Source organism: Neoarius graeffei, chromosome 15 (genome assembly GCF_027579695.1).
Source record: "Neoarius graeffei isolate fNeoGra1 chromosome 15, fNeoGra1.pri, whole genome shotgun sequence".
Classification (NCBI taxonomy): domain Eukaryota; kingdom Metazoa; phylum Chordata; class Actinopteri; order Siluriformes; family Ariidae; genus Neoarius; species Neoarius graeffei.
Genome location: NC_083583.1, coordinates 39,824,819 through 39,968,997, shown reverse-complemented (window position 1 = coordinate 39,968,997; position 144,179 = coordinate 39,824,819).

The following is a 144,179-nucleotide window of genomic DNA, read 5'->3' as shown; positions in this document are numbered from 1 at the left end:
GCTGCCTTGTGGGCATTCTCTCCTCAGTGGATTCACACTGGATGCTTTTCCAGCAGCGGGAATTAAGCCTGAGCCAAACCTAATCCTCTCTTAATGCCCTTCCCTCCATTTCCCACAGCAGGATCGAATGAGCTCCTGTACAGGAAACACACACACATACAAAATAAATGTTTTTAAAATTATTAAATGGTGCATAGTCATTAATTTACAATATACTACATTTTAAATACATTCATAACATTATATAGACTCACAGTACACTTTATTAGGAACACCTGTACATCTAGGGTACACATTCATGCAGTAATCTTATCAGCTAATCATGTGGCAACAGTGCAAAAAAAAAATAAAATAAATAAATAAAAGTAAAAACACGATACAGCTCAAGAGCTTCAGTTAATGTTCACATCAAATATTAAAATGAAGAAAGTCTTTGACCATGGCATGGATGTTGGTGCCAGATGGACTGGTTTGAGTATTTCAGAAACTGCTGACCTCCTGGGGTTTTCACACACATCAATCTCTAGAGTTTACACAGAATGGTGGGAAAAACTAAAAACATGGAGTGAGCAACAGTTCTGTGTGAAACGCCATGTTGATAAGAGAGGTCAGAGGAAAATGGCCAGATTGGTTTGAACTGCCAGGAAGGATATAGTAACTCATATATAATCACTCTTTACAGCCGTGGTGAGTAGAAAAGCATCTCCTCGCCTTTCTTTTCCTCTTTTCTTTTTCCCTCGTCTCCTCTCGCTTGTCTTCTCTTTTCTCTTATCCTCATGTCCTCCCCTGTCCTCTATTTTCCTCTCCTCTCGTTCTAATTTCACTTATCTGTTACTCTATTGAAGGCACATTGGCAGTGAGTGAAGCCTGTAAAATCTTTATTTACACATCCTGCTCAGCCATACAGCAGAAAGAGCTTAAGACCCCGTCCACACGTAGCCGGGTATCTGCTAAATCGAAGATATTTTTCTACGTTTTGGCCTGTCATCCACATGAAAACACATCAAAAACGAATATTTAAAAAAACTCCGGGCAAAGTGAAGATTTTTGAAAACTCCGTGTATGCCTTTTCGTGTAGACAGAGATAACCGGAGGTTTGCGTTTTAGAACGTCACAATCTGCGCCAAAAAAATGACAACAAATCTGCCCTGACGTCAAACGTGCGACCTTTGTTTACTGCAGAAGCCAGATTAAGCATGGACTTAAGCTAGCCGCACACCACGGAGATCCACGCGGTACCGAACCGACCCATTTCAGAGCCGACTCCCGACAGGGCACGCACATATCCCCCGACTGTTTACGACTGCAGTCGCGATTGAAGCGACACGTGACAATAGCTTTGTGATTGGCTATTGGATATAGTTACTGTTAAATCCAACACTTGAAGATGCTACAGGCTGAATTACAAATGACACAACACGGAATATGTAGCGCACTATCTAGGCTGCATGAGCTATTATTCCCAACCTTAAATAGTGCACTTATATAGGGGAGTTAAAGCGATTTGGAATTCAGCCACACAACTTGAGCAGAGTGGCTTTCCAGCCCACTGTGTCTATGGATAAAGCTTCAGTCTATGGAATTACAGTATATACCTGCATTAGGTGCTACCAACACGTATTTCTCGCGCTAGAAATTGTGTTTAATGATGTCACGTGTTATATGCGAAAGATATGATTGGCTATTGCTAGCGACTCTCGCCGATCAGTCTGGCTCCCGATTAGTTTTTCGAATCGGCTGTGAGATGAGTCGGTACCATCGAAAACTAGTCTTTACGCCTGACTCGCGACTTCAGTTGGCTCGGGACGCTGAAAATCGGCGTAGTGTGCGGCTAGCTAAAGAGTAATGGATCGGAGTAGTGCCTTGAAAGCGTTAATTATTGTGCAGGTGCTATTTACATGTTTAATTTTAGAAGCCCAACTACTGCTCCAAGAGCACAGGCGATGTGATTAGGGGGTAGGATTTGGGGAAATAACCATCTACAGGTTGGGAATGCTTATGAATGTGATTGAAAACGCAGATGTTCGGTTATGTGTGGAAGGGATTTTTTTCGAAGACAAGGTGGTGTGGATAAAACATTTTTATAAACGGAGGGGGGGAAAATGTTCGGTTTTAAAAATACCCGGCTACGTGTGTACATGGCATAAATCTCACTAATCTCATCTCATCTCATTATCTCTAGCCGCTTTATCCTTCTACAGGGTCGCAGGCAAGCTGGAGCCTATCCCAGCTGACTACGGGCGAAAGGCGGGGTACACCCTGGACAAGTCGCCAGGTCATCACAGGGCTGACACATAGACACAGACAACCATTCGCACTCACATTCACACCTACGGTCAATTTAGAGTCACCAGTTAACCTAACCTGCATGTCTTTGGACTGTGGGGGAAACCGGAGCACCCGGAGGAAACCCACGCGGACACGGGGAGAACATGCAAACTCCACACAGAAAGGCCCTCGCCGGCCCCGGGGCTCGAACCCAGGACCTTCTTGCTGTGAGGCGACAGCGCTAACCACTACACCACCGTGCCGCCCCATCTCACTAATCATTTATTGTAAATTAAAAGCAGATACAGTGGTGGCAGTCAAGCAGGCCTACTATTTATGTCCTTATTTTTATTCTTACAGACAGTTTGTGGCCTGTAACTCGATATTTATTCCCTATTTAATCCTTAACTGGGGTAAGGTTTGGTTTAACTGAATTTATAGCACAATGCTGATGAATTCTCAATTCTGATTGGTTAAAAGGTGGCAATTCATTTTCTATAACAGCAGCTGTGACAATAGTGTGGCTCACAGGTTTATATTAATTCACTCTTTTGAATATGCTATCATTTCTATAGTAACAACTAAAACAGGGACTTATATGGCAGATGCTCCACATAATCTCACATAAATCACTGAAATGGTGACGTTTTCTGTAAGGAGACTTTTATGTAATGTTTGTGGAAGGAGTCTCCAGTGTCAGTGCTTTGTAACAGTCAGAGGTGAAGCTGTAGCTTGAAGTTTTACACCTTGGGATAGTCTTCAGAGACCGTGTTTATGTTTGGTTTTAAAATGCATCTTGGGCGATCGATTCACAAGTGGACACTGATAAATACAAGTATAAATGACCACCAAGACACATTCAAGATGCAGTCACTCAAACCACCTGCTGAGGTGGTCTGGGACGCATTTGACCAAATATACAGTAATTTGTAGTGTAAACACTAAAGTGTCCTGATGTGTCCCCCAACAAGGACGTAACATGAAAATATATCATTAATGCAGGACATGGTGGTTATTTTGGTGGCAGTGTTGGAAAACATGGAGAGGAGAACTGATGTATGTGGTTGGAGGGCAAGAAAATAATGAATGTATATTGCAGGTTTAATGTTTTTAACATCACTGTATGCAGGACCCTTTGACCTTCTAGCAGATGTGATGTAGGCAGTAGCAAAATCTGGGGGTGGGTTTCCTGATAATGTTGGACTTTAGGGCTCAAGAGCGAGTTTAAAGATGCTCTTAAGCAACGAATGTTGTCCCTGTACGTGATTTTCCCAAACACACTAATAAGAAGGAGTCTTAAGAGCAACTTAGCTAAGAGCTTCTTTGTCCTCGATATAGGCATTAGTAGTTGCTAAAGGCATTCATACTGTAGTTGCTGAATGAATGAATGAATTTATTTTTATTTCAAACATGTATAAAAAAATGTATGTAACTATTTGTACATACAAAAGAAAGAAAATGAGAAATAAAAAAAAAAATAAAATAACATAAAGAGCTAAGACATTACAAAACACCGCACATTGTTCGAAAATGCTGAAGGCGTTAGGAGTTGCTAAATCCAGTCGATGAGGTCACATGGTGCTCGTTTTTAACCAAAAACCAATTAAATATAAAGCGTTAAAATATGTTAATATATTGTATCATGATTAAATATTACATATCTATCTGGCATATCACTGCAGTGACGTGGCCGCTCTGACGGCTTCAGCCATCAAAGTCTTTAGGGAAGAGTTACAGTAGTGGTTTCCTGTTGCCTTCTACTGGATTATTATAGACGTTTTCTCCTCTCAATCATTCACACACACTCATGAACAATATAGAGGAACCAGTTAACCTAACTGTATGTCTTTGGACTGTGGGAGAAACCGGAGGAAACCCACACAGACATGGGGAGAACATACAAACTCCACACAGAAAAGCCCCCGTCGGTCACTGGGCTCGAACCCAGAACCTTCTTGCTGTGAAGCAACATTGCTAACCACCTTGCCACCATTATACATTTTTTATTCCAAGCGTGTTTTTTTAATTAAATGAACAAATGTTCACATGAAAGAATGAACAAATAATAAGGTAAATAATTAAGTAAATGTTTTCCCTGTACTTCATTGTTACCCAGTCATGCAGTCATGATTATTGCAGCTATTATCCACAATGCCAAGTTGGCAGTGTTCTCCCTGATTTTATACACACACACACACACACACACACACACACACACACACACACACACATGTTAGAGGTGCAGAAATTTGTCTCATTTATGACAGTGATTTAGATAATCATTTGTCTAATGGAGTTAAATTTGATTAAAATGTGGCGATATCAATGTGACATTATGATACCCATACAGTGGTGCTTGAAAGTTTGCGAACCCCTTAGAATTTTCTATATTTCTGCATAAATATGACCTAAAACATCATCAGATTTTCACACAAGTCCTAAAAGTAGATAAAGAGAACCCAGCTAAACAAATGAGACAAAAATATTATACTTGGTCATTTATTTATTGAGGAAAATGATCCAATATTACATATCTATGAGTGGCAAAAGTATGTGAACCTTTGCTTTCAGTATCTGGTGTGACCCCCTTGTGCAGCAATAACTGGAACTAAATTTTTCTGGTAGCTGTTGATCAGCCCTGCACACCGGCTTTGAAGAATTTTAGCCCATTCCTCCATACAGAACAGCTTCAACTCGGATGTTGTTGGGTTTCCTCACGTGAACTGCTTGCTTCAGGTCCTTCCACAACATTTTGATTGGATTAAGGTCAGGACTTTGACTTGGCCATTTCAAAACATTAACTTTATTCTTCTTTAACCATTCTTTGGTAGAACGACTTGTGTGCTTAGGGTCGTTGTCTTGCTGTATGACCCACCTTCTCTTGAGATTCAGTTCATGGACAGATGTCCTGACATTTTCCTTTAGAGTTCGCTGGTATAATTCAGAATTCATTGTTCCATCAATGATGGCAAGCCATCCTGACCCAGATGCAGCAAAACAGGCCCAAACCATGATACTACCACCACCATGTTTCACAGATGGGATAAGGTTCTTATGCTGGAATGCAGTGTTTTCCTTTCTCCAAACATAACACTTCTCATTTAAACCAAAAAGTTCTATTTTGGTCTCATCTGTCTACAAAACATTTTTCCAATAGCCTTCTGGCTTGTCCACGTGATCTTTATCAAACTGCAGACGAGCAGCAATGTTCTTTTTGGAGAGCAGTGGCTTTCTCCTTGCAACCCTGCCATGCACACCATTGTTGTTCAGTGTTCTGATGGTGGACTCATGAACATTAATATTAGCCAATGTGAGAAAGGTCTTCAGTTGCTTAGAAGTTACCCTGGGGTCCTTTGTGACCTTGCTGACTATTACATGCCTCGCTCTTGGAGTGATCTTTGTTGGTCGACCACTCCTGGGGAGGGTAACAATGGTCTTGAATTTCCTCCATTTGTACACAATCTGTCTGGCTGTGGATCGGTGGAGTCCAAACCCTTTAGAGATGGTTTTGTAACCTTTTCTAGCCTGATGAGCATCAACAACGCTTTTTCTGAGGTCCTCAGAAATCTCCTTTGTTCGTGCCATGATACACTTCCACAAACATGTGTTGTGAAGATCAGACTTTGATAGATCCCTGTTCTTTAAATAAAACAGGGTTCCCACTCACACCTGATTGTCATCCCATTGATTGAAAACACCTGACTCTAATTTCACCTTCAAATTAACTGCTAATCCTAGAGGTTCACATACTTTTGCCACTCACAGATATGTAATATTGGATCATTTTCCTCAATAAATAAATGACCAAGTATAATATTTTTGTCTCATTTGTTTAACTGGGTTCTCTTTATCTACTTTTAGGACTTGTGTGAAAATCTGATGTTGTTTTAGGTCATATTTATGCAGAAATATAGAAAATTCTAAAGGGTTCACAAACTTTCAAGCACCACTGAATGGAATTCCATAATATATTGAAAGCTACTCATAATGTTTTTGTGTATATTTATTTAATAATTCCATCATTATAGGTCTGTCGTAAATTAAGAGCGAACTAAAGTACTGCTTTGCCTTTAATGTTGTTCTGGAAAACCACGTTAGCTTAACAATGAATCTTAAGAGGCAGTTAAAGAGGCTCTTATGGCCCTTTTCCACTACCCTTTTTCAGCTCACTTCAGCTCGCTTCAGCTCACTTCAGCCCGACATGGCTCGCGTTTCGACTACCAAAAAACAGCACGACTCAGCTCGCTTCAGCCCTGCTTAGCCCCTAAAACTCGCACCGTTTTGGAGTGGGGTTGAAGCGAGCCAAACCGTGCCGAGTGAGGCTGGGGGCGTGAGCAGACACTCCCCTGTGCACTGATTGGTGAGGAGGAGTGTCCTCACATGCCCACACACGCCCCGCGAGCACGCTGGGATCTGTAAACACCGCAAACCCGGAAGGAGAAGAATTACGAATTGCGAGAATTTCTGAAGCCTTATGCGCCTCGCCTCATCTATACGCTCTTGCCAGTATCTGTTCGCGTTGTCGGTGACAACAAGCCACAGCACCAAGACCAGCCACACTAACGACTCCATGTCCTCCATGTTTATTGTTTACTATTCGGGTTGTGAGACTACCACTTAAAAGCTCACTGATGTCACTGTTTGCGCTGCTTAACGACATCACGTGACGTCCACCCACTTTCGCTAACTCCACCCAATGTGTCCACCCACTTCCAGCCAGCACGGTTCAGCGCGGTTGTAGTCGAAATGCAACTCCAACAGCCCCGCTCAGCTCGACTCAGCTCGACTCAGCACGGCACGGCTCAGCCGCGTTTGTAGTGGAAAAGCGGCATTAGTCTTAAGAGGCTCTAGGAAACCCACCCCTGAACCCAAGTGGTCAGCTGGACACCTTGAAGGTGCACAATGGACAAAGGGGTGTAAACAGTGATGTTTCTTGGCTGTCCACTTGTGACCTGGTCACGGAAGACACATTTTAAAACCAAGTTTTTTATTTCAGATCATTCTTATTTAAAAAAAAAATGGTTTCTTTTGTTTTTATTTAATCTCATTCATGTTTAATTTTACAAACTCAATTTTTATAATTTATACTGCTTTTATGTAATCTCCCTTTCTCATGCATTACACACTGTCATTTTATTAAAACCTGATGATTTCTTCTGTTTTTAAATCTCATTCATGGTTTTATTTTACGTACTGTGTTATTATTACTTTTGTTCTTGTTTACAAAATAATGCTGTTTTCTTTTTTCGATTATTTTTACAATTTTTTTCTTTTGTTTTCTATTACTTTTACAAATTAAAGTTTAAATGATTCCCTCTTTTTTGTTTTTCTCATCCTGATTCTTTATTTACTTTTATATATTATTGTTAGTGATTTTTAAATATCTCTTATGTTGTCTTTTTAATTTTCTTGTGAAGCATTTTGAGCTGCCTTTTTTGTTTGAAAGGGGCTTAGAAATAATAATAATAATGGGTGGCACGGTGGTGTAGTGGTTAGCGCTGTCGCCTCACAGCAAGAAGGTTCTGGGTTCGAGCCCCATGGCTGATGAGGGCCTTTCTGTGCGGAGTTTGCATGTTCTCCCCGTGTCCGTGTGGGTTTCCTCCGGGTGCTCCGGTTTCCCCCACAGTCCAAAGGCATGCAGGTTAGGTTAACTGGTGACTCTAAATTGACCGTAGGTGTGAATGTGAGTGTGAATGGTTGTCTGTGTCTATGTGTCAGCCCTGTGATGACCTGGCGACTTGTCCAGGGTGTACCCCGCCTTTCGCCCGTAGTCAGCTGGGATAGACTCCAGCTTGCCTGCGACCCTGTAGGACAGGATAAAGCAGCTATAGATAATGAGATGAGATGAATAATAATAATAGTAATAATAATAACAACCATTGCCTGATTGACTGATTGCTCTTAGGGTAAAGGGAAAAATTTTTTGTAAACTTAATTTTTATCCAATCTGTTTTCTTTTTCATGCAAACCACCTTGATGGAGTAGGAATAAAGAGCTTTACTATTCTAAATATGAATATTATATTTGATAATTAATTGCACTTTGTTTCTGCTGCTGCTGTCAAGCTTCAAGTGTCAACTCGGGAAATTGGAAAGAACTAATTTGAGTAAGTGTAAAATAAATTGCCTCTCATGCATGTTACTGGATATGACAAATTGATTTGTGGAAAAGAAATAATAATAATAAAAAAAGAAATCTTGTAGACAGTTTTGCAAACACACACTCTATTGTAATTGCAACGCTGCAGCCTGAGGGAGAAATCTGTGTTTTTTTCCATCCTTAATTTGTTCAGTTAACAGTTTGCTTTTCCTTGAGTCAATAAGAAAATGCAGCTAAATCATTTTTCCCCTGAGTGAGAGCCAGAGCGATTATTCAATATCAAGTGTTCAGAGATATTTCCTCCAGATAAGAGCTCTGCTAATGTTTGCTTGCTGGTGCACTTAATGCACTGTCACTCTGATGTTGATGCTCACGCTCTGCCTTATGCCAGTGAAGCGTCTTTCTGCTGAACATGGTGAGAGAGAGCAAGTCCATTAAATTTTCAAGGGAATGCAGATGAAATTGTCCACTGATTCTGCATTCTATTCACTGATTTTTTTCCCCCATTATATTTTTCTCAGGCTTGCTGTCCAGGCATAAATCTCAGATTGTGCTTGAGCTCCTGCTCTTTTGCTCTCGGACTGTAGCTAGGTTCCATGATTGTGGTGCCATTTGTGTCTCACTGATATTACAGATATGTACAGTATATAAAGATAAGTGACATTTTAAACACAGCTCAAGTGTCCTTAACAACAACCCATGCACACAATTCAGAACATTATATAGTCTCTATTGCCTTTTGTTTCCTGTCCCAGCCTACTATAACACTACGTTAAAATATTATCATTAACTCCTTCAAAAAAATACTGTTTTTTACATTAATGTGTGAATTCATTAAATATCTCATGCTTTCCAGGTTTTATAAGTTATGAAAATGCACACAGCAACCACTCAACCCTGTTACAATTGTACAACTCTGTTTTATTCTGTCCTGGCAGATACGTCACTTGTATTGTTAGACAGATAATGAACATAAAGACTCGGTAGGGTGGCGGCACGGTGGTGTAGTGGTTAGCATTGTTGCCTCATAGCAAGAAGGTTCTGGGTTCAAGCCCAGCAGTTGACGAGGGCCTTTCTGTATGGAGTTTTCATGTTCTCTGTGTCTGCGTGGGTTTCCTCCGGGAGCTCTGGTTTCCCCCACAGTCCAAAGACATGCAGGTTAGACTAATTGGTGGCGCTAAATTGACCGTAGGTGTGAATGTGAACGGTTGTTTGTGTCTATGGCTACGTTTACATTACGTCGAATCAGCGGATCATCAGATTAACGTTCTTAAAATGATTCGCGTTTACACTAAAACCGTTAGCCGTGCACACAGCAACACCAATACACGGATACGCTCGGCTCCACAGGCATCCTGCGCTCCAAATCACTCCGCCCTGAACAGCAGGTGCCCTCTGGAGGGTGCGCACTCCGGCCCTGCGCAGCTCACACAGCGCGCGAGTGAAGTGCACAAGCCACGATTCGGGACTGAACCGCTGTGTGTGTGATCCCAGCGCAGATCACTTACTACTTGCAAGTGGAAGGATGGCAAGCCTAAAGACAATCATAACTACACAATGGGCAGTATTTGCATCAGTATTTGCAGTATTTTCATACTTTTATACTCTTTAATGAAAGGTGATACAAGGCGGAAGTCCGCGCCGTTTTTCAGCAGTCGCGTCACATGACCAACGCCAGCGAATCAGGAAGGTGGATGTCACAGTGACGTTGTCCAATGACGACGCCAGCTAGAGCTCAGCACAGCGTATTCGCGTATTCTCAATGTTTACACAGCACCGGACCAGATACGATCTAGATTGAATACGTGGACGCTGGCAGATTCCCGTTTCCCGGCTTTTCCAGGTGGTTTAATGTAAACGGACAGTGCATCCGCAAAGAAAATGAGACAGATACGGTCTAATGTAAACGTAGCCTATGTGTCAGCCCTGTGATGATTTCACAGATAATGGATGGATGGAAGACTCAGTAGGCTTGACTGTGTTTTACTGAAATCTTTTTTGAAAGTTTGTTAAACTGCAATACAAAAAATGAAAATACACAAATATGTTATAATGCTGACCTGGCGACTTGTCCAAGGTGTACCCCACCTCTCACCCATAGTCAGCTGGGATAGGCTCCAGCTTGCCTGCGACTCTGTAGAACAGGATAAGCGGCTACAGATAATGGATGGATGTAATAATCAAATAAAATATGTGCAACATCAGCATTGCTTGTATTTTTCTTTCTCTTTTTTCAGGTTTTCAACAAAAAGTAAGTATTCTTTTTTTTTTTACAGGTTTGCAGATCAGGTAAGTATCCTAACAATAGGTAACCATGGTAACCAAAATAAACAAACAACATATTTTACAGTAGGGTTTACTCACAGGTAAGTAAATGAAGTATGAAATGCAGCAAATGACAGTAAAACCATGTAATAATTGGACAGTTTGCACCTTAGCGGGCACAATTCTGTCATATTGTATTGAGCGAATTTAAGCGGGGGTTCGGGGGCAGCAGCCCCTGTATTATCAATAACAAATAAAGAAAAGCTTACCTTGTTCTATTATATGTCAAAGTCATCATACCTGGTGTTTGTCTGCGCTTTGGGATTGGTTGTTTGAGGGTTAGGGTTAGCGTGACTTTTTGCGTATTTTAGCGCCTGCTAAAGTGCAGTAGTCCCTAATAAGTCACCAATCAACATAAATGAGGCTTAACAATGTAATAAATCAGCCCATGTAGCCTAGCTAAACCTACGCTAACAGTTAGTCTCCCGATTGGCATTAGCATAGTTAGGCTGATTTTCCAACTGAAAATAACTGCTTATAACACTATTCTGATGCACACAATATTATAACCAACTTAAATAAGCTAGGAACAACCATACTCACTGATAGAGCTACTCCAAGGATCGAACCATACTCACTGATAGAGCTACTCCAAGGATCAAACCATACTCACTGATAGAGCTACTCCAAGGATCGACAAACAACTCTATGGTGGAGCACTTAGGGCCTCTGCATGCTCTTGCGACAAGGCTTTCGCAGATAGCTTTTCGCAGACAGTTGTAATTTATCGTTGAGCGGGGAGTAATGGGTGTGCGCAATGTTATTCACCGCCACAACGCAAGGGGGCGTGAAGTCGCGAAATCGCTAGGAGTAGTTGGTGGGTGTGGTTAGTGGAGCGTTTATCCTCCGGTTACTTATAATGACTAGAACTGGAGTCGTGTAGATGTACGTACTTCCTCGACCAACCGCTCTTCGTGCTGCTCCATCTTCGCTCGTGTTTTTAAAAATGGCAGTCGTGAAAACAAACCAAACCGGGAAAGTAGGGAAGCGGAAGTGCGTGTACAGTGGATGTAGAGTGGACCAATCAGAGCCCTCTTGTCTGCGACGCTGTCTGCGAGGCTGTCTGCGGTGGTCACAATTTTTGGGAGGTGCATGCAGAGCATCTGCGAAGGGGGGGGCTTCGCAGATGCCATCTGCGACGCCATCTGCGAAGACTGGGTTGTCAGCATAAATTGGCCTTTAGTCTGCATGTGCACTGGTCGATTGTATCCTTAAAGGCACAATACTACAAATCACCACCAGAGGTCACTAACGTTACTCAAACACTGACAGGAGTCAGAACATAAATCATCATAACATCACATGTGATTAGCATGGAGGCTAGCTCACATAAATACATGTGATGTATTTACTAATTTTGTGCTAAAATATTCAACCCTGTTTCTCATTTCAAAATAGAATGCAGTCTGTCAACAAAGAAGACTTGGAAAAAAAAGGAGATCGTTGTCTGAGATGGGTTAACATGCAGGCTTTCTAAAGGCTCGGTCCCACTGGCCGATGGACACAAAACGTATGCAAAAAGGACACAGCGGACGAGCAAAATTTTGGGGGTGGCTCTATCCGTTTTCATCCGCTCCAGAAATGGACAAAAATGGCGAAAATTTGCGAAAACAGAACGGAAAAGAACGGACGTGGGTAGTATATAGCGGGGATGTTAAACGCATGTTCATAGGAAGCCTAGCGGATGAAAGCGGATGGAAGTGGATGACAGCTCCGAAGGGGTTACCGGTGATAACTGAGAAGCGGACGCATAGCAGAAAGAGCGGATGCATGGCGGATGAAGAGGATGCATCACGTACGCCTAACGGAAACAAAGGGGATGTTGCGCGGATGTATATCGGATGCAGACCGTTCACTGCGCATGCGGGGGGTATGAATTGCGTCTGCTCCGCGGATATAAAGGGATGCAGCACGCACGCCATCAGCATAAAGCGGAAAGACGTGCTGGCGGCTACATCGATACATCTCTACTACTAGATGATTTTCTCCCCCTTTTTATACAAAATATCGATTGTCCGCTAGGTGTCCTTCTATATACTCTAGACATACTCCAGACATCCTAAATATACGAGATACATCCCAGATATAAACGCTTTGTCCGTTTTGAATACTTTATACACGAGATACATACGCTTACATCCTTTCTATTTCCGTGCTACTAACGATGAATAGACGTTTCATGTACCTTATCTTTCCTCCCTCTTTCCGTTTTCAGCTGCAGCGGATGTGAGTTGCGAGGATGCCCAGAGGATGCAGAGAGGATACAGCAGACGTTTAACGGATGATAACGGACATAGAACGTTTGTTGCTCGTATATGTCGCGGATTTACATCGTACACGGCGGAAAGTTCATCCGTTCTAAAAGTTTTGTGCAGCTCAAAACTTTTTGCGCGGATGAAATCACAGTGGACGGATGCTCGATGGATAGAGCGTATGAAGCACGTATGCAATGAGTACACAACGGATGCGTAGCGTTTTCCAACGGATGGCAAAGATTTTTTTACGCTTTACATCCTCTTTGCATCCGTAAGTGCAGTGGGACCGGGCCTTAAGATTCATTGTTGAAAATGGTAAAATAAAGTTTTTAAGAGTTAAAGGGCTAAACAGAACTGCAAACATGGAGTCATACTATAAGTACTCTCTTGTCTGGTGTGTATAATTATACTAATCTTTATTCTATTCACACTGACTGGATATGAGCAATCGTGCGCTCTGATTGGCTACTCTACTACTAGGACATCAGTAAAGAAAAACAAAATGGTGGCGCGTGTTGCTGAACCAACCGAGGATGAAATCAAAACTCTTCTTGAAAAACAAAACCTCAAAAATACAAAAAATATGTAATAAAAGTGTTTGATGGTAAGAATGTATCTTTTTTTATTTTTCAAGAATTATTATTATAGCATTTTTCACAAATCGCTACTGTTATTTCACCGGTTTGTTTACATTCTAAGCGGAAATGATTTGGTCGGATGTTTTCTATAAAGTTTTATTAATCGGATTTCCAAACAATTAAAATAAAAATGCTTTGTTTCTCAAAATCCAGTGAATGTGGATATAATAAAACAGTTATTCCACTCAATCTTGTTGTACATGGCTTATAGCCAACTCGGTGCTACGTGCCTCATCAGCTATCAGCTCATGTACGACTCGATTTTGTGGAATAACTGTTAAATATGACATCCTTTCCTATAGATCACCTCTTGATCCCTCTCTCTCTCCCCAAATGTGCCTATTTTCACATCTCTTTTCTTATGTCTCAAAATCAGCCACTTTTCTCTGTCTTTTAGATATCAACACATGATCAGTTATACAAGCACACTGTACTGTTAGCATGGACATATTTAGAAGTCACTCCTCTTTCTCCCCTGCCAAAATACCCCATCTTTTTATCTTTAAATGCCCCATTTCCTCCTCCTTCCCCTCCTATTTCCTCCTCCGTTTCCACCTAAACATCCTCCTCTTTTCTTTCCCTCCTGTATTATCCTCCCCTTATTCATATTGTCCTCTATTTCTGCTCATGTCCCTCTGTCACCTCTTTTCTCATTGTTCGTCCCAAATATACTCTATTTCCTTCTTTTTCCCCATTCACAACATCTTCTGATTTCTCCTTTTCACCCCTTTCTTCCTCTCCTCCATTTCAAATGCCCCATATCCCCCTTTCCCTTCCAATATAGTCTCTTTCTCTTTCCCTCTGTTCTTACTCATTTTGGTTGGATCATCTTATGAACTAAATTGAAAAACATCACAAGAATAACACAAATTACAGCTCACTAAAGGGAAGCGCACACACACACACACACACACACACACACACACACTACACTAATGAAGATGTGACAGAGTAACATTAGTTAAGCCCCGCCTTTCTGTGCAGCTGTAATTGCCTGGTAAATGTGTGTATTCAAGATGGCTAGACAGCTGAACCTCCTACTTGCTTTTTGCACTGTTTATATGTTTCCTTTTTTTCCTTATACTGGGTATGAGGTTATGCACAGATAATTAATTACCTTTTAAAAGCTTCACCCCTCTGCAGTCATGACTACACTCTCAAGGACAAAGCATAAAAGATTCAGAATAACACACACACACACACACACACACACAAATCATGCTTTATATTAAGTGAACACATTATTTGCATGCTAGTATTTAAAAATCTGATATTTAACCAGTGTTGTAGTCGAGTCACTAAACCTCAAGACCGAGTCCAGTCTCAAGTTCCCAGTGTTCAAGTCTGAATCAAGTCCAAGTCATTAAAAAAAATTTTGAGTCGAGTCCGAGTCGAGTCCACAATTGATCCGAGTCTAGTCTGAGGCTCTGTCCACACGGCAACGGATTCAGGTGAATCTGATAAAATTGTTTATCGTTTCGGCCTGGCGTCCACACGGCACCAGCGTTTTGGGTGCCCAAAACGAAATCTTTTGAGAACGGGTTCCAGAGTGGAAAGATCTGGCAACGGCGCCGTTGCGAAGTCATCTGGATGAGTAGAACGGATTTGTTTACGATGACGTCACAACCATATGTGCTTCACGCCAGGTAGAAGTGTAACGAACTCGATGCGAGTTGTCAACAAATCCTATAACTTGGTTCATGAAACGTGCTTACAAAATATTTTCACCATGAATATTTATTGTGTAAAGTGAGAGAGAGAGAGAGAGAGAGAGAGAGAGAGAGAGAATAGCCCTTAGGGCAGAGTCAATCCCGCCAGCAAAAATAGGGAAAAAAAGGAGCGATCTCACCTCTTCAGATGTTGGTTTAAGTCCTATAATACATTCCTCAAAAAGGGCGTAGAAGAACAAATTAATCCATCAACGTGTAGCATTCAATTTATTCCGGACCATTAAAGACGCCGCCATATTGGATGGGTCAAAGCGGAGAATAAAGATGCCTCATTCATGTGCTGCGTTTAACTGTACCAACAGGTTTGCCGTCCAAACGAGATCACATGGGATTACCTTTCACAGGTAAGACTGGAAAAATACTTTTCATTGTATTTGGTCATTATAACGTAATTTTACGAACAGATTTTTCTGACTTTGTGGCTAATATGAAGTCTCGCGCATAATAGTTTATGCGCATGCGTCCTTACTTCTTCTATTGTTCTGGTGTCTCGGATGGGACCGTCTTACAGCGCACCTAGAGGTGTGGCATGTGTATTGCATCGTTTTCAGCAAGCATTGCGTTGCCATATGTACCTGATATTTCACTGATCCGTTGCCCATGTGGACGCGATATATATATATTTTTTAAATCTCGTTGCCATTGTCGTGTGGCTGTAGCCTGAGTCAAGTCCAAGACTCCAACTGCACCATTTGATGGTGGCTGTTTCAGTGTCATTAACATTAATTTGTTCCTGAACATGACGTATGAACAGGTGAATATGCATTCTCTTTGTCAGGGAGTGTGAAGTATTCTGTCAGAGATGGTTGGGAGATGGATGTAAGTGCAGAAGGTGTGTTTATTAATACAAGTGAAGACAGGTAAACAATCCAGGATGGCAGGCAAAATTGTAAAACAGTGAAACAGGCAGTAGGTCGAGCGAGGCACAAACAAGCTATCGTAGATGAGGCAGAATCAAAGATGAGAAACAGGAAATCAGGGCTCAGGAAACCAAACAAGGAACTAAGGTTCAGTAATGTGTCAGCAACACAACTCAATACTTCGCAAAGTAAGTGCGTTTTAACAGTTTTTATATAAGTGCGCTGATTGCGCCTTAATCCTGTGCAGGTGCGAGTCATTTACAATACGCACATGAGAGTCCACTTGGCATGTGCACTGTCTGGAGCGTGTCCGAGAGTCTATCTGATGCACGCGCCAAGGCTTGCAAGTGTGACACTCTTGCACGAAATTAGTACAAAAATGAATGTAGATATAAATATCTTATGCCAAATTATTATGGCATGTTACAAAAAATAAAGAAAAAATCCAAGTCCTCATCTCCAATTTACAAGTCCAAATGCAGTTAATGCAGGAGTCCGAGTCCAAGTCATCAGTGATAAAGTCCAAGTCAAGTCATGAGTCCTTAAAATTAGGGCATGAGTCAGACTCAAGTACGACAAGTCTGTATTTAAAATATCAAAAATTCATACGATTCATACAATACAAACCACATAATTTTCCTTTTTCTTTCATTATTCTTTCATTCCATAGTCTTCTCCTGAATGACATTCAGTTATTCGACCCTTAACCTCAAGTTCTCCCTCTTTCCTTCCCGCTTTCTCCCTCTATTTCCCCTCTAAAAATGCCCTGTTCTGTTAACCCTTTGATGCAAAACATGGGTCAAAAGTGACCCGGCTGAGTTTTTATCTTCTATATCTTTTCAATAAATTAATTCCATCATTCAGTATTCAAGGTATTCCTCAATTAACTTGTTTTTGATCATCATACATCCTTATTTTATTTTTTCCTTTCTTACTTTTTGAATAAAAACCCTTTTTGTATCACTACCCTTCTAATGCACAACATGGGTCAGAAACGACCTGCATTCATTTTCCAGGTTATTTCATGTATGGATGAGTGTTTCTATGATATACTTTTGAAATAAATTCATTTTGTCATTTACTTTTCCAAAAATGCAGTAAATATCTTGTTTTTGTTTAGCACAAATCATCATTTTTATTTTTCCTTTCTTAAGTTATGAACAAGCACAGCTTTTGTAATTCTACATCAAGTTTACACACATGGGTCAGAAACAACCCGCATGCATTTACTACAGCGTTTGGTGGGAACTGTGAATTGTGCTTGTGTCAGACATTTCACAGCTCAGCACGGCGCCCTTTGCCCATCTCATACATGTAAGTAATGTTTTTCAATGGTTCTAGCATTACCTTAGAAAAAAATTGATTATGTTTAGGTTCCCTTGAGAGTGAGTAGATTACTTGTCAGAAAGTTACAAGTAATTACTATTAGCTACCGAGCTGTTGACATATTCTACTTTAGTTAGCTAATTTTATTGTAGTTGGCTTAGCTAACTACATAGTTAATAAATAAATAACTGGCCTCATTCACTGCTAAAGTAATTACTTGAAACAAATTATTATTATAGTATTAAGACATTTAATTTTAAATCACACTTAGATGACCCATGTGTAGTAATATAAAAAGTATTTTTGTTCATAAAGTAGGAAAGAAAAAAATTAAATTAATGATTTGTGGTAATTAAAAACAAGATATTTAATGAATACTTGGAATATTCAATCATAAAATAAATTGATTTCAAAAGATAGAGCAAAGAAAAACTCAGTCAGCATGAAATAACCTGGAAAATAAATGCAGGTCATTTTTGACCCATGTTGTGCATTAGAAGGGGTGTGCATATGTGTGGCAGTGGGGGCGTGGTCAAGCGTCGGTCCGTGACCGGAGGGCGGAGTCAGGGAAGGTAAGTGGCAGAATCACTACACCTGATGTGAATTAACCTGTGTTTGTGTGTCTTCCCAGCAGCCGCGCCCTATTTAAGGAAGAGAGCGAGAGCAGAGCGGGCTCTCTCGCGACCAGAACACGTGTGTGCGGTGTGTGTGTGTGTATATATATATATATATATATATATATATATATATATATATATATATATATATGTGGACAAAGAGCAGAAGAGGGTGGTGGTGATAGATGTGGTGATCCCAGCTGACGCCAACATCAGGAAGAAGGAACATGAGAAACTTGAGAAGTATCAAGGGTTGAAAGAGCAGCTGGAATGGATGTGGAAGGTCAAGGGTTGCGTGGTCCCCGTGGTAGTGGGGGCACTTGGGGCAGTAACCCCCAAACTGGGAGAGTGGCTCCAGCAAATCCAAGGAACAACATCTGAAGCCTCAGTCCAGAAGAGCGCAGTACTAGGAACATCGAAGATACTGCGCAGAACCCTCAAACTCCCAGGCCTCTGGTAGAGGACCTGAGCTTGAGGATGACATGGATACCACCCCCCCCGCCGGGGGTGAGAAGGAGAATTTTTTTTATATATGAATAAAAGTGTAGAAGCTGAAAAGTTGACAATAAAAGAGTTATTAAGAACTCAGTACTGGCCTGCCATGCTTCTGTGCTCCACCCACCTAGAACGCTTGCTACAGTGGTGCCAAAACCCGGGAGTTGGAGCACCGAAGCAGAACAGCCCCATGGAGTCTGCCCCTTTTGCTGAGCTGGTCCACGCCCTCGCCACGGCCCAGCAAAGCCAGCACCAGGCACTAGTTGCCCTCCGGAAGGAGCAGGAACAGCGGTTCGAGGCCCTGGTGCTGGCTCAGCAGGAAGAGCGACAGGCGTTCCGACACCTCCTCACGTCGGCAGGGTCCACCGCCGTGGGGCCGTCCCCCTTCACCCTGACGAAGATGGGCCCGCAGGACGAACCCGAGGCCGTCCTCACGTTCTTTGAGCAGGTGGCAGAGACCTCGGGGTGGCTGATGGAACAGCGCGTGGCGCGCCTCCTCCCCCTGCTAACGGGAGAGGCGCAGCTGGCCGTGCTACAGCTCCCCGCTGACCGCCGGCTGGCCTACGCGGACCTTCGCCGGGCCATCTTCGAGCGTGTGGGGCGCACCCCTGAGCAACAACGGCAGCGCTTCCGCGCTTTGCGCTTGGAGGAAGTCAGCCGGCCGTTCGCGTTTGGCTAGAAACTCCGGGACGCCTGCGGGCGGTGGTTGAGGGCCGACAACCGTGACGCCAAGGGGATCATCAACCAGGTGGCACTGGAGCAGTTCATCGCGCGTCTACCAGCCGGAGCGGCAGAGTGGGTCCAGTGCCACCGACCGGCGTCGCTGGATCAGGCAATCGAGCTGGCGGAGGACCATTTGGCAGCTGTCCCGACGGCAGGACAACAGACAACCTCTTCTCCCCTCTCCTCTCTCTCTCTCTCTCTCTCTCTCTCTCTCCTTCTCCTCCCGTGTCTCCTCCTCGCCCCTTTCCCCCACCGTGGAGGCGGGGGCCGGCCCCACCCCAGCCGGCCCGCCGCACCCGCGGTGCCCTCCCGTTTCTCCCTTCTGTGTCTGTCTCTCCCCCCCCTCAGGTGAGTGAGCCCCAGAGCACCAGTGCAGAGAGGAAGCCTGGGCCGGTTTGCTGGCGCTGCGGGGAGCCGGGCCACCTCCAACAGCAGTGCTTGGTAATGGAGGTGGGCGCGGTGGTTCGGATCCCTGACGCGCCAGGAGCCACCCTCGATCGGGCCAGAGCGTATCGCATACCGGTGAGTATCCAAGGGGATACATATCAGGCGTTGGTGGATTCTGGGTGTAATCAGACCTCAATCCACCAAAACCTGGTGCAAGACAAGGCATTGGGGGAGCACAATTGGTGAAGGTGTTGTGTGTGCACGGGGATGTTCACAGCTACCCTTTAGTGTCGGTCCACATTTTTTTTTGAGGGGAAAAATTTATAGTAAAGGCGGCAGTTAATCCTCGCCTTACCCACTCTATAATTTTGGGGACTGATTGGCCGGGATTTGGGGAATTAATGTGGCACCTAGTAAAGAGTGGGTCCTGCCGTAGTTTAATAGGGGGAGGTCCCGGTGTCGCGTTGGCGGGAGCAGCTGTCACAGAGCCGTCTATGTCAGCTCCGTGTCAGAGTGAGGAGCCGGCGGTGGCTCCTCTCTCTATTGGGGAATCCCTCGCGGATTTTCCATTAGAGCAGTCACGAGACAAGACTCTGTGGCATGCATTTGACCAAGTGAGAGTAATCGATGGCCAAACGCTCCAGCCAAACGCCACCCCATCCTTCCCCTACTTCGCGATTATCAAGGATAGATTATACCGAGTGACGCAGGACACTCAAACTAAAGAGCGAGTCACACAGCTTTTGATTCCGAAAAGCCACCGGGAATTGGTATTCCAGGCGGCTCACTTTAATCCCATGGCTGGACACTTAGGGCAGGATAAAACACTAGCCCGAATAATGGCCCGGTTCTATTGGCCAGGGATTTGCGGCGATGTCCATAGGTGGTGTACATAAGAGGCACTGCTTCCGGGTATCGCGTTGCATAGTCCACCAGAACTAATATAAAGCAGTACCCTCATGTTGACCGATCTAATGGCCCGACGAGATCCATCCCAATTCTTTCGAACGGGATGGATCTCGTCGGGCCATTAGATCGGTCAACATGAGGGTACTGCTTTATATTAGTTCTGGTGGACTATGCAACGCGATACCCGGAAGCAGTGCCTCTTCGCAATATCTCAGCACGCAGTATTGCGGAGGCGCTGTTCCGCGTTATCTCCCAAGTTGGAATCCCGAAAGAGATTCTGACTGATCAAGGCACCGCGTTTATGTCACGTACACTAAAGGAACTGTATAGGTTGTTGGGTATTAAGCCGATCCACAGCAGCATGTATCACCCACAAACAGACGGTTTAGTTGAACGGTTCAGTCGCACCCTCAAGAATATAATTAAAAAATTCATAAGTGAGGATGCACATAATTGGGATAAGTGGCTCGAACCCTTGTTGTTTTCAGTGCGAGAGTTTCCCCAAGCCTCCACGGGGTTCTCCCCATTCGAATTGTTATACGGGCGTAAGCCGCGCGGCATTCTAGATGTGCTGTGGGAAAATTGGGAGGAGGGACCTTCACCAAGTAAAAGTGAAATCCAATACGTTCTTGACCTGCGCACAAAACTCCACACACTTACCCACCTAACCCAGGAGAATTTGCGGCAGGCCCAAGAACGACAAACCCGCCTGTACGACAAGGGTACATGCCTCAGGGATTTCGCACCAGGAGATAAAGTACTTGTACTGTTGCCCACATCGAGCTCCAAATTAGTCGCCAAGTGGCAAAGACCCTTTGAGGTCACACGGCGAGTCGGGGACATTGACTATGAGGTGAGGCGAACGGACAGGGGTGGGGCGTTACAAGTTTACCACCTCAACCTGCTCAAACGCTGGAACGAGGAGGTCCCCATGGTGTTGGTGTTGGTGGTTCTGGAGAAGGTGGAGCTGGGGCCGGAGATTCAAAAGGGAACATTGGCATTGCGTACCTCTCCGGTCCCCTGTGGAGACCACCTCTCCCCGACCCAACTCGCGGAGGTTGCCCAGTTGCAGACCGAGTTTTTGGACAAATTCTCGCCCCTGCCCGGCTGCACCAACCTCATAGAACACCACATTGAGACGCCCCCGGGGGTGGTAGTGCGTAGCCGCCCTTACAGGCTACCCAAACACACAAAAAAAGTGGTTCGGGAAGAACTCGAGGCCATGCTCGAAATGGGCATCGTCGAGGAGTCCCACAGTGACTGGAGCAGCCCGGTGGTCTTGGTACCCAAGGCCGACGGGTCGGTCCGGTTCTGTGTAGACTATAGGAAAGTCAATGCGGTGTCTAAATTCGACGCGTATCCAATGCCTCGTATTGATGAGTTGCTCGATCGACTAGGCATGGCTCGCTTTTACTCGACACTGGATTTAACAAAGGGTTATTGGCAGATCCCCTTGACTCCATTATCCCTAGAAAAAACGGCCTTTTCCACACCGTTTGGCTTACACCAGTTTGTCACACTTCCTTTTGGGCTGTTTGGGGCGCCCGCTACATTTCAGCGGCTGATGGATAGGGTCCTTCGCCCCCACGCCACCTATGCGGCCGCCTATCTCAACGATATCATTATCTATAGTAATGACTGGCCGAGGCACCTCCAACATCTGAGGGCCGTCCTTAGGTCGCTGAGGCGGGCGGGTCTCACAGCCAACCTGAAGAAGTGTGCGATTGGGCGGGTGGAAGTACGGTATCTGGGCTTCCACTTGGGCAATGGGCAGGTGTGTCCCCAAATTAACAAGACAGCTGCAATTGCGGCCTGCCCGAGGCCCAAGACCAAAAAGGGGGTGAGACAGTTCCTGGGGCTGGCTGGCTATTATCGTAGGTTTATACCTAATTATTCGAACGTCACCAGTCCGCTGACTGATCTCACTAAAAAGGGGGCACCAGATCCGGTCCAGTGGACGGAGCAATGCCAGCGGGCTTTTTCTGAGGTAAAGGCTGCACTGTGTGGGGGGCCACTGTTACACTCCCCTGACTTTTCTCTCCCTTTTATATTGCAGACAGACGCATCAGACAGAGGGCTGGGGGCTGTTTTGTCCCAGGAGGTTGAGGGGGAGGATCGCCCAGTGCTGTACATTAGTCGAAAGCTGTCAGTGCGTGAGGGGTGCTACAGCACCATAGAGAAGGAGTGCCTGGCCATCAAGTGGGTGGTCCTCGCCCTCCGTTACTACCTGCTGGGACGCCCTTTCACCCTCTGTTCGGACCACGCGCCCCTCCAGTGGCTCCACCACATGAAGGATGCCAACGTGCGGATCACCCGTTGGTATCTGGCACTCCAACCCTTTTACTTTAAGGTGGTCCACAGATGGTCATGGCGGACTTCCTCTCCCGTCAAGGGGGGGGGGGAGTCGGCTGCGGGCCAGACGGCTGCCTGGCCTGAGTCGGGCGGTGGGGGTATGTGGCAGTGGGGGCATGGTCAAGCGCCGGTCTGTGACCGGAGGGCGGAGTCAGGGAAGGTAAGTGGCAGAATCACTACACCTGATGTGAATTAACCTGTGTTTGTGTGTCTTCCCAGCAGCCGCGCCCTATTTAAGGAAGAGAGCGAGAGCAGAGCGGGCTCTCTCACGACCAGAACACATGTGTGTGTGGCGTGTGTATATATATATATATATATAGATATATATATATATATATATATATATATAAATATAATATAATAAACGTGTAGAAGCTGAAAAGCTGACAATAAAAGAATTATTGAAAACTCAGTACTGGGCTGCCGTGCTTCTGTGCTCCACCCACCTAGAATGCTTGCTGCAATATGTTTTGCATCAAAGGGTTAAAAACATTGTTTTTTTTTTACACCCACCACAAAAGTATTACATTTTATTTTATTTCTATAGCCCTTTTAGCAATGGACATTGGCACAAAGCAGCTTTACAAGAATACATAAACTCACTATGTACATTTTAAATTTAAAAATTTATCCCTAATGAGTGAGCCAGTAAAGTCAGTGTCACTGTTATGGTGGAAAATCCTCCACTCAAAAAATATCTGTTCTTCAGCAGCTCAGTGTGCAACTGATTTAAAATGTATGTAGTGAAAAACATCAAATGTGAAATTTATGAAATTTATATTTATTTATACCATAGTGCTGTTGAATTCTCGATTCTGATTGGTCAGGAGGGGTTGGATTTTCTGTATCATCAGCTCTGGCAATAGTGCTAGCTGTAATCTGAATCACCAGTTTCTCAACTCATCTCATCTCATTATCTCTAGCTGCTTTATCCTGTTCTACAGGGTCGCAGGCAAGCTGGAGCCTGTCCCAGCTGACTACGGGTGAAAGGCGGGGTACACCCTGGACAAGTCGCCAGGTCATCACAGGGCTGACACATAGACACAGATAACCATTCACACTCACATTCACACCTACGGTCAATTTAGGTGGTGTTTACATTAGACCGTATCCGTCTCGTTTTCGTCGCAGATGCACTGTCCGTTCACATTAAAACGCCGGGAAACGACTCCACAGGTGGAACAACTTGAATCCGCCAGGGCCCACGTATTCAACCCAGTTCGTATCTGATCCGGTGCTGTGTAAACATTGAGATACGAGGAAACGCAGTGCTGAGCTCTAGCTGACGTCGTCATTGGACAACGTCACTGTGACATCCACCTTCCTGATTCGCTGGCGTTGTTCATGCCACGTTGGTCATGTGACGCGACTGCTGAAAAACGGCGCGGACTTCACTTCCTGCTATTGTTTCCGCCTTGTATCACCTTTTTGTTTTTCATTAAAGAGTATAAAAGTATGAATATAATGCTTTGCTTTGTCATTCTTAATGTTGTTCATGGTAAGATGCAAATACTGCCCATTGTGTAGTTATGATTGTCTTTAGGCTTGCCATCCTTCCACTTGCAAGTGGTGAGTGACTTGCGCATGCCCGATATGCACTGGGATCACACACACAGCGGCTCAGTCCTGAATCACTGCTCGTGCGCTTCACTCGCGCGCTCTGTGAGCTGCGCAGGGCCGGAGTGCGCACCCTCCAGAGGGCACTCGCTGTTCAGGGCGGAGTGATTTGGAGCGCAGCCGCTGAGGAGGAAGCGCTGAGCCGCACTGACACATTTCAACTTACGTGCCGTCTAATAGTCATGTGATTAGCGTATCTGTGTATTGGCGTTGCTGTGTGCACGCGAATCGTGTATTGGCTTTGCTGTGTGCACGCGAATCGTTTTAAAAACATTAATCTGATGATCCGCTGATACAGTCTAATGTAAACACCATCTTAGGGTCACCAGTTAACCTAACCTGCATGTCTTTGGACTGTGGGGGAAACCGGAGCACCCGGAGGAAACCCATGCGGACACGGGGAGAACATGCAAACTCCGCACAGAAAGGCCCTCGCCGGCCATGGGGCTCGAACCCGGACCTTCTTGCTGTGAGGCGACAGCGCTAACCACTACACCACCGTGCCGCCCCATCACCAGTTTCTATTATGGTCTTACACCAGTCTTACACATGGGGAATGCTAATACTAAATAGATAAAACAAAACATGTTATTCAACAAAGTAAACATTTAATCATTGACATGAAGTTTTCTGTAAGGAGACATTTGTTGAGCATTTTATGGAAGGAGTTTCCACTGTCAATTCAGTGTCGCTGAAACAAAACAGGAAGTTTTCTGCCACTGGAGAGTCTTCAGGACAGAGGGTTTTACACATTTCTGTTTCTCTGTAACAGGACAAGCTGCATGTTTTAGACTTATTAATTCAAGACAGGCTTGTAGTACTCAAGTCCAGGACTTGGACTTGAGTCTGACTCATACCTTAATTTTAAGGACTCGTGACTTGACTTGGACTTGAACACTGATGACTTGGACTCGAACTCATGCATTAACTGCATTCGAACTTGTAAACTGGAGACGAAGACTCGGATTTTTTCTTTATTTTTTGAATAAAGACATACTTTGCAAAGTATTGAGTTGCATTGCTGACACATCACTGAACCTTATTTTCTTGTTTGATTTCCTGCTTCTCATCTTTGATTCTGCCGAGTCTATGATAGCCTGTTTGTGCCTCGCTTGACCTATTGCCTGTTTCACCATTTTACAATTTTGCCTGCCGTCCTGGATTGTTTACCTGTCTTCACTTGTATTACTAAACACACCTTCTGTACTTACATCCATCTCCCAACCATCTCTGACAGAATACTTCACACTCCCTGATAAAGAGAATGCACATTCACCTGTTCATATGTCATGCTCAGGAACAAACTAATGTTAATGGCACTGAAACAGCCACCGTCAAATGGTGCAGTTAGTCAGACAGAACTGAGGAAGCCTTTCGGATGAGAGGTGAAACGTTTTCAAGAATCTTCAAACAAGTCCAGTTGCTCTCTTCTACCACCCACAGTTTACTATGACCTGGATGACTGAGAATCTTCACAGACATGTTTCTACGCACTTTGGGATGAGATCCCTTCGACTGGTATGAAAGGACTTCCAGAAAACTGGCAGACATTTTAGCCAGAGAGGATCGTTCTTTTTTGTCAACCTGGAACGGCCATCACTGAACAGAGGTGGGGGTCTAAGACATCATTTATCAGCCACCTACTATGCAGCCATCAGAATTCTGATTCTATTATGATCCATGAGAGGATAAATACCTGATACTCCCTATTAGTCAGACAGAACTGAGGAAGCCTTTCGGATGAGAGGTGAAATGTTTTCAAGAATCTTCCAATAAGTCCAGTTGCTCTCTTCTACCACCCACAGTTTACTATGACCTGGATGACTGAGAATCTTCACAGACAAGTTGGAGTCTTAGACTTGACTCGGACTCGACTCAGATCAATAGTGGACTCAATTCAGACTCGACTTGAAATTTTAATGACTTGGACTTGACTTGGACTTGAATACTGGGGATTCGAGACTGGACTTGGACTTGAGGTTTAGTGACTCGACTACAACACTGCTTCAAGAGAGAGAAAGAAATAGAGGCTGGTGAGGGCACAACTGTGTATATCTGCTATAACATAAGTGATTACAGGAGCGCTCTTGTCTGGTGGTCATTCCACAACATTAAATGTAAACATAAAGTATTAAAAGTAGGATGTGAGATCATCAATAAATTAATCATTGTAATCATTGGTAAAATGCTATTGATTAAGATGAATAAAAGTAGCATTCAACATGGTTGGGGACAGATATCAAAAGTGTTAATTTTGTTAAGAGTTTTAAATTTAGTTTTAGTCTTAATCACTTACTGAAATTTGTAGTTATATTTTAGTCACATTTTAGTCTTTGTTTTAGTCAAGATTTAGTCAGTGGAACTCAATTTTAATTTTAGTCTGATTTCAGTCATAATTTTCTCTGACAGTTTCATGATGCTTCTTGTAATGTGTCCTTGAGCTTTAAGATGGGAAATTACAGGAGGGGTATTGCTGGATTTTTTTTTTTTTTAATTTTGTTTTGTTATGTGACTGGTGTTGCTGCTGTTTGGAGGTTTTGTGGAATTAGTCATGACTCTATTACTGTTTTGCTAGTTATTGAGTGAAGACAGCACTTTGTACACTGTGATGGTGATGAACACTATTTTCATATAAAGATGTTACTTCATTCAGACCAGCATCATTTCTGTGTGTCCTGACTCATACCTGTTAGAATCCAGGAGCAGTGTGAAACCATGGAAGCTTTCACAGGGAAGAAACAGGGAAGGTAACATGCTGTAATGGATTTCGCTGGAGGATATTCTCCTGGTTGTAAAAATTCCCTTGAGGAGTATGCTACATTTGTCTGCCTGAACAGCAGCTATTTCATATCATCAGAGCATAATGAACAGAGATTTCACTGTAATTTTTGTCAAATATTTTTTTCATTTACGTTGTTGTTACAATTTAGTCATTAAATAAAAGATTGTAAATGAATATTTATTGTAAAATTGTTCATTGATAAAATTAACATCAATTGAACATTTATTTTTGTTTTTCTTTACTTCTTTCTTGTTTCCTTGTATTTGGTTGTTTCCCATTGTTTGGGTGTTCTTTCTTTCTTTCTTTCTTTCTTTCTCCATTTCCATACTATATCTGTCATATTACTGAATTTGTAGTTGTCAATATATTTTAAATAGTATTATAGCTGTTCTACTACATGTGTACAACTATATTATTATTGCTGTATTATTCCTCTCAACTCTTCAGCTTCATGCTGTAAACACACTGAGTGACAGCCACCACTTCATGATGGAGCAGAATTAAATGTAATGAGTTGATACACACTGCTGTGAGCATGTGATTACATCCTCCATCTATTCAAACGTAGGGATGTGTTCACTCCTCACAGTCCTTGACACAGAAAAAACTTCATTTTCCTCTCAGTGGGAGAGTCCTCTGTGTGTGTGTGTGTGTGTGTGTGTGCTTGTGCACGCGCATATTTGTGTGTGTGTGTAGGAGACAGTAGTAAGAAATCTGTTTGTTAAGCCATGACATAACGACCATATTTCTGGGTCCAAACCTTGTTTTCTGAACATGCTGCAGTGCTGTGTCCCTTGTTTTTTGAATAGATCTGAGTCCAAATAAATATGCAATTGCCATGAAGGAAAATGTCTACCCACTTTTAGTACTTATAAAATGTAATATGCCCCAAAAGAAAGTCTAAAACAAGGAACAAAGAGGAGAGGGTGGGACAAACATTAGTGATCAGTGATCACTGGGTCGTGTGTGTGTGCCCAGGGTTATCAGTTACTGGTCCTGTGGTGAGACCATATTATCAGTGATTGCATGTAAGCACAAGTCGGGCATTACGCTATGAGACGAGCAAACCTGTGTCACCAATGTGTACTGAAAAAGTCACTAGATTTGTCACTAGTTTTTAAAAAAAATTAAATCACCTACAAAATCACCAAATCTAGCAAAAAAGTCTCTACATTGGGAATACTGAAGGAGCGTTTGGGCCCAGAAATGGCTGTTGACATCAGACTCAAGCAGATACATTTATCTCAGTGATTTCAATCGTTTTAAAATGTCCAACTCTCATCATGTCCAACTCTCAGCAATTTTCTCTCAAGACATGAAGAGATGATGACATGGTTTGCCAAGGTGGGGGTGGAAGAACTTGAGTGGCCTGGCAAAGAGCCCTGATCTCAACCCAAATGAACACCTTTGGGATGAATTGGTATGCCAACTTCTCACCAGACTGCTTCGCCTGACATCAGTGTCCAACCTCACCATTGCTGAGCTTTGAGGAGAGTATAAAAGGGCACTGCCAGCATCGGAGAGCAGTTGAGTTTACTCATAGAAGATATGTTAATGGTCTCTTTCCCTCTCCCTACAGAAAGCAACCCTGATGTGCTCCTGTTGAAACTTGCTCTGGCCAGATCCATCTGCTCTCCCACCACTAGTAAGAGCCGCCAAAGACACCCACAACCTCCCTGCACCCTGCTGCCCGAACCACAGAGGATCCAGCCATGTTCCCAGGTGAAGCCATCAGCGCCACTCACTCTGCACCTGAACCCCACAACTTCTCCTTCCACTCCCCTATCCTGCTCTCCTCACAGAATACAAGAGCATGTTAACCTGCCATCTACCTGGGTCCATGTTTATGTTCTGCCTGCTGTAGCTGCCACATCCAATTTTGTCGATTTATAAAACAATACTGATGACTTGGATGAAACTAAAACGACAGCAATACTCTAATACATCTTTAATATGTATAAATATGGATGAAGAAGGTAGCATATGGACATGTGAACTCCATTTTAATGATCCAGGGGAAATCTTGTTTAACTTTTACTGGCTAGTTTGTAAAAGAAGCTGCAGTCTCACCTCACTCTGTCACATTATTCCCCTGTCTCATGAATCAAATGACGATGTGGATGACTGAGAGATCACATTGCTGACATTCAGTGGTTCCATCTGTTCTGTCTGTGTGTTTGCATTGCACAAGTATATTGGATTGGGAGGAAAAAGAAATTGAACAAAGGTTTGAAAAAAAAACATGATTAATTTTTAAAGCAGAATTAATCATTTCCAGGAGACAGAGTACTGCTTGGTTTATATTCAGACTAAATTAACACTCAGCATAAGCATGCACAGATATGCAGAGAATGAAACTGTTTGAAGGCTAACAAATTGAAGACGCAGCGTTCTTTCTGTTGAGAACGGCCAGTCAGCAGAACAGGAGTGTGAAAAAGAGGAGTAAAAAAAGGTCCCATCAGAAAGAAATGCCTGCCTGCTTCTCGCCTCAGCACCTGACAGATACAAGGCAGGCAGGAAATGAAAGTGTGTAACAGAGTAATGGTGCCCCCCAACCACCTCCATCCCACCCCAGCATGAGTGCTGAAGACTATTGATTTTCTTCATCACCAGGAAGTGTTCATGCAGGATTGAGCAACATGAGTTAATTCTTTAGTTACTGAGGCAAACTAAAGTTTAGTTAAGGCAAATTAATAATAAGGAAAAATAGATATTTAGTGTCTATTATTTGTAAGGAATAAAACATGACATGTAGTGCTGTTATAGGAAAATCAATGAGGTCATGTGATGTGGCCTGAAGCAAAGCAGATTTCCTGTTATGACCATGAAATTGATTTATATATGGATGTATTAATGATGCAGCATATCTGTGGTATTGCTTATGTCATAGCAGCTACAGAGTCATTCTCTGATCTGCCACTGTTTTTTTTCCTAAAAAAAACCCTTGTAATTGTGATGGTACATGTTTTTTTGTGTGCCTTCTTGTGGCTTCACAGTTGCTATAAATGACAAAATGATTAATCAAATCATTGTTTATGCAAAATCCGATTCACAAATCTGGCAGTATGATAACCAAAGAACATTTTAGTAATCAAGAATTTTTTTAGGTACACAATCATGATCTTGTATTTTAATAAAGGAATGTAACATCAGTTGAAAATGAATGACTTTTGGTCGCTGTGTCTTGTTGTGTGATATTGTTACTGTTGTGAAAGCACAAGATTACAAACAACAACAAGATTACAAACCATTTTTCTCAATCATAAGGTGGTGTGACCAAGGTAAGGCTGGAGAAACACTGAGGGAAACTGCAAACTAGAAAACAGGAAGCAGGTATGAAATATGAGAAAAAAAATTAATATTTACAATACAGGGTGTTTAAAAAAATTATATTATTTGAGAAGAAAATATCTCAGAAACTATAGGCAAATGAAACCGAACAGGCTTAATATTGAGCAATATAAGATTTATTCCTCAAAATTTGAATGAGAAATTCAAAAGGTATGTGGATTCCATGAACGAGTTCACAAATTTTCAATATGCGTGCCGCCTGAGACACGGCACATGTCAAGTCGGTAGCCCAGCTCCTTCCAAACAGCCTTTGTCCATGCTCTTGTATTCTGTGTTATTAGATTGTGAAATGATATCAAAATTTTTGAAACACCCTGTATATGCACACAAGAATATAAGATTAGAAATATATACAGCAATACAGAATGTGAGGTGGCCTCAGTATGAATAAGTGACTGCGTCATTATGGTGGACAAATAGAAATCTAAATCCTACCCTCACACTTTCTTAGAGTTTCTGCATCAAAAAAGCAAGCCTTTTTCATTCTAACCTGTTAGCCAGTGAGATCTGAAATGATGAAATGATGGGATATTGCTGATTATGTGACAACCATCTCAGTGGCTCCAGAGGCTGTTTCTCTCACGATATGCTGCTAAACTTTGACAGCTAATTGCTTCAGGTTTAATTACAACAAGCAGAGTGTAATAGGGTGCGCCTGATGGCTCAGAGGTGTTTAAAGAGCCTTGGAGTGACATAGCTACCAAAACAGGATCGTTTCCGGTTTATTTGTGTGACACCTGTGAAGCATTGACATAGCACAGTGTAGCAGTTCGTGTAGGTGGGTGGAGCAAAGAAGGACGGCAGGACAGAACTGAGTTCACAAAACTCTCTTTTATTCAGCTTTTCAATCTATTCCCACACACTCAGACACACGCACACACATCAGCCGTCTGGTTGTGGAGAGAGCTCCCTCTGCTCTCGCTCTCTCTCCTTAAATAGGGCGCGGTCACTGGGAAGACACACAAACACATTAATTAACGACAGGTGTAGTGATTCTGCCACTTACCTTCCCTGACTCCGCCCTCCTATCACAGACCGATGCTAGACCACGCCCCCGCTGCCACACACAGCTTTGCTTGAATTGTGATCTCCTGTGAGACTGATGACTCAAAGAATAGAGTGCAGAAAGCAACGAAAGCAGCACATGGGCTTGTGTGTCGTTAAAAAGTGAAATCCTGTGAAGGACGTTTGCAGGCCTAGAGACATGAGGAGCATGTAATTGACTAATTGCATATCTGCATGACTTATGTATAAGAATGTTCTCTTAGTGCTGTGTTCAGACGGGAGAGGAAGTCCGCCACGACCATCTGCGCCCCCGGCCTGTGGATCACCTTGAAGTTAAAGGGTTGGAGTGCCAGATACCAACGGGTGATCCGTGCGTTGGCATCCTTCATGCGGTGGAGCCACTGGAGGGGCGCGTGGTCCGAACAGAGGGTGAAAGGGCGTCCCAGCAGGTAGTACCGGAGGGCGAGGACCGCCCACTTGATCGCCAGGCACTCCTTCTCGATGGTACTGTAGCGCCCCTCACGCACCGACAGCTTCCGACTAATGTATAAGACTGGGCGATCCTCCCCCTCCACCCGCTGGGACAAAACGGCCCCCAGCCCTCTGTCCGACGCATCCGTCTGCAACATAAAGGGGAGAGAAAAGTCAGGGGAGTGTAAACGTGGCCCCCCACACAGTGCAGCCTTTACCTTAGAAAAAGCCTGCTGGCATTGCTCCGTCCACTGGACCGGATCTGGTGCCCCCTTTTTAGTGAGATCAGTCAGCGGGCTGGTGACGTTCGAATAATTAGGTATAAACCTACGATAATAGCCAGCCAGCCCCAGGAACTGTCTCACCCCCTTTTTGGTCTTGGGCCTCGGGCAGGCCGCAATCGCTGCGGTCTTGTTAATCTGGGGACGCACCTGCCCATTGCCCAAGTGGAAGCCCAGATACCGTACTTCCACCCGCCCAATCGCACACTTCTTCGGGTTGGCTGTGAGACCCGCCCGCCTCAGCGACCTAAGGACGACCCTCAGGTGTTGTAAGTGCCGTGGCCAGTCATTACTATAGATAATGATATCGTCTAGGTACGTGGCCGCATAGGTGGAGTGGGGGCGGAGGACCCTGTCCATCAGCCGCTGAAATGTAGCGGGCGCCCCAAACAGCCCAAAAGGAAGTGTGATGAATTGGTGTAAGCCGAACAGTGTGGAAAAGGCTGTTTTTTCCCGGGATAATGGAGTCAAGGGGATCTGCCAATAACCCTTTGTTAAATCCAGTGTCGAGTAAAAATGAGCCGTGCCTAGCCGATCGAGCAACTCATCAATACGAGGCATTGGGTACGCATCGAATTTAGACACCGCGTTGACTTTTCTATAGTCTACACAGACCCGGACCGACCCGTCGGCCTTGGGTACCAAGACCACCGGGCTGCTCCAGTCACTGTGGGACTCCTCGACGATGCCCATTTCGAGCATGGCCTCGAGTTCTTCCCGAACCACCTTTTTCTTGTGTTCGGGTAACCTGTAAGGGTGGCTACGCACTACCACCCCCGGGGGCGTCTCAATGTGGTGCTCTATGAGGTTAGTGCGGCCCGGCAGGGGTGAGAACACGTCCGAAAACTCGGTCTGCAACTGGGCAACCTCCGCGAGTTGGGTCGAGGAGAGGTGGTCTCCACAGGGGACTGGAGAGGGACGTGATGCTAATGTTCCTTTTTGAACCTCCGGCCCCAGCTCCGCCTTCTCCGGAACCACTGACACCAACGCCATGGGGACCTCCTCATTCCAGAGTTTGAGTAGGTTGAGGTGGTAAATCTGTAGTGCCCCACCCCTGTCCATTTGCTTCACCTCATAGTCGACGTCCCCGACTCGCCGTGTGACCTCAAAGGGTCCTTGCCACTTGGCGACTAATTTAGAGCTCACTGTGGGCAACAGTACGAGTACTTTCTCTCCCGGTGCGAACTCTCTAAGGCGCGTACCCTTGTCATACAGGTGGGTTTGCCGTTCTTGGGCCTGCCGCAAATTCTCCTGGGTTAGGTGTGTGAGTGTGTGGAGTTTTGCGCGCAGGTCAATAACGTATTGAATTTCATTTTTGCTTGGTGAAGGTCCCTCCTCCCAATTTTCTCGCAGCACATCTAAAATGCCACGCGGCTTATGCCCATATAATAATTCAAACGGGGAGAACCCCGTGGAGGCTTGGGGGACCTCTCGTATTGCAAAGAGCAAGGGTTTGAGCCATTTATCCCAGTTACGTGCGTCCTCACTTACAAATTTTTTAATTATGTTTTTAAGGGTGCGATTAAACCGTTCCACTAAACCGTCCGTTTGTGGGTGATACATGCTGGTGCGGATCGGCTTAATACCTAATAACCCATACAGTTCGTTCAGTGTTCATGACATAAACGAGGTGCCTTGATCAGTCAGAATCTCTTTCGGGATTCCAACTTGGGAGATGACGTGGAAGAGTGCCTCCGCAATACTGCGTGCTGAGATATTGCGCAGAGGCACTGCTTCCGGGTATCGCGTTGCATAGTCCACTAGAACTAATATAAAGCGGTACCCTCGTGTTGACCGATCTAATGGCCCAACGAGATCCATCCCAATTCTTTCGAACGGGGTCTCGATTAATGGTAGAGGGCGCAAAGCCGCTTTTGGAATGGCCACTGGATTTACTAACTGGCATTCGCGGCACGCCGTACACCACCTACGGACATCGCCGTGAATCCCCGGCCAATAGAATCGGGCCATTATTTGGGCTAGTGTTTTATCCTGCCCTAAGTGTCCAGCCATGAGATTAAAGTGAGCTGCCGGGAATACCAATTCCTGGCGGCTCTTCGGAATTAAAAGCTGCGTGACTCGCTCTTTAGTTTGAGTGTCCTGCGTCACTCGGTATAATCTATCCTTCATAATCGCGAAGTAGGGGAAGGACGGGGTGGCGTTCGGCTGGAGCGTTTGACCATCGATTACTCTCACTTGGTCAAATGCATGCTGCAGAGTCTCGTCTCGCGACTGCTCTAATGGGAAATCTGCGAGGGATTCCCCAATAGAGAGAGGAGGAGCCGGCGGCTCCTCACCCTGACGCGGAGATGACGTAGACGGCTCTGTGACAGCTGCTCCCGCCAACGCGACACCGGGACCTCCCCCTGTCAAATGGCAGGACCCACTCTTTACTAAGTGTGTCATTAAATCCCGAAATCCCGGCCAATCAGTCCCCAAAATTAAAGAGTGGGCAAGGCGAGGATTAACCGCCGCCTTCACTATAAATTTTTCCCCTCGGAAAAAAATGTGGACTGACACTAAAGGGTAGTTTTGAACATCCCCGTGCACACACAACACCTTCACCAATTGTGCTCCCCCCAATGCTTCGTCTTGCACCAGGCTTTGGTGGATTGAGGTCTGATTACAGCCAGAATCCACCAACGCCTGATATGTATCACCTTGGATACTCACCGGTATGCGATACGCTCTGGCCCAATCGAGGGCGGCTCCTGGCGCGTTGGGGATCCGAACCACCGTGCCCACCTCCATTACCGAGCACTGCTGTTGGAGGTGGCCCGGTTCCCCGCAGTGCCAGCAAACCGGCCCGGGCTTCCTCTCTGCACTAGTGCTCTGGGGCTCACTCACCTGAGGGGGGGGAGATACAGACACAGAAGGGAGACACGGAAGGGCACTGCGGGTGCGGTGGGCTGGCTGAGGTGGCGCCGGCCCCCGCCTCCGCGGTGGGGGAATGGGGTGAGAAGACACAGGAGGAGGAGAGACAGAGAGAGAGAGGAGAGAAGAGAAGAGGTCGTCTGCTGTCCTGCCGTCGGGACAGCCGCCAGATGATCCTCCGCCAGCTCGATTGCCTGATCCAGCGACGCCGGGCGGTGGCACTAGACCCACTCTGCGGTTCCCGCTGGTAAACGCGCGACGAACTGTTCCAGTACTACCTGGTCGATGAGTCCCTCGGCGTCGCAGCTGTCGGCCCTCAACCACCGCCAGCAGGCGTCCTGGAGTTGCTGGCCAAACGCGAACGGCCGGCTGACTTCCTCCAAGCGCAGAGCGCGGAAACGCTGATGTTGCTGCTCCAGGGTGTGTCCCACCCGCTGGAGGACGGCCCGGTGAAGGTCCGCGTAGGCCAGCTGGCGGTCGGCGGGGAGCTGTAGTGCGGCCAGCTGCGCCTCTCCCGTTAGCAGGGGGAGGAGGCGCGCCGCGCGCTGTTCCACCGGCCACCCCGAGGTCTCTGCTACCTGCTCAAAGAGCGTGAAGAATGCCTCGGGGTCATCCTGCGGGCCCATCTTCGTGAGGGTGAGGGGGGAAGGGCCCGCGGCGGTGGAGATGGTGGACCCTGCCGACGCGAGGAGGTGCCGGAACGCCCGACGATCTTCCTGTTGCGCCAGCACCAGGGCCTCGAACCGTTGTTCTTGCTCCTTTCGGAGGGCGAGCAGCGCCTGGTGCTGGCTCTGTTGGGCTGTGGTGAGGGCGTGGATCAGGTCGGCGAAGGTGGAGGACTCCATGGGGCTGTTGTCTTCTGTGCTCGTCCCAGGTTTCAGCACCACTGTAGCAGTTCGTGTAGGTTTGTGGAGCACAGAAGGACGGCAGGACAGAACTGAGTTCACAAAACTCTCTTTTATTCAGCTTTTCAATCTATTCCCACACACTCAGACACACGCACACACATCAGCCGTCTGGTTGTGGAGAGAGCTCCCTCTGCTCTCGCTCTCTCTCCTTAAATAGGGCGCGGTCACTGGGAAGACACACAAACACATTAATTAATGACAGGTGTAGTGATTCTGCCACTTACCTTCCCTGACTCCGCCCTCCTGTCACAGACTGATGCTAGACCACGCCCCCGCTGCCACACACAGCTTTGCTTGAATTGTGATCTCCTGTGAGACTGATGACTCAAAGAATAGAGTGCAGAAAGCAACGAAAGCAGCACATGGGCTTGTGTGTCGTTAAAAAGTGAAATCCTGTGAAGGACGTTTGCAGGCCTAGAGACATGAGGAGCATGTAATTGACTAATTGCATATCTGCATGACTTATGTATAAGAATGTTCTCTTAGTGCTGTGTTCAGAGCTGAGTTACATGACTGACTACAGTCTAATGAGGAGTTACTACCAACATTGCAGTCATCTGTATTCAGACCTCATACGGAACTATGGATGTAAGCAAAGTGTCAAGTCCAGCACCACTGTCTGACAGTTTCATGTAACCACAACATGTCTGAAATTTATGTTTTGAACTGTAAATACACAAAAAAAAAACCATATGGGATCTCATTAGAGGCCGATAGGGAAACATAAATCTGACACAATTCATTAATTAATCAAAATGTCCCTTTAAAGTGTTAGCCACTTTCTCATTCAAATATCATTTGTCTCACCCTCATCCTTCACCCCCCATTTTTCTCCTTAATTTGATCATCCACCAGCTAGCTCTCATCTGTCATATGACAGCTACCAAAAGGGGAGGCAGAAGGCTAACATGTGCTTCCTCCAAGACACACATCTTTTCAAACTGCTACTCATACTGTGTCATACTTAACACACACAGAAGAAAGCAATATCTGTCCTCTTCTGCATATATAAGCTCACAGATACAATGTCATGCAAAAGTATTCATCCCCCTTTGTGTTTGTCCTGTTTTGTTACATTACAAGCTGGAATTGAAATGGATTTCTGGAGGGTTAGCACCATTTGATTTACACAACCTGCCTACCACTTTAAAGGAGAAAATTGTTGTTTTATTGTGACACAAACAATAATTAAGATGAAAAAACAGAAATCTGGAGTGTGCATAGGTATTCACCCCCTTTCATATGAAACCCTTAAATAAGAGCTGATCCAACCAATTCACTCCATAAGTCACATAATTAGTTGATTAAGATCCACCTGTGTACAAAGTGTCACATGATCTGTCACATGATGTCTGTATAAATCAACCTGTTCTGGAAGGACCCTGACTCTGCTACACTACTAAGCAAGCAACATGAAAACCAAGGAGCCTCCAAACAGGTCAGAGACAAAGTTGTGAAGAAGTATGGATCAGGGTTGGGTTATAAAAAATATCCCAAACTTTGAATATCCCAGGGAGCACCATTAAGTCCATTATAGCAAAATGGAAAGAACATGGCACCACTACAAACCTGACAAGAGAAGGCCACCCACCAAAACTCACAGACCAGGCAAGGAGAGCATTAATCAGAGATGCAACAAAGACACCAAAAATAACACTGAAGAAGCTGTTAAGTTCCACAGTGGAGATGGGAGTATCTGTCCATAGGACCACTTTAAGCTGTACATTCCACAGAGTGGGGCTTTATGGAAGAGTGGCCAGAAAAAAGTCATTGCTTAACAAAACATGTTTGGAGTTTGCCCAACAGCATGTGGCAGACTCCCCAAACACATGGAAGAAGATTCTCTGGTCAAATGAGACTAAAATTGATCATTTTGTGTTAGGGTTTTGCTGGGATTCGAACCTGGTTCGTTGGTGTGATAATCCAGCAAACCCCCACTAGGCAACCAGGGGGATGACTCAAATGCAGAGGCGTGAGGCGGAAGTAGAAAAAGAATCAAAAGGTTTATTTAAACTATATACACTATATACAGGGCAAAACAAAAGACAAAAAAAAAAAAACCAAAGAGTATAATCCAAAAGAAAAGCAAAGTGCAAAAATTCAAAAGCTAAGAAGATCAAAAAACACAGTACAAAGGAAACTGGAGATAAACATAACAGCACAAAGACTCCGTGACAAGAGGACTGAACTCAGGGGTATAAATAGACAAACTAATTAAGGACACAGGTGAAGATAATTAGGCAATTAACACAAACACAAGACACAGGAACAGTGGCGGCCTCTAGAGGCCAAAATAAACACGACATGAAAAGGAAATAACAGCGGCCTCTAGAGGCCAAAACAGTCCTAGTCCTAACAGGACCCCCCCCTCTAGGAGCGTCTCCTGACGTTCCCAGGGCGATCCGGATGGGCTGAATGGAAGTCCCGACATAGTTCTTTATCAAGGACATCCCGAGCAGGAACCCAGCAGCGCTCCTCAGGACCATAGCCCTCCCAGTCCACCAGATATTGCAACCCGCCGCGGACCCGGCGGGAGTCAAGCAGGCGATTCACAGTGAACACAGTCTGCCCCTGGAAGATGCGGGGGGGTGGGGGGTTCCTAGGGGCAGGGGCATACGTAGACGTCAGTACGGGCCGTAACAGGGAAACATGGAAAGTGGGGTTGATCCTCAGAGTCCGGGGCAACTGGAGCCGGTAGGAGACAGGGTTCACCCTGCGCACCACCTTAAAGGGGCCAATGTAGCGAGGAGCAAGCTTGCGGTTCTCCACCCGCAGTGGAAGGTCCTTAGTGGACAGCCAAACACGCTGCCCAGGGCGGAAAGCGTGTGCAGGTCTTCTATGGCGGTTGGCCTGAGTCTGGTTGGTTCTGGAGGTCTGTATGAGGGTCTTCCTGACCTTGCTCCAGGTCTTGCGACACCGTCTCACATATTGGTTGACCGAGGGCACCCCCGCGTCCTCCTCCTGGTCCGGGAACAGAGGTGGCTGGAACCCGAATTGGCACTGGAATGGCGACAGCTTGGTGGCCGATGACTGCAGGGTGTTGTGGGCGTACTCCGCCCATGGCAGCCAGGTGCTCCACGATGTCGGGTTATCCATAGCCAGGCCTCGCAGGGTGGTTTCCAGGTCCTGGTTGAGCCTCTCCGTCTGACCATTGGACTGTGGGTGAAACCCAGAGGAGAGGCTGGCAGTGGCTCCGATGACCTTGCAGAACCCGTGCCACACTCGGGAGGAGAACTGGGGCCCTCGGTCTGAGACGATGTCCTGTGGAAGACCAAAGACTCGGAAGACATGATTAAACAAAAGTTTCGCAGTTTCAAGAGCAGAGGGGAGTTTGCACAGTGGTATGAAGCGGCAGGCCTTGGAGAATCTGTCAACTAAGACCAAAATGACCGTGTTACCTTGTGACTCAGGGAGACCCGTGATAAAGTCGACTGCCACGTGGGACCAGGGACGCCGGGGAATGGTCAGAGGATGCAGGAGACCCTGGGGACGCTGTCGTGGGTTCTTGGTTCTGGTGCAAACCTCACAGGACAGGACAAATGACCTTACTTCCTTCTCCATGTTAGGCCACCAGAAGCGTCTTTTCAGGAAGTCCAGGGTCCTCCGAGCTCCCGGGTGGGCGGTGAGAGGGGAAGAGTGACCCCACTGGAGAACCTTGGCCCGGGCTTGATGTGGGACGTACAAGAGGCCTGGTGGCCCCGTCCCAGGACCGGGGTCCTGGCGTTGGGCTCGTCGGACAGCCTCCTCAATACCCCAGCGGACAGGGGCCACAATCCGGGACACAGGGATAATAGGCCCGACTTCATTCTCCCTGTTAGTGGCAGAGAACAGTCTGGACAGTGCGTCAGGTTTGGTGTTCTTGGAGCCGGGGCGGTATGAGAGGGTGAAGTCAAACCGACTGAAAAACAGGGCCCACCTAGCCTGTCGAGGGTTCAGTCTCTTGGCTTGCTGGAGGTACTCCAGGTTCTTGTGGTCAGTCCAAACCAGGAATGGATGTTGTGCTCCCTCCAGCCAGTGCCTCCACTCCTCAAGGGCCAGTTTGACCGCTAGCAGTTCTCGATCCCCCACATCGTACCGGGACTCAGCAGGACTCAGGCGGTGGGAGAAGTAAGCGCAGGGGTGCAGCTTTCCTTCCGAACGTTGAGAGAGCACCGCGCCGACACCACTGTCCGAGGCGTCCACCTCCACGATGAATGGTTGGGAGGTGTCCGGGAGAACCAGAATGGGTGCCGTGCAGAAGCGGTCCTTGAGGTCTTTGAACGCCTTTTCTGCCTGAGGAGACCAGCCATAATATCCACCTGTCCCTTTGGTGAGGTCTGACATGGGTGCTGCCACAGAACTGAAGTTCCTGATGAACTTGCGGTAGAAGTTAGCGAATCCTAAGAACCGCTGAACCTCCTTAACGGACTTGGGAGTAGGCCAATCCCGGACGGCCAGGGTCTTGGCAGGGTCCATTTGGAGTTGGCCTGTCCGTACAATAAATCCCAGAAAGGAGACCTCGGGAACATGAAATTCGCATTTCTGGGCCTTGGCGAACAGATTGTTCTGTAGCAGCCTCTGGAGAACCTGGCGGACATGGTGGCGGTGCTCCTGCACGGTCTTGGAAAAGATAAGGATGTCGTCGAGGTAGACAAAAACGTATAGGTTAATCATGTCCCTTAAGACGTCGTTGATTAGGGCCTGAAAAACAGCTGGTGCGTTGGTGAGTCCGAAGGGCATCACCTGGTATTCGTAGTGCCCAGACGGGGTGTTAAAGGCAGTCTTCCACTCGTCTCCCTGTCGGATACGGATGAGGTGGTATGCGTTCCGTAGGTCCAACTTGGTGAAGACGGTGGCGCCTTGGAGCAGGTCGAAAGCTGTGGACATCAGCGGAAGGGGATATCGGTTGCGCACAGTGATCTTATTCAGGCCCCTGTAATCAATACATGGTCGGAGCCCCCCATCCTTCTTGCCGACAAAGAAGAAGCCGGCTCCAGCAGGTGAAGTGGAGGGTCGAATAAACCCAGAGACCAGGGCATCTTTGAGGTATTCCTCCATGGCCTTGCGTTCTGGCTGAGAGAGTGAAAACAGTCTGCCACGAGGAGGGGTAGTCCCAGGGAGCAAGTCGATGGCACAGTCGTAGGCCCGGTGCGGAGGAAGAACGGCGGCCCTGCTCTTGCTGAATACCTCCTTGAGATCCCAGTACTCTGTGGGAACTTGAGATAACTCGGTGAGATCAGGGGGCTCGGCAGGAGACACAGGAGAGCTAGAGAGCAGACAAGAGGCATGGCATGCAGGGCCCCATTCCACAACCTGGCTTGTTACCCAGTCTATGCGAGGGTTGTGGCGAGTAAGCCAAGGAAGGCCTAGAATAACTGGGAACTCAGGTGAAGGAATCAGGTGCAGGGATATTTCTTCCTTGTGACCTTGAGACTGGAGGAAAACTGGAGAAGTAACTTGGGTGACTCTTCCATCACCTAACGCTTGGCCATCGAGGGCAGACACAGACAGTGGGACTTCAAGAGGTGCAGTCGGAATATTGATGCTTTGGGCGAAGTGAATATCCATAAAGTTCCCAGCCGCCCCTGAGTCTATCAAAGCTTGACAAGAGTGGACAGACTCACCCCAGGAGATGGAGACCGGGATGTAGATTCCTTGGCCAGGGAGTCCGGGAGAGAGGGTAGGCCCCGTCACAACCCTCCCTCGGCTGGACGGGGCGGTCCTTTTCCCAAGAGTTCGGGACATGATGCTCGGAAGTGACCAGGCTTGCCACAGTAGATGCAGCACTTGTCCCTCCTTCTGCGCTCCCTCTCAGATGCGGAGAGGCGAGTACGACCCACTTGCATGGGTTCTGGACAGTCACTGAAGGAGGTAGACGGTCTCCAGGTAGAGGTAGGGAGGCTGGGGGGGCTCAAGGCTTGGTGGCGTTCTCTCATCCTGTTGTCCAGACGAATAGCATGTGAGATGAGGGTTTCGAGGTCACTTGGGCATCCAATAGAGGCCAGACCGTCCTTGATGGGGTCAGACAGACCATGGTGGAAGGCTGACACCAGGGCAGTCTCGTTCCATCCACTTACTGCTGCGAGTGTTCGGAACGAGATGGCGTAATCTGCGACGCTTCCTCCTTGCCGGATGGACATGAGCTTTCGGGCTGCGTCGGTACTGATGTCTGCCTGATCGAAGACCCGAAGCATCTCTTCAGAAAACAGCTGGAAATCAAAGCACTCAGGTCCCTGTCTTTGCCAGATAGCAGTAGCCCAGGCTCGCGCCTTACCAGCTAATAAGGTGATCACAAAGGCAATCTTGCGGCGATCCGTAGTGTAGGTGGTAGGCTGAAGCTCAAAGGTGAGTTGACACTGGGTAAGGAACTCTCGGCACTCACTGTGCTTGCCGTCATACCTCTGTGGTGCAGGAAGGCTGGGTTCGCGAGGTGAAGAAGGCAGCATTGCAGGAGGCACTGGAGCAGGAGTGGGAGCTGGATCAGGAGCAGGAACTGGATCAGGAGCAGGAGATGCAGGCAGAGATGTCAGCTGTGCCAGGGTTTTCCCAATTTGCTGAAGCAGTTCCTCGTGGCGAGCGAGGGCCTCACGTTGGCTGGTGAGCGTACGTCCATGAGCGTCCATGGTCGCTCCGAAGCGTGTCAAAGCTGCCATAATTCCCTGAAGGTTGGCCGGGTAGACAGTTGAAGCAGCCTCTGCTGAGTCGGTCATGACGGAGTCTTTCTGTTAGGGTTTTGCTGGGATTCGAACGTGGTTCGTTGGTGTGATAATCCAGCAAACCCCCACTAGGCAACCAGGGGGATGACTCAAATGCAGAGGCGTGAGGCGGAAGTAGAAAAAGAATCAAAAGGTTTATTTAAACTATATACACTATATACAGGGCAAAACAAAAGACAAAAAAAAAAAAACCAAAGAGTATAATCCAAAAGAAAAGCAAAGTGCAAAAATTCAAAAGCTAAGAAGATCAAAAAACACAGTACAAAGGAAACTGGAGATAAACATAACAGCACAAAGACTCCGTGACAAGAGGACTGAACTCAGGGGTATAAATAGACAAACTAATTAAGGACACAGGTGAAGATAATTAGGCAATTAACACAAACACAAGACACAGGAACAGTGGCGGCCTCTAGAGGCCAAAATAAACACGACATGAAAAGGAAATAACAGCGGCCTCTAGAGGCCAAAACAGTCCTAGTCCTAACATTTTGGCCATCATGGGAAATGCCATGTGTGGCGCAAACCCAACACTTCCCATCACCTTGAGAACACTATTCCTACAGTGAAGCATGGTGATGGCAGCATCATGCTGTGGGGATATTTTTCATCTGCAGGGACAGGAAAGCTGGTGAGGACTGAAGGAAAGATGGATGACACTAAATACAGGGCAATTCTGGAGAGAAACCTGTTTTGAGTCTGCCAGAAGTTTGAGACTGGGACGAAGGTTCATGTTCCTGCAGGACAATGACCCTAACCATACTGCTAAAGCTACACTGGAGGGGTTTAAAGGGAAAAATTTAAATGTCTTGGAATGGCCTAATCAAAGCCCAGACCTCAATCCAATTGAGAATCTGTGGCATAACTTGAAGATTGCTCTACACCAATGCGAACCATCTAATTGAAGGAGTTGGTGCAGTTTTGCCTTGAGGAATGGGCAAAAATCCCAGTGGCTAGATGTGCTAAGCTAATAGAGACATACCTCAAGAGACTTGCAGCTGTAATTGCAGCAAAATGTGTCTCTACAAAGTATTGACTTTGGGGGTGAATACTCCAGGTACACACTCCAGATTTCTGTTTTTTTCATCTTAATTATTGTTTGTATCACAATAAAACAACAATTTTCACCTTTAAAGTGGTAGGCATGTTGTGTAAATCAAATGGTGCTAACCCTTCAAAAATCCTTTTTAATTCCAGCTTGTAATGTGACAAAACAGGACAAACACCAAGGGGGATGAATACTTTTGCAAGACACTCTACCTATGATTGGCTAGTGTAACTGTGATTGACAGGAGAGAGAGTATACCATCCCTCTCACTCAGAAAGCACAGCCAATTTTGGTTCTTGTCTCCAGAATAATGATAACTTTTTTTTTTAAAGAATCTGTTTATTATTAATCTTAGATTATGTAGAGCATCTGACATACAAATATTTGTGTATTAGCTTTTACTATAGAAATGATAACGTAATGGGATGAGTGCATTAATATAAACCTGTGATTTGCAGCGTCATTGCAAAAAGAAAAGTGAGAAAAAAAGAAAAAAAAAGAAAAAAGCTGTCAGAGAAAATTCATCAGCGCCTTCTGACCAAATGGATTTGAGAATTCAATAGCACCATAGTGTAATAAAATATATTGTTCATGGCCTAATGGTTAGAGAAGCAGCTTTGGGACCAAAAGCTTGCTGGTTTGAGTCTCTGGGCCAGCAGGAATGGCTGAAGTGCCCTTGAGCAAGGAGCCTAACCCTCAACTGCTCCCCAGGCTGCTCTGGGTATATTGTACATTGCTCTGCATAAAAGTGTCTGCTAAATGCTGTTAATGTAATTACTAGATAATAACTTGGGTGGTCCAGTGTTCACAGAAAAACAGACAGTTTGACAAATGAGTTGTCCAGCTAAAGTTTAGATTTTACTTGGAACAGTAGAACATGACAAGGTTAAAATCATTGAAGCTCAGTATGAATATGAAGATTCGAACCTGCTTCTGGGTTTTATTGTAGTAAAGACTTGTTAAGCCTTAGACTCTATCATCATCATCATCATCATCATCACTATGACCAGTGTGGGTTTTTTTTGGATTTGAAATTAAAAAAGCACAGCAGTTATTTGACATGTGCCTGACCAGAATTGCCTGTTGTGATAATATTAGCTTGGTATGACAGTTGAGATTTCATACTTTACCTGATGAAACATGACAGAGTTTCTGAGCTGTGTTTTAACAAAAGGTTAGTGCTCTTGAGCCTACATTCAGGAGTCCTTTATGTAGTTTTTATAATAAAAAAATTATCATTCTTTGTGTCCAAATAAATGTCAAAGAAATGTCAGATGGTCATATATATTTTACTTGCTTTTGCAGAGTAAAGAAATTCAGGAATGCCTCAAACTTCCCAGGCATTTTGCTTTGACCTTCTGACAGCTTGATGTAAATGGTGTGATGGAAAGCCAGCTCACTAAAACTTGCCTGAAGAAGTCTTGTACATTTCAGTATTTGTTATAAGGTGAAACTATCTTAGAAAAGCCCTAAGACCTTGGAATGAAAACTGCAACAAGATCCAACAGACCAGAAGGAACATCCATCCATCCATTATCTTGTAGCTGCTTATCCTGTTCTACAGGGTCGCAGGCAAGCTGGAGCCTATCCTAGCTGACTATGGGCAAGAGGCGGGCTACACCCTGGACAAGTGTCCAGGTCATTGCAGGGCTGACACAGAGACAAACAACCATTCACACTCACATTCACACCTATGGTCAATTTAGAGCCACCAATTAACCTAACCTGCATGCCTTTGGAGTAGTGGGGGAAACCAGAGCACCCGGAGGAAACCCACGCAGACACGGGGAGAACATGCAAACTCCACACAGAAAGGCCCTCGCCGACTGCTGGGCTTGAACCCAAGACCTTCTTGCTGTGAGGCGACAGTGCTAACCACTACACCACCATGCCACCAGGAGGAAGAGTGTTCAATAATGAGCTAGAAATAGAAATGTTATGAAGTTGAAATCTCAGGAATGTTGGGCCCTTGATCCAGACTTTCAACAATTATAGGTCACTTTGGATAAATGTCTCAAGTATCCATCCATCCGTCCATTATCCGTAACAGCTTATCCTGTGCAGGGTCATGGGCAAGCTGGAGCCTTTCCCAGCTGACTATGGGTGAGAGGTGGGGTACACCCTGGACAAGTCACCAGGTCATCACAGGGCTGACACATCGAGATAAACAGCCATTCACATTCACACCTACAGTCAATTTAGAGCCACCAATTAGCCTAACCTGCATGTCTTTGGACTGTGGGGGAAACCGGAGCACCCGGAGGAAACCCACGCAAACACGTGGAGAACATGCAAACTCCACACAAAAAGGCCCTCGTCGGCCACTGGGCTCGAACCCAGAACCTTCTCGCTGTGAGATGACAGTGCTAACCACTACACCGCCTAAATGTCTCACATCACACATCACATCACATTATCTCTAGCCGCTTTATCCTTCTACAGGGTCGCAGGCAAGCTGGAGCCTATCCCAGCTGACTACGGGCGAAAGGCGGGGTACACCCTGGACAAGTCGCCAGGTCATCACAGGGCTGACACATAGACACAGACAACCATTCACACTCACATTCACACCTACGGTCAATTTAGAGTCACCAGTTAACCTAACCTGCATGTCTTTGGACTGTGGGGGAAACCGGAGCACCCGGAGGAAACCCACGCAAACACGTGGAGAACATGCAAACTCCACACAAAAAGGCCCTCGTCGGCCACTGGGCTCGAACCCAGAACCTTCTCGCTGTGAGATGACAGTGCTAACCACTACACCGCCTAAATGTCTCAAGTAAATAAAATTAAATAAGAAACAGAGGAAATTTTACATTATATTTTCTTATTTAGCTGAAATATCTCAGCAACACTCAGACAGAAAGGGGTGCGTTCTGGTCTGTACATACTGTAGCCTCAGGGAAATCTAACAAGTATACAATTATTACTGTGCAATTACTTCAACACTCCCGAGCATAGATGCCAATATTAAAGTTAATCAAGGCTATCATTCAGAGAACTGAGTGCATAAACCAGGCTTTGCGCTCTGAGATAGTATAATTTCTGTGTGTCTCTGTGGATCACCTAGAAAATACCCAACATCAGACTTTGAAGGTTGTTGCTTTTCTCAAATTATGTGATGTCTCTGTGTCAACATGACAAAACATACTTTTGTACACATTTCTGACAGAGTGTTATATAGTGTTATTTCTATAGTATGCAAAAGACCAGGTAATTATAAACAGTTGTTCCTCATCAACCTCTCTTATTTCCTCTGTCTTCAAATGAATGAGAGCAAAATCTGCAACTTGCCATGTTAACAACAACAGCCAACAAATTATTCTGTCATGAAGATTTCCACATGTCAGACGACTTAAAATAACAGCTTTACCTCTGAATGTTACAAACATGGACACAGGAGACTCCTTCCAAAATGATAAATAAACATTTCACCATATCAACAACTGGACGATTGTAAAAATTTGTTCATGTGGAGCATCCACCCTACAAGTCCCTGTGTAGTTGATACTATAGAAATGATAATGTTTTAAAGATTTTTTTTTGGCTTTTTTCACCTTTATTGGATAGGGCAGTGTAGAAACAGGAAATGAGCTGAAAAGAGAGATCAGGAAATGACCTCAGGTCAGATTTGAACCCAGGACCCTGGATTTATGGTATGGCGCCTTAGTCAACTGAGCCATGGCGCACACATCCTGGCAACGGTCGGTTTGTTTACAAACATGCGAAGGGGTCTATAAACTATTACAGCCCATGCCCATCTACCTGCAGTTCAAACCTCTGGACCCTGATGTCATTTTCCTCCATTTATCAAATTTCCTCCATTTTGCTGGTATTTTCTCTGCATTAATATACTTAATGCTTCACCTTTAGTCTTTTAGTCTTCTTCTTATCATTATCTTTCATTATTAGTGTAGCATGATGTGTGATTAATTTTTTTCTCAAAAATTTCTAATGCTGGGCGGCACGGTGGTGTAGTGGTTAGCGCTGTCGCCTCACAGCAAGAAGGTCTGGGTTCGAGCCCCATGGCCGACGAAGGCCTTTCTGTGCGGAGTTTGCATGTTCTCCCTGTGTCTGCGTGGGTTTCCTCCGGGTGCTTCGGTTTCCCCCACAGTCCAAAGACATGCAGGTTAGGTTAACTGGTGACTCTAAATTGACCGTAGGTGTGAATGTGAGTGTGAATGGTTGTCTGTGTCTATGTGTCAGCCCTGTGATGACCTGGCGACTTGTCCAGGGTGTACCCCGCCTTTCGCCCATAGTCAGCTGGGATAGGCTCCAGCTTGCCTGCGACCCTGTAGAAGGATAAAGCGGCTAGAGATAATGAGATGAGATGAGATTTCTAATGCTGGATTTCAGTTTTTTTTTGCATTGCACTTAACAGGAAAGAAGGAGCGCTTGTGAGATATTTACCACCATATTGTTAGTCAGAAGGTGTTAATTTTCTGTAATTAGTTTTCTATAACAGCAGCTCTGACAGTAGTTTTTAATGTGCTTTTTTGAATATTATTGTTTCTATAATTTATATAGGGACTTGTATGGCAGATGTGCCACATAAGTAAAACAAAATCATATGCAGTTGCTGATATGGTATTTTTTCTGCTTTTAAAAATTTATTATTATTTATTTATTTATTAATTCATTTATTTATTTTTTTAGAAGGAGTCTCCAGTGTTGAAATGGAGATCGGCGCCGCCTAATGCGCCATATGGTGAGGGAAGGACTTTAGAGCCTTTAGACTAAGTGTCAGTGGTTTGCCAGAGATCAAGCTATAATTTTAGGTTTTCCACTTCAGAAAAGTCTTCAGGACAAGGATCTTTGTAGTTTCTCTGTAATGGGATGATTTATCTTCTTTAAATTCTTATGTTTTAAAGAGTGAATGAACATAGAAAAAAGAGGGCTGGTGAGGGAACAACTATTTATCACGGCTATAACAGGAACTAATTTCTTTCACAGGCATTCCATAACATTACACATAACTAGTGGATAAAAAGTGTGAAGTTTTGTTCTTTAATGAACAAACGTTTAGTTTTTCGCAAATTGCTGTGGTATAAGAGGAGTAAAACACTTTGGTACATGCTGTTTTAGGAAAATAATCAACTACAGGGTGGTAACAATAACTGCTTTACACCAAGCTTCACCACACCACTTTGTTGTTAATTATTTTCCTATAACAGCATGTCCCTTCCGTTTTTTTTATTCTTTAAATAATGCATTACAAAATTCTATCTTGACATGAGAATGACATTCTCATGCTTTATGAACTGTAACTACATATGGGCATTTATTCATCTTACATTAAGAAAAATATTATATTACATATGCTATATTACACATTGTTAAGATGCTATATGCAAATGGGAAGTCTCAAAGTCTACATCTCATGCGAACAACAGATCTACGAACAAGAGTGTGGTGTGTTTGAGTCTGATTCCTCTCAAAATTTCTTCCTCATGCCGCTCTCACCTTTGGCTTGCTCATTAAGGATGTAGATGAAAACCTGAATTTCTACAAAGCTGCTTTTTGACACTGTTTCTTGTAAAAAGCGAGAAAATGGGATACTTGCAATTTCACTCTGACCTCCAGGGATCACTAAAGAGTACTTTCCTTTCATTTCCTTTCTCTTTGCATTAGCTTACGGCCTGTCGTCCATGAAAGTAGCCATCATTGGCAGGTTTGCTCTAGACATGACATATTCTCTGCATCATCACCATCAGTCATACTGAGAGTGGGTTTTAGACTGGCAGTGGAAGTGTACACACTTGCTTTAAAGGTGAGCTATAGGCAGGATGACATGAGCTCACTGTCATTTCTGTTAGAGCGGAAATGTTTCTCTCCCTCTCATACACAGAGAGAGAGAGAGAGAGAGAGAGAGAGAAAACAGGAGTGATGTAAGTCTTTCAGCAGTGACTCTTGTGAATAACACTTGAAATGACAAGATGAAAAAAGCTAGGGAAGTGGATAGGGGTTTATAAAAAGACATCCTAAAAATATGTAATCTGTAATGTATATTAACACATTCTTTCAACCACCACATTCTTTAAACCACAATATTTTGGACTGAATTTTTCTTTTTCATTAAAGTGCATATTCAGGACCAATTAAGTTTTTTTTTTTTAATATGAAAGTATGTCCCTTTACACACTCATCCAGAAGGGTAATTTTGCACAAGGCCATCTGTCTACAGCAGAAAAAAATAAAATAACAAAACGCGTCTGGAAAAATCCCAAGGGAGTCTGGAGCCAGATTTGTGACGTTACCTGCGGAAGCGCAAGCAGGCTGAGAGAGCTTGCATGGTTTCAGTGCACAGCCTGTGTAGACCAAGCGCTCCCATTTCTCTCTCATTGTCCGGACTTTTGGAAAACGATTACTAATCCCATCAAGATTGGTGTTGCTACACCCTCCTACGATACATCTGTTAACCATTTTAATAATTACGTGATCACATTGAAGAAATTTGCAGAAAACCACCAGGTCGTTTTCTCATAAACAAACCAGCGCTGACGTAGGATTCAGAGGGAGGCGTCCCACAGATGACGTCATGAAAATCAATGTTTGCCGGGAAATTCAAATGCCAAGTTTTTTCAGAGGCGGACCAATTCGCCTCAAATGGCTTGATTTCAACTGAATTTTTCTGGTATTGCGCAAGGTAAAAAAATTGCACAAAATTCAAAATGTGACAGATATTTGACCAAAGTTTAATATAAAATAGGACAATTACATTGATCTTGCTCCTGAATTTACCCGTGATATGCACTTTAATGTCAAGTCACAACTGGTTATAGCATACAATCCATTCTAAAATATAGAACAATATAAAAGTTATATTTCTATTCATCTTTTAACACATTTCTGTCATGCCATAACACATTATTCCCTTTATACACAATGTTATAATTATTGATGAAAATACATTTGTCTTTAATATGCGGGTGGCATGGTAGTGTAGTGTAGTGGGAACCACTGTTGCCTCACAGCAAGAAAGTTCTGGGTTCGAGCCCTGTGGTCAACAGGGGCTTTCTGTGTGGAGTTTGAATGTTCTCCCCGTGTCTGTGTGGGTTTCCTCCAGGTGCTCAGGTTTCCCCCACAGTCCAAAGACATGCAGGTTAGGCTAATTGGTGGCTCTAAATTGTCCATAGGTGTGAATGGTTAAGAGGAGAAAACCTCTATAATAATCCAGTAGAAGGCAACAGGAAACCACTACTGTAATGTTCCCTAGAGACTCTGATGGCTGAAACCGTTAGAGCGGCCATGTCACTGTAGTGATATGCCAAAATGGATGGATGCATCATGGATTATTAACAACATGCCTTATTATAAACAATTATAATGATATGTACACCGATCATCCATAACATGACCACAAGCTTTCTTGAGAAACAGTCAACATGTGAGAAAAAAAGTGATATATAACTCACCGGCCACTTTAATAGGAGCTTGTTCTTGATTCTAAGATTCCTGCTCTTGGCTGCAGGAGTGGAACCCAATGTGGTTTTCTGCTGTTGCATGCTGAGATGCTTTTCTGTTCACCATGGTTGTAAAGAGTGATTATATGAGTTACTATATCCTTCCTGGCAGCTCAGACCAACCCAGCCATTTCTGTCTGCCCTCTCTTATCAACAAGGCGTTTGTTTCCACCCACAGAACTGTCACTCACTCAATGTTTTTTATTTTTCGCACCATTCTCTAGAGACTGTTGCATGTGAAAACCCCAGGAGATCAGCAGGAGTCCATCTGGCACCAACACCCACGCCACAGTGAAGGTCACACTTTGAGATCACAATTTTCCCCATTCTGATTTTTGAAGTGAACATTAACTGAAGCTCTTGATTTATATCTGCATGATTTTATGCATTGTGCTGCTGTCAAGGGACTGGCTGATTAGATAACTGCATAAAACAGCAGGTGTGTGGGTGTTCCTAATAAAGTGGCTGGTGAGTGTATAAATGAAAGACAGAAGAAGGTGAAAAGAAAATGGACATATTCTTGTGACCATGCAGTGTGGAGTGACCATGTGCATTGCAATGAACCCTGTTGATTTTTAGATTTGTTTTCATGCTTGCAATCATATGGTGACTTTGATCTCATAACCATCTCCAGCATGTCTCATGGCCTTGTCGCGACATACATGAGTTCGCCAGCTTCGCTGACAGAGCAAGAGAAACAATCTTTCATCTCAGATGTGCAGGAGCACAGCAAGTCAAGCAGGGCCTGTCACTATCAGAAGTTTGAGCGTTTGAAAAGAGACGTACGCAGAATTCTCTTTCATCACAAGCTTGCCACTCCTGTCATCGGGAAAGCAGCGATAAGCCGATGCCGCATTCTACAAACGACCAGACTGCTGATGAATAATTTCTGTCTCACTCTGTCTCACTTCCTCACACACTCCTTCACTCTTCTTCTGCAGCCCTTCTGTGAGCCCCTCAACAGCTAATCATAGCATCATTACTTATCTCCAGACCACTGCGGCACAAATTCAATTTTACGCTGGACGAGGCGTGTGGGAATACTGTGGATGTCTCATTACTTAGTCGCTTTCGTGATTGCTCCACCAATCCCGCCACTCTCTTGGCCAGCTCAACTACTCAAATTCAGGACCATTAAAAATAAAAACACTTAGCCAAGCTGCAAGGATGAGCTGCCTCATTAAAGTGAAGAATGGAAAGAGAAGCAAAGAAGACCAGAACACCAATCTTTCATGGGATGAATTGCTTCAAACAAAATTTTGAGTTAAATGATCTCTTTTAGAATAAGCAAGTCTTAAGGGGACATTTAAAAAATGATTTTATGTGACTTTCACCAACTGAGAGGTTTTACAGTCCATTTTGGAGCATGTTGTCAGGGCATGTAAAGATTCACTGATTCAGACCATCATGAACCAGGCAAAAGGAGGCATGGCCTCTGTGTCTGAGTCCGAGCTGAAAGAAGCGTTTCCTCTGTTTCTGTTAGGATAAGTAAAGGAAGCGTATTGTACATAACAATACTAAAACCATGATAAGATTTCACAATGAAAAACAGGAACAGCAGTGCTTGTAATGCTTGTCACAGTCCTTGTGCAAGTGCTTGTTGCAGTGCTTGTCACGCTCAGAAATGTGCCATGTGCTGACAGGGGGAATTTGTGATAGACATGTAGGCAACATTTAATTGCCTGGCTTGCGTGCTGTTAGTTTAGACTGATGTTTTCTGCTAGGAACTTATAAGTAGAATATTATCATAGTCATCATTACGTCAACTCCATTATAATGTATATTACCATCACCAGAGTAAATAATTCTAATCAAATTAAAATCAAACTGTTTGTACTATATCATGTTTGTTCAACAAAGCACTCAATCATACTGAATTGTTTGTTGCTTTAAAGGTGAACTGTCTTTCAGATTTTTCAATTTTAGGCCATAAAAATAATTTTCTCTGACACCCAATTATTTTTGTTTAGTGGACCGAAAGCTACTGAATTCAAATCACAGACTTCCAATTTTATGAGTTTTTTTTTAAAATAGAACAATTAATGAATTTAGGGCCACGTGACCCTAAATTCTCCTCTATTTTTTCCTGCTTCACCATAACCCAATTCAAGATACTACATCATGCATCACATGGTGGGCTTTCCTCGTTCGCGCAAGGCATTGTGGGATACAAATTTGAAATAGGAGAGGAAAATGTAGGCCACGAATGAAACGTGAAAGACCGACTACAGTAACAGAAAGTGAGAAGAAAAGACGTTATGTTGTGAAGGGAAGGAAACGCAGGACCAAACTAATAAATATCGGCGGTCAGCGAGCACCTCGGTGTGATCAGCTGTTCATTTAGTGACAGAATGATGTAACTGTCAGTGCATGGTCAAAGGTAAACCTGTAGATGGCAGTAATGCAACATTGTGGATGCCAGCTGCTGCAAAACCCAAAAGAAGAAGGAAAAGAAGAAGGTAAACCTGTGCATGCGCACATGGACTTCCTCTGTCTGCTTGACTGCGCTACACGAGCGATTTCATGCACATTATTTGCTAGGGAATCCCCTCAAATTAAATAACTTCCCCGCCACAGGATGGCCTGTTTTTTGTGCGATATTACAGAAATAATAGATATCACAATGACCAAATTTCAGAAGGAACTAAATTTCACTGATTTTATGAAATCGAAAGGCCGTCTAGCTTTAAATGCAGCTTTCACACATCAGATGGATGATCTTATATTGAAATGGAAATCATACAAATACCATACTTATATTCCATACCATACTTATCATCATAATGTGTTGTATAGTAGAGATAAAAGCTCTCTGCCATGACTTCTGCTGTGAATAGAGGAAAATAACTGTTCAAGAAAAATCTATTTGAATTTTCTAATGAAAACTAGATACTAATTTGCAGGAAGCTCTTGTTCCCAGCATTCATTAAAGGTAAAATCATTATAGATTTATTTTCATATCAAAGTGGAAAGTGGCCATCTTGTTCAGCAATAGCGAATCATAAATGAATAAGGAATAAAAGTGTTGTGTTTGGAAAACACTTTTAAGAGCTCATCAGTTGCCACTATTGTGCCCTCTTTAGAAACATACAGAATGCAATGTAGCATTTATCATCTCTGCTCAGCTACTCAAACTGTTTAATTTTTTATAATCACTTTCTGATTTACTCACTACAGGAAAAGTCCCTCGAGTTAAACTAATACCTCTGTAATGACACTCTAACACAAGGTCGTCTTGGGCAAATGTTCATCCAACATGCTCATTTTGTCACAGCAGTAATTGCAACATTTCACAACCCTGAAATATCTAGTTATCTGTTTAGCACACAGGCAAGATAAAAAATTATCGATGTAGAAATGGAAAGGTGTTTTCACATTTGCGTCAAATACTTCAGGACAGATTCTAAGCTTATTTGGGGGTGGGGCTTATAATCATATGTTTTGCTTATACATATAAGAATTCCTTCCAAACCATGGATTGTTTGCACAATTTCATATGACACTTTTGTGCATGCAGGTTTGCAAAATGGTAAGAACTATGTTCATCTGCTTGCTGTTTTTTAAAATTACTTTCTTTAGTACCAACACTTAAGAAGTGAAGAACAGCTCTTTTTTGGATGCATGGCATAGAATAGCTCTCATATCAGATGCTTCAGTCCTGTAAAAAAATCTGGTTTTATATAAAATTAAGGTGTTTGGTCTTGACCGGAGACCATAATGTGATAAGCTGAACCAAGCCCATGATTACCTCCACCAACTTTGTTGGAAGAGGTTATGTTTTCATCTGTTTGTTTGTTTGTTTATTTGTTTGTTTGTTTGACTTTTCCCAACGTAACTCAAAAAGCAGTAAATGGATTTTGATGAAATTTTTAGGAAAGGTGGGCCATGGTCCAAGGAGCAATTGATTACATTTTGATGCAAATGTACATATGTATACAGATCCAAGATTTTTTTTGTGTGTGTCTGTTAAAATTTGGTGTACAGCTTTAGTATTATCCTAGGTTCAAGTGATTTGATTTGATGTTGATAATATATGACTTGGAGGAGGTATATACTACCGAGTAGCCTTCTAGTTAAGTATGCAGTGCTGAGCACAAATAGCTTCCACACATGATGTGGACTGCACCATGGTTTGCTTGAAGCCAGCACAAAATCATTGGTCTCAAGGTAGCCAGGAATCAGTTATCTGGACCACTCTTGTGCTCAAAAGCAACTTTTAAACTTCAACAAACATACTGAATTCTCTGGGAAAAATGGGCTAGAATCCAGAAAAAAATGCACACACACACACACACACACACACAAAATGTACAAACTCTGTAGAAAGGAAACGTTGCCTCTTTTTCTATAAAGTGTTGTGGATGGTCATTGCTTGCTGCAGTACCACAGTAAGTGAAAATCTGTCACCTTTAGAATGCTGTGCTCATCATCATTAACAATCTGTGGCAGTCTGGCAGATGGCTCACTGGATTGGAAGAATTAATGTTAATGCGGTCAACATGTACATTTGCTGCCTGAAATCATCTCTTACATGATGTGTTGCTTCTCCAGGAATTTTCATCCTCATTATTTAGGAAAGCAATAACAGATTTGGAAAAATTAGCCAACCGATTAAGAATGAGCTGACCTGTTAAAGTTATGAATGGTTAAGGTCAAGGAGAAATATGGAGGTAACAGTCATAGCATTTCTTAGAACTTGTCAATAAATCACTCTCCTCATTTCATAATGTGGGATTTGGGGTTCAGCTATGATATTAGGCTCTGTACCAAGATTTGGAAAAGATTTGCATCACTAAGCCAGGCATTCCCAAAACTAATCTTGAAAAATTGAAAAATACAGATGTGAGTAGGGAGTCAAACTCTTGCGGTTACCAGAGGACTGGCCTCCCACTGTAATCCTAGCTGTATAGATGACTTACAACCACGTGATCAAAATGTGCTATGTCATGAACATCCACCGTGATGGTGGATATACAGTGGGGCAAAAAAGTATTTAGTCAGCCACCAATTGTGCAAGTTCTTCCACTTAAAAAGATGAGAGAGGCCTGTAATTTTCATCATAGGTATACCTCAACTATGAGAGACAGAATGGGGGGAAAGAATCCAGGAAATCACATTGTAGGATTTTTAATGAATTAATTGGTAAATTCCTCGGTAAAATAAGTATTTGGTCACCTACAAACAAGCAAGATTTCTGGCTCTCACAGACCTGTAACTTCTTCTTTAAGAGGCTCCTCTGTCCTCCACTCGTTACCTGTATTAATGGCACCTATTTGAACTCGTTATCAGTATAAAAGACACCTGTCCACAACCTCAAACAGTCACACTCCAAACTCCACTATGGCCAAGACCAAAGAGCTGTCAAAGGACACCAGAAACAAAATTGTAGACCTGCACCAGGCTGGGAAGACTGAATCTGCAATAGGTAAGCAGCTTGGTGTGAAGAAATCAACTGTGGGAGCAATTATTAGAAAATGGAAGACATACAAGACCACTGATAATCTCCCTTGATCTGGGACTCCACGCAAGATCTCACCCCGTGGGGTCAAAATGATCACAAGAACGGTGAGCAAAAATCCCTGAACCACACGGGGGGACCTAGTGAATGACCTGCAGAGAGCTGGGACCAAAGTAACAAAGGCTACCATCAGTAACACACTACGCCGCCAGGGACTCAAATCCTGCAGTGCCAGACGTGTCCCCCTGCTTAAGCCAGTACATGTCATATGGTCAGATGAAACTAAAATAGAACTTTTTGGTAAAAACTCAACTTGTCGTGTTTGGAGGAGAAAGAATGCTGAGTTGCATCCAAAGAACACCATACCTACTGTGAAGCATGGGGGTGGAAACCTCATGCTTTGGGGCTGTTTTTCTGCAAAGGGACCAGGACGACTGATCCGTGTAAAGGAAAGAATGAATGGGGCCATGTATCGTGAGATTTTGAGTGAAAACCTCCTTCCATCAGCAAGGGCATTGAAGATGAAATGTGGCTGGGTCTTTCAGCATGACAATGATCCCAAACACACCGCCCGGGCAATGAAGGAGTGGCTTCGTAAGAAGCATTTCAAGGTCCTGGAGTGGCCTAGCCAGTCTCCAGATCTCAACCCCATAGAAAATCTTTGGAGGGAGTTGAAAGTCCGTGTTGCCCAGCGACAGCCCCAAAACATCACTGCTCTAGAGGAGATCTGCATGGAGGAATGGGCCAAAATACCAGCAACAGTGTGTGAAAACCTTTTGAAGACTTACAGAAAACGTTTGACCTCTGTCATTGCCAACAAAGGGTATAGAACAAAGTATTGAGATGAACTTTTGTTATTGACCAAATACTTATTTTCCACCATAATTTGCAAATAAATTCTTTAAAAATCAGACAATGTGATTTTCTGGATTTTTTTCTCATTTTGTCTCTCATAGTTGAAGTGTACCTATGATGAAAATTACAGGCCTCTCTCATCTTTTTAAGTGGGAGAACTTGCACAATTGGTGACTGACTAAATACTTTTTTGCCCCACTGTACAAAGCAACTAGGATGGTAGCCGCTGAAAGCGTGTCTGTAAACAATGCTGAATTTTCTCAGTATTAGATAGATAGATAGATAGATAGATAGATAGATAGATAGATAGATAGATAGATAGATACTTTATTAATCCCAGAGGGAAATTCAAGGTATCCAGTAACATTTCCGCATTGCACAAGATCAATACAAAAACTAAATAGCATTATACGTATAAAAAACTAAAATACAAAAAGTAAAAATACCAAAAGAAATAAAACATTATCAATAAGAGCAAGTAATAAAATATACAACTCTCAGTGTGGGAGGTAGTGAGGTAGTGCAGTTGGCAGTAACCAGTCACAGTGCAAATAAGCGTGTAATGAGCAGTGCAAATACTTTGTGGACAGTTACATACATGTGCAGTATGTTTAATTGTATTTGGTAGATAAAAAGCATAGTATATTACATGATAGGCATAGTTAAAGTATATATCAGTACATATAGTATATGTAATAGTGTACGATATATAATATTTAGTATATAAATATGCTGTATATGTCTCATCTCATTATCTCTAGCCGCTTTATCCTGTTCTACAGGGTCACAGGCAAGCTGGAGCCTATCCCAGCTGACTACGGGCGAAAGGCGGGGTACACCCTGGACAAGTTGCCAGGTCATCAACATAGACACAGACAACCATTCACACTCACGGTCAATTTAGAGTCACCAGTTAACCTAACCTGCATGTCTTTGGACTGTGGGGGAAACCCATGCGGACACGGGGAGAACATGCAAATTCTGCACAGAAAGGCCCTCGCCGGCCACGGGGCTCGAACCCGGACCTTCTTGCTGTGAGGCGACAGCGCTAACCACTACACCACCGTGCCGCCCCATCTGCAATGTTCTAAATAAAATTTGTTTGCTTCACAGTGTTATTTGAACTTTGCTCACACAACCTTACCAGTTAGACAAACTATCACATTATAGAAGTGCAAGTATTAACAAAAAATGTTGCAGCAGTGTTGTAAGAACGTTTATAAATGCTATATTTAAAAAAACAAAAACATCTGGACAACAGGACAAATTGCACATGTTTGAAACAAAACATTCTAGAACTGCAATGGTCAGAAAACTTTAAATTAATCTAAAACTGTACCTTGCAAAGATGACAGTTATTTTAAAATATACATGTGCTCTTCAAACCTTTGACAGTTTCTCAAGTTGAAAGCATATTCAGTTTGTGACTTCTGTAACTCATCAGTGATGATGTGCCTGGTGTTCTGTTGTGACTCGTCTCGTCATCCAACTGTAAGTCTTGATTTCTTCCTGACATGTGTGTGCTGTTCAAACACGCTTGGCAAATGAAGATAGAAAAGGTTTCAGAGATGCACCTTCCTCTTTGACAGTTCTCCTATTTAAAACTCTTTTGATTTGTTTTATTCATTGTTTGCAAGTCTTGCATGCTCTTTGTTTGGAGGGTTTCTATGGTGAACTTGGGATTTTGAGTGGTGCTAAAATGTATGTTTTATTGCCCAAACCACTGAACATCAACATCATTTTAAGTCTTGATGCTTGAAGTTACCTGATCTCACAATGGCAAATTTTATAACTCTACATTCACATCACAGAGAAGACCTTATTCAACTCCTATAACCTCCACCCCTAGTTCCTAATCCATGAGATGCGCTACAACATGGAACAACAAATGCACTTATCCAGCCTGATGTTCACTGAGTTGTCTCCATCCTTGGACCTTTGGCTCTGCAGTGAGGGGTATTTGACATTAGGCTGTCTATACTGAAGTGTAAACAGAGTTTGTGGTCAGTTCTGTGTGCCAGCTGGACATAGAGATATATTTTTGGTACCTGTAGTTCATGGGGGGCGGCACGGTGGTGTAGTGGTTAGTGCTGTCGCCTCACAGCAAGAAGGTCCTGGGTTCGAGCCCCGGGGCCGGCGAGGGCCTTTCTGTGTGGAGTTTGCATGTTCTCCCTGTGTCCGCGTGGGTTTCCTCCAGGTGCTCCGGTTTCCCCCACAGTCCAAAGACATGCAGGTTAGGTTAACTGGTGACTCTAAATTGACCGTAGGTGTGAATGTGAGTGTGAATGGTTGTCTGTGTCTATGTGTCAGCCCTGTGATGACCTGGCGACTTGTCCAGGGTGTACCCCGCCTTTCGCCCGTAGTCAGCTGGGATAGGCTCCAGCTCGCCTGTGACCCTGTAGAAGGATAAAGCGGCAAGAGATAATGAATGAATGTAGTTCATGGGTGGCACGGTGGTGTAGTGGTTAGCGCTGTCGCCTCACAGCAAGAAGGTCCGGGTTCGAGCCCCGTGGCCGGCGAGGGCCTTTCTGTGCGGAGTTTGCATGTTCTCCCCGTGTCCGCGTGGGTTTCCTCCAGGTGCTCCGGTTTCCCCCACAGTCCAAAGACATGCAGGTTAGGTTAACTGGTGACTCTAAATTGACCGTAGGTGTGAATGTGAGTGTGAATGGTTGTCTGTGTCTATGTGTCAGCCCTGTGATGACCTGGCGACTTGTCCAGGGTGTACCCCGCCTTTCGCCCGTAGTCAGCTGGGATAGGCTCCAGCTCGCCTGTGACCCTGTAGAAGGATAAAGCGGCTAGAGATAATGAGATGAGATGAGACCTGTAGTTCATGTTTCTAGAAAAAAATTATTAAATTACATCCTGAAGTAACACGGAATATACATGTGCCCAAACCATATGCCTACCTTTTTCAATAATGTATTTATTTCCCACCTGGAACACATTCAAGTCCATCCATTATCTGTAACCGCTTATCCTGTGCAGGGTCATGGGCAACCTGGAGCCTATCCCAGCTGACTATGGATGAGAGGTGGGGTACACCCTGGACAAGTTGCCAGATCATCGCAGGGCTGACACATAGAGACAAACAACCATTCACACCTACAATCAATTTAGAGCCACCAGTTAGCTTAACCTGCATGTCTTTGGACTGTGGGGGAAACCGGAGCACCCGGAGGAAACCCACACAGACACGGGGAGAACATGCAAACTCCACACAGAAAGGCCCTTGTTGGTCACTTAGCTCGAACCCAGAACCTTCTTGCTGTGAGGCGACAGTGCTAACCACTACACCACTGTGCCGCCACATTCAAGTATTCAATAAATTTCATTTATGAAATGAGTGTCGTTAGTTTCTGCTTGGCTAATTATTTTAACTTTTTAAATGTCCATTTAAAAAAACTTTTTAAATTAGCACACATAATAATAATAATAATAATAATAATAATTATTATTATTATTATTATTGAACAATAATCTTCAAAACGCTGGCCTGGTCCTATATAGTTTGAAACATTTTTTATATTTATTTATTCATTTACATTTAATGCGTTTTTAATAACTCGCCAATCATGCCAATAAAATTATACCATTCTCAAGCTCCCATGTCACTGTTTCTTGCTTCCAGACCAGCAGAATTTTAGCTCTGGACTTGAACCAATTTTGGTGGAGGAGAATCTTTTAATTTAACAATTAGACACTGGCACCTGGACCGTAATGGTGGGAAAGTGCTAACAGATATCCTATCCCATAAATGTGTATGCACTTAATTAACTCATGGAGTTATGCTTATGAAATGCAGTTTTGCAGTAATTACCCTATTATAATTTATCTCATCTCATCTCATTATCTGTAGCCACTTTATCCTGTTCTACAGGGTCGCAGACAAGCTGGAGTCTATCCCAGCTGACTACGGGCAAAAGGCAGGGTACACCCTGGACAAGTCGCCAGGTCATCACAGGGCTGACACATAGACACAGACAACCATTCACACTCACACCTACAGTCAATTTAGAGTCACCAGTTAACCTAACCTGCATGTCTTTGGACTGTGGGGGAAACCGGAGCACCCAGAGGAAACCCACGCGGACACGGGGAGAACATGCAAACTCCGCACAGAAAGGTCCTCGCCGGCCACGGGGCTCGAACCCGGACCTTCTTGCTGTGAGGCGACAGCGCTAACCACTACACCACCGTGCCGCCCCATTATAATTTATACTCAGTGTAAATATGCTCAGGTTCTCTGAGGCGTAATGCACGTGCATACCAGGATTACTGTGATTAAGCCTATACCACAGCACTGTTAAATTCACAAATCTGATTGGTCAGAAAGTGTTAATTATTCATTTTCTATAACATCGGTTCTGACAGTAGTACAGCTGTAAGTCAAGGTTTATAATAATGTGCTTGTTCTGATACATTTTTATAATAAAACTGAATTCACAGGGACTTGTATAGTAAGCCATGGACATAATCTAAGACTAATAATAGATCCAAATTGTATTATTATTTAACAAACAAAAATATGTGTCATTGATGGGGTGATTTTCTGTAATGAGAAGTTTATTTAACATTTAGAAAAGAGTCCCCAGTGTCAGGGCTTTGTAACAGTCAGTAAGTTTTCTGCCAGTGGAAAATTTGATGGATGGAAGATTTTTATGCTTTGTAGTTTCTTTGCAGTTTCTCTTTTTAAACTGTGAGAGAAGAGAGAGAGAGAGAGAGAGAGAGGAGGGACTGATGAGCCAAAGACTGGTTATAGCTGCTATAACAATTAATAATAGGAACTAGTATGTCTCATAGTTTGAGTTGGCAAATTACTCATTGTTATAGGAGATAAATTACTTCAAGATGTGCTGTTATTGGAAAATAGTCAATTTCAGGGTGGTAACAATAACTCTATATCACACCACCCCACTCTTGATTTCATCCCTATAGTAGCACACTCCTACCACATTTTATTCTTTACTTAATTAATATTAAATAATGGTAGTCATTCAGATGTGCAGAAGCAGATGTTCAGACCTGGACTACATGTTTCAAGAAGAGTAAAATGTCACGAAGAAATGTGACCTGAATCATTTCATCTTCTCAACAGACTGCACGTAGTACAGGTGTGAATGCATGTGAGACCATTATCCAAAGTGTTTGGAGGCGTCTGGGTAGTGCTAACAGTCCAGTGAAGAATCTCACATTTGTGGATATTTGTGTACATCGATTGTTTCTTCTCCAATCTGTACTGCCGTTTCAGGTGTAAATGGAGAATTATATTCACTCCTCAATGCACATACACATACGTTCTGTCTTCCCTTGATCTTCATTTGAACCTTTCATCCATCATCCACTTGCAGCCTGAAAGGATATGATCTCCTTCCTACTGTGGGTGCAGGCAGTTATTAAGATCCACGGATAGGGTCATGGTGATGGATTAGCCATTCCCCATGCACCAACATACCCTGTGACCCTGAGATGCCATTTTAAACCCCCACCTTCAGTGCTTTCCATGATGATGAAACGATAAATAGGAAAGCTATTAGTGCTGACCCAGAGTCAGTGGACAAGGTGCATTTTGGTGATAACCTTAAATAACAGCTGACCTGGCCAGTACTGAGCATTGCAGAACATACAAATTTCACATTATGGAGGTGACCAGTGTGCCAGGATTAATCTATAATTCAATAAAGCAGGATGATAGTTCCTCCCAGGATAATAATTTAAGCGAGTCACAGTGGGTAAATGGCTGAATTTTTGGATATTCTGTACTGAATAAGTTGTGGAGATTTTTGGAAACTAGAATCTGTGAAAGAATCTTTGAAAAACAGGAGTATTTAGAAAATATGGTCTCAAAATCTTGGTCTGTTTCAGGGGTATATAAATCTTCACCATCTTCATCTTCATGTTTTGGGCAGTGGGAGGAAACTGGAGAACCAGGATGAAACCAATGTGAACTTGGGGAGACACGCCACAAAGACAGCAACCCAAGCTCAGGTTTGAACTGGCGACCCTGGAGCTGTGAGGCGGCAGAATTAAAAACCATAGTCACATTTGTATTCATTTTTAAATATACCTAGGTTAATTAACGGTTATTCCACGAAATTGAGTCATACATGATTGGCTATAAGCCATGTATGACTTGATTTTGTGCAATAACTGATTTATTCTATCCACATTCACTGAATTTTGAGAAACAGAGCATTTTTATTGTTATTTTTGCAAATTCTATAAATAAAAATTTTATACAAAACGTCCGACAAAATTATTTATGCTTAAAATGTAAACAAACTGGCGAAATGACAGGAGCAATTTGTGAAAAATGCTATAATAATAATTCTTGAAAAAGTAAAAAGATACGTTCTTACCAACAAATACTTTTATTCCATATTTTGTTGCATTTTTGTATTTTTTGGGGTTTTGTTTTTGAGGAGAGTTATTTTATCCTCAGTTGGTTCAGCAACACGCTCCGCCATTTTGTTTTTCTCTACTCATGGTATATGAGCTGATCTCCTAGTAGCAGAGTAGCCAATCAGAGCACACGATTGCTCATATCCAGTGAATGTGGACAAAATAAAAATAATTATCCTAAAATAATACTTAAATAATGTAGTACAATTACTTATATCTCTGAAAATAACTATATACAGTATATGTGATTATGAAAATGTAACGTACATATATTAATATGGGCAAAGTGCTCTGAGTGAAGCTTAGTTATAAAATGAGTCATAAAAGTCACAAATTCAGAAAACGTTGTTCATGATGGACAGTCAATTATTCTGTACATCCATGTGTGTGTTCCACTGTTCCTCACTTTACATCTGAACAGTAAATGTTTCCCTCAGACTATGCTGTCATACAGTCATCATGTATAGAGACAAGCCGTGTAGCTTCAAATCGATGACTTCGAAACAACAGCAGAAAAGAAAAGTCTGAGCTTTGTTCCCATCTGAATACACGAGGCAATAATCAGTGACACAAAGAAACAGAAATAAAAGCTTTGCAGGGTTTGTTTATCTTTCCATCAGCTGTAAACATTGGAGTGTCTGTTATTTTGAGATGGCCGAGTGGAGGATGTGGTTGGGAAAATGAAATTCTCCTCGAGAATCAATACTTTAAAATTGTTTTTGCACAATCAAGACCAGGAACCCTCTCAACTGCGTATGGAAAAGTGGACACAAAGAGAAAGTAGGAGTAGTAAAAGTTACAGTATTATAATAATAATTATAAAAAAGGAAACAAAGAAAAAAAATTCTTTACCAGCTGGTAAGGCCAGTAGAAAGGAGATACAGTTTATTTCAAAGAAAGCAACACAACAGCAAGACAATTTGAAATGCAACCATTTGTTGATCAATTTAATATAATAATAAGGAATATGGAAAATTACATAGCAGCTGGTAAAGGCAGTCGACCAGTTTGACTAGCTCAGGCTATGTTTCAGAAGCTGGTACCTAGCTGGAACAAATTGGATTTTTTGGCAGAGTTTGTTGCTCAAATCACTGATATGTCAAACCAAGAAAACAAGATGCGCTGATAACAATGAGAGTTTTCAATTTTTCATGGACTTTCCAGGAATTTGGGACAGGGTTAGCTACAGTGTTGGTGAGGTGATTTTACAGTTAGCTATTGGTGTAACTTATCATTAGCTTAACGTCAATTCTTCGCTAATGTACTTAGTATGTGGTAGAATGTGTGAATTTCATTTTTGTAACATTAGATTTGTGATGAGATTTGAAATTGAAAACTGACTTATTTTCTATGGTGTATTTATGATGATGTACAGTAACTTAGCTAAGATTAGCTTTTCAGACCAACTTAGAGTATTCCAACAGGGAATGGAGAACAACGTGTGGACGTTTTTTGCAACAATCTCTGTGGACGTTCTGAAATTCGGTTAAACTCAATGGAGTCAATTTATCTTTTAAAAAAAATCCTTTATGGTAATTATACCAACACAAGGGCTGTACGATATAACAACACAAGACAAAACAAAAGACAATAGACAAAGACAGTAGTGCTTACACAGTGAATACAAAATATGTGTAATGAACAAAGGGAAGAGGTAGATTTTAAAACCAAACTATAAATCCTTCAACAAAAAAGGGAAAGAAAAGAAGAAAAAAGGGTAAGGTAAAAGGGGAAAGGAAAAAATGGGTAAACGGCGGCTACTTTGAAGAATCTAAAATATAAAACTTTTTTGGCACTTTTTTGTTTGCCACATGATTCCGTGTGGCACAGTGGTGTAGTGGTTAGCAGTGGTTAGCACTCCGGTTTCCCACACTGTCCTAAGACATGCGGTTAGGTTAACATGGGGCGGCCTTAGGTTGAGGTGCCCTTGAGCGAGGCACCTAACCCCCAACTACTGCTCGGGCGCTGTTAGCATGGCTGCCCACTGCTCTGGGTATGTGTGTGTGCTCATTGCTCACGTGTGTGTGCATGTGTGTGTTCACTGATTCAGATGGGTTAAATGCAGAGGACAAATTTCACTGAGCTTGAGTGTGCGTGTGACAAATAAAGGCTTCTTCTTATTCTTCCATATGCTATTTCATAATTTTGATGTCTTCAGTATTGTTCTGCAATGTAGAAAACAGTCCAAATAGAGAAAAACCTATGAATGATTGGGGTGCACAAACTTTTGTCTGGTACGGTATATACTGCAAAATGGAGTCAATTTAGAAACTATACTAAACTATAAATGTTACATGCTTAAAATGTTCAATTAATTGTGCTGCTTGTATTTTCCTGTTCCATCATTTCTTTATCCACTCTGAGTGATGTTTACCAGCTCTGAGGTCAGTGGGATACAGAAATCTATCAGCATTTGTGGTTATGGGGTGAATTGGCTAACCTTTGAGGCAACCTTGAGGCAAATGGAACAAAAAGAGTATTTCATGAGTGAAAGCCCATTAATGACGAAGAGACATGGCTCACCATCTCCATATATAACCCTCTATTTCTGTAAACATGTATCTGTGTCTCTGTCTTAACAAAGGAACAAAGGATATCGGAGCAGCCCCTTTGCCCTTCACCTTCATTAGTGCTACAAAAGAAGCGATTACACACACAGTGGGTCGGGTTCCTCCACCCTAATTTGAGCCATGATACATTTGGCTTTGCAACTTTCTGCAATATCTGTACTATGTTGTTTAACTACCGATGTTGTTGTGTTTTCTGCTGTGGGTGCAGAAAGAAAAGGATGATATTCACTGTGTGTGATATCAAGGAATGATTAGAGATTAAATTTCACACACAATTTACACACACCCTTCTGGGTCCTGGGCACTCAAATCACATATTAACAAATGACTCACACCTTTATACTATTACAGAGAACTTCCACATTTGTTTTCTTATCCCCCTCACACATTATTTTTTTAAAAATTCATTTATTTTCACATGTGCTTTTTACATGATTAATTTATTTTATACTATGATTTTTTTCACATGATTCATTTAACACGACTTTTACACGTGATTCATTTTCGCATGCGATTTCATAATTCCTTTACGTTTAACTTTTACATGAGTCATTTATTTCACATAAAACTGTTCACAATTCATTTCATTTAACATGTTTTTTTAACCCGTGATTAATTTCATTTCACATGTGAATTTTAGACATGATTCATTTATTTTCACATAATAATTCTCTTTCTTTACTGTACACTAATCTGTTTTTCATCTCCTCTCCTTCTGGCCCCTTTTCTAATCCATTCTCCATTCACCTCTCTTGCCTCCTCATCTCTTTTCTCCAACTGCCTTCTTTATTTTCCTTTTTCCTCTCCTCCCGCTTCTTTCCCTGTGTACACATTTCTTCTGTATTGTTTTTTTTTTTCTAATCACAGATCATTAATTCTGCATCACAGTATGGTTAGATATAGCCCAGACTTAAGCAGCAAAATAAAAAATGTTTCATTTTTATCATTTTAATTGGCATCTTGCATTGTTTGATATCTGCCCTTGCATTCTCATATTCTTTAACTGGGTGTTGCCTCTGTGGTGCGTGTGTGTGTGTGTGAGAGAGAGAGTTTTAAGAAAATGGTGGAAGGGAGGAAACACGAAAGAAACAAATGTGAATCCTTCATGATGGCATTTTCCAAAAGGACTTTACTACAGAAAGTGTAAAATATGTTCAACATACTCAGGTTCTCCTTACTGCTCTGTTCCCAATAGTCATCTTTTTACTATTTACTAAGGTAATCAATTTTATTTTTAATTCTTGCAAACTATGCAAAGAATAAAACAGCACAATGCCACGATCTGTATTTGTATAGTGCTCCAAATATCTGCATCTCAATCTGAAGTCTGATATAAACCCAAAGTGGGTGTGGCCTAACCCAGGAGGGTTTGATTTGTTTGTCTGTTTGTTGAATTTAAATACTGCTCAACCTCAGCTACTTCACTCAACTGCATCATTGGTCTCAAATGGAGATCTGGATGGGAAGGTTTATTACTTCGCCTGTGACAGAGTAAGCGGGGCGAGGTACTCTAATCAGTACGGTTTGTTTGTGTGTCTGTCTGTTAACAATCCAGCGTCTAGACGGTTGCACCAAGTGACTTCAAATTTTCAGGGTAGGTGGACAGTGGTCCGTAAATTACCTGATTAAATTTTGGGGGTAATCGGGTCAAGGTGAAGGTCACCAGAAAGGCCAGGAGAGGTTTGTTTTGCCTGGCAACACTTGTTTATTTTTTAAAATCCTGCTCATACAGTTATTATTTTTGCTTGGACCTGCCTGCGATATTCTCAAATGAACTCATCCATCCGTAACCGCTTATCCTGTGCAGGGTCGCAGGCAAGCTGGAGCCTATCCCAGCTGACTATGGGTGAGAGGTAGGGTACACCCTGTACAAGTTGCCAGGTCATCATAGGGCTGACACATAGACACAGACAACCATTCACACTCACATTCACACCTACGGTCAATTTAGAGTCACCAGTTAACCTAACCTGCATGTCTTTGGACTGTGGGGGAAACCGGAGCACCCGGAGGAAACCCATGCAGACTTAAGCCTAGGTCACAACCGGACGTACGATTTTTTGGCCGTGCGATTTTTGGCGTTTCCCAAATCGCTGCATTTTTTTTTTGTTCGTGGCGAAAGACGCACGTTGGCCGTAATTTTGTCTTGCAACCTGAAAAAAACGTAAGTGCCCGTAGAGTTTGTTTGACATGACAAAGAACCTCTGCGGCCAGTCTGCGGCCAGTCTACGGCTCGAAAATCAGCACGTCACACGCGCGACCTCCGTGTGTTTCTTGCGTTTTTTGCACGTAGACCGGCCGTAGGAGCACGTACGGCCAGTTGTGACTGAGGCTATAGGGAGAACATGCAAACTCCACACAGAAAGGCCACCATTGGCTGCTGGGCTCGAACCCAAAACCTTCTCGCTGTGAGGCGACAGTGCTAACCACTACACCACCGTGCCACCACCAAATGAACTAGTTGGTTCTATTTCACAAAACAACAACAACAACAACAACAACAAAACTAGCAGCCATATTTGAACCACCAAGACCCTGACAAGACAGTTAAGAATGAACAAATAATGTAAATGTGTTGCATTCATATTAATGAACGTGGTCTTTGTCTCACGAGCTTCATACCTGACTGCTTGCTCATACCCATGAAGCTTCCCACTTATGTAGCTGTTTTGTTGTGCTTTTATAACAGGCATTTATCCTGTAATTTGCAGGCTGTAATTCAAAGTGTTACCTACATGTTTCTCTCTTATTGTAAAAAAAAAAAAAGATAATCATGACTGTGTGGGTGTGTTAGAAAAGTAAAAAAACACTAAACTTTGTAGTGCAGAAGGATTTATTTTGCAGGTTTGGAGAATGCTGATACTGTATAGTACAGTGTATACTTTGAAACAACTCATTACACAGTATAGTACAATATGTACTTCTAGTTGAGGTGTAAGAATCATTAAGATGGCTGAAAAAAATTCACTTTTCATAAACACTAACCTGGACCCACCAGTGTAGCTGCCCCCCGAGTGCACTCTCACCATGACTAACATCCTCTACAGATGTGGACAGAAACAGCAGTTCCTGGATTTTTTTTTTTTTTTGCTCTGACTCCACCTGTCTTCCTGATGATGATTCACACTATAAGTGTGGAGCTGTGTTCAAGGAAGCTCTCATCAATTTTTCCAAACAGATCACAAATCATTAGTTGGAACCAGCTTTGTGTAACAGATGTTCATAGTTCATCTTGCTACAAGCAGAAATAGGAAATGCCACTGGCCACATCAAAAAGGAACAGTTGAATGAACAATTATATTTACACAATTTACTGTAGTCAATCAGCCATTTCTGATGTCCAACACTGGTGTCTAAGTTGTTTTTATACTGGAGCTACAAGGCAAATATAATGGAAATCTCACAGATAATCATTTCTATAAATATATGTGTTAAAACCTTTAGAATCTTTAAGGCTTTTTTTTTCAGGTCTCTGGGGGATGGCTCTAAGTAGAACCTTAGAAGTGTTTTCCTGTCAGAAAGGATTCCTTTTTTTTTGAAGCTAAGGACCCTTTATTTTTCAAACAAACCCTTAAAGAACCTATGAAGAACCCTTTCTTTTTTCCATGAGTGTATGTATTTACTGTGTAAGTGGCTGGTACAAACTCAGAATGATTGGTAATTATTTTTCTTCATAATTCCAACAACGGGCGGCACGGTGGTGTAGTGGTTAGCGCTGTCGCCTCACAGCAAGAAGGTCCGGGCTCGAGCCCCGTGGCCGGCGAGGGCCTTTCTGTGTGGAGTTTGCATGTTCTCCCTGTGTCCGTGTGGGTTTCCTCCGGGTGCTCCGGTTTCCCCCACAGTCCAAAGACATGCAGGTTAGGTTAACTGGTGACTCTAAATTGACCGTAGGTGTGAATGTGAGTGTGAATGGTTGTCTGTGTCTATGTGTCAGCCCTGTGATGACCTGGCGACTTGTCCAGGGTGTACCCCGCCTTTCGCCCATAGTCAGCTGGGATAGGCTCCAGCTTGCCTGCGACCCTGTAGAAGGATAAAGCGGCTAGAGATAATGAGATGAGATGAGATAATTCCAACAACGGGCGGCACGGTGGTGTAGTGGTTAGCGCTGTCGCCTCACAGCAAGAAGGTCCGGGCTCGAGCCCCGTGGCCGGTGAGGGCCTTTCTGTGTGGAGTTTGCATGTTCTCCCTGTGTCCGTGTGAGTTTCCTCCGGGTGCTCCGGTTTCCCCCACAGTCCAAAGACATGCAGGTTAGGTTAACTGGTGACTCTAAATTGACCGTAGGTGTGAATGTGAGTGTGAATGGTTGTCTGTGTCTATGTGTCAGCCCTGTGATGACCTGGCGACTTGTCCAGGGTGTATCCCGCCTTTCGCATGTAGTCAGCTGGGATAGGCTCCAGCTTGCCTGCGACCCTGTAAAACAGGATAAAGCGGCTAGAGATAATGAGAATGAGATGAGATGAATTCCAACAACTTGTCAGGCATTTAAAATGTATCAAAACTGTCTTGATACTTAGTGGGGTTCTTTAAGGGTTCAGGTCATTAGATAATTAAGGATTCAAGTCAACTTTATTGTCAAATATGCTATACATGCTCGACATACAGCACAGATGAAATTTCAGTCCTCTCTGACCCACGGTGCAAACAGGCAATGCAATAAATAAAAATAAAAATAGAATAATTGAAAAAAAAAAAACCCAACCCCCCCCCCAAAAAAAAAACAATATAAACAGTATAAACACTCTAGATAGGAACTAGACATAGACTAAACACTCAGACAAACAATATAAAAACAGTATAAATAAACAGTATAAACACTAGATGAGAACAAGACATAGACTAAACACTCAGACAATATAAACAGTATAAACACTAGATAAGAACTACACAAAGACTAAACACTCAAACAGACAATATAAACAGTATAAACACTAGACATGAACTAGACGTAGACTAAACACTCATATATACATACATATACACACACACACACACACACTGGTTCAAAATATTCTTATATTCTTATCTTATATCTTATATTGGTCTTAGATCTTAGTGGCACAGTGGTGTAGTGGTTAGCACTGTCACCTCATACCAAGAAGGTTCTGGGTTTAAGCCCAGCAACCGACGGTGGCCTTTCTGTGTGGAATTTGCATGTTCTCCCCGTGTCTGCATGGGTTTCCTTAGGCTGAGGTGCCCTTGAGCAAGGTACCTAATCCCCAACTGCTCCTCGGGTGCTGTAGCATGGCTGTCCACTGCTCTGGGTATGTGAGTGTGCTTTGGGTATGTGAGTGTGCTTTGGGTATATGTGTGTGCTCATTGCCCACTTGTGTGCGCATGTGTGTGTTCACTGCTTCAGATGGGTTAAATGCAGAGTGGAATTTCACAAGTGTACGTTTGACGAATAAAATTCTTCTTCTTCTTAGAAGAGAACACTCTTGCAGGAACACTCTGAATGTGCTGATGCTGTTGCAGGGTTCTACATTGAGCCTTTAAGCGTTCCCGCAGAGGGTCAACCAAAGAACCCTTAAGGGTACCACACCAACACACGTATCATCGCTGAAGAAAAATGGGGAAAATCATGTTTCATTTGTCATCATGGATGGTGCAGCTAGCTTTAATAACAAAGATTGTGAACATTATATTAGTAAATGTAAAATTTGTGTCAGAAATCCTGTCATAATTAAAAAAAAATGCTCACAGTTCTTTTGTTTGTATCCACTCACAATATTTACTTGGTTCTCTTTACTCAAATAGAATTGTTATGCTGAAAATATAGCCCTATAGTGCACGCCACGATTATTGGCACCCCATTGTAAAGATTAAGTAAAAAGGGTTAGAAAAAAAATCCACCTTTTGGTGAAGTTGCTTTATCTCACACTGAAAAAAATCAAATCTCTCATTAAAAAAAATAATTATTTTAAACAAAAACACGTGCCACTATTGACAAATCCCTTGATGAGGGATTTATTTTTCTCTGAATAAATTTATTTCAATTAAAGGTTAGATTTTTCTAATTTTTCAGTGTGAGATCAAGCAACTTCACCAAAAGGTGGATTTTTTTTCTAACACTTTTTACTAATCTTTACAAAGGGTGGCAATAATTGTGGAAGGCACTGTATGAACAAGCTAGTAGCCTCGTCTAGTAGCCCTGAGGAACAAACAAACCACACAAGGTTACCAGAGCAACACATGTAACATCACTGAATGAAAATATGTAGCTAGCTTTAGCAGAATATAATTAAGCAATTTGTGTCAGAAATTCTGTCAATTTAATTGATGTTAACTCGATAGCCTGTGGTAATGGTGAATATTATGAACATTCATGAATATACTGTATGTAAAATTCCTGCTAGGAATCCTGTAAGTTTAGCTAATTTTAGCTCGGTAGACAGTAGTCCTACACTGAAGGCTCTCATTTGTGATCTCAAAGCCACACCATGTGTTGTCTGTTTGTAAAAAATGTGTCTGTTGAATGTATTCTGCTTGCTGTTGGTTGTCTGTTATGAAGTGTGCGTGATAGTGGGAAAGTTTGTTTCTGTTGTTCAGACAAGCATGAGGATGGAGTCAAAAGGTGAAGAAACAATCAGAGCAGCTGGCATTGTGTGTACTAACCCTGCCATTTTCTGGGTCACACACACACACACACACAGAGAGAGAGAGAGCGAGAGATTGACTGTTGTTAGGGTTCAATCTCCACCTAGTCTGCCCTTTTTCCTGTTGGTCATTGATTACGAGCCCGGAAAAAAAGAGAAACAAGACACACACAGTTGTCAGGCTTTGCTCAACCTGAGGTTTACTGATAAAAGATGAATATTTATAGCACTCTTCTCAAGCAAAAGTGTTTACAAATGTATAACAAAACAGGAGGTTAGGCCAGTACAAACCAATTCTGTGGTATGCAGCACATGTTAGAGAAAGAGAGCACAGCTCCAGAAAGTTAAGGCTGGTTAGTGATGGAAGATTATCTCATCTCATCTCATCTCATCTCATCTCATTATCTCTAGCCGCTTTATCCTTCTACAGGGTCACAGGCAAGCTGGAGCCTATCCCAGCTGACTACAGGCGAAAGGCGGGGTACACCCTGGACAAGTCGCCAGGTCATCACAGGGCTGACACATAGACACAGACAACCATTCACATTCACACCTACGGTCAATTTAGAGTCACCAATTAACCTAACCTGCATGTCTTTGGACTGTGGGGGAAACCGGAGCACCCGGAGGAAGCCCATGCGGACACGGGGAGAACATGCAAACTCCACACAGAATGGCCCTCGCCGGCCACGGGGCTCGAACCCAGACCTTCTTGCTGTGAGGCGACAGCGCTAACCATTACACCACCGTGCCGCCCGATGGAAGATTATAGATAATATAATTACAGAAAACTAGAACAAGAAAACACACCCAGAATGCAATGCACTATGACGTACAGTGGTGCTTGAAGGTTTATGAACCCTTTAGAATTTTCTATATTTCTGCATAAATATGACCTAAAACATCATCAGATTTTCACACAAGTCCTAAAAGTAGATAAAGAGAACCCAGTTAAACAAATGAGACAAAAATATTATACTTGGTAATTTATTTATTGAGGAAAATGATCCAATATTACATATTTGTGAGTGGCAAAAGTATGTGAACCTCTAGGATTAGCAATTAATTTGAAGGTGAAATTAGAGTCAGGTGTTTTCAATCAATGGGATGACAATCAGGTGTGAGTGGGCACCCTGTTTTATTTAAAGAACAGGGATCTATCAATGTCTGATCTTCACAACACGTTTGTGGAAGTGTATCATGGCACGAACAAAGGAGATTTCTGAGGACCTCAGAAAAAGTGCTGTTGATGCTCATCAGGCTGGAAAAGGTTACAAAACCATCTCTAAAGAGTTTGGACTCCACCAATCCACAGTCAGACAGATTGTGTACAAATGGAGGAAATTCAAGACCATTGTTACCCTCCCCAGGAGTGCTCAACCAACAAAGATCACTCCAAGAGCGAGGCATGTAATAGTCAGTGAGGTCACAAAGGACCCCAGGGTAACTTCTAAGCAACTGAAGGCCTCTCTCACATTGGCTAATGTTAATGTTCATGAGTCCACCAGCATCCAGTCACTAAAAGAGGTCATTGTTGAAGAATGGAAAAAGATTGATGTTGCAAAATGTCGCTAACTTGTTCATTCCATGCCTAGAAGACTTGGTGCTGTCATTAAAAATCATGGAGGCCATACAAAGTACTAGATGTAGTAGTTTTTGTTGTGGGTTGTACTCATTTTTGCACCACCCTAATTTGAGTAAAACTGAAAAATGTATAATCTAAGTTATATTATTAACCTTACTTTTTCCCGTTATAAGTTAAACAGATGTTATATTAAACTCTGTCTTGTCAACATTTTGGAAATTGTGTTCATTGAGATATTGTTTAAAATGTTACTTTTCAAAGGGGGTGAACTCATTTATGCTGAGCACTGTCCATTTCCAAAGCGGGTTTATTCGTGAAACAATTCAACGACTGTGCCTGTATTATATTGCATAAAAGTTTGTGCTCTTTACAACAAATACATTCAGTGTCAGTTTTCCACATAACACACTTTCTGCATCAGCATCAGATAGCTGCCCAACCCTTTTTCCTACCTTCCTGACTTTGCACTTGCAAAGCACCACTGATTTCATCATTACAATTATCTGATGATTTGCTGCTGAAATCATTTCCCAGATGTGGATGGTCCTTTTTCTGAGGTTCATACAGATATCCAGTTTCTCCGCTGTCCATAATGACGTGAAGATAACTCTCTTTTATCTGACTAAATCCAGGCTAACAAGCATGTTTACATCGGCAACATTTAACTTCCAGTACCTGGCTATCAACGAATTGTCATCACATCCTGGACACCATATTGATTGCCCATGTGCAGTAAAACTTGACGTGCTCTTGGACTTTTAAGCTTATGATAGCTATTCACGTGGCTGCACTTGTGTACAATAATAATTAAGGCTTGTACTATCAATATTGATCATGCTTTAATGCTGTACCGGTGCTCTTTAACCACACACACCTACTTTCACTTTTTTCTTTACTTATCGCTTTATTTAAACCCTGGCTTCTGTTATTGTCTTGTGTTTGTTTTTATTTTCCATCCTTATGTGCACTGTATTCTTCACTTCTACAGTCGTTTTTTCATGCCTGGTGTTTTTTTGTTGCTTTGACTATGCTGTGTAAATAAAAGGTTTCTGCACTTGCATCGGTTTCTGTGCCTCAGCCATGATAAAATAGCTATTAAGTGGAAATGTCAGAATCCTGAGAGAGAGAGAGAGAGAGAGAGAGAGAGAGAGCACATTCACAAAACTTTTATTACAGTATTGTTATTTTATTATTAGTTACTGTTGTTGATGTAATGGTTGTAGTTTATAAATGAGACTTCATCATAGGTATGTATATACATGAAAAAACACCTTTATATATGATTTGCTCCTATTCATGGTTTCGGCTCTCTGTGTTAGATCTTGGAACATACCTCCTGTACACTATGGTGCTCTCGCTGTATCTGCTGATGTTTGCTTGTTGTTTTGAGTATGAGTCGTGCCATCGCCATATCACTACCTCATCATTTACATAACTGCCAGCAACGTTACGACTGGTTACAACATGTAAGGTAAATCTGATGGTTTCGGTTCCTACTGGAGCTGTTACAAAAGATTTATGCAAATGTTACTGGGTCGACAGGGGGTAAATTAAAGTTTTGACTTTACCATTTTGCTCTCATCCTTACAGCACACCATTACAATATATTAATGGAAAATTTATGGTTTTCACTGTGAGATGGAATGGGGTGAGAGAGAGAGAGAGAGAGAGAGAGAGAACTATATAGGAGCAAGAACATTCACTCTTAAAGCTTTGCACACACAAAGCTCTCTCTCTCTCTTTTTAAATAGCACTTAATAAACATGGTTAACTAGCAGCTTTAAACGGAAACCTCCATCCTGAAACACATCTCATCTCATTATCTCTAGCTGCTTTATCCTGTTCTACAGGGTCGCAAGCAAGCTGGAGCCTATCCCAGCTGACTACGGGCGAAAGGCGGGGTACACCCTGGACAAGTCGCCAGGTCATCACAGGGCTGACACATAGACAAAGACAACCATTTATACTCACATTCACACCGATGGTCAATTTAGAGTCACCAGTTAACCTAACCTGCATGTCTTTGGACTGTGGGGGAAACCGGAGCACCCGGAGGAAACCTGGGCGGACATGCAAACTCCACACAGAAAGGCCCTCGCCAGCCACGAGGCTCGAACCCGGACCTCCTTGCTGTGAGGTGACAGCGCCAACCACTACACCACCGTGCCGCCTGAAACACATTAAGTATGTTTATACTCAAATATTTGTGATATGTTTATATTAGGTGGTGCTGTATTTTCATTATTCCCATGAGAAGATAGCAGCTGTGTGCTGCGCTGACATCATGGGGAGACACTGTTACTGTTGATACAGTTAGAATGGCATTTAATAAGAAAACAAAATTCAATCTAAAAAAAAAATCTCAATCACAAGCGGTAACAGTCAAGTTTCACTGTTTGTGCCTAAAAACAAAAGAGCAAGACCTTCTTGGCATGGCTATTCAGTGATCTACGAGATGATCAGTGTGATGGCGTTGACAGCAGTATTCGCACGATAGTTTAGCTTTTGAAGCTCTCTGTTTGAGCAGACAGCTGAGGCAAACTGCTCAAGTTAAAAGAAGTAGAGCTCTGTTGCATCACTGTTTGGGTAGAGATGGAAAGAGGGATAAATCCCACTGCACCACTAACAGCATGTAGTCAAACAGCATTGTGGGTAACATTGGAAACCATTAACCAAAGTAAACAATAGGCTACAATGTCCATGAAATGTAAACAACAACAACAACAACAAAAACACTGAGTATCACACAAGTATTTTATTTATAAGAAATTGATATGCACACTGTTTATGGTGTATTTTTCCTTTTAAGTGTGTGTGTAGTGTGCAATACACACACACTTCAACAACAAAATGCCATTTAGAGAGTGGAGATGGGGGCATATCATCCCCAAAGTTTCCATATTCGATATTGGACATTTCCCTCCAGAGTACACTGTAACAGTGAGCAGCTTCTCATTTCTGAAAAAAAAAACTATGTCAGAAAACATATCCTGTGGTTGTGGAAAAGATGCTACTATGTTTCAGAAGGGTTACATTATTGGCCTGCATCAAGCAAAGATAACAACTAAGGAGATGGCTGCAATTATGGGAATTGGGTTAAGAACTGTCCAACACATTATTAAAACCTGGAAGAAAAGTGGTGAACCATTAACAAATGTGGTCGGAATTTTTTTTGACTGACTATGATCAGAGATCACTTAAATGCATGGTGAAGTTGAATCATAAAAAAATGAACAGTCGAACTCATAGCGATGTTTAATAGTGAAAATAAGAGCATTTTCACATGCACAATGTGCTGAGAACTCAGGATTGGGACTAAACAGCTGTGTGTCCATAAGAAAACCACTTCTTAGTGAAGTTAATAGGAAGAAAAGGCTCCAATTTGCTAGGCAGCATAAAGATTGGACTCTGGAGCAATGGAAAAGGTCATGTGATCTGATGAGTCCAGGATTACTCTATTCCAGAGCGATGGGGCATCAGGGTAAGAAAGGAAGTGCATGAAGCGATGCATTCATCATGGATAGTGGCCACTATACAAGCCTCTGGAGACAGTGTTATGATCTGAGGGTTGCTTCAACTGGTCAGGTCGAAGCTCAGCGACATTACGTGGCAATAAAATGAAGTCAACTGACTACTTGAATGTAATCGATTGTCATATGTTAATGACCAGGTTATCCCATCAATGGATTTTTTTCTTCCCTGGTAGCACAGGACTATTCCAGGATGACAATGCAAGGATTCATCAGGCGCAAATTGTGAACAAGTGGGTCAGGGAGAATGGGCAACCATTTTCACACATGAATTGGCCACCACAGAATCCTGACCTTAACCTAACCCCAAGTCTTTGGGATGTGCTGGAGAAGACTTTATGGAGTGGTTGAACTCTCCTGTCGTCAAAACAAAATATTGGCAAAAATTTTAATGCAGCTCTGGACAAAATGTTGCATAAGGTGGTCAAAACAATGCAGCGAATGTGTGCCATAATCAAAGCAAATGGTTGTTCAACAAAATATTATTGTGTGTGAAATTTTTGGGCATGCAGTGTATATGTGCTTAAACATCACCCACTTCATATTCATGGGTTAAAATGAGTTATCATACTAAAATTGACCATGCTGAATGGCAGTAAACAAGCTGCAACTTGTTTGCTGGGTTAAATAAATGCATTAGTTGATGTTAATGTTGCAAATTATCATAATACAACTGCTTATATAACAAAATTGGATTGTAAACTGTCAGCATCACTTAAACGCAATTGTACCCAATTATTCTACTTTGCGGTGGCACGGTGGTGTAGTGGTTAGCACTGTTGCCTCACAGCAAGAAGGTTCTGGGTTCAAGCCCAGTGGCTGGCAAGGGCCTTTCTGTGTGGAGTTTGCATGTTCTCCCTGTGTCTGCATGGGTTTCCTCCGGGTGCTCCGGTTTCCCCCACAGTCCAAAGACATGCAGGTTAGGTTACAGTAATTGGTAGCTCTAAATTGACCGTAGGTGTGAATGTGAGTGTGAATGGTTGTTTGTCTCTGTGTCAGCCCTGCGATAACCTGGACACTTGTCCAGGGTGTACCCTGCATCTCGCCCATAGTCAGCTGGGATAGGCTCCAGCTTGCCTGCAACCTTGTAGAACAGGATAAGTGGCTACAGATAATGGATGGATGGATGGATGGAGTTGTGCAAAACACTACAGCTTGTGCCAGCATGAGACCAAAATACTGCAACAGAGGACATTCACCAACAGTTTTTGGGATTGACAACATTAATTTGTTCTGAAAAGTGTGACTGTCACAATGCAATGTATTCTACAATATACACCTACACTATGAGATTTATTTGGAAATGAAAGGTGGTATATAGTATCATATATACATATATTTATGCACTGCCTGAAAGCAAAGCTCTTGATGAGTCTAAGTCTAAAGTCCTTCCCGCACCGTATGGCACATTAGGTGGCACCGATCTCCGTTTCTGTAGCCCTCAGCCTCTCGCCTATTATATAGCTAGGGTTACAGTGGGGGGCTAGTCCTCTGGTAACTGCGAGAGTTTGACTCCCCACTCACATTTGTATTGCAGTGTGCCTTGCCAGACGGCAGTAGGTACCATTTTTATGATGGTCTTTGGTATAACCCGTAAACTCCCAATCTCCCGATCGAGACGCAGACATGCTAACCACTAGGCCAACTCGCGGTGTATTCCTGATGAGCGTATGAGCAAAATATTTGTAAGGGCACAAAATCAACCTGAATAGAATAGAAATATTATAGCATATGAATCATTGAATTGTGTAGTGTAGTGCAGGGGTTTTCAACCTTTTCTACTTTAAGGCCCACCTCTTCATACTTGTAATGAGTTGGGGCCCATTAAAAAAGATCCCCAATTATTTTGGCTCATCTATTCTACTAGAACCTAATAATCTATTGTATCTATTGTGTATTAATGGGATGCAACATCACTCCCTGTCACAGATGGGGGCCCAGGAATTAAATAAGTGCAATAAAAAAAAACTTTTTAAATTGTAGGTATTGTCTTTAAAACTGTATGGATGTGCCAGAAGCCAACATAAAACCATGCATGCAGGGCATTCTCAGTCAAAAGGGATTAATGATCCAAAAGTGGAGTCTGGTCCATTAACACAAGAACTGATTGCCATGTTTGTGTACAGCAACCAAACAAGTTATTAAAACCAAGAAGTACACTCAAAAGAAGTGAAACCACTCAATGGGATAGAGCCTTACACAATCAACAAAGACGGATTTTTCTGATGAGTTGGAACATGATCCATCCGTTGAGTTCTCTGACATGTCAAACTACCTGGTGCTGCAGACATTGTTCTGCATGGACACACAGATGAAAACCTGGAAGAGCATGGAGGAGTGCAACTTTTTATATGTGGCTGGGTTAAAGATCTGGGGATCAGGACACTACAGATAAATCGTGCATCATTTATGCCTGGGTAAGGAGGAATTTTTGGGGTGCTTTATGTGTGTATTTGCAATGTTTGGTAGGACACTACAAGTTTTAGTATCAGGTATAAACAAAACACAGCTGCTTGATTCTCAATCCTCCCTGCTCTTCTGTTCCAGCTAAATCATTCACAAAGGTCCACAGAAACCCCTTTAAGCACCTGGATTTTACACATATTATATATGTGTTAGTTTAGAGTATGGCAACCATGATCAAACAGTAACCAAAAACATATGAGGACTTAAGCATCTCTTGAACTTCAGAACATCACAAAATAATGCAAAATAGTGATAAAAGTGATTTCTGAATCCAAATGAAATAAATCAGAGGAATTTACAAACCTTTTACGAAGTGATCACTGCAAATTGAGCGTTCTTCGACTCGGCTCCCCTCCATTGTGGTGACAGGTTCAAGAGCCACCTTTCTCATCATCTTTTGGAAAAATCCTTTGCTCTTTCACCTTTTATCACTTAACATGGAACCTGGAAAAAACTTTTATCAGTTTCATGCTTTGTTCGATTCAAGCAGCACAAAACAATGCAAGTGTAGGGCATTTTAATGACTAGCAAGGCATCCCAGTGATAGTAACACTTTGTGAACAGTGAGCTTACAGCGCTATTTGAAAGTTTGTGAACCCTTTAGAATTTTCTATATTTCGGCATAAATATGACCTAAAACATCATTAGATTTTCACACAAGTCCTAAAGTAGATAAAGAGAACCCAGTTAAACAAATGAGACACAAATATTGTTCTTGGTCATTTATTTATTGAGGAAAATGATCCAGTATTACATACAGTATCTGTGAGTGGCAAAAGTATGTGAACCTCTAGGATTAGCAGTTAATTTGAAGGTGAAATTAGAGTCAGGTGTTTTCAATCATCGGGATGATATTGGCAGGTGTGAGTGGGCACAGTGTTTTATTTAATGAACAGGGATCTATCAAAGTCTGATCTTCACAACACATGTTTGTGGAAGTGTATCATGGCACGAACAAAGGAGATTTCTGAGGACCTCAGAAAAAGCGTTGTTGATGCTCATCAGGCTGGAAAAGGTTACAAAACCATCTCTAAAGAGTTTGGACTCCACCAATCCACAGTCAGACAGATTGTGTACAAATGGAGGAAATTCAAGACCATTGTTACCCTCCCCAGGAGTGCTCAACCAACAAAGATCACTCCAAGAGCAAGGCGTGTAATAGTCAGCAAGGTCACAAAGGACCCCAGAGTAACTTCTAAGCAACTGAAGGCCTCTGTCACATTGGGTAATATTAATGTTCATGAGTCCACCATTTGGACTCATGAACATTAATATTACCCAATATTAATATTTGGACACTGAACAACAATGGTGTGCATGGCAGGGTTGCAAGGAGAAAGCCACTGCTCTCCAAAAAGAACATTGCTGCTCGTCTGCAGTTTGCTAAAGATCATGCGGACAAGCCAGAAGGCTATTGGAAAAAATGTTTTGTGGACAGATGAGACCAAAATAGAACTTTTTGGTTTAACTGAGAAGTGTTATGTTTGGAGAAAGGAAAACACTGCATTCCAGCATAAGAACCTTATCCCATCTGTGAAACATGGTGGTGGTAGTATCATGGTTTGGGCCTGTTTTGCTGCATCTTGGCCAGGATGGCTTGCCATCATTGATGGAACAATGAATTCTGAATTATACCAGCAAATTCTAAAGGAAAATGTCAGGACATCTGTCCATGAACTGAATCTCAAGAGAAGGTGGGTCATGCAGCAAGACACCGACCCTAAGCACACAAGTCGTTCTACCAAAGAATGGTTAAAGAAGAATAAAGTTAATATTTTGGAATGGCCAAGTCAAAGTCCTGACCTTAATCCAAACAAAATGTTGTGGAAGGACCTGAAGCGAGCAGTTCATATGAGGAAACCCACCAACATCCCAGAGTTGAAGCTGTTCTGTATGGAGGAATGCGCTAAAATTCCTCCAAGCCGGTGTGCAGGACTGATCAACAGTTATCAGAAATGTTTAGTTGCAGTTATTGCTGCACAAGGGGGTCATACCAGATACTGAAAGCAAAGGTTCACATACTTTTGCCACTCACAGATATGTAATATTGGATTATTTTCCTCAATAAATAAATGACCAAGTATAATATTTTTGTCTCATTTGTTTAACTGGGTTCTCTTTATCTACTTTTAAGACTTGTGTGAAAATCTGATGATTTTTTAGGTCATATTTGTGCAGAAATATAGAAAATTCTAAAGAGTTCACAAACTTTCAAGCACCACTGTACATCCATCTACCACCTTTTATATGAAAATGTCATGAAAATGTCAGTAAATAATCCCATATTATTTTTTAAAAATTAAATTAAAAATAAGCACTGGATAAAAACCCATCTATATTATGTAAATAAAGATACAGATTTCATTGTCTGACGGTCAAGTTTTTATGAGAGACATTGCCTTGCACTTATGATCGGGTTCCCTGTAGTGGTACATGTTCATTGTTCATTCGTATGTATAGACGTCGTACGATCAACGCCATCAAAAATGAGGGCAGTGCATTTCTATTAAGTATGGAGTTCTCACACACATGAGCATTTACGGGTACATACATGAATGAACTCATTCTCATCTCATCTCATTATCTGTAGCCGCTTTATCCTTCTACAGGGTCGCAGGCAAGCTGGAGCCTATCCCAGCTGACTACGGGCGAAAGGCGGGGTACACCCTGGACAAGTCATCAGGTCATCACAGGGCTGACACATAGACACAGACAACCATTCACACTCACACCTACGGTCAATTTAGAGTCACCAGTTAACCTAACCTGCATGTCTTTGGACTGTGGGGGAAACCGGAGCACCCAGAGGAAATCCACGCGGACACGGGGAGAACATGCAAACTCCGCACAGAAAGGCCCTCGCCGGCCCCGGGGCTCGAACCCGGACCTTCTTGCTGTGAGGCGACAGCTCTAACCACTACACCACTGTGCCGCCCCTGAACTCATTCTAATATGGTATTATTCTTTTAGTAACAGCTCACAATCTAAGCCTAAAAATAAACAAAATTGAACAAATACAAATACATTTTATTTGATATGGTGAAGCTTTCTGTGAGGAGATGCTGATTGACCATAATTGGAAGGAAAGTCGGGTGGCATGGTGGTTAGCACTGTTGCCTCAGAGCAAGAAGGTCCTGGGTTTGAGCCCAGTGGCCGATGGGGGCCTTTCTGTGTGGAATTTGCATGCTCTCCCCGTGGATTTCCTCCGGGTGCTCTGGTTTCCCCCACAGTCCAAAGACATGCAGGTTAGGCTAATTGGTGGCTCTAAATTGACTGTAGGTGTGAATGTGAGTGCGAATGGTTGTTTGTCTCTGTGTGTCAGCCCTGCAATGACCTGGCAATTTGTCCAGATTGTACTCTGCCTCTTTCCCATAGCCAGCTGGGATAGGCTCCAGCTTGCCTGTGACCCTGTACAGGATAAGCGGCTACAGATAATGGATGGATGGAAGAAAGGAAAGTCTTTGGGACTGAGGAGTTTCCTTTTTATGGTTTCTCAGTAACACGGCAGGTGTGACTCCTTGAACAAGACACTTTGTTCACACGTTCTCATTAATATGAAAAAAATGATGCCATTTTAACCCTAAAATTTTAATGGAAACAAATCTGACCAATTTTTCATTCAGACACACTTCATCAGTTTGATCTTTTGCTGCTGCTTTTGTCTCTTGATGGGAAGGAGCTCTTAACTAAGACCTGCAATTTTATCCTGCTCAATATGCACTAATCTTTTCTCCTGATGTTCCTGCATTTTGAATCTATACCCTGTGTGTGTAGTAGATTAAATAAGTCATTGAAGTGATGCTGGATTAGCAGCAGTTATTAGCACCTTTGTGTTCTGGTGATTGCGAGGGGCTGAGCAGTGAGGGGTGATGGGGCGGGGTGATGAAGAACATCTGAGCTCTCAAACTGCAGATACATATTAACAGAGAAGGAAGAAAGAGGAAGGTAGAGTGTCACAGAACTGCTTAAAGTTCACCAAAATAAACATAAACATCTTTCAATTGTTGATGTAGTTCAGTCAGTAGAAATGATTGTACAGACCAATCTAAATAATATAGACGAATTAAAAATTAATATGCAATATTTACAACCCCGATTCCAAAACAGTTGGGACAAAGTGCAAATTGTAAATAAAAACAGAATGCAATGATGTGGAAGTTTCAAAATTCCATATTTTATTCAGAATAGAACATAGAATTGGGGTGTAGGGGGCTCTGGATGGGGTGTAGGGGGCTCTGGGTAGGGGTTTGTACCTCGGTACCTCGGGTTTGCACACTGTACCATGGTTCACACCATGGGCTTGCACATCGTACCTTGGTCTGCACCTTTGGCTGCCTGTCTGCTGCACCCGACCGACCAACAGTAGGGTGGACAGGCACCACTGGACCTCACTCATCCCCTAAACTCTCACGTGTTGGCTCCAAGCGCCACACCCCGGTACACCGCTTCAGCAGGCGGGCTAAACCACGTGAGGGGGTGATACCATTACATGGTGTCACAGCCAGAAGAGAATTGGGAACCCACTGGCATAACTTTCCCATGAGTACTATGGAAGCACAACAGTATCAGCAGAGAGTGATGGACAGGAGTCTTGGTCCCTCCAGGAGATTATATCCCGCCCGAATGGCTACTGGAGAAGAGGGGGGTGCTGTTGGTATCCATCCGAGGACAGAGGATGATGTGGTGGACTCAAACCCAGATGGTAACACTGATGGGAGGCCCACTACAGACGGAAGGGAGAATTCCGGCAGAATCAACCTACGATCAACCATAAGAATTGCAACATGGAATGTGCATACACTGTACAAAGCAGGGATGCTAGACAGCGTTACCAGGGAAATGGAAAGGTGTAACATCAGTGTCCTAGGTGTTGCCGAAACCCATTGGACTGGTACAGGTTACTTCACCACAACAGGAGGGGAACTAGTTGTCTACTCAGGAGGGGATATCCACAGGAGGGGAGTGGTGGTTTTGATGTCTAAAGCAGCTGCTAGGAGCATGTTGGCCTACAAAGCAGTAAGCAACAGACTCCTCTACGTGCGCATCATGGCCTCACCCTTCAATTTATCTTTCGTACAGGTGTATGCTCCAACTGCAGACGCCCCGGATGAAGAAGTGGAAGCTTTCTATGACAAGTTGCAGCAGATACTGCAAGACTGCCCAAGCCAGGACATGGTGATGGTAGCAGGGGACTTTAATGCCAAAGTAGGAGCTGACAGAGACGAGAAAGAGGTGTGTGGTCCTTTTGGTCTAGGAACAGCCAATGAACGTGGAGAGCACCTAGTAGAATTCTGCCAGGATAATGGTTTGTTCATCACAAACACTGGCTTCAAGCAGCACGTAAGAAGATGCTACACTTGGCAGGCACCCGGGGGAAGGTACAGGAATCAAGTAGACTACATTCTCATCAATAGAAGATGGAGAAATTGTGTCACCAACAGCCAATCCTACCCTGGACTGGACTGCGGATCTGACCACAACGCTGTAATTGCAACCCTAAGGCTCCAGATCAAACGGAATGCCCAGAAGAACAAGAGAAACCAACTGAATCTGGCAGCACTACAGATACCTGCAGTGCGGGAAAAGTACAACATTGAAGTCAACAACAGGTTTGAAGCACTGAACCTGCTGGAAGAAGAAAGCACACCGGACAACTTTTGTACAGCATTTAATGAAGTAATAAAATCCACAGCAGCAAAGACCCTTGGTAAAGCACCAAGAAGAGCAAACCACCCATGGATTAAACAAAGTACACTGGACCTTATGGACAGAAGGCGGGACTTGAAAACCCAGCGCAGCACCACAGTAAATGGTGACCTACACTACAGGGAGCTGGACCGACAAATCCAGAGAGAAGCAAGGAACGACAAGGCAAAGTGGCTAGAAGGACAGTGTGCCAATATAGAATAGGGACTGCAATGCAACAGCACCTTAAGGAAATCTTACTCCACTATCAAGAAGCTGCGGCAAGGTTTTCAACCTAGACAAAGGAACATTAAAGCAGCTGATAACCGCATACTGACCAACCTACAAAGCATTCTTCAAAGATGGAAGGAGTACTGCGAGAAGCTGTACAGTGACAATGCAGATGATGGAGACAACCACAGCACACCAGAGGAAGATGGGAGTGACAACTTCCCGGAAATCCTGGAGGCAGAGGTGGAAGAAGCAATCCAACATCTACCAAAGAACAAGGCAGCAGGTGTAGATGATGTTCCTGCAGAGCTACTGAAGACTGGTAACCCAACAATACCTAAGCTACTGTGTAAACTCTGCAACAAGATCGTCAGCACTGGACAGTGGCCATCTGACTGGGTGAAGTCTGTCTTCATCACTATCCCCAAAGTACCTGGCACCATTGACTGTTCTGAACACTGCACTACAGCCCTAATATCCCATGTTAGTAAGGTCCTCCTCTGAATCCTCCTTCAGCGTATGGAGAGAGTGGCAGAGCAGGAGTTTGCTGAGGAGCAGATGGGTTTTAGGAAGAGAGTGGGTACAAGGGACCAGATCTTTAACCTAAGGATACTGATGGAAAAGGCAAGGGAAAGCAATGTGCAACTCTTTATGGCCTTCATCGACTACAAGAAAGCCTTTGACTCAGTTAAACATCAAACCCTGTGGAAGGTGATGAAAACTATGGGAGTCTCAGGGCACTTGGTAAAGCTGCTACGCAATCTATATAGGGATCAGCAAGCTGCAGTGAGAGTAGAAGATGACCTAACAGAGTGGTTTGAAGTCAGGAAGGGGGTTAGGCAAGGCTGCTTGTTGTCGCCGATGTGTTTCAACTTCTACTCAGAGGCTGTAATGAGGGAATCTGTGGAGGAACAGCCCACGATTGGTGTCAATGTAAGTGGCAGGATCATCAACAACCTCCGTTTTGCCGATGACATAGCACTGATAGCTACTTCACCGGAAGGACTCCAAGAACTGCTGGACTCCACAGACAGCACCTCTAGTGAGTACCAATTGGAAATCAGCACCAAAAAGACCAAAGTGATAGCCGTAACCAAGGAACCTACCCAAGTAACAGCCACCTGCAGAGGAGAACAATTACAACAGGTCTCTAGTTTTAAGTTCCTGGGGTCCACAATGGAACAAACAGACAGCTATAGCCACGAGATCAGTATACGTCTAGGAACAGCTCGAGCAGCCCTCCGAAGTCGAGATGTAATCTGGAAGGACAGAGCCCTCAAGACAGCCACTAAACTGAAAGTGCTGAGGACTCTTGTCTGGCCTGTGGTAACCTACGGCTGTGAGGCATGGACTCTACATGCCAGTGACATCCGCAGGATCCAGGCCCTGGAGATGAAATGCTACAGGAAGATACTGCGTATCAGCTGGACTGACCATCACACAAATAACTCTGTGTTAGAAGAGCTGGGAGTGGGAAGAACACTACTTAACATCATAAAAAGGCGGAAACTCCAATACTTTGGTCATGTCACAAGAGCGGGTAACATCACCACTCACATATTACAAGGGACCATCAACGGTAAGAGGAGCCGTGGGAGACCACGAAGGAGGTGGGGTGACGACATCCGAGACTGGATGGGCACATCACTGGCAGAGTGTTTTCACAGAGCCAGAGACAGGAGGGAGTGGAAGAGGCTGATACTGGATGCCACCATAGTCCCCGACCCTCAGGCATGAGGATAGGACTAGGTAAAGGTAAAAGAACATAGATGACATATCAAATGTTTAAACTGAGAAAATGTATCATTTAAAGAGAAAAATTAGGTGATTATAAATTTCATGACAACAACACATCTCAAAAAAGTTGGGACAAGGCCATGTTTACCACTGTGAGACATCCCCTTTTCTCTTTACAACAGTCTGTAAACGTCTGGGGACTGAGGAGACAAGTTGCTCAAGTTTAGGGATAGGAATGTTAACCCATTCTTGTCTAATGTAGGATTCTAGTTGCTGAACTGTCTTAGGTCTTTTTTGTCGTATCTTCTGTTTTATGATGCGCCAAATGTTTTTTCTATGGGTGAAAGATCTGGACTGCAGGCTGGCCAGTTCAGTACCCAGACCCTTCTTCTACGCAGCCATGATGCTGTAATTGATGCAGTATGTGGTTTGGCATTGTCATGTTGGAAAATGCAAGGTCTTCCCTGAAAGAGACGTCATCTGGATGGGAGCATATGTTGCTCTAGAACCTGGATATACCTTTCAGCATTGATGGTGTCTTTCCAGATGTGTAAGCTGCCCATGCCACACGCACTAATGCAACCCCATACCATCAGAGATGCAGGCTTCTGAACTGAGCGCTGAGAACAACTTGGGTCATCCTTCTCCTCTTTAGTCCGAATGACACGGCGTCCCTGATTTCCATAAAGAACTTCAAATTTTGATTCATCTGACCACAGAACAGTTTTCCACTTTGTCACAGTCCATTTTAAATGAGCCTTGGCCCAGAGAAGACATCTGCGCTTCTGGATCATGTTTAGATATGGCTTCTTCTTTGAACTTTGAGTTTTAGCTGGCAACGGCAGATGGCACGGTGAATTGTGTTCACAGATAATGTTCTCTGGAAATATTCCTGAGCCCATTTTTGATTTCCAATACAGAAGCATGCCTGTATGTGATGCAGTGCCGTCTAAGGGCCCGAAGATCACGGGCACCCAGTATGGTTTTCCGGCTTTGACCCTTACGCACAGAGATTCTTCCAGATTCTCTGAATCTTTTGATGATATTATGCACTGTAGATGATGATATGTTCAAACTCTTTGCAATTTTACACCGTCGAACTCCTTTCTGATATTGCTCCACTATTTGTCGGCGCAGAATTAGGGGGATTGGTGATCCTCTTCCCATCTTTACTTCTGAGAGCCGCTGCCACTCCAAGATGCTCTTTTTATACCCAGTCATGTTAATGACCTATTGCCAATTGACCTAATGAGTTGCAATTTGGTCCTCCAACTGTTCCTTTTTTGTACCTTTAACTTTTCCAGCCTCTTATTGCCCCTGTCCCAACTTTTTTGAGATGTGTTGCTGTCATGAAATTTCAAATGAGCCGGTATTTGGCATGAAATTTCAAAATGTCTCACTTTCGACATTTGATATGTTGTCTATGTTCTATTGTGAATACAATATCAGTTTTTGAGATTTGTAAATTATTGCATTCTGTTTTTATTTACAATTTGTACTTTGTCCCAACTTTTTTGGAATCGGGGTTGTAAATCAGTTCCTCTTCAAAACAGCAATTACAACAAACAAATGGCAGAAAACCTAATGTAGAGGCTTGTAATGGAGCCAAAATAAAACACTGAGCACATGAACACCTTTTATGTCAATAAAATGTATAAATTGGTGTATTATATGCATATACATAAAGGAATAGTGGGTAGAGCTTGTTTGCAAGTATCCCAAAGTAGAAGACCTTTGCACAAATCACAAATGCACATTGTCACAAAAATGTGTTTAACACAGGTCTTGATGCTGACAGTGTGACATCACGTAGCATACTGACTCATAAGAGTTACTGCTCATTCCTGCTACATGTGCATGACCTCGTTGCACTCCGTTCGTTCGCAACAGAAGCAGTCCTGGAACTTTTTGATCATACTTCATGGCTCTATTTATCCATCCAAACAATACTATAAACAGCAGTAAGCCATAATAAATTAAACAAAGTCAATATTTGGTGTGAGACGACCCTTTGCTTTAAAAAAAAAAAATAGTAATCTCAGATACAGTGAGTGCAGTTTCATAAGGAAATGAGCTGTAGGTTTTACTGAGCATCTTACAGAACCAGCCACAGTTCTTCTGGACACTTTGACTGTCACATTTGCTTCTTAATTTTGCACCAAATCCCAGCAGCCTTCATTATGTTTTCTTTTTTAATCTGAAAAGTGGTCTCTTCTGTAATATGCCGCTCAGGTACAAAATTTTTTTCTGTAACATTTAATTTTGTGCTGGAAAACGAACATTTGGACTCTAAAATGTTTTTGTACTGACTTGATAATGTGGACGTCATAAAATAGAAATCTATAACAAAGTTTGTATGAAAAAAATGGTGCCTAAGACGTTTGGACAGTACTGTATATATGAGGTATGATCAAAACTGCTCCTGTTGTGAACAAATGGAGGCTATGTATGTTAATGTACTTATACAAGTATACTACAGTGGAGCTTGAAAGTTTGTGAACCCTTTAGAATTTTCTATATTTCTGCATAAATATTACCTAAAATAAAATCAGATTTTCACACAAGTCCTTAAAATAGATAAAGAGAACCCAGTTAAACAAATGAGACAAAAATATTATACTTGGTCATTTATTTATTGAGGTAAATAATAATTACATATCTATGAGTGGCAAAAGTATGTGAACCTTTGCTTTCAGTATCTGGTGTGACCCCCTTGTGCAGCAATAACTGCAACTAAATGTTTCTGATAACTGTTGATCAGGCCTGCACACCAGCTTGGAGGAATTTTAGCCCATTCCTCTGTACAGAACAGTTTCAACTCTGTGATGTTGGTGGGTTTCCTCACATGAACTGCTCGCTTCAGATCCTTCCACAACTTGGCCATTCCAAAACATTAACTTTGTTCTTCTTTAACAATTCTTTGGTAGAACGACTTGTGTGCTTAGGGATGTTGTCTTGCTGCATGACCCACCTTCTCTTGAGATTCAGTTCATGGACAGATGTCCTGACATTTTCCTTTAGAATTTGCTGGTATAATTCAGAATTCAAGCCCTATGATGACCTGGCGACTTGTCCAGGGTGTACCCCGCCTTTCACCCGTAGTCAGCTGGGATAGGCTCCAGCTTGCCTGCGACCCTGTAGAAGGATAAAGCGGCTAGAGATAATGAGATGAGATGAATTCAGAATTCATTGTTCCATCAATGATGGCAAGCCATCCTGGCCCAGATGCAGCAAAACAGGCCCAAACGATGATCCTACCACCACCATGTTTCACAGATGGGATAAGGTTCTTATGTATGTTGGAATGCAGTGTTTTCCTTTCTCCAAACATAACGCTTCTCATTTCAACCAGAAAGTTCTATTTTGGTCTCATTTGTCCACAAAACATTTTTCCAATAGCCTTCTGGCTTGTCCACATGATCTTTAGCAAGCTGCAGACAAGCAGCAATGTTCTTTTTGGAGAGCAGTGGCTTTCTCCTTGCAACCCTGCCATGCACACCATTGTTGTTCAGTGTTCTCCTGATGGTGGACTCATGAATATTAGCCAATGTGAGAGAGGCCTTCAGTTGCTTCAAAGTTACCCTGGGGTCCTTTGTGACCTCGCTGACTATTACACGCCTTGCTCTTGGAGTGATCTTTGTTGGTCGACCACTCCTGGGAAGGGTAACAATGATCTTGAATTTCCTCCATTTGTACACAATCTGTCTGACTGTGGATTGGTGGAGTCCAAACTCTTTAGAGATGGTTTTGTAACCTTTTTCAGCCTGATGAGCTTCAACAACATGTTTTCTGAGTTCCTCAGAAATCTCCTTTGTTCGTGCCATGATACACTTCCACAAACATGTGTTGTGAAGATCAGACTTTGATAGATCCCTGTTCTTTAAATAAAACAGGGTGCCCACTCACACCTGATTGTCATCTCATTGATTGTAAATACCTGACTCTAATTCCACCTTCAAATTAACTGCTAATCCTAGAGGTTCACATACTTTTGCCACTCACAGATATGTAATATTGGATCATTTTCCTCAATAAATAAATGACCAAGAATAATATTTGTGTCTCATTTGTTTAACTGGGTTCTCTTTATCTACTTTAGGACTTGTGTGAAAATCTGATGATGTTTTAGGTCATATTTATGCAGAAACATAGAAATTTCTAAAGAGTACACAGACTTTCAAGCACCACTGTATATGGTATAAGTACACTGATATGGCTAAAGGTATGTGCAATCCTGACCATCACACCCATACAATTGTCTAGAATGTCTTTGTATGCTGGAGCATTAATATTTTATTTCACTGGAACTAAGAGGCCGAGTCCAAACCTGCTCCAGCATGACCATGTCCCTGTGCACAAAATGAGGTTCATAAAAACATTGATGATATTGAAGATTTCAAGTAGCCTGCACAGTATCCTGATTTCAACTGCATTGAACACGTGTGGCATGAACATGTGGAATGGTGGCTGTGTACCAGGTCTCCTCGCCTGACATCAGGGCCTGACATCTTGTGCTCTTGTGCCTGAATGGTTGCAACCATATTCCAGAATCCAGTGGAAACCCTTCCTAGAAGAGTGGAAGCTGTTATAACAGCAAAAGAGGAACAATACAATATTAATGCCCATGGTTTTGAAATGGGACGTTCAATACTCAGGTGTCTATATACTTTTGGCCACATAGTATATGTCAGGGTGGGCTGTTAAAGGCAAATATTCAACTACAGGTGCTGTTTGATATCACCTTCTTTAGCTGGCATTTAAATTTATTTGCTATGTTGTTTTCTGCTTGCATTTCATTTAATTACACAACTGAAATAGGAACTCTGAAAAGACTGAAAGACATAATTTATTCCTTTATTTACCACTTTATTTTTCAATAATTCACAGCCAATTGAATCCAATTAAAAAGTTTCTCCACAATCACTAGGCCATGCGGTTGCTTGATAATTGTGTCTTTTTGTTCCTTTAACCAGAACCCTGAACTTGGACTTAACTTCAGAAATAAACCACAAATAAAGTTCTGCAAATGGATTCATACTGCAAAAGGTAACATTTAGTGGTTATATTTTAGACAAAATGTTGTTTTCATATGAAAGAAAATGAGTGAAAGGGCAAATGCAAACACTAAAACCCAGCAGGTGCAGTGGAACGAAGGAGTAAAACACACTCACTCAGCAGGGCAGGCTATGTTGTGGGGGTAGCAGGTGTGTGTGTGGGTATTAGTGGGAGGCAAATCCAGGCTGTTCTCCAGAGACATGCTGTTTGTGCCTGCTCTTTAATGAAAACTATATTTCACACCACGGGGGATGAAAAGCTCTTACATAGTCTCTCTCTCTCTCTCTCTCTCTCTCTCTCTCTCTCTCACACACACACACACACTTTCACCTGATTACAGCTTCTCTTCCACCATTGTTCCTTTCTTTTCTTTCACTTTTCACCTCTCTGACCAGCACATCTGACCTAGATCATAATCCATGACATTTACCTGGACGCTGCAGTCTTGCACCTTCTAAACATAATGAAAATTGTCCTATAGTCATACAAAATATTTTGCATCTTTTTGACACATTATACAGCTTACTTTTTCTCTACATGGCTGTATACTACAATTATTTCTATTCCCACTATCTAGTGTCAGCCAGAAGAAGATGAGTTCACTTTTGAGCCTGGTTTCTCTCAAGGTTGTGCTGTTGTTGTTGTGCTACAAATGGTGTTTATGTAAATAAGTATAGGACACATATGCCATTAGGCATCTAGTCCTCATTGTTATATCTTTTGGTATTATAATGTGTGTGTGTGTGTGTGTGTGTGTGTGTGTGTATATATATATTAGTCTTGACAATAAAATGAATAAATGAAAAAAGCTTTCTTCCTCACATTCTCTAAGGGAGCTTTCCTTAGCTCAGCTCTGGCTTGCTTATTAGGGATCTAAATCTAATTATTGAACTTTATAATAATAATAATAATAATAATAATAATAATAATAATAATAATAATTTATTATTATTATTATTATTATTATTATTATTATTATTATTATTATTAATAATAATACATATCCAATTGGAGTTTTGTAAAGTTGCTTCATGACAATGTCTATTACGAAAAGCACTACAGAAATAAAATTGAATTGAAGAGGGAGGGGAAGTGCCCTGAGTCTCTGTGGCTCCATGGCCTGTCCCTATTCGGGGGCATCATACCAATCAGTATTCAAGGATTGTACATCTACCCTTGTTAGTGTACATCTACCCTTGTTAGATTAGGAGGGGATGGGATGTGGAGTTGAGGTCTATTCACAGGAACATACACAATTATACACTGCTACTTGAAACTATGAGGGCCAAAATTGAACAAAAATAGCAGCTATTTCCCACCTTTGCCAACTAGTAATTGTAGCTATATATTGACCTTGGTTTAATCAGCTAGCAAAGTGTTCAAGACTAGCTGGGTCCTTGTTGGTAAATTGGTTCCCCAATATAAATCAGTGGCATTGTGGCATCGGAGTGGTGAATCAATAGCTGATTGGGTCCCTACTGGGAAATTAGTGCCTGGGAGTGTCCTGAAAATAAATCAGTGGTTTGGCATGTCCTGAAAGGTAAAAGTGAGCATAATAATAATAATAATAATAATAATAATAATAATAATAGAGTTTGCATGTTTCCTCCGGGTGCTCCAGTTTCCCCCACAGTCCAAAGACATGCAGGTTAGGTTAACTGGCGACTCTAAATTGACCGTAGGTGTGAATGTGAGTGTGAATGGTTGTCTGTGTCTATGTGTCAGCCCTGTGATGACCTGGCAACTTGTCCAGGGTGTACCCCGCCTTTTGCCCGTAGTCAGCTGGGATAGGCTTCAGCTTGCCTGCGACCCTGTAGAACAGGATTAAGCGGCTAGAGATAATGAGATGAGATGAGAAGTTCAATTCATACAGTGCCTTTCTCACACCCAAGGTCGCTTTACAATTAGAGGAAAAAAGGGAGAGAGAGTCCACAAAAAGAGGATCAGGATGCAATTCCAATAGCGTAGCTACCACAGTCCCACCAAAAGGCGCATGAAGGTAAATCCCACACCGCCTGCATGGCCACTGTGACGCTGCCAGGCAACATCGCTTGAAACACCATCCACAAAGCAAGCACAGAAGCACTGCCGCACAGAGTGCTGGTATGTCCCAAATCACCTGCACAGCCACTGCAACTCCACTGGGCAACATCGCTTGGAACACCACACCAAGCACAGAAGCACCATGGCACAGAGCACTGGACAACCTCGATGTTAAAAAGAGCAACAAGCTCACTGCAGTCCATAGTGAGGAGCACAAGCATCACCCACGGCACACCAAGGCCCGAAGGGAACCAACGCCCAAAACTAGGTTTGGAGCTATGCCACAACTGGCGGACAAAACATTCAAACAAAAAAAACCCCAAACAAACATCAAACTATACAAACACACAAAAAAACAAAGGAAGAAAAAAATAAAAATAAAAAGCTCCATTGAGAAGCAGCAGCCAAAATGCACATAGCGTACTCTCAACCAGAAATGGAAATGGAAACGGAAAAGATGGCTAAAAAATATAGAATGAAGGTAGCAGTTATTTGCCACCTTACCCCACCTAGTAATTCTAGCCATGGATTGGCCCTGGGGGCAGCATAGTGGTTCAGTAGTTAGCACAGTTGCCTCACAACAAGAAGGTTCACAGCAAGAAGTTTCTTGGTTTGAACTTTGCCTTGATGCATGCAGTCTTTCAGTGTGGAGTTTGCATGTTCTCCCCATGCTTCTATGGGTTTCCTCCCACAGTCCAAAGACATGTGGATTAGGTTAACTGGCTACTCTAAACTGCCTGTAGGTGTGAATGTGAGTGTGAATGGTTGTTTGTCTCTGTGTTAGTTTTGCGATAGATTGGTGACCTACCCAGGGTATACCCTGCCTCTTGCCCAAAATCAGCTGGGATTGCTTCGAGCTCACCCATGACCCTGACTGATAAGTGGCATTGATGATGGATGGATGGAAGGATGGATGGATGAATTAGCCTTGGTTTAATCAGCTAGTAATGTGTTTAGGACTAGGTGATTGGGTGGCCCTAACCAGAAAACCAGTGTTTGGGTGGCTTTGGATGATAAAACATTGGCTGGATGGGTCCTAATCAGTAAAGGTGGGTTTAACCAGGAAAGCATTGGCTGGGTGGGTTTCAATTGGTAAATCAGTGACTTGGTGGGTCCTGAACAGCAACACAGTGGTAGAGTGGGTCCCAAATGATAAATAAGTGGCCATTTGCCTGGTTTTGTAACAGAGATCTGGAAAAAATGTCTACATTGTTCAGTTACTTTTCACAGTTTGTTTCCAACTTCATATGCCTGTGTACTGTAGGTGTTGAGGAATCCAAAACAATAAATTGAACATCTCATTTATCGTCTTGTGTACAGTTAAGGTGGTTTGTTTTGAACTTGCTGTCGAATCAGTCAGCGTCTGACAGCAATTCAAGATGAAGCTGAAAGCCCCTTCTCCTAATGCAGAATGCCATCCAAAAAAAATGGCTCTTGTCACCATAAATAATGGTGGCATGTTGAATTTAAAACAGACTGCAGCGCCATAAATCCCCTGACCAACAATTATTGATTAAATGCTTTCACCCAATAATGAAAAGGATAAATCTCCCTCGAAGCAAAAAGATAAAGTATATAATCTAATAAAAGCGTTACAAGCACAAGAGCCTGGAGGAAGGAGTGGGTGTGGTGGTGGTTAAGGAGGTTAAAGTGTTTGACTGATTATAGTAGAGAGAGAGAGAGAGTAGTAGAATTATGCAGAAGGAAAGCATTGCACACTTGCAATTAACAAGTCGCAGCAGAATTAAGATGCCAAAAGAGCATTAAATCAGAACAGCCTGCAGCATGTATCGACCCACAGCTGTGTGTTTATGTTCCAGCACAGCCACAATAGGAGCATTATTTAAAAGAAAAATGCTGTGTATGAATTCAGCCATTGATCAAACAAAGGCAAGTTGTTTCATTCAGGCACATTGTGGAGAGGCTTGTGTCATGTGACCTCAAGGTGGTTCTAGCTCCAGCTGATTCAGTTTCCAATTGTGTTCATTGTGCTGTATGTATACTTAGTTGTCTCATCTCATCTCATTATCTCTAGCCACTTTATCCTGCTCTACAGGGTCGCAGGCAAGCTGGAGCCTATCCCAATTGACTACGGGCAAAAGGCGGGGAACACCCTGGACAAGTCACCAGGTCATCACAGGGCTGACACATAGACACAGACAACCATTCATACTCACATTCACACCTACAGTCAATTTAGAGTCACCAGTTAACCTAACCTGCATGTCTTTGGACTGTGGGGGAAACCGGAGCACCCAGAGGAAACCCACGCGGACACGGGGGGAAAATGCAAACTCCTCACAGAAAGGCCCTCGCCGGCCACGGGGCTCGAACCCGGACCTTCTTGCTGTGAGGCGACAGTGCTAACCACTACACCACCATGCTGCCCATACTTGGTTGTACTGTATGTTTTATAATATAAATATTTAGGCAGTGCCTCAAAGCAGAGCTCCTGATGAGTGTATGAGCAAAATATTTACAAGGGCACAAAATCAACGTGAATATAATAGTAATAATAATAATAATTAAAGCCGCTAGCGGCCTTGACAGGCCCTCGCAAGTGTGGTTCCGCAACCCAGGACATTCCGCCACCCAACAAAACAGTCACATGTCATATATTCATCAAATGTTCAAAGGTGATGTGCATGTTGCAAATGCCATGACTGCTTGATGGATGAGATAGACATACAAAGACTGTAAGTGTGTGTGTGTTTCTGTGGTGTGAAAATGTACATTTATATATGTACAAAACTATACACGTGTCTCCTCCTTATCTCTATCTCATGCTGTAATCTTAAGTCATCTTAGTTTTCCTGTGTCTGCAGTGTGTGTGTGTGTGTGTGTGTGTGTGTGTGTACATGCAGAGTTTTCATATGTCTGCAACAAAATGCACAATGATGGCAGGTCACTAATATATAGATTTAGGCACTGCCTAAAAGCGGAGCTCCCATCTGTTTCTGGACTGTAGAATTTTCTTATATCATAGCCAGTCTCTTTTGTTTCATTTCTTTACTGGCTATCACTGGCCACTAGGTGGTGTGTATGACTGGTAATTACTAGCACTGGCCACTAGGCGGTGTGTATGACTGGTAATTACTAACACTGGCCATGAGGCGGTGTGTATGACTGGTAATTACTAACACTGACCACTAGGCGGTGTGTATGACTGGTAATTACTAACACTGACCACTAGGCGGTGTGTTTGACTGGTCGTACACATACACGGACAAACCACAAAAAATCGACTCGATGGGTTTACCATTTTTTCTTAGGTATGGCGCTCCACTGGAGCTCCGCTATTATTGTGTGTGTGTGTCTGTTTGTTGACCGGTTTGACCTTTGCAGATCATGCACTGTCTCACTCTGTGCTCAGGAACTGCTCTGTTGGTGAGGACATTTTAACTTTTACAATCAAGGCTCGCCTCCAGGTCCTCCCAACAAAATATAATCTGGCTACCTGGTATCCTTCAGATCATAACCCGCACTGTATCTTTCACTGTTCCACTGGTCAAATTGAAACAATAGCACATATCTTTAATGGCTGTAGTTTTACAAAGGACTTTACATCGCTAGGCACGACCGATTAGTTGACCTGGTCTTTGACAGTATTAAAGAAATTGTAGATGAAAGAACAGACATGCATAAACACAGTGCAGTGCAAATGGATTGGTTTAATACTGAAAATCATGACAATGTTCAATTGAATGACTTTCCAAATACTCCAGATATCACCATCATAAATGAAAGCAATAGAACAGTAATGATTATCGAAATAGGCTGCTCGTTTGATTTATACATGGTTACTTGTTTTAACACCAAGATGCTAAAGTATCAGACACTTGTGGAGTCAATTATGTGCCTTGGTTATAATTGCAAATTAATTGTTCTTGTATTTGGGAGCCTTGGGCATGTACATAAACTTGTCCTACGTGGGTTGCAACTGTGTGGACTATGCAAAATAAGTGCTAAGAGGCTGGTTAAATATTGCTCAATTTCTGCCATAATAGGTAGTTTGTCCATCTGGAGACGGAGATGTCATATTTATCCATAGACATTGTTAGACTCATTTTTTTTATGATCACACTTGCCAATCTACAGAGTATTTCCAATAATGTTTGGATCTGCAATCCTTCCCTGTGTGATGATCCAAATAAAAGTATTAAAAGTATTAAACTGTGTCTGTTTGTCAGAGGCAGAGAGAGAGAGAAAAAAAGTGTGTGTGAAAGAGCGTGCTCATAGATGTTGCATGTGCATGTGAGTGCATACTTGTGAGTGTATGTGTGTATGCATAAATATGCATATGACTGTGAGTGTGTGTATGAGTGTGCACAGAATTGTATATGTTATATCATCAGACTCACGATCTCCAATATTTTGTAAAGTTTCAGATCAATCCATCAATGAATTGAACATTTTTCCCCATTTCCTGCTTGGCCAGATGGTGGCGCTGTGCTAGGCATCTGAATTACACATGTGAATATCATCACAATCATAATACACAATATTTTGTAAAGTGTTAGATCAATCAGTTAAGGCATTGCCAATTTCTGGCACATTTCCTGCTTGGCCAGATGGTGGCATTGTGCTAGGCATCTGAATTACACATGTGAATATCATCACAATCATAATACAGGTAGTCGTCGACTTACGACTGCGTTTGGTTACGACTGACCGGTCGTAAACTGATCTGGTCGTAAGTCGGCCTATGTTAAATGAACGTAAGTATATTGTGTTGTGTAATGATATTGTAATCATCTTAGTCTTATTTTATCAACATTTTCTTATTTCATTACCTTGGCTCATTATTTGGTTTAAGTCAAACACTGCATACTCAGGGGTGAAAGTAACTTTTATTTCTTGCCGGTATATTATTTTGAGCCATAGTGCGCGCGCCAAAAAATACACCTAATTATTTATTATTGTCTACTTATCAAGCATTCACTAGAACTTCTTATCACTCAGTAGTACTAGTATAGTACTTTTTTATCACACTATCACTCTTTCATCCACCTGTATCAGTTTTTGACTATAAATAAATTGCAAACACATCATTTCAACAACACAATCATTTTAATTACATTTTTTTAGTTGAACAGTTGAAAACTAACTTTTCATTTTGGACATTGGACACAGAACAGTGTAACAGAACAGAAAAGTGAAAGTTACTTTGATTACCAGCTGCGCACGTTATAGCACAAGATCTGGTTAAGCTGTACGCGTGCTGTAGCTTGCTCGTTGTTTGTCCAGCGAAACACTGCACACATAATAGAAGAGGCTGGATACAGTGTTGTCAGATTGGATGGTTTTAGGTGCATTTTGGTGGGTTTTGAACATATTTTGGGCTGGAAACCGTCAGCAGTATCTGGCAACACTGGCTGGATGCTGGGTGCTGCCGAGAGCTGGGGTGGAAATTGTCGTATGCTCAGCTAGCTCAGCTGGGAAACACTTGCCAGTCATAACCAGACGGTTGTAAAGTCGATCGGTCATAAGTCGCATAGGTTGTAAGTCGACGACTACCTGTACACAATATTTTGTAAAGTGTCAGATTGGCCAGGTGGTGGCGCTATAACAGGCAGGCCCATTGGGCGTCAGGTTATCATAATAATCATAATATCTATTGAAGTAACAAGTGTCCGACCATACAGTCAATGCACTGTGGCTTTCTGACATGTTTCCTGTTTATGTGGCAAGATATTAAAATCATAAGGCCATTTCAACATATTACAAGATATCAAAAATCCCTTCGCAATTTAATATCAGCGACATCTTGGCATCACGTTTTACAAATTTCACATGAATCTCATGAAACGTCTAGGAGGAGCATGTTAAAATTAATCATGTGTCAAAACAAACATATTCAAAACCCTATTCTTTCCTTGGCCAGTTGGTGGCGCTATACCAGACAGGCCCATAACGGCTAAAGAGTATCAGAATCAGAATCATATTACAAGGTATCAAGTTCAACATTCAGCAATATCTTGGCATATTATATGTCATGGGGCGGCACGGTGGTGTAGTGGTTAGCGCTGTCGCCTCACAGCAAGAAGGTCCTGGGTTCGAGCCCCGGGGCTGGCGAGGGCCTTTCTGTGTGGAGTTTGCATGTTCTCCCCGTGTCTGCGTGGGTTTCCTCCGGGTGCTCTGGTTTCCCCCACAGTCCAAAGACATGCAGGTTGGGTTGACTGGTGACTCTAAATTGGCCATAGGTGTGAGTGTGAATGGTTGTCTGTGTCTATGTGTCAGCCCTGTGATGACCTGGCGACTTGTCCAGGGTGTACCCCGCCTTTCGCCCATAGTCAGCTGGGATAGGCTCCAGCTTGCCTGCGACCCTGTAGAAGGATAAAGCGGCTAGAGATAATGAGATGAGATGAGATGAGATTATATGTCATAATATTTCAAGATATTACAACATATCAAAAATCCCTTAGCAATTCAACTTCAGCAATATCTTGGCATCATGTTTGCCAAGTTTGACATGAATTTGATGAACCGTCTAGGAGGAGTACATTAAAAATGACCATGTGTAATTTCACTCCAAATGGCCTTATGACATCATCATTACAAAGTTCTACCCATTCATTTCAATGGGAAATGGAAAAAGGGGTGCTATGAAGTCCCTGGGCCATGCCCGGGGCCAAAAGTCTGTGGCTGAGTAGCGATGACAATGACTGATGTGTGTATCAAATTTCATGAGTTTTCGTGCATGGGAAATGCCTCAAATAACGCCAAACACAGCAGAATAATAATAATAATAATTAAAGCCGCTAGCGGCCTTGACGGGCCCTCGCACATGTGGTTCCGCAACCCAGGACATCCCGCCACCCAACAAAACAGTCACGTCATATATTCATCAAATGTTCATCAGACAGGCCCATAACGGCTAAAGAGTATCAGAATCAGAATCAGAGTCATATTACAAGATATCGAGTTCAACATTCAGCAATATCCTACAGATATCAAATTCAACATTCAGTAATATCTTGGCATATTATGTGTTATAATATTTCAACATATTACAATATATCAAAAATCATTGTGCATTTTGTCTGCAACAAAATGCACAATGATAGAAGGTCACTATTATTGTGTGTGTGTGTGTGTGTGTGTGTGTGTGTGTTCAATTATTTGGTCCGCACCAGGCAGTAAAATTGTTACATTGTAGCATACAGACTGCGTGTGGTCTGCGTTCACACATGCAAACGAACCAATGCATCAGAATCAGAATCATATTACAAGATATCAAGTTCAACATTCAGCAATATCTTGGCATATGTTATATTGTTTCAACATATTACAACATATCAAAAATCCCTTAGCAATTCAACTTCAGCAATATCTTGGCATCATGTTTGCCAAGTTTGACATGAATTTGATGAACCGTCTAGGAGGAGTACGTTAAAAATGACCATGTGTAATTTCACTCCAATTGGCCTTATGACATCATCATTTCAAAGTTCTACCCATTCATTTCAATGGGAAATGGAAAAAGGGGTGCTATGAAGTCCCTGGGCCATGCCCAGGGCCAAAAGTCTGTGGCTGAGTAGCGAGGACAACGACTGATGTATCAAATTTCATGAGTTTTCGTGCATGGGAAATGCCTCAAATAAGGCCAAACATGGCATAATAATAATAATAATAATAATAATAATAATAATCCTTCGAAAAACAATAGGGTCTCGCACCGAATGGTGCTCGGGCCCTAATAATAATAATCTCATCTCATCTCATTATCTCTAGCCGCTTTATCCTTCTACAGGGTCGCAGGCAAGCTGGAGCCTATCCCAGCTGACTACGGGCGAAAGGCGGGGTACACCCTGGACAAGTCGCCAGGTCATCACAGGGCTGACACATAGACACAGACAACCATTCACACTCACATTCACACCTACGGTCAATTTAGAGTCACCAGTTAACCTAACCTGCATGTCTTTGGACTGTGGGGGAAACCGGAGCACCCGGAGGAAACCCACGCAGACACGGGGAGAACATGCAAACTCCACACAGAAAGGCCCTCGCCGGCCCCGGGGCTCGAACCCAGGACCTTCTTGCTGTGAGGCGACAGCGCTAACCACTACACCACCGTGCCGCCCCATAATAATAATAATAATAATAATAATAATAATCCTTCGAAAAACAATAGGGTCTCGCACCGAACGGTGCTCGGGCCCTAATAATCCTTCGAAAAACAAAAGGGTCTTTGCACCGAACCGTGTTTGGGCCCTAATTAAAGCCGCTAGCGGCCTTGATGGGCCCTCGCACGTGTGGTTCCGCAACCCAGGACATTCCGCCACCAAACAAAAGAGTCACATGTCATATATTCATCAAATGTTCAAAGGTGATGTGCATGTTGCAAATGCCATGACTGCTTGACGGATGAGAGATAGACAGACAAAGACTGTAAGTGTGTGTGTGTGTGTGTGTGTGTGTGTGTATGTGTTTCTGTGGTGTGAAAATGTACATTTATATATGTACAAAACTATACATGTGTCTCCTCCTTATCTCTATCTCACGCTGTAATCTTAAGTCATCTTAGCTTTCCTGTGTCTGCAGTGTGTGTGTGTGTGTGTGTGTGTGTGTGTATACATGCAGAGTTTTCATATGTCTGCAACAAAATGCACAATGATGGCAGGTCACTGTTATTGTGTGTGTGTGTGTGTGTCTGTTTGTCAGAGAGAGAGAAAGAGAGAGAGAGAGAAGGTGTGTATGTAAAAGAGAAAGTGCTCATAGATGTTGCGTGTGCATGTGAGTGCGTACTTGTGAGAGAGTGTATGTGTGTATGCATAAATATGCATATGACTGTGTGTGTATGAGTGTGCACAGAATTGTATATGTTATATCATCAGACTCACGATATCCAATATTTTGTAAAGTTTCAGATCAATCTATTAATGAATTGAACATTTTTTCCCCATTTCCTGCTTGGCCAGATGGTGGCGCTGTGCTAGGCATCTGAATTACACGTGAATATCATCACAAGCATAATACACAATATTTTGTAAAGTGTCAGATCAATTAGTTAAGGCATTGCCAATTTCTGGCACATTTCCTGCTTGGCCAGATGGTGGCGCTGTGCTAGGCATCTGAATTACACAAGTGAATATCACCACAATCATAATACACAATTGTGGCAGTGGGGGCATGGTCAAGTGTCGGTCTGTGACCAGAGGGTGGAGTCAGGGAAGGTAAGTGGCAGAATCACTGCACCTGATGTCTGTTAACCTGTGTTTAACCCGGGACAGAGCACAGAAGAGAACAGCCCTATGGAGTCCTCCCCCTTTGCGGACCTGATCCACGCCCTCGCTACGGTCCAACAGAGCCAGCACCAGGTGTTGGTCGCCCTCCGAAAGGAGCAAGCGCAAAGGTTCGAGGCCCTGGTGCTAGCGCAACAGGAAGATTGTCAGGCATTCCGGCACCTCCTCACGTCGGCGGGGTCCACCAGCTCCACTGCCGCGGGCCCTCCCCACCTCACCCTAATGAAGATGGGCCCGCATGACGACCCCAAGGCCTTCATAGCGCTCTTTGAGCAAGCAGCAGAGGCCTGGGGTTGGCCGGTGGAACAGCGCGCGGCGCGCCTCCTCCCCCTGCTAATGGGTGAGACACAGCTGGCCACGCTACAGCTCCCCGCCGCCAGCCGGCTGGTCTACCCAGACCTGCGCCGGGCCGTCCGCCAGCATGTGGGGCGCACCCCCGAACAACAATACCAGTGCTTCCACGCTCTATGCCTAGAGGAGGTTGGCCGGCCATTCACGTTTGGCCAACAACTCCGGGACACCTGCCGGCAGTGGCTGAGGGCTGACAACTGCGACGCTGAGGGAATCGTCGATCTGGTGGTACTGGAAGAGTTCATCACACGACTCCCTGACGGAACTGCAGAGTGGGTCCAGTGCAATCGCCCGGCGTTGCTGGATCAGGCCATCAAGTTGGGGGAGGATCATTTGGCGGCTGTTTCCATGGCAGGATCGCAGATCTCCTCTTCTCTGTCTCTCTCTCTCTCTCTCCTTCTCTCTCTCTTCTCCCTCTCTCTACCCCCCCGTGTCTAGTCCTCGCCCCGTTCCCCCACCGCGGAGGCGGGGGCCGGCTCCACCCCAGCCGGCCCGCCGCACCCACGGTGCCCTCCCGTTTCCCACTTCCGTGTCTGTCTCTCTCCCCCCCAGGTGAGTGAGCCCCAGAGCGCCGGTGCAGAGAGAGAGAGCCTGGGCCGGTTTGCTGGTGCTGCAGGGAACCGGGGCACCTCCAACATCAGTGCTCGGCAATGGAGGTGGGCATGGTGGTCCGGATTCCTGACACGCCAGGAACTGCCCTCGATCGGGCCGGAGCGTATCGCATACCGGTGAGTGTCCAAGGGGATACATATCAGGCTTTGGTGGACTCCGGCTGTAATCAGACCTTAATCCACCAAAGCCTGGTACAAGATGAGGCACTGGGGGGAGCACAATTGGTGAAGATGTTGTGTGTGCACCGGGATGTTCACAACTACCCTTTAGTGTCAGTCCACATTCTATTTCGAGGAGAGGAATTTAGTGTAAAGGTGGCAGTTAATCCTCGCCTTACCCACTCGATAATTTTGGGGACTGATTGGCCGGGGGGGGGCAGCACGGTGGTGTAGTGGTTAGCGCTGTCGCCTCACAGCAAGAAGGTCCTGGGTTCGAGCCCCGGGGCCGGCGAGGGCCTTTCTGTGTGGAGTTTGTATGTTCTCCCCGTGTCTGCGTGGGTTTCCTCTGGGTGCTCCGGTTTCCCCCACAGTCCAAAGACATGCAGGTTAGGTTAACTGGTGACTCTAAATTGACCATAGGTGTGAATGGTTGTCTGTGTCTATGTGTCAGCCCTGTGATGACCTGGCGACTTGTCCAGGGTGTACCCCGCCTTTCGCCCGTAGTCAGCTGGGATAGGCTCCAGCTTGCCTGCGACCCTGTAGAAGGATAAAGCGGCTAGAGATAATGAGATGAGATGAGATGATTGGCCAGGATTTCGGGAGTTAATGACTCATTTAGTGAAGAGTGGGTCCTGCCGTAGTTCAGCAGGTGGAGGTCCCGGTGTGGCATTGGTGGGAGCAGCTGTCACAGAGCCATCTACTGTACATCATCTCCGCGTCAGAGTGAGGAGCAGCAGGCTCCTCCTCCCTCTCTCGGGGAATCCCTCACGGATTTCCCGTTAGAGCAGTCGCGAGACGAGACTCTGTGCATGCATTTGACCAAGTGAGAGTAATCAATGGTCAAACGCTCCAGCCAAACGTCACCCCATCCTTCCCCTATTTTTCCATTATACCGAGTGACGCAGGACACTCAGACTAAGGAGCCGATCACACAGCTTTTGATCCCAAAGAGCCGCCGGGAATTTGTATTCCAGGTGGCTCACTTTAATCCCATGGCTGGACACTTGGGGCAGGATAAAACACTATCCTGAATAATGGCCCAATTCTATTGGCCAGGGATTCGCGGCGATGTCCATAGGTGGTGTACGGTGTGCCACGAATGCCAGTTAGTAAATCCAGCGGCCATTCCAAAAGTGTCTTTGCGCCCTCTACCATTAATCGAGACCCCGTTCGAAAGAATTGGGATGGATCTCGTCAGGCCATTAGATCGGTCAACACGAGGGTATCGCTTTATTTTAGTTCTGGTGGACTATGCAACGCGATACCCAGAAGCAGTGCCTCTTTGCAATATCTCAGCATGTAGTATTGCGGAAGCGCTCTTCCACGTCATCTCCCGAGTTGGAATCCCCAAAGAGATTCTGACTGATCAAGGGACTTAGTTTATGTCACGCACACTGTGGAAACTGTATGGGTTACTGGGAATTAAGCCTATCCGCACCAGCGTTTATCACCCACAAACGGACGGTTTAGTCGAACGGTTCAATCGCACCCTCAAGAACATAATTAAAAAGACTGTAAGCGAGAATGCACGCAATTGGGATAAATGGCTCGAACCCCTGTTATTTGCAGTGCGAGAGGTCCCACAAGCCTCCACGCAATTCTCCCCATTTTAATTATTATATGGGCGTAAGCCACACAGCATCCTAGATGTACTGCGGGAAAACTGGGAGGAGGGACCTTCACCAAGCAAAAATGAAATTCAATACTGTGGCAGCGGGGGCGTGGTCAAGTGTTGGTTTGTGACCGGAGGGCGGAGTCAGGGAAGGTAAGTGGCAGAATCACTGCACCTGAGGTCTATTAACGTGTGTTTGTGTGTCTTCCCCAGTGACTGCGCCCTATTTAAGGAGAGAGCGAGAGCAGAGGGGAAGCTCTCTCCCCAACCAGAAGACTAGTGTGTGTGCGTGCGTGCATGGGAGAGTGCTCAAGCTGAAAAGCTGAAAATAAAGAGTTTTGAACTTAATTCTGGCCTGCCGTCTTTCTGTGCTTTTCCCACTCCTACGAACTGCCACAGTGGTGCCGAAACCCGGGACGGAGCGCAGGAAAAGAACAGCCCCATGGAGTCCTCCCCCTTCGCAGACCTGGTCCACGCCCTCGCCACAGCCCAGCAGAGCCAGCACCAGGCGCTAGTCGCCCTCCGGAAGGAGCAAGAGCACCGGTTCGAGACCCTGGTGTTGGCGCAGCAGGAAGCTCGACAGGCGTTCCGGCACCTCCTCGTGTCAGCGGGGTCCACCACCTCCACCGCTGTGGGCCCTTCTTCCCTCACCCTAACTAAGATGGGCCCACATGATGACCCCGAGGCCTTCCTCACGCTCTTCGAGCAGTCAGCAGAGGCCTCGGGCTGGCCGGTGGAACAGTGCACGGTGCGCCTCCTCCTCCTGCTAACGGGTGAGGCGCAGCTGGCCACGCTACAGCTCCCCACTGACCGCCAACTGGCCTACGCGTACCTTCGCCGGGCCGTCCTCCAGCGGGTGGGGGGCACCCCCGAACAGCAGCGACAGCGCTTCCGCGCTCTGCGCCTGGAGGAAGTTGGCCGGCCATTCGCATTTGGCCAGCAGCACCGGGACGCCTGCTGGCGGTGGTTGAGGACTGACAATCGCGACGCCGAGGGAATCATCGATCAGGTGGTCCTGGAACAGTTCATCGCCCACCTACCAGAGGGGACCACGGAGTGGGTCCAGTGCCACCGCCCGGTATCGCTGGATCAGGCCATTGAGTTGGCGGAGGACCATTTGGCGGCTGTTCTGACAGCAGGACAGTGGACATCCTCTTCTTCCCTCTTCACTCTCTCTCTCCCCCTCTCCTCCTGTGTCTCGTCCTCGCGCTGTTCCCCCACCACAGAGACGGGGGCCGGCCCCACCCCAGCCGGCCCGTCGCACCTGCGGTGCCCTCCCGTTTTCCCTTCTGTGTCTGTCTCTCCCCCCCCTTCAGGTGAGTGAGCCCCAGAGCGCCGGTGCAGAGAGGAAGCCCGGGGCAGTTTGCTGGTGCTGCAGGGAGCCGGGCCACCTCCAACAGCAGTGTTCGGCAATGGAAGTGGGTTCGGTGGTTCGGATCTCTGACGCGCCAGGAGCCACCCTCGATCAGGCCGGAGCGTATCGCATACCGGTGAGTATCCAAGGGGATACATATCAGGCGTTGGTGGACTCTGGCTGTAATCAGACCTCAATTCACCAAAGCCTGGTGCAAGATGAGGCATTGGGGGGAGCACAGGGGGTGAAGGTGTTGTGTGTGCACGGGGATGTTCACAGCTACCCTTTAGTGTAGGTCCACATTCTTTTCCAAGGGGAAAAATTTAGAGTAAAGGTGGCAGTTAATCCTTGCCTCACCCACTCGATAATTTTGGGGACTGATTGGCTGAGATTAGGGGAATTAATGAGCCATTTAGTGAAGAGTGGGTCCTGCTGTAGTTCAGCAGGGGGAGGCCCTGGTGTGGCATTGGCGGGAGCAGCTGTCACAGAGCCGTCTACGTCATCTCCGCATCAGAGTGAGGAGCAACAGGCTCCTCCTCCCTCTCTCAGGGAATCCCTCACAGATTTTCCATTAGAGCAGTTGTGAGACGAGACTCTGCTTCATGCGTTTGACCAAGTGAGAGTAATCGATGGTCAAATGCTCCAGCCAAACGCCACCCCGTCCTTCCCCTATTTCTCTATTACAAAGGATAGATTATACCGAGTGACACAGGACACTCAGAATAAAGAGCAAGTCATGCAGCTTTTGATTCCAAAGAGCCGCCGGGAATTGGTATTCCAGACGGCTCACTTTAATCCCATGGCTGGACACTTAGGGCAGGATAAGATACTAGCCTGAATAATGGCCCGGTTCTATTGGCCAGGGATTCGCAGCGATGCCCGTAGGTGGTGTACGGCGTGCCGCGAATGCCAGTCAGTAAATCCAGCGGCCATTCCAAAAGTGCCTTTGCGCCCTCTACCATTAATCGAGACCCCCTTCGAAAGAATTGGGATGGATCTCGTCGGGCCATTAGATCGGTCAGCACGAGGGTACCGCTTTATTTTAGTTCTGGTGGACTATGCAACATGATACCCAGAAGCAGTGCCTCTTTGCAATATCTCAGCACGCAGTATTGCGGAAGTGCTCTTCCGCATCATCTCCTGAGTTGGAACCCTGAAAGAGATTCTGACTGACCAAGGCACCTCGTTTATGTCACGTACACTGAACAAACTGTATGGGTTATTAGGAATTAAGCCGATCCGCACCAGCGTTTATTAGCCACAAATGGACGGTTTAGTTGAACGGTTCAATCGCACCCTCAAAAATATAATTTAAAAAATTCGTAAGCAAGGACGCACGTAATTGGGATAAATGGCTTGAACCCTTGTTATTTGCAGTGCGAGAGGTCCCCCAAGCCTCCACGGGGTTCTCCCCATTCGAATTGTTATATGGGCGTAAGCCGCGCGGCATTCTAGATGTGCTGCGAGAAAATTGGGAGGAGGGACCTTCACCAAGTAAAAATGAAATTCAATACGTTATTGACCTTCGCGCAAAATTCCGCACACTCACTCACCGAACCCAGGAGAATTTGTGGCAGGCCCAAGAACGGCAAACCCGCCTGTACGACAGGGGTACGTGCCTTAGGGAGTTCGCACTGGGAGATAAAGTACTCGTACTGTTGCCCACGTTGAGCTCCAAATTGATCGCCAAGTGGCAAGGACCCTTTGAGGTCACACGGCGAGTCGGGGACGTTGACTATGAGGTGAGGCGGATGGACAGGGGCGGGGTGCTACAGATTTACCACCTCAATCTACTCAAACTTTGGAATGAGGAGGTCCCCCTGGTGTCGGTGTCGGTGGTTCCGGAGAAGGTGGAGCTGGGGCCTTTGGGAACATTGACATCGCGTACCTCTCCGGTCCCCTGTGGAGACCACCTCTCCCCGACCCAACTAACGGAGGTTGCCCAGTTGCAGACCGAATTTTCGGACGTGTTCTCGCCCCTGCCCGGCCGCACCCACCTCATAGAACACCACATTGAGATGCCCCCGGGGGTGGTAGTGCGCAGCCGCCCTTACAGGCTGCCCGAACACAAGAAAAAGGTGGTTTGGGAAGAACTCAAGGCCATGCTCGAAATGGGCATCGTCGAGGAGTCCCACAGTGACTGGAGCAGCCCGGTGGTCTTGGTTCCCAAGGCCGACGGGTTGGTCCGGTTCTGTGTGGACTATAGAAAAGTCAACGCGGTGTCTAAATTCTATACGTACCCAATGCCTCGTATTGACGAGTTGCTGGATCAACTAGGCATGGCTCGCTTTTATTCGACACTGGATTTGACAAAGGATTATTGGCAGATCCCCTTGACTGCACTATCCCAAGAAAAAACGGCCTTTTCCACACCGTTTGGCTTACCCCAATTTGTAACACTTCCTTTTGGGTTGTTTGGGGTGCCCACTACGTTCCAGCGGCTTATGGACAGGGTCCTTTGCCCCCATGGCACCTATGCGGCCGCGTACTTGGACGACATCATAATCTATAGTAACGACTGGCCGCGGCACCTGCAACACCTGAGGGCCGTCCTTGGGTTGCTGAGGTGAGCAGGTCTCACAGCCAACCTGAAGAAGTGTGCAATTGGGCGGGTGGAAGTACGGTATCTGGGCTTCCACTTGGGCAATGGGCAGGTGCGTCCCCAAATTAATAAGACAGCAGCAATTGTGGCCTGCCCGAGGCCCAAGACCAAAAAGGGGGTAAGACAGTTCCTGGGGCTGGCTGGCTACTATCGTAGGTTTTATACCTAATTATTCAGACGTCACCAGCCCGCTGACTGATCTCACTAAAAAGGGAGCACCAGATCCAGTCCAGTGGATGGAGCAATGCCAGCAGGCTTTCTCTGAGGTGAAGGCTGCACTGTGCGGGGGGCCATTGTTACACTCCCCTGACTTTTCTCTCCCCTTTATGTTGCAGACGGACGCCTCAGACAGAGGGCTGGGGGCCGTTCTGTCCCAGGAGGTGGAGGGGGAGGACCGCCCTGTGCTGTACATCAGCAGGAAGCTGTCGGTGAGGGGTGCTACAGCACCATAGAAAAGGAGTGCCTAGCCATCAAGTGGGTGGTCCTCGCCCTCCGCTACTACCTCCTGGGGCACCCTTTCATCCTCTGTTTGGACCACGCGCCCTTCCAGTGGCTCCACCACATGAAGGATGCCAATGCGTGGATCACCTGTTGGTATCTGGCACTCCAGCCCTTTAATTTCAAGGTGATCCACAGGCCGGGGGTGCAGATGGTCGTGGCGGACTTCCTCTCCCGTCAAGGGGGGGGGAGGTCGGCTACAGGCCAGACAGCTGCCCGGCCTGAGTCGGGCGGTGGGGGTATGTGGCAGCAGGGGCATGGTCAAGCATCGGTCTGTGACCGGAGGGCAGAGTCAGGGAAGGTAAGTGGCAGAATCACTGCATCTGATGTCTGTTAACCTGTGTTTGTGTGTCTTCCCCAGTGACCGCGCCCTATATAAGGAGAGAGAAAGCAGAGGAAGGGAGCTCTCTCCCCAACCAGAACGCTTGAGTGTATGTGCGCATGTGTGACTGGGAGAGTGTCAGTAAAGGCTGAAAAGCTAAATAAAAGAGTTTTTGAAAACTCAGTTCTGGCCTGCCGTGCTTCTGTGCTCCACCCATCTGCTCAACATACTACAACAATATTTTGTAAAGTGTCAGATCAAACAGTTAAGGCATTGCCAATTTCTGGCACATTTCCTGCTTGGCCAGATGGTGGTGCTGTGCCTGGCATCTGAATTACACATGTGAATATCATCACAAGCATAATACACAATTGTGGCAGCGGGGGCGTGGTCAAGCGCCGGTCTGTGACAGGAGGGCGGAGTTGGGGAAGGTAAGTGGCAGAATCGCTTCACCTGAGTGTCATTAACCTATGTTTTGTGTGTGTTCTCGCCAGTAAACCGCCCTACTTAAGGAGGGAAAGGGAGAGCGGAAGGGAGCTTCTTCCCCGGCAGAGCCGACAGTGTGTGTGTGTGTCTCTGCCTGCTTAGTTTAAACATTGTTAAACTGAAAAGTTCGGCAATAAAGCCTTCTGAAGAACCTTGATCTCTGTCCTGCCGTCCTCTGTGCTCCACCCACATGCTATTCGCGCTACAACAATATTTTGTAAAGTGTCAGATCGATCAGGTAAGGCATTGCCAATTTCTGGCACATTTCCTGCTTGGCCAGGTGGTGGCGCTATAACAGGCAGGCCCATTGGGCGTCAGGTTATCATAATAATCATAATGTCTATTGAAGTAAGAAGTGTCCGACCATACAGTCAATGCACTGTGGCTTTCTGACACGTTTCCTGTTAATTTGGCAAGATATTAAAATCATAAGGCCATTTCAACATATTACAAGATATCAAAAATCCCTTCACAATTTAATATCAGTGACATCTTGGCATCATGTATAACAAATTTCACAAGAATCTCATGAACCGTCTAGGAGGAGAATGTTAAAATTCATCATGCGTCAAAACACACATATTCAAAACCCTATTCTTTCCTTGGCCAGTTGGTGGCGCTATACCAGACAGGCATATTGGGTGTCTAGCTGTCATAATAATTACATTCTCTAATAACCTGAAAGGTTTCAGCCAAATCATTAAATGTATTTTGACTTCATGACACATTTCCTGTTTATGTGGTGAGTATTAAAATTCATAATATTGCCATTTCAACATATTACAACAAATCAAAAATCCCTTCGCAATTCAACATCAGCAATATCCTGGCATCGGGTTTGCCAAGTTTGACATGAATCTGATGAACCGTCTAGGAGGAGTATGTTAAAAATGACCATGTGTCCAAATGCATATAAGCCCAATTACCTCACTTCCTGTTGGGCATGGCTAATGCAATGTATATACGAAAGTTGTTTGTCTTGGGACAAACTACATATGTACTGAATTTGGTATGCGTAGCTGAAACTATATGCCAATCCAAGGACTCTATGACGTTAGGGGGCGCTATGAAGTCCCTGGGCCATGCCTGGGGCCAAACGTCTGTGGCTGAGAAGCGGTTACAATGACTGATGTGTGTATAAAATTTCATGAGTTTTTGTGCATGGAAAATGCCTCAAAATAGGCCAAACGCGACAGAGAAATAATAATAATAATCCTTCGAAAAACAATAGGATCTTCGCACCGAACGGTGCTCGGGCCCTAATAATATGAACCATCGAATTGTGTAGTATAGTGTATTTCACGTCAGTAAATTGCTGCATTGTCTTGTGACAGTGATGCCAATAATGAGATACGCATTGCATTTATGAATACATATTTATTCCTTTATTTGACACTGTATGCCATGCACCAGAAACCACACCACAACATTTGTTATGGTGTGACTTTGCTGGGTGCCTGGTGGACAGCAGTGAACCATTACTTTCACTTTACATCATTACTATATAGTTGCCATCAAATGTCAAGCGTGATATGTCAAACAATGGTCTGGTTACATCTTTCACATTGATGCGTGTTGGAGCTCGGCCACAGATTGCAACATGCACACACACCATTAGGACTAATTACCATGTGCCTGTTCCTGATTAGAGCGCAATCACAGCACATACATACAAGGACTCTCAGTAACACACAGACTTTGCGAAAGCCTTGTATTTCATAACGCTTTTCTGGTTTTGACTCTGTTTGTGTTTTTGGACTGTGAGTATTGTATTACCGCTGATATCCTGTCTGTGCCTTTCGACCACTGCCTGTTATGCGACTCTGCCTTTGTCTCCATTTTGGATCTGTTTGCAAGTGTGCTTTCAATAAAACTCTTCCTGCACTTACATCCATCTACTGCCCTTTTTTATCAAATTATTGTGAATGTTTTCCATGAAATGTGTTAGTAAATAATCCCACATTATTTTAAAAAAGCAAATTAAAAATAGGCGCTGGAAAAAAACCATCTATCTTGATGTAAATAAAGATACAAACGCTGTTGTCTGGTGGTCAAGTGTTTATGACAGATGTTGCCCTGCACTTATGATCAGATTCCCTGTGGTGGTACATGTTCGTATGTACGGACATCGTACGGACAAGCCATCAAAAATCAGGTTGATGCATTTCTATTAAATATGGGGCTTCACTATAACAATGTCATTTATTTATTGAAATTTCACAATATAAATGTGTGTATGCAGGGGGAGGGGATTTATGGGGTTTCTGAGGATGACATGTCCCATTATTGAGGCGTAGATTCTGCTTGAGATTTTGCAATGAAATTTGTGTCATACTCACATATGTGCTGCTAGATGACAATCCCTAACATTTGTTTCTGTTCTCACTTACATTATACAGTAGCAGCTATAAACAGTCATTCCCAGACCAGCCTTCCCCCTCACTCTAAGTTAATAAGACAAAAAATGCAGCTTGTCATGCTAGGAAAAAACAAACAAACCACAAAGCATTCCACCCAGAAGACCATTCCTTGTTGGAAAGCATAAAGAAACAGCACCTGCAGCCACTCCTGATACTTCTTAATACCTTAAAAACAGCAGGTGAACTGTAATTATTGTAATATACACCATCTGGCCACGTTACACATTAATGCAGTTATTTTTGGCACATTGCATAAAATCATGGCGATAGAGGTCGAGTGTCAGTTAATGTTCACAAACATTAACTGGGAGAAATATAATCTCAGTAACTTTGGTTGTTGCATGGTAGTTGGTTTCAGACTGTCGGTTACCCAGTTTCTGTTTTAAATTAAAGTTAAACTAAACATTTCCTGTGAGCAGCAGTCAGTGCATCTGTGTTGCAAACAGATGATTTTTTTTACATTGAAACTGTAAACTGATATATAGTAAAACAATATACAAATCTAAATTATGTCATAAAATGATATACCTTTCTTTGGACCCCTTGTTTGTGTAGCTTTTCCTTTCAAATATTTTAAAGATTCTGAAAATACAAATAATATAATACTGACAGGCAAAATGTACTAAATCTCTTCCATTTTTTTCAGGGACACATAAACTCAAAGTAGAGAAAGATAAATGGAAAAACCAAGAGAGACAGAGAAGGAAAGAGAGATACAGGATAATATCCAATCTGGGACAAAGCTGACATCGAGCAGCTGCAGAAATTAATTTCCATGAAATCATTATTTGCTCTCTTATTAGGAGTCCCAAAAGCACCAGACACTTTGCTGCCAGGATAAATGTGACCAGACATTTACACACGCCATGTTGACTCTGATGGTCTCACACTGAATTAATCATTTTACAGCGGTTAACTCATAACTGTTTGCTTTACATCCTTATGGCTTTGCATGTACAAATGAACAGATTAGTAAAAAAATCAATAGAACTAAATTCTAAAAACCATAAATGTAGTTCAAACCAAATAGGATCCAGAAAGCACAGAAAAACCTGCTTTTGGTTTGAAAAAAAAAAAATCATGATCATCTTTAAGCCAAATGAACTGCAGCTCCCAGTGGTGTCTAATGCGACTGTAGCCCTGAATGTTTGCTGTCTAACAATGAATGTTTGGAAGCTGCAACAACATAGATGGTGTGGTCTACGTCCTACCCCTACAGAACAACATTTAATTTATATTTATATGGACAAGTGTTTTACTGGGAAATACACCACTCATATTTTTCATATGAGCTACATCCAGGACATGGAGATTGGCAACCATAACATAAATCTCTTTATTTTTTTCGCGGTCCGGTTCCCATCAAATCCTGTGCTTTGATTGGCTGGCGAGCGGGTCCGTATCCTACGATATGGACCCCGGTTACGGACCTCTGGTGACTCACTCATTCACAACAACAACAAACATCGTAGCAATTTTTGTCAACATTTATTTTTGCATTTCTCAGGAGAATAGCATTAATTTTACAGCATGGATAGTGATAATGACAGCCTTCACAGCAAAAGCGAGTTTTACTACCTTGATGAAGAAGAAATAAAAGAAAACATTTCAGGAGAAAGCTAAAAACCTGTAACTGTTGCTAATGCCGAGCAAAAACATGGCTGAATCCTGAAAGACTCAATTTTGTATAAATAGGGGACTACATAGGTGGCAAAATGTAGTTTTTTTCCTGCCATGGAAGTGCACTTGTATACCGAGGAGGAAGCCATTTGCATTACAGCCGTGAATGAGTATTCAAAATGGCAGCTCGGCTCGGTTTTCCCTTTCGGGCGCTCTCGTTTTCTGTTAGAATTTGGTAAAGAAAAAAATAAATATATTATTTACGGAGCTTAAGGTCGGTCTGTATGGTGAAATACCGTTACCTCGGCCTTGAATACTGACCTTGGCCCAGAGGTCCTCAGTCAGTACTTTCAAGACTTCAGTCACGGTATTTCATGATTCGGACCTCCCGGCTGGTAAATAACATATATTTATTTCACTAATGAGAAAATCAATGAATTGTTTTGATAAATTTGGATACTTTTTGTTTGTGAATGTGTCTATATAATAAATAAAAAAAATAAATCACACGTCAGTTTGAAGATATGAAGTTTATCTTTTCGTGTTGAAAAACTCGTATTTTTCATACAAAATTCATCGCAGACCTGTGACGTTGTGGCAGTTCTCATGTATGGGTGGAGCACAGAAGACGGCAGGACAGAACTCAGGCTGATAAACCGTTTTATTGTCACACTTTTCAGTCTAACTTGGTTTGAAAACACAGACAGCCACACACACACAACCGGCATCTGGTTTGGGGGAAGCTCCTCTGCTCTCTGCTTTCCCTCTTTAAATAGGGCGCGGTCACTGGGAAGACACACACAAACACAGGTTAATTGACGTCAGGTGTAGTGATTCTGCCACTTACCTTCCCTGACTCCGCCCTCCTGTCACAGACCGGCACTTGACCACAACCCCGCTGCCACAGACGTATTTCCTGATATTTCCCTCTGATGACGTCACTCCCAGTGTTTTCCCACTGACTAGATGTGCGTTGTCAAAATGGCAAACTGGTTCAAAATTAAAATTCTTTTGATTAACTTGTGTATTTTTTGTGGATGTGTCTATATAATATCAAGAACATTACACAGTGGTGCGAAGATATGAAGTTTATCTTCTTGTGTTGAAAAATATTTCACTCATTTGCTTAGCTCACTTGTAATATATACATTCACCACTTGAAGATAAACTTCATATCTTCACACCATCATGTAATATCCTCTATATATGTGTTTTTTAGCCTCTTCACATGTTATATTTCACACATTTTTCATTTTGCAGTAGACTTTCTATATATGATTCTGTGACAGGGCAGCATGAACGGACGCAGCGGCCCCTCTCTCTCCGCGTTTAGTGTCTAAAAGTGTGTGTTCTAGTGTATGTCTGTGTGCTTTATGTCTATGCACATGTGTGAGTAGTGCACTGATGATGTCGCTCACAAGATATCACCACTGCCTTCTGGCTTTAGGAAACATGACCAAACATCTTGTCTTGGACCAGAAAGTCATAAAGGAACTTTGAGGCCTGGGTCTTCTCCACTGGACTACATCATCACTGGACTCACCTGCTGTGTCTCACCCAGAGAAGAGGTGCCGGAAGCGGTGTGAGAGGAAACAAGTGTGGCAAATGCGGAGGGATCCGGGCTAGGCTAGCTGCTAGCCTGCACAGACCCGTGATACTATCCCTCATTCTGGCCAATGTATGCTCACTAGACAACAAAATAGATCACATAGAACTCATGAGATCTACGCTACATGATATGGGGGACTGCTGTGTTTTCATCTTTACAGAATCCTGGCTGAACAACAACATCCCAGACTACGCTGTCCAGCTAGCTGGGCTAACATGCTACTGGGCCGACTGAGCCTTTACAGAAGGAGGCAAGACCCGCAGTGGGGGAGTGCGTGTTTACATCAGTGATGCTTGGTGCCGGAATGCTACTGTTGTGCACAAACACTGTTCTCTGCTGGCGGAGTTTATCATCAAGTGCTGACCCTTCTACCTAATGTGGGAGCTTACATCAATTCTGCTCATCACTGTTTACGTCCCTCCCACTGCTAACTCCAACGTTAGGAGTGAGGCACTCAATGAACTCTACCAGGCCATCAGTGAACAACAGACAGCGCACCCAGATGGATTCCTCATCACAGCAGGAGACTTTAATCATGCAGATTTAAAGGTTTTACTGCCCAAACTACATCAACATGAGGACTTTCCAACAAGAGGTGACAACTTACTGGACTTGATGTACACAACCCACAAAGGAGCTTACAAGGCCTCCCCCCTCCCCCACCTGGGTCTCTCTGATCACATCACCATCATACTGAGACCTGCACTGTTCGTGCTAACCAGAAGCCTTGGCTGACAGGAGAGGTTCACAGGCTCCTGAGGGCTTGGGACACAGCCTTTAGGGCCAGTGACACCCCAGGACTAGCAACAGCTAGAGCCAACCTGTCCCGTGGCATCAGGGAGGCAAAACGTCAGTACAGCAAGAAAATATCTGGACACTTCAGCAACACCAGAGATGCACAGTCTCTCTGGTGTTGCATTCAAACCCTCACAAACTACAACCCCCCCACCACGGACCTGTGAGAGTGACAACACATTGCTAAACTGCCTCAATAACTTCTTTGGATGCTTTGAAACACAACACCACACCAGCACAGAAGACCACACCTCCCCTGGACGAGCAGGCTGTATGTCTGGCTCCAGCCAGCATGGAGAGGACCCTCTCCAGGATCAACCCACATAAGGCAGCTGGACCAGACAACATACCTGGCCGTGTTTTGAAGGACTGTGCCATGGAGCTCAAGGATGTTCTCACTGACATCTTTAACATCTCCCTGAACCAAGCTGCTGTCCCCACATGTTTCAAAGCCACAACCATAATACCAGTGCCAAAGAAGCTCCTCCCATCCAACTATAATGACTATCGGCCTGTAGCACTGACTTCTATCATCATGAAGTGCTTTGAGCGGCTGGTCATGCAGAACATCAAGTCCATCCTCCCTCCCTCTCATGACCCATTCCAGTTTGCATATAGGTCAAACAGGTCCACAGAGGATGCTATCTCTGCTGCTCTACACCCAGCCCTCACTCACCTGGACTCAAAGAACACCTATGTGCGAATGCTGTTCTTGGATTACAGTTCAGCATTCAACACAATCATTCCCCAGCAGCTAATATAAAAACTAGGACATTTGGGACTCAACACCTCTCTTTGTAACTGGGTGTTGGACTTTCTTACAGGGAGGCCACAGAACATGCGGGTTGGCAGTAACACCTCCAGGACCACACACTGTGGGGCCCCTGCTGAGCACAGGGGCCCCACAAGGTTGTGTGCTCTGCCCGCTGCTCTTCACCCTGCTGACCCATGACTGTGTACCAACCTACAGCACCAACCACATCATCAAGTTTGCGGACGACACGACTGTGGCAGGCCTCATCATTAACAACGATGAAGCCAACTACAGGAATGAGGTGAGCCAACTGGTCCAGTGGAGCAAAGACAACAATCTCTTCCTGAATATGGGGAAGACCAAAGAGATTGTAGTCAACTTCAGGAAAGGTCACTCACAGCATCCCCCTCTGACCATCGATGGTGCTGCAGTGGCGAGGGTGAGCAGCACCAAATTCCTGGGGGTGCACCTCGCTGAGGACCTCTCCTGGTCCAACAACACCGCATTGCTGGCCAAGAAGGCTCAAACTCACCCCTACTTCCTCTGCAAACTGAGGAGTGCACGAGTACCACCCCCCATGATGTGCTCATTCTACAGGGGCACCATTGAGAGTGTCCTCACTGCCTGCATCACTGCATGGTATGGAGGCTGCAATGCCTCCTGCTGGAAGACTCTGCAACACATAGTGAACACAGCCAGCAAGATCATTGGTACCCCTCAGCCCTCCCTTACGGACATCTACCACTCCTGTCTCACCCGCAGAGCCATCAGCATCACTGGTGACACCTCCCACCCTTCACACTCACTCTTCAGCCTCCTGGCCTCAGGGGAAAGGTACTGGAGCCTCCAGGCCTGCTCCAAAAGACTGCTGAACAGCTTCATCCACCAGGCTGTCAGGATGCTGAACTCTGTCCACTACCTACTCCCTGCTCTTGGTCTGTAACACATTCATTTACACAAGAACTCTCTCTCATCTGTTTGCACATCACACCACAATCATTTGCATTACCATTGTACCTGCTGCTACTGATCATTTGCACTACTGTTCATGTACACCTCATAAACTGCTCTTCTAAGCACCTTCTCCATTACAGTTATTGTACTGTATTTGCACTACTGGTATTTTGTACATTGCTTGATTTTAGAGTGTATTTTTACCTATATTATCTCATCTCATCTCATCTCATTATCTGTAGCCGCTTTATCCTGTTCTACAGGGTCGCAGGCAAGCTGGAGCCTATCCCAGCTGACTACGGGCGAAAGGCGGGGTACACCCTGGACAAGTCACCAGGTCATCACAGGGCTGACACATAGACACAGACAACCATTCACACTCACATTCACACCTACGGTCAATTTAGAGTCACCAGTTAACCTAACCTGCATGTCTTTGGACTGTGGGGGAAACCGGAGCACCCGGACGAAACCCACACGGACACGGGGAGAACATGCAAACTCCGCACAGAAAGGCCCTCGCCGGCCACGGGGCTCGAACCCGGACCTTCTTGCTGTGAGGCGACAGTGCTAACCACTACACCACCGTGCCGCCCCTATATTATCTATTTTTTAAAAATATTTTTATTTGATTTTACAAGTAAGGTGAGATAGAAACGGCATTTCGATTCTCCTATATGTCCTGGATATATAATGAATTGACAATAAAAATCTTTGAATCTTGATTTTGACACAAGTCATTCATTTCCATGTAATTTTTCCATGTGAGGTAACTTATCCAACATGGGTTATCACACTGTCATTCTTATCTAAATAATATCCTGATTGACTGAGTGTTTTTTGTATGTTTAGTCACTAAAACTTTTTACTACTTTGCATTTTGTTCAAATTTTTTTTTTACTACTTTACAGAGTCAGTATAGGACGGCCTATAAGCTATTTGCTGCTTTGCTCTAAAAGGCTTTCAGTCATTGTGAAGATGAACAGTGTTCAGTTTTTGTTTCTGCAGCTGCTGAAAATGTAGAATAAATCTTGTTCCTTGCTTTCTTTAATCTTTTAAACTGCACTTTGTGCTACAGAAAGACTTAGACACACATATCTCAAAATGGTTCAGGAGAGAGGAAATAAATAAACACACACACACACACACACACACACAATATATATATATATATATATATATATATATATATATATATATATATATATATATATATATATAAAATATCTCACTAGCAAAGAATGGCGAGTCATGCTTTAATGGACAATAAAACATGGCCATTAGGAAGCTAAACACTGAGAGCAAAACCACCTCGGGTGCCCTGCAGGAAGCACTCCGAGCATGAAAGAAGGGCATATAAATTACACAGAAGATGAAATTCACTACATATTGTCGAGAGACATGGAGAAGAGTGCAGAAGGGTGACTAATTTTCGGCACCAATGCCGATTCCTGGGGTAACAGAACACAGGACAGCATGGATAGCAAGGGCAGATGTCATAACTTTGATGGAATTCCTGACATGCTCTGATTCTGTCATTGTTTCCCCTCATACTCTGTGCCATACCCGTCCCATTTTCCTCATCTACCATCCCTATAGTCAAAGTTTCCTGTTTTTGCTTCTTTATTCCCTTGATAGTTATTCAGGCTCACCTTTCACTTGTTAAGGGTTGAGAAGCAGTCCCCCAACCATAAATAAATCTCCAGCTAACGGTGAGGCTTTGGTTCGAAATGGACACTGATGAAGTCTAGAGAGTGATTATACAACAAAGCTGTTTGATCAGAAAGTATTGATTCACTTTCTATAAATACATTCTTCTGATATAATATTGTTTTATAGTAACAACATACACAGGTCCAAGGAAACAGAAACAAAAATGTGTGTAAATGTTTATTGGGTAATGTTTTTGGTACGGAACAATGAAATAAAATTGAAGGAATCTCCAGTGTCAGCACTTTGTAACAATCAGAGGTAAAGCAATAAATTTAAGATCTGTTTCGACCTCGCTCTGACCGTCACTACAGTCTAAAAAAAGGAATGATCACCTTTGTTCTGCCTATCACCGAGACCATATGTCAACAAAGTCATGTCCATGACCTCCGGAAGCAGAACGATTAGCGTTATAAATCGAGATAAACAGAGATTGCTCCCGGTTCAGTCTCTCAACTTGATCGCCTTGTATGAGACCGTAAGTAAGAGACCCGTAAGGTAAGAAATCCTGATTTCTTTGCTTCACATTCCACTAATTCGTTACCTGCGTGGTACGGGTGCCTTGTGTCCCCAAGGATTGTTGTGGTTTGTGTATTTCTGAGCTACGTGCTTAGCTTAATTTGCTGGTAGGCTGTAAGCTTGTTTTTTCAGGTATCCTTTTTTGTTTGACGTTATATGCGCTAGATTTCTGGGTAATCTGAGTTTGTTACCACTGTGTGCCTATATCGCTGTTTGCAGCCGTGGGCTTACTTACTTACGTGGGCCCACTAAGTGCATTCGCGCGCTGGTGTGGGCTGCCGTAATACCCATGTTCTGTGTTTTTTACTGCTGTTGTCGCAGACGGAAATTGTGTGAGCCTTGCTATTGTGTTGTGCCTTTTTTTGTTGTTGTTGTTGTTCACTGGTGTAGCCTGCTAGGTGCGTTTGCACGCTGTGCAAGCCTCAGCAGTGTTCCCGTGCCACACCCTATACCCCTGTCTGCAGCTGGTGGGGCTAGTATGCGCCCACTAAGTGCATTTGTGGGCTGGTGTGGGCCATCATAATACTGTGTGCTGTGTTTTTCCTGTTTCCATCAGGTGCATTCAGGTGCAGGCCACGACAGTGCTCCTCTGTGACGCCCTCCTCTGCCACACCCTGTACCCCTGTTCGCAGCTGGTGGGGCTAGTGTGCGCCCGCTAAGTGCATTTGTGCGCTGATGCGGGTCACCATCATGATCCTGTGGCATACCCTGTACAGCTGTTCGCAGCCGGTGGGGCTAGTGTGCACCCGCTAAGTGCATTCACGCGCTGGCGCGGGCCACCATAATACCTTGGTGGACTACTCGAGGAGGACTCCAGACTTCAGACCGCCTAGGCCTCTGTGTGGCTACAATGGCTTCCCACTACTGCAGGATTTGCAGGGCCTCAATGACGCTCCCCCGACCAGCTGTCCCTCTCCAGTAAGCATGGGCATAAGCACAAACGCAAGTATTCATGTGACCGGCAGCGGGAGTTCCCCCACAGGCCTGCCCAAAGAGAGGTGCCCAGACCTGCTAAGTGCCTTGCCTCAGCTACGGTGACAGAGAGTGGTAACACGGAGTCACTCCAGATCTTCTCGGTTCTCCAGGCTCTGTCACAGAGGATCGACAGGCTGGAAGGTCACCAGGGCTGGTCATCTACTTCCCTGCCCCCGGCCCAGGGGGGTACCCTCTCATCCAGGCCTGAGAGCTATGGTGAGGAGGATGGGCGGGGTGATGTGGATGTGCTATCCTCTATGCTCCCCACACAGCGACGGACAACACAACAGGTAGGGACGACCTCGGGGGAGACCTGCATTCTGGCTCTGCAGAGCTGGCTGATGGCTCCACGGGGACGGAAGAGGCCCCTGTCAGCTCCCTGGTGTCACGGGTGCTGAGTGCTGCCAAGGTCCTGGGCCTTCAGGCACCTGCACCTGCCCCGGCTCCTTTGGGAGGAGTTTGGGAGGGTGTCTCTCGCGCTACTCCACCACCTCCTATACCTGTGGCAGATGATTATGCAGCAATGCTCAAGTCAACATGGGGTCAGTCATTGCAATGCCCCCGGTTCCATGCAGGCTGCCACCAGCTGGCAACAGCTGGTTACCCGGTTGAGACTGGACTGGGGGACATGCCACCAGTTGAGCCATCAATGGCCACATTGACGTCCCTGGGCCTTGCCCGTGTATCCCCCAATCCACGTTGCCCTCGTAAGGAGTACGCCAAGACAGACCACCTGGCCACTCGCTCTTTTAATGCATCGGCACGAGCGGCCTGAATGGGTAACACTCTAGCTATCACCCTGGCGGCTCTACGGAAGACACTGAGCCCAGACGATCAGGACGCCAGGGCCCTAGTGGATGCAGCTCTTTCTTCCCACTCCCAGCTGACACAAGATGTGGGGGATGCTATGGCTTCTGCGGTGCTGTGCCACAGACAGGTTTGGCTGACACAAACCTCCCTGCCGGAAGCCTTCAAGCAGGAGCTGCTGAGCCTCCCCGTGGCACCTGGGCACGTTTTTCACCCAGGATCTCAGGAGGTGCTTGATTGCGCTGAGCGCACTGCGGCATCTAGGGAAGCTGTCCGGCGTGTGTGCCATAAGTCAGCTTCAACTGCCAGCCAGGCGCCTATGAGTAGGTATAGGCTGCGGCAGTGTTAGGACTAGGACTGTTTTGGCCTCTAGAGGCCGCTGTTATTTCCTTTTCATGTCGTGTTTATTTTGGCCTCTAGAGGCCGCCACTGTTCCTGTGTTTTGTGTTTGTGTTAATTGCCTAATTATCTTCACCTGTGTCCTTAATTAGTTTGTCTATTTATACCCCTGTGTTCAGTCCTCTTGTCACGGAGTCTTTGTGCTGTTATGTTTATCTCCAGTTTCCTTTGTACTGTGTTTTTTGATCTTCTCAGCTTTTGAATTTTTGCACTTTGCTTTTCTTTTGGATTATACTCTTTGGTTTTTTTTTTGTCTTTTGTTTTGCCCTGTATATAGTGTATATAGTTTAAATAAACCTTTTGATTCTTTTTCTACTTCCGCCTCACGCCTCTGCATTTGAGTCATCCCCCTGGTGGCCTAGTGGGGGTTTGCTGGATTATCACACCAACGAACCAGGTTCGAATCCCAGCAAAACCCTAACAGAAAGACTCCGTCATGACCGACTCAGCAGAGGCTGCTTCAACTGTCTACCCGGCCAACCTTCAGGGAATTATGGCAGCTTTGACACGCTTCGGAGCGACCATGGACGCTCATGGACGTACGCTCACCAGCCAACGTGAGGCCCTCGCTCGCCACGAGGAACTGCTTCAGCAAATTGGGAAAACCCTGGCACAGCTGACATCTCTGCCTGCATCTCCTGCTCCTGATCCAGTTCCTGCTCCTGATCCAGCTCCCACTCCTGCTCCAGTGCCTCCTGCAATGCTGCCTTCTTCACCTCGCGAACCCAGCCTTCCTGCACCACAGAGGTATGACGGCAAGCACAGTGAGTGCCGAGAGTTCCTTACCCAGTGTCAACTCACCTTTGAGCTTCAGCCTACCACCTACACTACGGATCGCCGCAAGATTGCCTTTGTGATCACCTTATTAGCTGGTAAGGCGCGAGCCTGGGCTACTGCTATCTGGCAAAGACAGGGACCTGAGTGCTTTGATTTCCAGCTGTTTTCTGAAGAGATGCTTCGGGTCTTCGATCAGGCAGACATCAGTACCGACGCAGCCCGAAAGCTCATGTCCATCCGGCAAGGAGGAAGCGTCGCAGATTACGCCATCTCGTTCCGAACACTCGCAGCAGTAAGTGGATGGAACGAGACTGCCCTGGTGTCAGCCTTCCACCATGGTCTGTCTGACCCCATCAAGGACGGTCTGGCCTCTATTGGATGCCCAAGTGACCTCGAAACCCTCATCTCACATGCTATTCGTCTGGACAACAGGATGAGAGAACGCCACCAAGCCTTGAGCCCCCCCAGCCTCCCTACCTCTACCTGGAGACTGTCTACCTCCTTCAGTGACTGTCCAGAACCCATGCAAGTGGGTCGTACTCGCCTCTCCGCATCTGAGAGGGAGCGCAGAAGGAGGGACAAGTGCTGCATCTACTGTGGCAAGCCTGGTCACTTCCGAGCATCATGTCCCGAACTCTTGGGAAAAGGACCGCCCCGTCCAGCCGAGGGAGGGTTGTGACAGGGCCTACCCTCTCTCCCGGACTCCCTGGCCAAGGAATCTACATCCCGGTCTCCATCTCCTGGGGTGAGTCTGTCCACTCTTGTCAAGCTTTGTTAGACTCAGGGGCGGCTGGGAACTTTATGGATATTCACTTCGCCCAAAGCATCAATATTCCGACTGCACCTCTTGAAGTCCCACTGTCTGTGTCTGCCCTCGATGGCCAAGCGTTAGGTGATGGAAGAGTCACCCAAGTTACTTCTCCAGTTTTCCTCCAGTCTCAAGGTCACAAGGAAGAAATATCCCTGCACCTGATTCCTTCACCTGAGTTCCCAGTTATTCTAGGCCTTCCTTGGCTTACTCGCCACAACCCTCGCATAGACTGGGTAACAAGCCAGGTTGTGGAATGGGGCCCTGCATGCCATGCCTCTTGTCTGCTCTCTAGCTCTCCTGTGTCTCCTGCCGAGCCCCCTGATCTCACCGAGTTATCTCAAGTTCCCACAGAGTACTGGGATCTCAAGGAGGTATTCAGCAAGAGCAGGGCCGCCGTTCTTCCTCCGCACCGGGCCTACGACTGTGCCATCGACTTGCTCCCTGGGACTACCCCTCCTCGTGGCAGACTGTTTTCACTCTCTCAGCCAGAACGCAAGGCCATGGAGGAATACCTCAAAGATGCCCTGGTCTCTGGGTTTATTCGACCCTCCACTTCACCTGCTGGAGCCGGCTTCTTCTTTGTCGGCAAGAAGGATGGGGGGCTCCGACCATGTATTGATTACAGGGGCCTGAATAAGATCACTGTGCGCAACCGATATCCCCTTCCGCTGATGTCCACAGCTTTCGACCTGCTCCAAGGCGCCACCGTCTTCACCAAGTTGGACCTACGGAACGCATACCACCTCATCCGTATCCGACAGGGAGACGAGTGGAAGACTGCCTTTAACACCCCGTCTGGGCACTACGAATACCAGGTGATGCCCTTCGGACTCACCAACGCACCAGCTGTTTTTCAGGCCCTAATCAATGACGTCTTAAGGGACATGATTAACCTATACGTTTTTGTCTACCTCGACGACATCCTTATCTTTTCCAAGACCGTGCAGGAGCACCGCCACCATGTCCGCCAGGTTCTCCAGAGGCTGCTACAGAACAATCTGTTCGCCAAGGCCCAGAAATGCGAATTTCATGTTCCCGAGGTCTCCTTTCTGGGATTTATTGTACGGACAGGCCAACTCCAAATGGACCCTGCCAAGACCCTGGCCGTCCGGGATTGGCCTACTCCCAAGTCCGTTAAGGAGGTTCAGCGGTTCTTAGGATTCGCTAACTTCTACCGCAAGTTCATCAGGAACTTCAGTTCTGTGGCAGCACCCATGTCAGACCTCACCAAAGGGACAGGTGGATCTTATGGCTGGTCTCCTCAGGCAGAAAAGGCGTTCAAAGACCTCAAGGACCGCTTCTGCACGGCACCCATTCTGGTTCTCCCGGACACCTCCCAACCATTCATCGTGGAGGTGGACGCCTCGGACAGTGGTGTCGGCGCGGTGCTCTCTCAACGTTCGGAAGGAAAGCTGCACCCCTGCGCTTACTTCTCCCACCGCCTGAGTCCTGCTGAGTCCCGGTACGATGTGGGGGATCGAGAACTGCTAGCGGTCAAACTGGCCCTTGAGGAGTGGAGGCACTGGCTGGAGGGAGCACAACATCCATTCCTGGTTTGGACTGACCACAAGAACCTGGAGTACCTCCAGCAAGCCAAGAGACTGAACCCTCGACAGGCTAGGTGGGCCCTGTTTTTCAGTCGGTTTGACTTCACCCTCTCATACCGCCCCGGCTCCAAGAACACCAAACCTGACGCACTGTCCAGACTGTTCTCTGCCACTAACAGGGAGAATGAAGTCGGGCCTATTATCCCTGTGTCCCGGATTGTGGCCCCTGTCCGCTGGGGTATTGAGGAGGCTGTCCGACGAGCCCAACGCCAGGACCCCGGTCCTGGGACGGGGCCACCAGGCCTCTTGTACGTCCCACATCAAGCCCGGGCCAAGGTTCTCCAGTGGGGTCACTCTTCCCCTCTCACCGCCCACCCGGGAGCTCGGAGGACCCTGGACTTCCTTAAAAGACGCTTCTGGTGGCCTAACATGGAGAAGGAAGTAAGGTCATTTGTCCTGTCCTGTGAGGTTTGCACCAGAACCAAGAACCCACGACAGCGTCCCCAGGGTCTCCTGCATCCTCTGACCATTCCCCGGCGTCCCTGGTCCCACGTGGCAGTCGACTTTATCACAGGTCTCCCTGAGTCACAAGGTAACACGGTCATTTTGGTCTTAGTTGACAGATTCTCCAAGGCCTGCCGCTTCATACCACTGTGCAAACTCCCCTCTGCTCTTGAAACTGCGAAACTTTTGTTTAATCATGTCTTCCGAGTCTTTGGTCTTCCACAGGACATCGTCTCAGACCGAGGGCCCCAGTTCTCCTCCCGAGTGTGGCACGGGTTCTGCAAGGTCATCGGAGCCACTGCCAGCCTCTCCTCTGGGTTTCACCCACAGTCCAATGGTCAGACGGAGAGGCTCAACCAGGACCTGGAAACCACCCTGCGAGGCCTGGCTATGGATAACCCGACATCGTGGAGCACCTGGCTGCCATGGGCGGAGTACGCCCACAACACCCTGCAGTCATCGGCCACCAAGCTGTCGCCATTCCAGTGCCAATTCGGGTTCCAGCCACCTCTGTTCCCGGACCAGGAGGAGGACGCGGGGGTGCCCTCGGTCAACCAATATGTGAGACGGTGTCGCAAGACCTGGAGCAAGGTCAGGAAGACCCTCATACAGACCTCCAGAACCAACCAGACTCAGGACAACCGCCATAGAAGACCTGCACACACTTTCCGCCCTGGGCAGCGGGTTTGGCTGTCCACTAAGGACCTTCCGCTGCGGGTGGAGAACCGCAAGCTTGCTCCTCGCTACATTGGCCCCTTCAAGGTGGTGCGCAGGGTGAACCCTGTCTCCTACCGGCTCCAGTTGCCCCGGACTCTGAGGATCAACCCCACTTTCCATGTTTCCCTGTTACGGCCCGTACTGACGTCTACGTATGCCCCTGCCCCTAGGAACCCCCCACCCCCCCGCATCTTCCAGGGGCAGACTGTGTTCACTGTGAATCGCCTGCTTGACTCCCGCCGGGTCCGCGGCGGGTTGCAATATCTGGTGGACTGGGAGGGCTATGGTCCTGAGGAGCGCTGCTGGGTTCCTGCTCGGGATGTCCTTGATAAAGAACTATGTCGGGACTTCCATTCGGCCCATCCGGATCGCCCTGGGAACGTCAGGAGACGCTCCTAGAGGGGGGGGTCCTGTTAGGACTAGGACTGTTTTGGCCTCTAGAGGCCGCTGTTATTTCCTTTTCATGTCGTGTTTATTTTGGCCTCTAGAGGCCGCCACTGTTCCTGTGTTTTGTGTTTGTGTTAATTGCCTAATTATCTTCACCTGTGTCCTTAATTAGTTTGTCTATTTATACCCCTGTGTTCAGTCCTCTTGTCACGGAGTCTTTGTGCTGTTATGTTTATCTCCAGTTTCCTTTGTACTGTGTTTTTTGATCTTCTCAGCTTTTGAATTTTTGCACTTTGCTTTTCTTTTGGATTATACTCTTTGGTTTTTTTTTTGTCTTTTGTTTTGCCCTGTATATAGTGTATATAGTTTAAATAAACCTTTTGATTCTTTTTCTACTTCCGCCTCACGCCTCTGCATTTGAGTCATCCCCCTGGTGGCCTAGTGGGGGTTTGCTGGATTATCACACCAACGAACCAGGTTCGAATCCCAGCAAAACCCTAACAGGCAGCCCACCCGGCCTCCGCCGGTGGGCAACGACCTGGTGGCCCCACGGGACTGGCGATTTCGTGCACCCGACCGAAGTACGGCCCCAAATCCCCGACCCAGGGGAAGAAGAGGACCACAGTGGGGCACAGGCAGGGGTGCAGTCCGCGGCGGCGGTCCTGCATAGGAGTCTTGGGTCATCTGTCGATTGTCCTTCTCAGCTGTTACGGACCTCCTGGGAGGGGATTGCGCCAGACCCTTGGGTCGTGGCTACGGTGGCTCGCGGCTACCAATTGCAATTTCGACGGCGACCCCCTACGTTTTCAGGGGTCAGGGTAACATCCGTAAAAGACCTGGCTTTGATGTCCGTACTCATCAAGGAGGTTCAAGAGTTACTTCTAAAAGGGGCCATCTCAGAAGTACTGCCCAGTGCACAGCTCACTGGGTTCTACTCCAAGTATTTTATTGTTCCCAAAAAAGACAGCAGTCATTGGTCTGTTCTCGACCTCAGGCCCTTGAACCGATATCTCAAGGTGCTGCCTTTCAAGATGGTCCACACAAGAGTGGTGATGCAGTCCATCCGGCAGGGGGAATGGTTCACATCTCTGGACCTAAAGGACGTGTATTTCCACATCCCAATCTGCCCAGAACACAGGCCCTTCCTGCGCTTTGCCTCCCAGGACAAGGTGTTCCAGTTCCAGGTCCTTCCTTTTGGCCTTTCCCTGGCCCCAAGGGTTTTTACTCACGTGGTGTCAGCCGCGCTGTTCCCCCTCCAGGCTCGAGGTCTGAAAATCCTACCCTACCTGGACGATTGGCTCATCTGCACCCCCTCCTGAGAGCAGGTAGTGCATGACACAGACACAGTTCTGGCCCACATCCAATCCTTGAGCTTCACTGTCAACCACAAGAAGAGCAACCTGCAACCCCGCCAACAGGTGGAACTCCTTGGCATCTTCCTCGACTCAGTCGGCATGACGGCGTCTCTCACTCCACGGAGAGTGGACAGCTTGATCGAAATGCTGAAGTATTTCTGCTTGGGCAGTCTTGTTACGGCTCACAGAGTCCAGAAGCTGCTGGATTTGATGGCCATGGCAGCAGCAGTAATTCCTCTTGGCCTGCTGAGGGCACGGCCCCTGCAGTGCTGGTTCAACGCTTTCCATCTCCATCCGAAAGATGACAGGCAGGTGAGGCTGCGTGTGTCTCGGGCTTGCATCCAAGCTCTACGTCCTTGGAGGGACTGGGAGTTCCTGCTTCGAGGTGTCCCACTGGGGGGCCTTCCCCACAGGAGACAGGTCATCTCAATGGACACATCCCTGACAGGCTGGGGAGCTGTCTGGGAAGGACGGTCGGTGAGGGGCATGTGGCAACCCCCATGGATGTTGGAGCACATAAACGTCCTCGAACTGAAGGCCATCCATCTCGCTCTTCGAAGATTCCTGCCGGTGTTGCAATACCAACATGTTCTTGTGAGAACAGACAGCACCTCGGCGGTGTATCATGTGAATCACCAAGGGGGCATGAGGTCCCGGTGGTGCCTCCAGGTGGTGGAGGAGTTGCTGACATGGGCATGGCCATGACTCTCTTCACTGAGGGCAGTGCACATCCCAAGTGTGGAGAACAGAGCGGCCGACATTCTCTCCAGGACGGGGCCACTCCCGGGAGAATGGAAACTGAACATGGACATCATCAGCCAGATCTGGATGCGGTACGGTGTTGCATAAGTGGATCTCTTTGCGTCAGCAGAGACAACACACTGCCCGGAATGGTACTCCCTCATGGGGCAGGGGGGCAGTCTGGGCCTGGATGCTCTGTCACAAGAATGGCCAACAAGCTTGTTGTATGCTTTTCCTCCACTCCCTCTCATAGCTCAGGTCCTCCGGAGGATCGGAGGGGGCCAACACTCAGTCCTGCTGGTTGCGCCATGGTGGCCGTCGAGGCCTTGGTTCCCTGACCTGCTCCAGCTGCTGCAGAGTCAGCCATGGCAGTTACCATGCAGAGCGGATCTTCTGTCACAGGCGGATGGGTGGATCTGGTATCCGAACCCAGGTGCCCTATGTCTATGGGTTTGGCCCCTGCAGAGTCCATCACTGAGCGGCTAGACAAGTCTGTTCAGGAGACACTTGATAACACCAGGGCTCCATCTACTAGAGCTTGCTATGCACTCAGATGGAGGATCTTTTCAGATTGGTGTGCCGACATGGGTCTTGAGCCAGCAGTTTGCCCTGTGCCACATGTTTTACGCTTCTTGCAGTCCCGTTTGGACCAAGGCAAGGCAGTCAGTGCAATAAAGGTCTATGCTTCGGCCATTTCAGCCTTTCACCAGGGCACAGACAACAGACCCCTGGGTAGGCATCCTTTGATTGGCCAGTTCTTGAAGGGAGCCCGCCGGTTGCGTCCAGGTCACACCTTGCGGGTGCCGAGCTGGGATCTGCCCACAGTCTTAACATCACTCACTGAAGGTCCATATGAGCCTATTTCAGATGCAGATTTGTGATCTTTGTCCCTTAAGACTGCTTTTCTCTTGGCACTCTGTTCAGCAAAGTGGGTCAGAGAACTGTGCGCTCTCTCCATTAGTGACGACTGTCTAAAGTGGCAGGCAGGAGGCACTGGCATGTCACTTTGGCTAAATCCAGCTTTTCTGCCAAAGGTTCTTAATCAGCAGTCCATCAACCAGGTTCTGGAGGTGTCCTAATTCCAGCCTTCCTCTGCCTCACAGGCAGAGCAGGACAAGTTGCTCACTTTGTGCCCAGTCAGGGCCTTGAGGGCTTATCTGGCCCATACACAGTCCTTGAGGAGAACGCACTCTCAACTTTTTGTCTGTTATGGGGTGGCGAAGCGCGGGCTGCCGCTTTCCAAACAGAGGCTGTCTCATTGGCTGGTGGAGGTTATTTCCCACACTTACAGGGCTCAGGGGATACTGGTTCCTTCAGGTACAAGGGCTCACTTTACCAGAAGTGTAGCTATGTCTTGGGCTGCCCTTAGGGGTGTGGCAGCAGGCGATATCTGTGCAGTGACTTCATGGGCTACGCCATGCACTTTTACCAGATTTTACAGGGTGGACGTAACTCGCCCGGCTCCGGTCAGCGCCTCCGCCCTCATGTCTGTGACCGAGCGAGGTTCTAATAATTAATTCTGGGTTCCTTGCGACTCTTTTGGTATATGTCATCCCTTTTTTTAGACCGTAGTGACGGTCAGAGCGAGGTCAAAACAGATCGTTAGTTACGAAGGTAACTATGGATCTGTGAGACTGAGGGATGACCGTCACTATCCTTGTCACTCGGACCATCCTGAGGCGCTCAAGGTAGGAGACTGAACCGGGAGCAATCTCTGCTATTTATAACGTGAGTCGTTCTGCTTCCAGAGGTCATGGACATGACTTTGTTGACATATGGTCTCGGTGATAGGCAGAATGAAGGTGATCATTCCTTTTTTTAGACTGTAGTGATGGTCATCCCTCGGTCTCACAGATCCATAGTTACCTTCATAACTTACGTTTTCTGACATGGAATGGTTTTTAGGATAGAGGACTTTGCACTTTCTCAGTGTAGTTCACAGGAAGAGCAAAAGTCTTTATTTGCATCACACAAGTATCATGTGAGTAGAAAATGTAAGCAATATCACACAAGCAAGAGTGTAGTTATGCTTAATATCAGCATGGCTGTGATTTAGCCATAGGTACAAGCTGTGCTGATATTTAAATAATATTGGCTAGCTTTGAGTGTTCTATCAGCTATATTCCATTCAGCTAGCGTGATACTGAATGAGTCGAAGATAGGGTTGCAACCTGTGTCTGACAAAAATCCTGGACATTTCGACCATCCAATCGACCTTTTTGCTTGTAAGCAACGGCGCCCTTCGCACATCTAACCCAAGACAAAAATCGCCCTTCTATGCTGAAATTGTATTGCTCTAATTAGTAAAAATGACGCTTTTGCTAGTTATTTGTTTAGTTAATTGCTTTACATAATATAGCAGGTCTTCATTATTTTGGTTTATTTCCAACAGTTTTTGGTTGTGGACACCTGGGGGCAGTAGTGGGCACAGGTAAAAGGGGACTACATACTGTAATTAAGTTCTGTTTGTTTGCTTATGTGGAATAAAAATAAATAATTAATTTTTCATTGTATCTAAGAATACCTGAATGTAACAATGTAAGGTGTAGTGTCAAACAGCTTACCTGATTGCTTAGAGTGTGGTGTGTGCTTTGCTTGTGCTTGCCTGTGCCTCTGCTGCTCTTGGCTAAACAAATACATAGGAGGACATGTAACTGATATAACTGGGCACATACAGGAGTATGTACTACACTACACTACACTATTTCATTTAATTCACCAAAACCTTACCTAGTCTTCCATTTATATTTGGTGTTTTTCTTTGCTGCTGCTATGAGTCCTGGCTGATTTTCAATGAATGTCTTGAACTCAGTACAGGACAACTGAAAGTTTAGCCTGACTTGAATCTCAGCCTTCACCATTGCAACAGAGAGTCTGTTTCTTTTATCAGTCCAAGCAGCCTCCATTGCCCCATTTCCACCAAAGCAGTTCCAGGGCTGGTTCAAGGCCAGTGCTTAGTTTGGAACCGGGTTTTCTGTTTCCACTGACAAAGAACTGGCTCTGGGGCCAGAAAAACCGGTTCCAGGCTAGCACCAACTCTCTGCTGGGCCAGAGGAAAGAACCGCTTACGTCAGCGGGGGGGGGGGGGGGGGGCGGAGTTGTTAAGACCAACAACAATAAAAAAGACCGCGAAAGATCGCCATTTTTAGGCGATGAGAAGCAGCAGCTCTACAAACGCGAAGTCATCCATTATTATTATTATTGTTGTTGTTGCTGCTGCTTCTTCCGTGTTGTTTTTGCTTTGATATTCGCGCCAAGGTTTATGCAAACGTAGCGCCGTAACTGACGTATATAGCGACGTAAGTGACGTTTACAGCGACGTGATGACGTATTCAGCGACGTAATGACGTGGCTCCACTTAGCACGGCGAGCTTGGAAAAGCAAACTGGTTCTCAGCTGGCTCGCAAGTTGAAATACACATTTTGCCCATTATGTACAAAAAACCGGGACATTCAGTGTCCCGGATTTTTTTTTTTTTTTTCCAGGACAGACCATGAAAATCCGGGACAATCAGGAAAAACCGGGACAGGTGGCAACACTAGTCGAAGATGAGTTCAATATCATGCTAGCTGAATGCAATATATCTGATATACCACGAAAAAAGCCATTATTATTATTATTATTATTATTATACACTCTCTTCATATGAGCACATCAGCATTCTTGAAGGCCAACGCTAACTCACCTGCGAGATTGTGCTGTTAGTGTGGCAGTGCAGTCACCTTCCAGCCGGTGGTGTTCATCAGTAGTGTTAGCAAATGCTGATAACGTGGTGAAGCCAGTGCTATCGAGAGCAAGTAGCACAGGCTAATGACTGAGAAACTAAGATTTCTGTCTACAGACTCTTCTTCCATGCACACTCGCCACAGTATTTTTCACTAATACTTAAGTATTCATTTCCCTGTGTAATTTACTTAATTACTTTTAAAATCAACATCAACAACAGAGCTACCTGGCAGCCAAAATTCTCCCATATTTAACAAAGCAAACTTGGCAGCCATGTTTGTTTGCAAATTGTCACAGTCGCTTGCAAGCACAGAAGTTTTACATCTCTGACCTGTTTCTTTTCCAGTTTTTCAATGTCCATTGGTATGTTTTTCTCTTGTAAATATGCGTGAAGAATATCTAATGAAGTTTTGGTAGCCTTTCGGGTGTTCAGCGCGTCTTTCTCTTTCCTGGTGAACACAGAAGTGATTGTGTGCATGCGCAGCAGAAAACATTCTCATTGGATATTCGCGCTCCAATGTGTGACATCATGTTGTCTTGACAGCAGGTAATATCGTAACAATATTGCACGCTCATTCTCCATTGGGTAGAGTGACGTAATACATGTAGGATAAGCGATATGCTAACAATATTGCATGCTATTGAACCAAATGAATGAAACCCACTAGAAGGGAATAGAATATATGTTTTTATTCCATGGAAAAATTGTCCTGTATGTATAATATAACTACACAATTACGAATGCAATATTGCTTTTATACAACAGTTATATAAACAAGAAATTTATATTGAGTAAGTGGCATTTCAGATAAAATATGGCTGAATGTTCTGTTTATTTTTGCTCCATTAATGGAAACAAATCCCAAAGAAGTCACACTCACTTTATAGTATATATGGTAGCTTGCTAGCTCACATTAATTTGTACATTCCCATGAAAGGTGGTACCCATAAAACTGGCATCCTTTCTTCCTTTACATCTTCATCTAATGATCTTTCATAATTTAAGTTGTTATATTTCTGAAAATGTATTGTCTGTCATTTCCGCTGATGATGTTGCTAACACAAGTGTAGTAACTGTTTCAAACTATGAAATGGAATTTTACGCAGTGAACACAGATGGGTGGAATAATACACACAGTGAAACCTCCCAGTGCAGTGACTGTAAATATAGGCACTCTTGGAATGCTACTTGACCAATCAAATTAATTGACTGGAACTAACTGTTGTATAATAACAGTTATCACCATCTAAATAATGAATGATCAGCGCTGATCCTATGGCAGTCCATTTGCTGATGATCAAAGTAAAAAGGAAGCTGAAACACTATTCAGAGCAACACATGAAGTACAGATAGCTATTTTACTCCTATATGGCAGGTGATCCTGATCAACTGAAAAATATACATTATTCATATTAAATACAGTGGTGCTTGAAAGTTTGTGAACCCTTTAGAATTTTCTATATTTCTGCATAAATATGACCGAAAACATCATCAGATTTTCACACAAGTCCTAAAAGTAGATAAAGAGAACCCAGTCAAACAAATGAGGCAAAAATATTATACTTGGTCATTTATTTACTGAGGAAAATGATCCAATATTACATATCTGTGAGTGGCAAAAGTATGTGAACCTTTGCTTTCAGTATCTGGTGTGACCCCCTTGTGCATCAATAACTGCAACTAAACGTTTGCGGTAACTGTTGATCAGTCCTGCACACCGGCTTGGAGGAACTTTAGCCCATTCCTCCATACAGAACAGCTTCAACTCTGGGATGTTGGTGGGTTTCCTCACATGAACTGCTCGCTTCAGGTCCTTCCACAATATTTTGATTGGATTAAGGTCAGGACTTTGACTTGGCCATTCCAAAACATTAACTTTATTCTTCTTTAACCATTCTTTGGTAGAACGACTTGTGTGCTTAGGGTCGTTGTCTTGCTGCATGACCCACCTTCTCTTGAGATGGACAGATGTCCTGACATTTTCCTTTAGAATTCGCTGCTATAATTCAGAATTCATTGTTCCAGCAATGATGGCAAGCTGTCCTGGCCCAGATGCAGCAAAACAGGCCCAAACCATGATACTACCACCACCATGTTTCACAGATGGGATAAGGTTCTTATGCTGGAATGCAGTGTTTTCCTTTCTCCAAACATAACGCTTCTCATTTAAACCAAGAAGTTCTATTTTGGTCTCATCTGTCCACAAAACATTTTCAATAGCCTTCTGGCTTGTCCACGTGATCTTTAGCAAACTACAGACGAGCAGCAATGTTCTTTTTGGAGAGCAGTGACTTTCTCCTTGCAACCCTGCCATGCACACCATTGTTGTTCAGTGTTCTCCTGATGGTGGACTCATGAACATTAACATTAGCCAATGTGAGAGAAGCCTTCAGTTGCTTAGAAGTTACCCTGGGGTCCTTTGTGACCTCGCCAACTATTACACGCTTTGCTCTTGGAGTGATCTTTGTTGGTCGACCACTCCTGGGGAGGGTAACAATGGTCTTGAATTTCCTCTATTTGTTCACAATGTGTCTGACTGTGGATGGGTGGAGTCCAAACTCTTTAGAGATGGTTTTGTAACCTTTTCCAGCCTGATGAGCATCAACAACGCTTTTTCTGAGGTCCTCATAAATCTCCTTTGTTCGTGGTATGATACACTTCCACAAACATGTGTTGTGAAGATCAGACTTTGATAGATCCCTGTTCTTTAAATAAAACAGGGTGCCCACTCACACCTGATTGTCATCCCATTGATTGAAAACACCTGACTCTAATTTCACCTTCAAATTAACTGCTAATCCTAGGGGTTCACATACTTTTGCCACTCACAGATATGTCATAATTGGATCATTTTCCTCAATAAGTAAATGACCAAGTATAATATTTTTGTCTCATTTGTTTAACTGGGTTCTCTTTATCTACTTTTAGGACTTGTGTGGAAATCTGATGATGTTTTCGGTCATATTTATGCAGAAATATAGAAAATTCTAAAGGGTTCACAAACTTTCAAGCACCACTGTATATACTGGAGTAGCATATGGGAAATGCATGCCATACAAGATGGCATAGACATGATCCACAGAGACAGGGAAAGGGAATTAAAGATGCAATGTCTAATATACTGTAGATGACAATGCCCTGCACTGTAAGATTATAGTTACTGGATTATATTCACTTCAGAATAATGTAATACAAATATTACTTACTATCCATTTAAAATTGTAAAATGATTATTGAAATCGGGCGGCACAATGGTGTAGTGGTTAGCGCTGTCGCCTCACAGCAAGAAGGTCCAGGTTTGAGTCCCGTGGCCGGCGAGGGCCTTTCTGTGTGGAGTTTGCATGTTGTCCCCGTGTCCCCGTGGGTTTCCTCTGGGAGCTCCGGTTTCCCCCACAGACCAAAGACATGCAGGTTAGGTTAACTGGTGACTCTAAATTGACCGTAGGTGTGAATGTGAGTGTGAATGGTTGTCTGTGTCTATGTGTCAGCCCCGTGATGACCTGGCGACTTGTCCAGGGTGTACTCCGCCTTTCGCCCATTTTCAGCTGGGATAGGCTCCAGCTTGCCTGCGACACTGTAGAACAGGATAAAGTGGCTAGAGATAATGAGATGAGATGAGAGTATTGAAATATGATTATTGCAGCTGCTGATATATGATTATTGCACTTTCATCAAGGTCAACATGCATACAAGATGTGAGAAAACCATCAGATGAATTTTTTTTTAAAATCACAGTATCACTGTAAAAATTATTATTTGTTTTGACATAAAGTTAGCAACCGGGCTGCCTTAAAATTTTGAGTTCATTGAAATTCATATAGTAAGTTAAATTGTTCGCCGCATTGTGTTAACTTACTACATTAATTTCAATGAGCTCAAAATTTTAAGGCAGCCCAGACACTAACTTTTTTAAGTTAAAACAACAAATCATTTTTTACAGTGTGAACTTTGGCTCACAAAAAAACAAAAAAACAAAAACACACACTCCAACATCAGTGACCTTCATATTAAAAACAAATAAAGGTATGGAATATGCGCTGGCCAGTAATTCAGTGTTTGCTTAACTGAAGTGGATGGATGTGCTTGTTGAGCCTGATTTAAAAATAACCATTCAGAATGTAATGGAGAAAAACAAAGTAGAGGGCAGGGGACACAAGGCAACAGGCAAGAAGCTGAAGAAATGCACATGAAGTGATCAATACAGCCCAAAAGGGGGGGAGAGAGAGAGAGAGAGATCCAAGACTAAAGCTCAGATCCTAACCTCATTGACACTCACTGCATCAACACCAGCCAATCGATACCAATTACTGCATTTTCTCTACAAGGAACAAAGTTGGGGAAAAAATGATGCTGTTAAAGAAGTCACCAAATTGAGGCAGGAAAATAAGACACCAGTTACAATTTCACTCAGCAAAATTGAAATGATTGTATCACCCCAGCAAGTGCCATCTGACCTGAAGCTCTTTAGCACTGGTAGAAGCTGTAAGAAAGGGAACTAAATGTACACAATACTGATGCCAAGTCAAAAAAAAATCTTTTTATTTTATCCTATTCATCCAATTTTAGGTGAGAAAAAACGTTTTAGAAAAACAACTGCCTGTAAGAGTGCAAGTTCTGAATTTTTTTTTAAATTGAAAGCTTGTAAACATTTCCCTTTCCTTATAGAATTACCATTTCTAATTTTTAGAATTGGAAACACTGTTTAAAAATAAAGCATTTCAAACCTAGAAAGAATGGTTTTGTAAGCATATCATACAGTTAACATTATAACATTCATCACCTATACCGCCTATCTGTCAGGGTCACAGGGGAAACTGGAGCAAATCCCAGCTGACTTCAGGTGAGAGACAGGGTACACCCCAGACAGGCTGCCGCAGGGCTATCACAGGGCTTGCACAGAGATGAACTTGCATTCACATTTATGGGCAATTGAGAATAGCCAGTTGACCTAATCTGTATGTCTTTGGACTGTGGGAGGAAACCAGAGCTTCCAGAAGTAACCTACAGGGAGAACAGAAAAACTCTAGTCCACCATGAGGTTCGAACACAGAACCTTCTTGCTGTGAGGTGACAGTGCTAACCACTGCACCCCCATGCTGCCCACAGTGTACCGTAGCTTAGTGCAACATTATGATAACAGTATATTGCTATTTATGATTTTAGCATTGGTTTGTACCTTTTCATCAGGTGGCTCCTGGAGTAAATGTGACTCACAAATAGTCAAAGGGGTAAGGAAATTAATATCCAGTATGAGTCAAAGATTTGGATTATTCAAATTCTATAGAATTGGACTGGTGGTACAGTGGTGTAGTGATTAGCACTGTCACCTCACAGCAAGAAGGTTCTGGGTTTGAGCCCAGTGCTTGAAGGGGGATCTCCCCTTGGGTTTGCTCTAGTTTCCCCCACAGTGCAAAGACATGCAGGTTATGCTAATTGGTGGCTCTAAATTGACCGTAGTGAGAGTGGTTGTTTGTCTATGTGCCAGCCCTGTGATGACCTGGAGACTTGTCCAGGGTGTACCCCAGTTACAGATAATGGATGGATATGCAATTGGACTGCCACATATTTTAAAAACTAAGGTTTATCCATCCATCCATTATCCATAACCACTTATCCTGTGCAGGGTCGCAGCCAAGCTAGATCCTATCCCAGCTGACTATGGGCGAGAGGCAGGGTACACCCTGGACAAGTCACTAGGTCACTGCAGGGCTGACACATAGAAACAAACAACCATTTACACTCACATCTACAGTCAATTTAGAGTCACTAAATAACGTAAACTGCATGTCTTTGGAGGAAACCAACAGAGAGACAGGGAGAACATGCAAACTCCACACAGAAAGGCCACTGTCGGCCACTGGGCTCAAACCTTCTTGCTGTGAGGCAACAGTGCTAACCACTACACCACCATGCTGCCACAACCAAGATTTAAAGAATATGAATACATTAGTTATAAAAATTGATTGCTTTCTTTTCCATTGCAATTCTTGTCCATTGACAGAAAAGTAGAGGGAATTAGAATCTTTTCTTCTTTGCCATTCAATCAACAAATTCATAAGCAAGAGCTGTGTACAGCTGTGATCAATACATCAATCTCGGGTTAAAGAGAACCATACTGAGCAACATTTCAACTCCACGGAAACCAATTGAAAGAAGATTTTCTTTTCATTTTATATACGCACACACTGGCCATTTTAATAGTAACACTGCTACACTTGCTGATTCATGAAATTATGCATAACAACATGCAGATACAAGTCAAGAGCTTTCACATCAAACCTGTGATCTCAGTTACTTTCACTGTGGAATGTTTTTTGGTGCCAAATGAATTGGTTTGAGGTTTTCTAATCTCCTAGTATTTTCACTATGCAGAATGGGGAAGGAAAAAAAAAGCATCCAGTGAGTGGGAGTTCGGAGGGTAGAAACACCTTGTTGATGAGAAAGGTCAGAGGAGAATGGCCAGACTGACTAGAGCTGACAGGAAGACGATAGTAGCTCAAATACTTACTTTTTACCAGTGTTGTAGTTGAGTCACTAAATCTCGAGTCCGAGTCCAGTCTTGAGCCCCCAGTGTTCAAGTCAGAGTCAAGTCTAAGTCATTAAAGACAATTTCGAGTTGAGTCCGAGTCAAGTCCACTATTGATTCGAGTCGAGTCCGAGAACAGAACTCCAGCCGCACCATTTGATGGTGGCTGATGCTATCTTTGGGCGGCATGGTGGTGTAGTGGTTAGCACGGTCGCCTCACAGCAAGAAGGTACCGGGTTCGAACCCAGTGGCTGGCGAGGGCCTTTCTGTGTGGAGTTTGCATGTTCTCCCCATGTCTGCGTGGGTTTCCTCTGGGTGCTCCGGTTTCCCCCACAATCCAAAGACATGCAGTTAGGTTGACATGGGGCGGCCTTGGGCTGAGGTGCCCTTGAGCAAGGTACCTGACCCCTGACTGCTCCCTGGGTGCTCTGGTGTGGCTGCCCACTGCTCTGAGTGTGTGTGCATGTGTTCAGTGCTTCAGATGGGTTAAATGCAGAGGATGAATTTCACTGTGCTTGAAGTGTGCATGTGACAAATAAAGGTTTCTTCTTCTTATGTGAACCCATCTCTGCTACTGTGTTGAACTAACGTTACTGCTTGACTGCGCCATTTTAGTTAATAGGCTGCAGATAAAAAGCTTGTTCATCGCTCAGCAAGCCCTGTCCACTATCAACAGGGCAAATAATATGAGAGAGGGTTAACACTAGCTAGTTCATCAGTAGGCAAGCAGGCCCTGCTATCAACAGAGCAATGAACATAGCATGTCACTTACTTCTCTGGGTGTAGTCATTACCAAATGACGATTGAAGTTCGAGGCTGTCCCTGTCGTCTCTTTGATAGTTCTTCTACATATGGAACACATAGCCGTGCATTTTTTCCCACTACATGAGATGTCTGTACCGGTATGAGTAAAGCGCACAATCCTAGGGGCTTCTCTCCAGGCATTTTAGCGCCATTAACGTTAGTTTGTTCCTGAACATGACGTATGAACAGGTGAATGTGCATTCTCCTGCACCAAATTAGTATAAAAATTAATGTAGATATAAATATTTTATGCCAAATTATTATGGCATGTTACAAAAAATAAAGAAAAAATCTGAGTCTTCGTCTCAAACTTACAAGTCCGAACGCAGTTAATGCATGAGTCCGAGCCCAAGTCATCAGTGCTCAAGTCCAAGTCAAATCATGAGTCCTTAAAATTAGGGCACGAGTCGGACTCAAGTCTGAGTCCTGGACTCGAGTACTTCAAGCCTGCTCTTTACAACTGTGGTGAGCAGAAAAGCATCTCAGAATGCAGCCAGCCAAATGGCGTACAACAGTTGAAAACCACACTGGGGTCCACTCCTGTCAGCTAAGAAGAGGAATCTGAGGCTACAGTCGGCACAGGCTCACCCAAACTGGAGAGATAAAGACTGGAAAAAGACCAGGTAATGTCTTTCCAATCTGCAGCCACTATAAATAATTTTATATTTTCAGATTTCAATTCTCGATTTTTATTTTATATTCTCCATTTTCTTGCAATATTTTCAGATTGTGTTATATATTCTCAGGTTTCATTCAATATTCTCACTTTTTTATACTCAGATGTTTTATTCA